The following is a 121,411-nucleotide window of genomic DNA, read 5'->3' as shown; positions in this document are numbered from 1 at the left end:
GTTTTTCATGCTTCAGGTTTTGGTTCCCTTATAGCACCTTCAAAAGCCCCATAGTGAGTGCTCGGCACGTTCAGACTCTGGCTCCATCAGACTGTCTTGCAGCTGGGCAAGGGCAGGCTGTAGGGTTTGTGTGCATGGGGGAGCCAGGCAGTGCGAAGAATTACTCACCAGCTGCATTGAGGGATGATTCTTCCCTGAAAAAGTACATGAGGAGCAGTGCCAAAATCCTCCTCTGTCATGCACAGCAAAATGGGCACCCAGGCTAGGGTCACCCTGGGTGTATCGGCTTGCAGCTGTACATGCTCCCTCGGGGCTCTTGGGAGCGCTGGCAGGAGGGATGCGGAGGGAGGTCATTGCTGCTTTTCTCCTGATGTAATTAATAAATGATGCAGTTTGGGCTGCAGCTTCTGGCAGGGTGTGGGGCTGGACCGTCCCCCAGCGGGGAAATGGGAGGGATGAAGAGTGGGGAGGGAAGATGCTTCTCCCACAGGTGGCCATGGTCGGCTGGCAACGGCGAGGAGAGCAGCTGCGACTGCGGAGCTGGACGGTGCATTTATTTAATGGTGCTGAACGCTGAGCTTTGAGTGAGGGTAGATGGGGCCAACAGCCCTGTCGGGGTCCAACAGGAAATTTCTAGAGAAAAATAACCTCTTGTGCAAAGTGCTAGGAAAGCACCACTTGCATGGTGCCTGTCTGTGACAGCAAGGCTCCCTGCGCACCCTCTGCAGTGCCAGCAGCACCAGGATCAGGTTCACCCACACGGGGAGAAAGCGCTTCAGGGCCAGATGCAGCTCCGGGGAGAAAGCAGGGACTTTTTGAGGGTGCAGCTGCAGGGACCCCACGCTGTTCTGGGTGGCATGGGGTGGGGGGAGGCGAGTGTTTCCTGCTCCCCAAATCCACCCTGCACTGAAGCAGCAGCTTTCCCAAGTGATGCTCCTGCAGGAACGGCGGCTCATGTCCGGTCAGTGCCACGCTCCGGCACAGCCCAAGAGCCGGGTGAGCACAGCCCCCCCGGGCCCTCGCCTGCCCCGCTCCAGCGCGTTGTTTCTGCAGCGGGCTGGAGGCTGCTCTGCTGTGACAGACTGTGGTTTCATCTGCTCCTGGGGCGGTGACATGGGCCTGGAGCAGAGTCACACAGAAATGAACACACATGGTTTCAGTAACAGCATTTGGGCAATCTTCTGCAACATGGAAAGCTGGGGGGGGGGGGGGAGGAGGAGAACCTCTTTGTTCTAAAAATGACCCAGGCCATAGGAAATGCTGGGGGCTGAGGCAATGTGTTTACTTAACAACACTGTGTACAGCAAGCACTGAACAGGGTGCAATTGCTCTGGGAAGAAAATCTGCAAATGTGTAGCACTGGATCCTCAGCACTTAAAATTAAATAAAGGAAAGACCCTGACGATACAGCATGAGTGAGGGGCATGGAGCTGGAGGCTGGGGTCACTGGCATTGCTTGGAGGCGAGTAGAGCTGGTGCAGAGCTCTGCAGAGTTGATCCCCCGGGCTGGGTGTGAGCACCACTGACTGTCTGGGCTACATCGGCTGAGCCAGGTAGGCACCTCTGGGGTGTGGGTAATGGGCTCAGATGACTGACAAACAAATGACTGGTTGATGCAACTGTGAAGTTTTCTGGGTGACCAGGCAGTGCCTGCAAGCCCAGCACATGCCTGATTGCCCTGGGCTTCAAAGGAGGAGGTTCATGAAGATGGCAAGGACCCTGAGACCACATCACAAAGGGGAGCAGTGGCTGCTCTTGGAAAACATCAATTATTAACTCCAGGCTTCGTTTTTGCAGCTTCCTCAGGTGAGGAGGAACCCCAGGGCTCCACGAGCACACGAATAACTGTTTGCAGGGTTAACTGCTGGCTCCCCAGAGACCTCACCTGCTGCAAGGGTGTCTGCGGTGTTTTGGTGAGCGGTGCAATTCAGTTTGGACACCCAGCATAACCTCTGTGTTACCTGGCAGGGTTTGCCCCTCTCCCCCTGCGAGGCTGGTGTGCCAACCCCATCGGGCGCTTGCTCTGTCCCGCAGTGCTGTGGTGTTTTTGCAGGGTCCGGATGGGGGCTCATCCTCTCCAGCCTCCCCCCCTTCCTGCGGTGCCAGCTCTGAGCTCTGCCACTCCACGTGCATGTGCCCACAGAGATGCGTGTGCATCCTTGGGCTGGTGTGAAAGCGTGTGAGTGCTCTAACTGCTGCTTGGGGAGGGGGGAACGCATGGGGCAGTCGGCTTGGTGGAGCCTGGATCTGAACCACAAACAAAACCAGCGGGGATTGCTCTGGTTTGATGCAGAGGCTGGGGCAGTTCACCCGAGACGCATGCCGCTCTTGGTCACGTGCCTGTTATCTGCCCTGATGCTGCTGTATCTGACATTGCACCCCATAATAAGGCCGTGGGAGTAGAGCAAGGTTCTGTAAAGCAGCAGTGAAGCCCTGTGTGGTTTGGAAGCCCTGGGATTCTGTGTCAGTGTGAGGCCTAACTGTACGGCAGGACCACCGGAGCGTGCCCACCCTTGACTTCCCTTGCATGCGAAGCCACTTGCTATTTTGAGCATCTTGCTGGTGGCGCAGGCGCTGCTCGCCCCGCTGCGGGCTGGCCCTTGCCCAGGTGGGGTCTCGGTTGGGGTGGTGGGTCCCGGGTGGTGGTGGTGGTGGGCAGTTTCACGTGGTGGGGATGCAGCCGTTCCTCACGGGGCAGCTCGTGGGGGGCCTGGGAAGCATTTTGCCCGAGCGTCCCGGTGTCGGAGCAGGAGCTCTCGGAGGGCACAGATGTACCGAGCAGCTTTCTGCCGAGTTTGCGGGGGGTGGGGTGGGGTGGGGGTCTGCCTGGATGGCCCTGGGGCTGGGCAGGGGCTCTCGGAGGAGCTCGCCCACCCCGCGGCGAAGGTGCAGCGCTCCGGGCGGGCAGCGGGACCGGGCTGGCCCCAATCGGGACCCCCGCGGCGGCTGCCCGTGGGGGCGCACCCAGCCCGGCGCCGGGGCCGCTGCAGGTGCGCGGGGTGCAGGGGCGCGCAGCTCCCCCCGCCCCACGGGCCGCCCCCCCGCGCCCCGCACTCACATCCGGGGCCGGGTTTGCTAATGGCAGACGTAATTAACCCGGAAAAAAGCGGCGGCGGAGCCAGGGGCACACCCCCTCCGCCCGCCCCCCCCCCCCCGCTCGGCGTGCGCGCCGCGCCGCAGCCCCCGGCCCGCCCCGCCGGCCATGCGCGGGGGGCGCAGCCCACGGACAGCGCGGGGTGAGTGCGGGGCGCTGCGCGTGGCCGCGGAGCCGCCGTCCCGCCCGTGCGCAGCGCTCCCCTCTCGGGCGCTTCTTGGAGGACCCCGCGGGGTGGGCAGGGGGGCCTCGCTGCCCCCTCCTCCCTCCGGCGCTGCCTCTCAGCCCTCCCCCGGCGAAGGGGCTTCCGCGGGCTCGGGGCGGCTGCAGGCGCTGGAGCGCCCCCCGCCCCGCCCGGCGCTGGGTGGCTGCCGTGCCGGGGGTCCGGGGGGGCCCGGCCCCGGGGTGGAGCTGGGAAGCGGGGCTGCTCCGCCGGTCCCGGGATGCGGCAGGAACTCCAGGCTCCGCAGCTGGAAGCATCTGGAGGGAAGAGGCCGCGCGGCGTTGGCGGCGGTGCCCGTCGCTCCTGCACGTTAGTGCTGGCAGCGTGGGCGTGGGGGGGCTGGGGGCAGCGGGGCCTGCTCCTGCTGGTAGCCCCTGATTTGGGGGACGGGGTCCCTGCGGGAGGCCCGGGGGTGCTGCACGCACTGCTCTCTGCTGGGGTCTGTGGGGTCGGCAGCAAACGCACGGGGAGCGTCGGGATCTGCAGCGATTCCGAGCGTTCTCCTGGCTGTTTGTCTGTGGGGAGTTGGAGAAACGCATCCTTGCTGCTCCCAGCCTGCCTTTCAACAGGTTAATTATTTAATTAAGGCAAACGTCTGGAATTAGCATGAGTTAGTTGCTGGGCTCTGCCTACACCGTCTGCCTCGTGTGTCAGCCTGCGGATCGACGGCGGCGGGGTGAACGCTGGAAACTCCTTTGCAAGACCAGGTAAAAGGAAGTAGTGCTGCAACCGCTGCGGCTCGCAGCCATCACCCCGATCTCGCGGAGCTGCATGGGGGCAGTGGGCATCGCAGCTTGCAGCCCCTGTGAAACGGGGGTACCCGTCCTGTGCCCCAGCCAGCACCAGGGCAGCTCAGATGGGTGGGTGAGAGGGGAGGAGGATGATGATGCTGAGGCTGCTTGCTGGGGCTGCCTGCAGGTGCAATGGGCTGTGCTTTGGGGCGAGGTGGCGGGGAGATGCCTCTGGCCAGTGCTGCTGCGATGCTTGGAATGCCAGGTCTCATTGCCTTGGCTTTTTCTGCTGCGGGGCGTCCCTGGGTCACGCTCCTGTGGCTGTAGCTGTGCTGTGAGTGCCAGGAGCTGGGCAGAGAGGGCATGGGCAGCCGTGACGGTGCAGTGAAGCGCTGGCGTCCTGGGGGTGCTTCCTGGAAAGTCTGGCTGTGTGGCTGCACACGAGGCCTTGGAGCCAGCAGTGACTGCAGAGCGGGGCTCGGGAGCCGTTTGGACGGTGCCCTGCACCTTCTGCTCTTCGTGGGAAGCGCTTACCTGGATCTCGGGAGGCAGGCGAGAGGGTATTTTTTGCTGTAAACCTTCTGTAGCCTAATTGCTCTAGTCATCTTGTTAACTGAGCCAGAAAAGGGTTGTCCTTTTTGGTGGGATATTATGACTCTCAAAAAGCTGGGAAGTCATTTGCTTCAGAGGTGGGGAAGAGCCCTGGAAGTCTCCAATGTGCTTATTACAAAATGGTGTAAATTCATAAATGGGATCTGGTCGTGAGACCCTGAGGGCCTGATTTGGTGGCATGCTCAGGAAGTTCAAGTCACTGGATGGTGGATTAGCCTCCATGAGTCGGGCATGTGCATCATCGGTAAACCTTCCTGTGCCCAGTGCCAGTGTGGTGTCCATTGTCTTTCCGTGAAGGCTGCCCCCTGGAGCACCTCCTCACAGCGAGGCCGTCAGGGACTCATCCGCACCTTTAAATGATGCTGATTTTCTGTGAAGTCCCTCTTACTCTCCCCCTCAGGTTTAGTCTTGTGTCCTTCCTACAGAAAGCACAAGTTTGAGTCTCACATAGAAATATTTGTGACGGGGAGTTTACAAAGTGCTGTATAAATAGCAAAGGTTATTGCAAACTGAGGATTTTCCAGCCCTCCCGGGGTTCCTGAGGAGAGGGAACAAATACCCACATGCTGGTGGAGCTGGAGATGCTACTTTTATCCTTTTCCTATGGAAAAGTGCAGTTCTCAGTGGCTGCAAGGAGACAGACAGTTCATGTCCTGCAGGCAGTGGGATGTGAGGGGACAGGGAGCCTGGCTGGCTCAGGGGAGTGTGGTCTGGAGGGCAGAGTCTGGAGCAATTGCAATCTCCTCTGCCCAAAGATTTTTGCATATCCAAGTGCAGTCTGAGGTCAGCTGGAGCAGAAAAGTTGAGCTGGTTTGTGGGCTTTCAGCCCAGCCCGTGTTAATTAAGGATGGCAGGGGGAGCGTAGGGGGTCCCAGGAGGCGTCCCATGGGTCTGGCACCGCAGCCCTGAGGGGCTGGGGGCTCATCCCTCTGCTGCCTGTGGCACACCTCAGCTCTTTCTCATTCCTCTCATAAGCAGAAGTCTCTGGACTTTTATTAGCAGCAGGAGGAAGAGATAATTTATGAGGCCTGGTCTGAACGTGTTGGTACGGTTGAGGGCACTTGGGAATCTGCTTTCTGTGTGCTTCCCCCCGCCCACAAAAAAAATGCAAAGTGCCCACATAACCTTTGCATCAGGGCAAACGTGTTGTTTTAAAACAATCTCTTCTACTGAAGCAGTATGATTTCCCTCTCAGCAAAGCAGTGATACCCATCTCTGAAACGCTGATGATAAACTCTGAGATCCTCACAACAGGTTGACTTGTTTTCTGCCACCTCTACCTTTGCAGCTGCACCACAACTCTTGCACAATGCTTGCCTCTCAGGGCCCCACTCCACTGCAGCCATTCGGTTCAAAAATAGTATTTCCTCCTTTTCTGCATGAGATCTTTTATTTGTTCAGCCTCGGCTCGTGGCACCTGTGCAAATCACCCCTCTTCTACCGGACAAACCACACTGGGTTCAGCTCGCATCCTTTCGGTAACGGCCACCTCCATCGCTGCCTGCCCAGCCTGAGCCGCGGCGAGGGGGCTCTGCCCGGGCGGAGGGATGTGCCCGTGGCTCTCGGCGCTGCCTTCGCTGCCAGCGCATGGCTGGGAGCGATGGCGCAGTGGCTGGGGCAGCCCCACTGCAGGGGTGCTGGGGGGCTCCCCTCACCGTGGCTCTAGCTCTGCCGTGCGCGGTGGGCGGGAGCCGCTGCCAAATTCAAGCGGTGGCAATGTGCACCCACTGCTGCTGACTCAGTGGCTGCTGCGGGGTGGCTGAGGGCGACGCTGGGCTCCCCGCGTCTGGTGCCCACAGGGGACACGAGCAAAGCCTGTTTCGTGGGCACACGGCTGCCACGCTCCCTGGTCTGGCTGCTCGGGGCCGTCGTGCCCCGTCCCGTCCCGCGGCAGGCTTGGCGTGGCGTTTTCCCTGCTTTGGCAGAGGAGGTTTGTGCAGCGGCTGCCCACGAGGTTGTCCTTGCAGCCCAGCTCCGCTCCTCCACAGCGGCCGGGCTGGGCTCTGAGGTGACCTCCGGGCTCGCCTTGGCTGGGGGCAGCGCTGGGGAGGGTCCGTGCCCCTGGCAGACCTGGTGACACGGCTTGGCCCCGCGGCGATGGGTCATTGTTTTCCCTGCTGACTCTGCATCCTGGCTGCACAGATTTTCTGCTGGAGTTGCAGATTGTTTTCCATTTCCTGGGAGTGTGCTCAGGCTCTCTCTAGCGCACAGTCTGCTTTGGGATTATTTTTTGTTGCAGTTCCCAGGGACCCGGTATCTCCCACCAGATCCTTTGTGGCTACTTTGTCCTCTGTAAGTGGGCTGCCACCCCACGTTGCTGAGCTCTCCGGGGGGCAGCCGCTGGGATGCGACCATCACTGTGATGGAGTGGCTGGGGGCCCAGGACCGTCACTTGGAATCAGTCTGTCACTGCGTTTGTTCAGCACCGTGCAGCGACTGACTCCATCTGCAGCTCCCGGGTTTCCAGAGTCCTGCAGTTCCTTGCTGAGCTATTTTGGTCCACCTTGCTGGTGTGATCTACCCTGCTCCTGCCTGCACCCGGGGCCGGCACGCTGGCACCCCTTCTTGTCACCAGGGCGTGTGGGGTGACGTTCATGTTTGGCAGCTTCCCCGCAGCGCGAGCGCCTGGCGGTAGCCGTTTGACTTTGTGTGTGTTAAGGGCTGTGGAGGCCTGGCAGCTGCAGCAGGAGGTTTGGGCAGGTTGGGAAGTTGGACCTGCAGGTAACTTGGCCAGCGGCCGTGGGACTCAATGCAGAGGAGGGGGCTGGGTGAGGAGCGAAGCCCCAGCCCCACCTTTGAGCCTCGTGCAGGCTTTCACGCCTTTCGAGCTCGCTGGCCGCAGGGGGGTTGGCAGCTCTCGGGGCCAGGGGGCCATGTGCACCTCTGTGGGGAGGGACGCATTTATGAAAAAGCCTCATTTTTCAGTGAGGGGAGGCAGCTAACGTGCTCATTTGGACCAGCCCTGGCAGGTTGCCCCTTCCCTCTTGTGAGCTCAGATGCAGGCTGGGCGAGTGCACTGGCATCGCAGCACGTCTGGCACCAACAGGTTGAGGTGGCCGTGGGTGCAGGAGCAGCCTCTTGGGGAGCTGGGGCTGTGGGAGCAGAGCACCCACCTCTCCCTGCCTGTCCCTCCTCCGCAGGGTGATGCGAGAAGGAGCCCGGCATGCCGTACTTGGATCGACAGAACCGTATCTGCGGGTTCCTGGACATTGAAGAAAATGAGACCTGTGGCAAGTTTCTGCGGAGGTATTTCATCCTGGACACCCAGGCCAACTGCCTCCTGTGGTACATGGACAACCCTCAGGTAGGGTCCCATGCTGCTTGGCCATGGGCACGTCTGTGGAAATTGTTGAGGAGTGTGTAGACACATCCCAGCCTCCCTGCTGGGCTGCCGTGGTGGAGGCATCTCCTCCGGCTCCCCGAAGGACGATGCTGTCTGTCAGGGTCTCCTGCAGCTGATGTGGCCCCGACCAAACTCCAGCAGAGCAGCCCCCCGGTGACTGTTGTGGGTTCCAGGGCTGCCCTGCCACTGACACCTTGGAGGAGCCTATAGAGATGCTGTGCCAACGTGAGGCGTTACATCTCCTTGTGTCTTAGTGTAGAGACAGTGATGACAAGAAAGAGGAGAGGTTATCTTAGAAATAGTTGTCATCTTGGAAGTGGTATCATGCAGCAAAAGCTCTTAGACCAGGAGCTGGGTAGCTGGGGGAGATGGAGTCTGTGCCTGTTGTGCCCAGTGTCTCTGGGAGCTGCCCCAGTGCTTGCAGTCAAGTTCAAAAGAGCAAGAGCCAGAGCTGAGCTCTAGGAAGACCCTCCTGGAAACCCCACGGTGCTCAAGTGCTGCTTGTAGGCTGGGGAGGCACCTGCCTTCCTGAAGAGCATCTTGTGGCAGATTCTTCATTGCCTTGTTGCAAGGGGAAGCACTCAGCTGCTCAGCTGCAGCCTCTGGGCCGGTGGTGGCCCAGGCTCCGGCTCCCAGTGCCGCACTGGGGAGTTGGAGCCCAGCTTGCACCTGAGGTGGGGCTGCCCGGGGCTGTGAGCAGGACCGGGGAGGGCATGGTGCTTGGCGCCGGCTGCTCGTAGGGTGTGAGATGAACCAGGAGCACGCAGAAGGGAAGCAGCCGAGGCCGGCAGCGTGGCTGTTGCTTTTGCTGCCTGACCCCAGTGATGCTGAATGACAGCCTGGCTCGCCTCTTCTGCGTTCTGCCTGTCATTTAACTCCCATTGCTCATTAAATGTTTTGCAGAACCTGGCCATCGGTGCGGGTGCTGTCGGATCTCTGCAGCTGACCTATATTTCCAAGGTAATGTCGGGGTGGGGCGAGGGAAAATGAATGCTCCCTGTTGTCCCTGTGTCTGTGCAGCTTTCCCAGGAGAGGTGATGGCTCACCCTGGCAGCGCCTGAGGCAAGGTCTCATCCTGCCCAAGCCTGTGCCCTCCTCCCTGGGACAGGAGCCTGGGCGGGGAGCGGGGAGCATTGCTGTGGCACGGCTGATCCTAGCGCTGGGACTGGTGTTCGGCCTCAGCTGCCGAGCGGCATGGGATGGCTGCGAGGTCGGGGTGCCGGGCAAAGAGGAACTGCTCTGCTGCAAGGAACGAGGCTGAGTGGGGCCAGGCGTGCGGTGTCGGTACAGCTGGACGCGGAGCTGGTGATGGCTTGGCGCTGCTGCTCTGGCACCGGCCCGGGCCAGGGTTTGCGCGTACTGCGGAGCCCCTCGGCACTCAGTCCCGGTAACGCCGGTGCGGGGCTGCCCGCCGCTGGTCCTGCTGGAGCCCCAGGTCCGCAGCAGGCGGCTCCTCCAGCCCAGTGAAGACAGGGAGGTAGAGATGGTGCCAGGATCCCCCTTGCAGTGGGTTTAGGAGCACCAGTGCATCGAGAGCGGCACCCTGAGGGATGAAACCTCTGGAAACTTAGTCTTGTGTGTGTCTTAGTGGCATTATCTGGCTTCCACGGGAAGGCAAAAGTAGCGCAGTCAGGGACAACTGTTGCAGGGCTGGTGACTGGACCGCGTTGAGCCGCGGCCATGGAAAGCAGAGCTGCCACCATCCTCCTCCCGTGAGCTGCCCCTCGGCTGCTGCCGGGGGAAGTGGGGGGCTTGCGGCCACTGTGCCAGGCTCAGCTCCGTGCTGGAGCCGGATAAAGAATTGGACGGGTCTCTCTGTTCCTGCTGAATCATGATTTATAAATTAAGCGCAGATGAAGCAACGCCGGGAGGTTGAGCCTTCCCCATTTCAGAAGGAGCCTCACTTATAAATTATATATGTTTTAGCCTAAATGAAAATTGCTGTAGGACAGCATTTGGTCACAAACTGCAGGACTGGGTTATGCCAGCAGCTCTAACTACCAACGGTAAATATGCCAGAAAAATGGAGGTTTGCTTGAGAAAACATATTTAAAGCATTATAGACTGGCTCTGAAGGAGGAAGCCTGTCAGAATAAATACTCCATGAATGCTGTGCTTGGAGCCCCGGGGAATATTATTCTTATATAAATGATTCCTACTCTTTAGGGAGAAACCACTGCTATTTTCCCTCAATTTTCTTAATTGCTGACAAGAGTGACTGTGTTAGTCCAGCAGAAACTCGCATTTTCAAGGCCTTTGAAAGCTTTCTGTCCTTTGCTTTACAGTGCAGCCAGTGCCGGGGGGGGACAGCGGGAGATGAAAGCCCCGTCTCTGCGCTGACCTTCCCCTGGGACCACGCGTTCGTTGCCACATGTGGTCTGCGTTATGTCTGATACGGGCCAGTTCCTGAGAGCTCGCGCAGCTGTGCTGCAGCTCCTGGGCTCATGCCATGCATGTTGTCCTCATGGGCACGGGACATGCCGGCACCCCGAGGGTGGTGCTGAGCATCAGCCTGGCATCCGTGCTGCGGGGGGTCCTGCCTGGCATTCCCGGGGTGGCGGAGCCTGGGGTGGGAGCGGTGGTCTGTGGGCTCCCACAGTGGCACGCAGCCGGGCTCCGACCGGGAGGTGCGCAGGGAAGGTGTACTAACTGGGTCCTGCTCACCGGCCGCATTCATTGTCCCCTGATGCGGGCTGGCTGGCTCTCTTCCCCATCTGCAGACGGGGGTGATCGGGGGGCTGGGGAGGGCAGGCGGTGCCTCCCCCCGTGCTGGAGCGGCTGCTGGCCAGGGCATGGTGAGGCTGCCACTGGTGGTGTGCCGGCAGCTGGGCGCTCGCCCCTGCACTGACACTGCAGCACTGGTGCTGGGCTGGGGGCTTGGAGGAACCGGGAGCATGGACTGAGTTGGGAGCTTGGGCAGCACCAGTTCTCCTCCATCGTGGCCGTGTGTGTGGGAACTTTCAGCTCTCACGTGTGCCATTAGCCTGTGCTATTATCTTTTAAGTTTTTCTTTAATTTCCTCTGTTGCAGGTTAGCATCGCCACCCCGAAACAGAAGCCGAAAACTCCATTCTGCTTTGGTGAGTGAGGGGGACCCCCGCGAGGCTGTGCCAGGGAGGAACCCCACAGGAGGCTGCAGCTTGGGTGTCTCCCCCGTGAGCCCTTCAGGCTGCTGCTGTCCAGACCCCCTGGACCTGCCTGCAGTGTCCTGGCAGTCAGGGAGGGAAGGGGTTGCTGGCAGTGCCTGGCACGTTGTGCCAGAGGGCCAGTGCAGGGCTAGTGCGAGCCACAGGCCCATGTGGTGGCCCTGTCACTGGGACTGCCCACGTGAGATGCACAGACAGAGCTTGGTGAGGGAGGCAAGGCCCTGTGGGTTCCCTCCGTGACGGTCCCTCAGTTTTGCTGTGCTTCTGAATCCTTTCCGTGTGCCCCATTGTGCTGCACTACCTTGTGCAATACAGGTTGTTTTTTTTTCCATTTTAATACCTGCAGAAGCTTCTGCTGCTGTGGTGCAAGGAAGGGATGTTTGGTATCCAACTGCCCCCCCCCCCCCCAACAGCCTCAGCCCTACCCACGCTGCCTCAGTGCCTCGTGTATGAGCTATGAACTCGTGTTTAAAGCAACAAAAATGATGGCACAAGCACATACTTGTCCCAAGGGAACGAGGTTGCCTTTGCAATACTTTATGACAAGGGATGTAGCCCAAGACAAAGACCAGAGTGCATGGCACATCCCCCTGTGGGTGTTCCCACCAACGGTTTGGATGGGAGTTAAAACCTGAGAGCTGAGTGAAGCGAGTCCCAGGGGGCCCTCAAACGCCCTGTGCAAGGGGCAAACTTCAGCAGCAAATTAAGCCCTAGTCTGGCTATGCCACAGCCTTGGCTTCAGCCCTGCCCTCCCCAAGCTCTGGTGCAAGGGCGCGTCCAGCTGCTGCATCCCTGCTCCATGCCCCAGCGCTGGCCCCTCAGCCGCTGTTCCATGCAAGAGGTTACGAGACCAGTATCTGCAAATCACTTGGTCTGGGCGTTGAGAGGTGCTGTATTGTTGATTTATTGTTTGTTTGATTATGCTAAGCACTGAATGGGGTTCCCTAACTCTTCTTCTTGTTCCCTTCTTTGATAGTTATCAATGCTTTATCTCAGCGCTATTTCTTACAAGCCAGCGATCAGAAGGACCTGCAGGACTGGGTGGAGGCGCTGAACCGGGCCAGTAAGATCACGGTAGGTTGCGTTACGCTCATCTCTGGTGTTGCTGTGTCCTGCCCTGATGGCCCACTCGATAAGCGCCTGGAAGAGCTGCGCTCTTCCTTCTTGCAGTGCTCTCCTCCTGCATCGCCTCCCGGTCCCACGCGGGGAGCAGCTGTGGCGGCGGCCAGGCTGCCCCTGGCCCAGGAGCAGGTCTGCGTCAGACTTCCCAGGTTCTCTTCTGGGCTAGAGCCGAGGCACGCTGGGGAGGGAGGGGAGCACAGCTCTCAGCTAATGGCTGCAGCATCTTGTCCTCCTCTGGAGCTGGCTCTGCTTCTGGTGCACCCCTTGCTTTGCTGTAACAGGGGCCTGTAGCTCCCAAAACCCCCTCATTCCCAGGGCAGCGTGCCCTGGTCCCCCAGCCAGCCCTGCGAGAGCAGAGAGCTCTGACACAGGCTGTGTGCTGGTTTGGATCTGCGGGAGGGATGCTGCGAGCGGAGGAGGGATGTGCTGGGGACGCAGCCTTTCAGCACGCAGGGATGGACGGCTTTGCTGTCGCCCTTTGCAAGACCAGAGCTACACGGTGACCCCTCTCAGGGGTCTGGCTCCAGACTGAGGAAGTTCAGCATCCCCAGGGATCCTCCTGCTTGGGATCTACTTTGCTGTCGTTTGCTTGCCCATCTCTGCCCTCCCTGTCCAGCTGCGGGGGGGTGCGGCAGCTGCACCCAGGGAAGGTCCTGCTGGAGCCGTTCCCATCCCCGCTGCTCTGGGGCCGTTTCCCTCCTGTTGCTCTTGCTGGCTGGGGTTGTGCGTAACGACTCCTTGCTGTGGCTGTCAAAGGGCATCTTTCTTGTGCCTCAGTAATTTATTTACTCAGTTTTTATTCTTCCTGGAACACAAGGTCTTGTGATGAAATGTAGCAAATGCCCTGCACTGTAGGGCACTGCAGGGCGGATTGTGCCTGGATCTGAAGGATTTTTTCTGCCATCTCCTCTCGTTCGCTCTTGTGTCCATATAACCGTAAACTAATGGTCACTGACCCAGTAACTCACAGAGTCTGTGCTCCTCAGCTGCCCGGTGCTGCTGGCGATGAGGGATGCTGCTGTGCTCCCTCTCCCACGCAGTGAGAGCAGGAGTACAGTCTGTGCTGGGGCTCCTGGGCTGGGTGTTTGCAGGATGGATCCTTCCCAGCCTGGGGTGTGTGGGATCCTGCAAAAGGGTCAAGGGCATAGCAGGCTTCAGCATAACCACAATTAGAAGCATTGCCAATGTTTAATGCTAGCACAGTTTTACTAGATCATGCACTGATGCCTGTTGTTTGTGGTTTGCAAATTAAATATAAGGAAGAATCATGGCAAACAGTTTAGGATTGGGGCCTATCAAATAGCTTCTGAGTTTTTTTTTAAAATCACTGGAGTGCTGTGTTGTAGTCCCTGGGGGAAACTCATCTACAATGCCAGACCTGGCTTGTATTTTCTTTTTTTATCTGCAAATACATTAAATGTGACGACTACACGGGCTCTGGCTTGTACCTTCTCTTTTATTCAGGTGATAAAAGCCCTCCTCCAAAACTGGGTAGGAGTTGTAACCAGAGATGTTTGTCTAGGTGTGCTACCGGAGTACTTTCCTCCAGGGTAATTGCTTGCAGGCAGCCCGTGTTGCTGAGGTGGGAGCTGGTGTGATGGTAGCAAGAGAGGCATCTTCTCTTTCTGCAAAAAAGCGCTGTGGCTTTCAGACCCTGCTGTTGGCCAGCTCTTCTCATCTGGCTGTGTCCCAGCTGGCCGACCGGCTCGTCCAGCCCTGCAGGGAGGAGTTCTCGCAGGCTGGCTAGGAAACACAGGGCTACCAGGATGCGGGTGACGCTGCCACTCTGCCCTGCGTGGGAAATTCCTCTCCCTGCTCTGCAGCTTCCCATCGGTCTCCGTTTGCGCCTGGGTTTTCTTGGGCTGCTCCCAGTTGCAGTGGCTTCGTCACCTTGGCGTGGGTGGAGGGGGACGGAAGGGCATGGGAGACGTTCTGGCTTTCAGCAGTGTTCTAACCCTTACCAGCCTCTGGGCTTTAAGTGGTCTCCCTCTTCCCCGGGCTCTGCTGGGGGGGTGTGCATCACACCGAGCACACCCGTGTGCGCTGTACGTTGGGTGCACGCTGCTGCTGTCTGAGCCACTTGCCGCGGTGGGACGGGAAGGATGGGGCAGCAATTCGGGCATTGCTCCTGGTGCAGGGATCCAGGTTCAGCTTCCGCTTCTCACGGAGACTTCTCCTCTGCTCTTGGCAAATCGGTTCCTGTGTTTCCTCACCATGTGCTGCCTTTGTAGCCACAGCGCTGGTGGCTGAAGGTGTGAGGCATGCAGTGGGCTGGTGTGACCGTGACAAGGGGCTCTGCTCAGTTCTGCACGAGGAGGCTCAAGCTGGTGGCAGCGCTGCCCCACGTTGAGTGCCGAGCAGCACCTTCCCCCTGGTGCCGCTGCCTGCAGAGATGCAGCTCCTTCCCTCTGCCTCTGCCCACAATGTCTCTGCATCTGCGTTATGAAACAGTTTCCTCCGGCTGGGCAGCCTGTGCCGGCTCCAGCCTCCTGCTTGCCCATGTTGCTGGGGCAAGTGGCCGGTGCATGCTGGTGGTCTGCACGGGGCTGTGCAGTGCAGGCGTGTGGGAGTCCACTGTCGTCTGGCCCCTTGCTCTGATGGCAGCGGCGTTTGCGAAGCACTAGCGATGGCACGCGAAGGTGCCGCTGCTGCCTGCCCTCTGCCCGCCGCTGCCTGGCTGTTGGAGAGCACCTGGGGCCCTGCGTGGGCAGCGTGTCCAGGGGGTGATGGGGATCTTGTCCTTGGTCCTTCCTCCTCTCCTGCCTGTGGGTTTGTGAGGTCTCAGCGCAGCCCTCTGCCCCCCAAGACTTAACCCAGGTCTCAGCCTAAATGCGAGTCCAGCCGTCCGCCTGGGGGGACTCAGGGCAGCTGCCAGCTCTGCTCGGCCGGCGGCCGATGCACGGTGTGGCTCGCACGGGGAGGGCCGAGTGTCTGTCCCTGTGCGCTTCAGGGTGGAAGGCAGGAGGGTGGGTCAGAGCCAGAGACCCCGATTAATGGCATTAGGGAAGTGGAAGTGCAGGCAGAGTCAGGAAGGACATCTTGGAAACCCACCTTTGTATCCAGGGCCAGGTGCTGGAGGGGGGAGCTGGGAAGGGTGAGTGAGGGTGCCAGCACTGGGAGCCGGCTCCCCGCTGCCCAGGGGTGCGGGGCTGCTCGCAGCTGAGACACAACCTGCCCGGCTGTGCGTTGGCAGGACACATGGGTGGTTTGGTGTGTAAAATAGTGCCCGGCTGTCTGCTGCACCCCTGCGGACGTGCTGCTGCTCAGCCTCGTTAGGCAGACGAAAGCTCATCATTAAACCTAGCTGTCCGTAGAGTGGGGACAATTAAAGGAGCCGGTGTCCCACAAACACATCGAGCTGCAGAGGTGAATCACAGACTCCTGTGAGGTGATGCTTAATTATTCACCACCTCTCATCTCCCATCTCAGTGCCTCCTGCAAACCGCCCAGGTGTGGCCCACACCCTCCTTAATTGGGGTGGCTTGTTCATTTATTATTTTTTAAAGGGACATTGCTGCATTTAGGTTGGGAGGACAGAGAGGATGGTGGCTGGTGCAGGTGTGGGGCTGCCCAGCTCGGTCACACCTGTGCCCTTCACCACTTTCTTTCCTGTAGGTGCCAAAGGGTGGCAGCGTCCCACTGGCCACGGAGATTGCGAAGCCTCCAGTGGTGCCCCAGGCCCAGGAGAGGAAGCCCCAGGTGGCCTACAAAACCGAGATCATCGGGGGGGTGGTGGTCCACACACCCATCTCCATCAACCAGGTGAGCTGGCAGGATCCGTGCACCATCCCAGGTCCTGGGGGTAAAATCCCTGTGACATCAGCACTCCGCTTTGGTCTCTCTGTTCCCAGCGTTTTAAGAGCCGCTCCTAATGGGGATAAGCAGAAGAGGTGGCACCTTTCTCCAGGGCATTCCCACCACACCCCGCTTTGATGTTCCTGCACTTTGCTGCCGGGGCCCTTGGCATTTGAGCCGGGCTTGGAAGGGTCCCTGCCTGCGGGGTGTTGTGTCAGGCTCCTGTTGTCGCTGTCCTGCCAGCACGGGTGTGCTGCCTTCCGAGGCGAGCAGGGCGAGGGTGGCTGGGTCTGCAAATCACTTGTTGCAAATGCTGCTTGGACTGCTGCTTTGGGGAGGGAGAGCACAGGGAAAGCGCCTGTCGGGGCGTTGTTACCGCTTTAGCATCCTGCTGTGCCCCACCAGTATTAAACAGCGCAGCAGATGAAGAAATACTGTTCCTATGCAGCAGCGATGGGCGCTGCCATTCTCTAACCACGTGTCAGAGCAGTAGAGCTTGTGGGCATGGGTCCTGCAGCGTGGCGCTGGGCTGGGGTCTGGGAGGGTCCAGCCTTGGGGCTGGTGGCAGTTGCTGGTTTGGGCTGTTGGGGAGGCTGGTTTGCACTTTCATTTCTGGAAACCAGTTCGGTGCCTGCAAACCCTTCCCACTCAGGGGTGTATAAATAGCTGCACTTAGCACCCTGTAGCACCTCTCCTTTGTCTTGCTCTGAAATGTGATGAGAGTAGGGAGTGTGAGGAGGAGGAGGAGGAGGACAGGAGGCTATGGATCTGTTTGGCTTCCTGGCTGTCCCACACCATCAACCTGCACGTCGTGGGTCCAAATCCCCTATTAGGGTGCCTGGGGCAGAGGGGCCCCATGTCACTGCCCCCACCAAAGCAGCCAGAGGGACTGACCCATCCTGCAGATGGTGGCTGGTACCTCTTGCCGTGGCTCTGCACCCCCTTCCCTCGGCACGTGGCCGGGTGTGCATGTGGCTCTCCCCATCTCCCACCTTTGGGCACTTGTCTGGCTCTGGGTCTCGCTTCACCTCTTAACAGTGGCAGCACTCAAAATAGAGCAGAGAATTAGTTCATTGCAGTGTTTTTTTTTTTCTGGCAGGTGCTTTTAATACTCTCCTGGCTGCAGGGTTTGTCAGGAGCAGGGTGCAGAGGTGTGTGGGGTTGGTGCTGCTCCCAGGGTTGGGCTAGCAGCCATCCCTTCCTGGTGCCACTGCCCAGTGGGATGCTGCTGGACCCTCAGCCCGGTGTGTGAGGTGGGGAAGGGCAGAGAAGGCTGTGCCTCCCTCCGTGTCCCTGGGAGCCGTGCAAGTTTGCAAACAAGTGGCAGCAGCCAAACTTGCAACTTTTCTTCTCTTGTTTCAGTGAGTTAAAGCTCCTTTTTCCTTCTGACCCTTGACTCTGCCTCCCTCTCCCCCCATGCCACCACCTCCTGAGAGCCACGAGCTCTATCCTCAGCCCTCGCACGATTTCTTCCTTTCACTGAGGGTTTTTTTAGAGGTGGTGCATCAGCTGCCGGAATATTTTCCGTGCTCTTGCTGCTTGCCCCACGTGAAATGGCTATTCCCCTGCTGCAGCTTCCTGGGTGCGTCTGTGGTTTCCTGGCTCTGCCCCGGCCGCCGCTGCCCTGCCACAGCTCGGGGGCTGCAGCTGGGAGCCCTCTGCTCTGGCTGCGCCTGCAGACTGGCTGGCAGCATCAGCTGGCTCCCAGGCATGGTGCTCCCTGTCGCAGCAGCATCCCCATCCCTGGGTTTGGACACGTACATGTGCAATGCTCAGCAGAGCTGGTGCCACCCCAGGCGAGGGGAGCGGGTGGCTTCCCCATCCCGGCTGGGCTGGAGCTCTGCTCCGCTGCTCTCCAGAGGTGCTGGGCAGCAGTTTGGGGCCAGCCAAATGGCTGCTTGTGTCTGTCCCGGAGAAACCAAGGCAGCCTCTCGAAGGTGCTGGAAGGAGCAGCGCGGGCAGGTCGCTGGTTAACCGCACCGGCGCGGGGGCCATATAAGGCTGGTGGTAGCGAGAGCCGCCCCGGCTGCTATGGCAATTCTCAAACCTCAGCACAGAGCTGGAGGAAGGGGTTGGAGGGATGGGGGAAGGACATGAGCACAGATGTTTCATCTCAACCATCCTCTGTGCTGCCGAGGGGGAAGGGAGGGCACTGCTGGGGGATGGGGCAGCGCAAGAGGGTGATTCTGGCAGCAGGGCAGGAATCTGGCCCCTGGGATGCACTGGGAAGTGCTTGACGTGATCCAGGGGATGGGTGCTGGGCACACAGCTATGTGCGCAGCCCGCCTGTGCTCATCGCAGCGAGCATTGCACTTGGCAAGAGACAGCTTGGGGCAGAGGAAGCAGGGTTAGTTGTTTCCACCTGATCTGAGAACATCACAGTTCCTTTTGGGAGAATTTGGCTGTGCAAATGTGGAGCGGAGAATTCACAGCTTTCCTGAGCAGTTTATTCCCATGATAGATTGTCTCCTCCAGCTGGAAAGCATCCCTACTTTCTAACTTGGGTTTGTCTGGCTCCAGCTTCCAGTTGGTGGGTTTTGCTCTGCCTCCCTCTGCCAGATGAAAGAGCTCCTTGCGTTTCCCCCCCGAGGGGGTCTGCGGTGCAGTCGAGTCCCCTCTCAGTGTTTGATAAGTGAGGCAGATGAGGTCCTTTAACTTCCCTGCTGCAAGGGATTTTCTTCAGCCCTCAAATTACTTTTCTGTAGCCTTTCCAATTTCTTAATGTTGTTTTTGATATGTGGGCACCACAATAGTGAGTAGTACTCGGGCAGCAGTCTGAAAAGCTGCATGTAATGAGATAAAATCAGCTTTCGACTGGTTTGCTCCCCTGCTCGTGCGCAGGCACTGCGATTAGCCCTTGGCTTGCAGCGCTGTGCTCGGGGCTTGCTTTGGCCTCTTTTCCCTCCAGCTGAGGTGTTCTGCCTTCTAGCCCTCCCGGCTTTCTCCTGGCTCCCCGGTGACTCTGCTCTCTGGTTGCAGAACGGCGGCGATGGAGGGGAGGGCAGCGACGTGGCTGCCCACCCGCTGCTGCGGCGCTCACAGAGCTACATCCCCACCTCGGCCGCCAAGCCGCCCACTGGGCCGCCCGTCCTCAAGAGCGGCTACTGCGTGAAGCAGGGGAACGTGGTGAGTGCTGCGGGTCCCTGGTACCGAGCTGGGGGGTGGCCCTGGGCTGCCTGCTTCCCCCAGGTTGGGGATGCTCTGGGGAGAGCACCAGAGCCAGCACCAAGTGGTTTCCTCCTCTTTTCCAGAGGAAGAGCTGGAAGCGCCGGTACTTTGTTCTGGATGAATTTTCCATCAGTTACTACAAGTGCGAGCAGGTGAGCAGCCCCGGCATGGCAGCAGCTGCTCCCGAGCCGAAGTCTGGGGCCGCTGCCCTGCTGGCGCAGGGGGCTCTGTGGGAGGCGCAGCCTGGCGCTGCCCGCCCAGGAGCCAGCCAAGCCCATCACTGTCTCCTCTCACCTCCGCAGGACAAGGAGCCCTTGCGTTCGATTCTCCTGAAGGACATTTGCAAGACCCACGAGTGCCTGGTCAAGTCCGGGTAACGCTCCTGCCTGTGTTTGCCCGCGGTAGCCCCAGGTTGTTCCAGGCTGGAGCAGCCCAGGGGAGCCCCGAGTGCTCCAGGTGCTGGGGCAGCAGCTCCCTGAGGGGCTGAGCCCGAGGAAGGCAGGGAGGGAACTCGTCTCCCTCCTTCGGGGAGCCCAGAGGGCCCCCAACAGCAGCTGCTGCTGCGAGACGGTGCCGGGCTGAGCTGTGCGGCCGCTCACTTGTTTCACCGTAACCTAAACATTGCCTCTTCATTTTGCTTTTAAGAAATTTCTTCCCCTTCAGCTCCCCCGAGTGGATCGGGGAAATGTGGCGGGATGCAGGATATTGTCTGTCCTCCCTCCTCCTGCCAGTAGCCGCCTCTGTTGGGCAGGGGCTCTCCTGCAGCTCCCTTATCTCCATAGATTAAGGAGTGGGGGCCCTGCGCAGTAAATAGCATCGTGCGGTGGAGGAACAGAGGTGTTCATAAAGCAGCCGAAAGCCACATATGGGTGTTTTCCTTAAACTAGCACAGGTGGCTACACAATGTCTTGGGAACAATTTATTGCAGTGAATACTGAGAAAATTAAAGTAACTTCAAGACTTGCAATGAAAAATTAACTGAGAAAAAACCCCTCTGTAGCTACAGTAAAATGTAATTTATTAATGTATCCTTGAATTGTTTCTTCTTAATAAGTCAGAGAAGGCTCACATTTAAAACAAACTGTAAATGAGATGGGTTACAGTTCTGGGGAGGGGCAGGGGTTTGCATGCAGACAGCAGAAGCTGGTGTGTGTGTGTGTAGCTGAAGGTCTCTGGGGAGCTGGAGTCTTCTCCAAGTCCTGATGGGATCCAAGGTTTGCCTTCAGCATGTTTTCCCACAGCACACTCTAGAGATGAGGATAAACACAGATTTTTATTTTTATTTTGTTCCCCAACCATGGTGACTTCTGGGTAGTGACCATCTCTTTCTCGCTGCTTCTAGTGACCTCCTGATGCGGGACAACCTCTTTGAAATCATAACGAGCTCCAGGACCTTCTACATCCAGGTGAGGCAGCCGAGTCTGGTTTGTGTTTTCGGCAGCACTTCAGCTCTCGACAGCTTGTGCAAGCCCCGTCCCTGCAAACGGGCTGTTCCCCTGCAGCCTCTGGCCAGCAAGCACAAGCAGATGAGTGTGTAACAGCTTCGCCTGGCGCCGGGGCATGGGCAGCAGGGGAGAACTGCCGGGAGGTTTCACTTCTCCCCTTGGGCTTATTTATAATAGCGGCTATTTGTGTGAGCAGGAAAAAGCAGAGACAGAAGCACGGGGCGATCTGATGAGCATCCCGGGTGCGCGGGCTGCGTCTGCCCCTCGCCTGTGCTGCAGATTTGGGCAGCCCCCTCTGCCCTCCGCAGGGGCACTTGTTGGTCTCCCTCTTGCTGGGCTGAGCTGGGCAGGAGGCGGCAGCAGGCAGGGGATGATGTACACAGGGCTCTTGGCACTGGTGAGTCCCTGAAGAGCACTGGCGTGGCGTGACGTTCCGTGCCGTGGATGCACATCCCCACACGCACAGGCAAAGCCCCAAACCGTGCTGCCCAGAGAGCACAGTCCGGGGGGGCTCCTGGCAGGGTGCAGACCCTGAGCCTCTGCTGCTGCAGGGACTGCTAACACCCCGACAATGGTTTGGGGCTTTTTTTTCTTAAATGCTTTATCTATTCCTGATACAAAAATGCTGCACTGTGAAGAGTGGTTCCCCTACTGCAGGGGAAAATAGGGTGATGTGGTGGTTTTTAAGCAAGGATGAATTATTAGCAAATATACCGGGAACCCTGGTAGCCTGTCCGCCTGCGTGCCCATGCTTCGGCGCGGCGGGGATCAGCTCTGGCTGCGCTGGGGGCTTGCAGAAGGCAGGGTCTCATCCTTGCTGGTGTGTGTTGCAGGCAGACAGCCCTGAGGACATGCACAGCTGGATCCGAGTAATCACAGGGGCGGTCCAGGCCCTGAAAAACCGCCCGAGGGTAGGTCATGTCCTTTCTGCTTAAAGTTTAGTGTTAAATGAAGATTATGCCAATGTGTAAGATAATTATTTAGTGGCTTGTGTAAGTGCTGGGTTAGCCCATTTCCAGGACGTGAGATCCCTGACCTCTCTGGGGTGGTTTGCCAGTCACTGGAGAAGTTTCCCTGAAAAACATGGAAAAGGGAGATTCAGCCCTCGAACTGGACCTGCGTGAACCCCGCTCTGCTCCAAGGCACAAGCGAGAGCCCGATAGATGGCAAAGGGCCATTTAATTCAGACTTCCAGTTTGCTTAGGGTTGGGTTTTTTTCCTTTCTACAGAGCTTGTAAAGAGCCTGGTTCTGGTCCCCAGAGCTTTGCAAATTGCTCGCAGCATTGCATGCACAAACCCCAGCCCCAGCCCAGCGCTCACTCTGCATCTGTCCTTGCAGGAAATGTCCTTCATGAGATCCACCTCCATGGTCAAGCCTGGGGGCTCCATGGCCCCCTCCCAGCAGAGGCAGGCGACGGAGGAGAGGAGAGCACTGTGCAAAGCCCCCTCCACCTCGTCCTGGCAGCCCTGGACCCCGGTGCCACAGGCAGAGGGGAAGCAGCCGGTGCCGGAGGAGATGCCCACGCTGCTGAGAGACTCGGTGTTCATGCCAGCCTTCACAGAGCGCGATGCTGGAGCTGCGCCAGGCAAGCGCTTGCGGCACAAGTCAGAGCCGCAGCATCTCAAGGAGAAGCCGTTCGCCTTTGACCTGGACGATGAAAGCATCCGGACATCCGATGTCTGACCAGGCGCTGAGCCACCCCCCGGCTCTGTGCACCGCCTCCCTGGCTGCCGGGGGTCCCCGTGGGGTAGCTTGGGGTGTGCAGCCACGCCGTGCCCAGGCCGGCTGGGCTCCACGCGTCCGCTCAGTGTCTTGGACCAAGCTCACCCCATCTTCTCAGCAGGGGTGAAGTGGCCCCTTCCCTCCACTGCTGCTCTTCCCTCCGGTACAGGCTCCACCGCACCCATGTCCTGGTGCCCTGCCCTGCCGGGGACGGGGTTCCTGCCTGCGCTTTGCCCCGGGTGGCTCCGTGTTCTGGCTTTGCGGGGCGAGAAGCGCTGGTCCCCAGCACGGCGCAGAGGAGGGGGCATCATCTTCCGCAACCGCATAATTTACCCCAAAATTCAAGCCTGGAGGAAGCAACAGGGGGTCTCGGAGTTATGAAGGGGAGAGTGGCCTTTCTTGTGTTCAGAAAAACATTTTTCACCCTTTTCATGCTGCTCAGCCTTCCCTGGGCAGCTGGGCAGAGCTGTGGAGACACCAGCCCGCAGCTGCCTGCACAAGGGACACACTGCAACTGCCCGTTTTGGCGACTTTTTCCCTAGGAGACCTGCTCTGTGCACTGCCTGACTAGTGCTGTATCAACAGGTCTGTTGGCTTTTAGTTATACCTCTTTACACCGGTGGCCACGTTGAAACCCAGTGCTGCAGGCTGCCCGCCCAGCCCCTCTGGAAGGCTCGTTGATGCTTCTTGGGCAGGCAGCTGGTGCAACAGCGGCTGCCGGCAACGGGAGGTTCCTCAGGTACGGTGGTGGTTTTGCACTGCATGCATCTGGGCACCAGAAAGTCTTGCCCAGGTGGTGAAGTGCTTTTAGCAAAAAAGCAACAAAAGCCAAGTGTTTAATGAAACTGGGAGGGCTTGTCCAGCCAACTCACCTGCTGCCTGCCTTGAAATGGAAATGAGTGGAAGTTTTGAGAGCAACACAAACTCATCATTTCCATAACTAAATAAGCTGCCGTAGAAGGTGTGATAGATAGCGTGTAGAAATTTCAGGTATTCCCTGGGCAGCGAGATCGTCTGATACCTTCACCCCAAAAGGTGTGTGTAGTCCTTTGGCACCGAGCGAGGATGCGCGTCCTTGTCCTTGCTGCCAGCAGCAGGTTGCGTTGCTGTGACTGAGAGCTGCAGCAAGCCCATGCAGGCGTAGGTGCTGCAGCACCTTGTTTGAGGGCTTTTGCCTGGACCTGGGGTGGCGGAGTGAGGAGGATGGTTGGGGCTCTGTCTGTGCCCTGTGGAGAGCAGCACACGTCTGGGTGGGAAAGCTTTAGCCCGGAGTTGTGTTAAGCAGAGCAAGTGAAGGCATCCCTGCATGGGGCTGCTGCACTCTGTGGGCATCCCAGCTGCAGGGGGACTGGCACCGGAGCTCGGGGCGGGGGAGGGGGACGGACTGCAGGGGGTGCCAGGGGTTGTGCGGGGCCCTGCTGATGGGCACAGGGGTTTTAAATGTGCTGGCCTTGGCCCAGTCGCACTGCCACGTCCCACGTCAGACACAGGCACGTTTTTTGCCGTCTTAGATCTACTCCTGCTGAGGAATCTGGGTGGCCAGTGTGGCAGTGGCGTGGCCAGCTTGGCAGCGCCTGGAGTGGTCTGGAGTTAACAAGGCTTCTCCTCTCTGTGGGCTAGTTATCTGTTCTTTTATTTTTGTTTTCCGTCTTTGCTTTTTTTTCTTGTCATTACACGTTCTCTGCTCTGCAAAATCAGCCAGTGTGCTCCCCAGGAGCAAAGAAATCTGTTTTGTCCCTGCCCTTTCCCAGTCTCCAGCTGTTTGACAGCTGTGCTTCAGCCTAGCTTGGGCTCAGCCTGGGATTGAGCGGGGCTTTATCGGTTGAGCTCCAAGCGCTGATTAGCCCGACTGATCTTAACAAGGTTAAAACTGCATCTTCCTTCGTTGATCCCCTTCTGTGTTGGAGGGGCTGTGCCTCCAGCGACAGGGCCTCGCAGATTTGGGGTAAGGGTGGCTCAAAGGGGGTTGTGTGGAGGTGCTGGAGAACACTGAAACTATGAAAATGAGTGAGAATCGATGCTATAATGGTACAGGGTGAGTGTTCGTATTTGTTATTTAATTGTAGAAACCTAGATCATGCTGTTCCTTTTTCTTCTCCTTTTTGCTTTATTTGCACTAGTGTTTGAAATCATTATTTTTTTTTTAGGCTGACTTGGTGTTTGGCTCGTAACATGGTGTTTCAGAAATGTCTTGGTAATTCAGTAAGCCTATCAATCACAGAGTCACAGCATTTGGTGATAGCACACTGACCTCATTTCTGGAGAACATCAAATGCAGAGAGATGATGGTTACTTGGTGCAAGGCTTCAAAACCATGGAGTACCAAGTGTTTTTGTTGCTTGCTAATTGGAAAGTTTCTTCGGGCCTGGGATGGTAAAGCAGAAGCTTGTTGCACAATCGGGGTTAATTATCCAGGAGGAGAAACTACCAGTGGCTCCAGCTATTGCAACATTCCTGTTTCTCATTCCCACCCTCCCGCATCCCCAGGACAGCTTGAAGGCTGAATGTGAGACTGAAACAAGCATGTTGAGAGTTGAGCCGGGCTCCATACCCGTCCGTCATGCAGGTGGTGTGGTGGGGAGGAATTTCTCTCCCACCCCAAAGGACCAGGCAGATGCAGCCAGACCTCAGTGGAGCTTTGCAGTGATTTTTAAAGCAAACTTGTTATCCCCTCATCTCTGCATTTGCTTCCTAGCTGTCCTGTGTGTGGATGAACGCATCCCCCAGTAGCTGCTCCTTTTTGAAGATGAAGCGTGTGCTGTGAGTTTTCCCCGCTTTCCTAGAGGTACATGCAGGTTCGAGGTGTCTTGTGCGGAAAGAGTGGTGAGAGAGATGGGTTTGCTCTTTTCTATGGAAACTCCCAAGCGGTTTCAGCCGTTTGTGCAAGTACTGGCTGTGGATTTCAAGTGCTCTTAGGGCTGGGGTGCCTCATGTGGGCGATGCTCCGTGACTCCCATGGTGTCGGTTACTCACCTCCCGCCCCTTGCCTGTAAATGCTGTCTGCAGGAGATGGAATGCCCTTTTTTCTGTGTTTTTAAATAAAAAAAAGGAAATCCCAGTCGCTTTCCCAGGCTGTCTGTTTGCATTGTGTATTTTGGGTAATTATTGCTGGGGGCATCGAACACCATCCCTGCCAGGGTGAGGGGACGGGGTGCAGCAGCTGGGGGGGGACCGCAGGGAAGGGAGGGCAAAGGGCCACCATGGCCTCTGCTTTGAAAAAGTTTTTGATCTAGTTTGTCACTGCTAGAAAATAAGGGGACAATGACTAACCACGTGAGAAGCATCCCTTGTTGCCAGAGCATGTGTTTGGTAAAGGACATGAGGCTGGAGCAGAAACCATCCTGTCTCCAAGCGGTGCGCATCCTCCCGGCCTGAGGTGCAAGTTTAATTTTATGGCTGGTGATGCTAAGACAGCTCCATCTATGGCTCATCTTGAGCCCTTCCAGGGGTAAGTGTGGCCCAATAAAACTCTTGGTTTATCTTTGCCTTTCTGAATACGCAGGCAGGAGGAAAGCTGTCAGACCAATACCCCTGGTATTCCTCAGCATAGTCCATGACAGCCTTGTACACGGAAGGAATCTGAGGTCCTGCTGTTAGCTGGCAGCTCCTGGGCTAAGGACATGGGGAGATGTTAATGACCGTGGGCTTTTGCACATGGAAATTTTTTTTCTTTCTGGCTCGCTGCATAATTTTTTCCCCACCGTGGGCTTTTCAGCCCTGTTGTTTCACTGGTCCGAAGAATGTGGTAGTTTCATGATGAAGCCTCTCCCCACCCCAGTGCCCTGAGACCTATTCAAAGCTGCCAAATTCAGATTACTTGTGACCTAAATGGGATATAAATCCCATTCCCCAGAGAGGAGGAGTTGTTGCAATAAACCACAAACCAAAACTAGAATAGGCAGAATTCCCGGCCAAACTGAACCCCGTTGCAGCTCCCTTGGAGGCAGAAGTAGAAGTAACACAGGCAGAAATTAGCCAAATGCAAATGGCTGGAGGGTCCTCAGTTTGCAGAACTGTGTGAGAATGGAGAATGGTTGTTTGCTATATTTTACATCAAATGTGACTGGACTTTTGCATATACGGATTTTTGTGTCTGGTTCTGGCTGTGACTTAACTGCAGCTTCCTTTTCCCGTTCTTATTCAGCTTGGTAAGTTTTCAGACTGCATCTGGTGGGGCTTCCTCTTTTGAGTGTGAGGTTGCTTGAAGCTCCCGCTCATTTCGGTACTGCATGTGCCCTGTGCTGTGGGCTGGAGCCAGAGCGGTGACCGGCATGCAGATGGGAGCTACCCCTTGGCAGCTCCAGCCCCTTCCCAGCTCTGTGATGGCTCCCAGCTGTTCCCTGCAGCTCTGGGTGCAAATGAGCCCTCTGTCACTAATGAGGCAAAGCCGGCAGTTAACAGTTTTGTAAAACACAAACGGTGGCCACTCAACAGTCACGGGTTTTAAGGAACACAACTGTAGCAGCAGGGAAAGGGAATGTAACCTGCTGCCATGGGCAGCATGATGGAACACATTTTGAAAAGCATACTTACTTATGAAGGGCAGGGGACAGGAGGAGAAACAGGCAGTTCTAAAATAACACGTGTACTCTTTTAGAGTGGCTGCAGTGTCCTACAGATGATGTTTCTGTCAATATGAGCATGGCAGGGAGAATTACATCGATAGACACAAGTGCTGATTTTGAGAGGCCTGAATAGCAACTTTATTTGTGGCACTGTGGCTTTCCCCGCCTGCAAGAGAGTGGGAAGTAATTTTCTCCAAAGGGTGCAGTTTCTACTAAATCTAACTCAGCTTCCCCTGCAGCCAGTGAACAAGGTTTTAAACAAATAGCGTAGAATTAAGACTTCATCGCTTTGCCACAGTGTCTATAACCTTGTGATGGGTTACTAAACCTTAAAGGTTTGCAAAGTCTAGTAACACAAAACCACACGCTAGCGGCCTGCATGTCTATGTACTCTAATACCGAAAGTATGTGGAATCAGCTCCTTCCATAATTTATTAAGACTTGTTTGACCACCTGTGTTTGCAAGGCCTGATTTCTCAAACTGTCACCGCTTGGGGTGGTGGTGGTAGGAATCCAGATTATTTTAAACAAGCAAAATATATACTAAACAATTTTGTATCCAAGGTTTGTACAGAGGCGCCAACAAGAACAGTTGATTTGCACGTTAAGTTACAGCTTTGTAAATCCCTGTTTGTGCAAGGCATAAGCCTGTTCTGAAGCTGCGGAACAAGCGGAGGAGTCTGTCTCCAGTCCTGCAGAGGCGCCGTTAGCCTCTCCCGGGGTCAGCTCTGCTCCCCTCAGTACACGGTGCACCAGTTGCTGCCGTCACTGGGCATCAGCCCACCAGTGATGAGCAGGATCAGATCCACGAACCACCATATCCCCAGTCCTCCGAGCGTCAGCAGCTTCCCCACGGCGGTCCCGGTATGGCCCAGGCAGAAGCGATCCACTCCAAAGCAACCCAGGAAAAACGAGTAGAGCAGAGTGGTTATAAAGTAATGTCCAGTGTACCTGCAAGGGGAACGGTCAGAGGTCAGCGGCGGTGGGGCAGCGGCCCCCGCCCCCCCGGGGCCTTCCCGCCGGCTGGGCCCGTGCCTGGCGGCGGGGCTCCCTCCCGCGGGGGCCGGGCGAGGTGCAGGGCCCGGGCGAGGGGCCCTCCCAGTGCGGGGCCCTCCCGCCCCCGGGAACGCGTCCTACTTGACGCAGGGCTTGCTGCCCCGCAGGAAGCTCCGCGGCTCGGCGCACTCGATGCCGTCCAGCGCTCGGCACTGCACCCGCGTGTGGTCCACCTCGCCGTAGGCCTGTCCGCCGAACTGCGGGCAGCGCGGGCGACCTCAGCCGCGGGCAGGGCCCGGGGGCGGCCGGCAGCGAGCCCCGGCCGAGCCCCCCGCCCCGCTCACCCGGCCCTCACCTTCACGCAGCCGTGGCCCAGCTCCTGCTGCGCCGTGGCATTCCCGCCGTGGTCCACCGGCTCCTCGCACTCCACGAACTCCTCGGGGCTGCGGGGAAGGAGGGGAGCGGTGAGGGAAGGAGGGGAGCGGTGAGGGAGGACGAGGCGGCCGCCCCCTCCACCCGCCCCCTGCCCGGCGCGGCCCTCCTCTTACAGGTAGGTGCAGAGGACGAGCGGTGCCCGCGGGTCGGTGTAGGCCCAGCTGGCGGCGGGCGGCCCCGGCGCCTCAGCTTCGGTGCCGTTGTGGGGGAGGCCGCGGGAGGCGCCCTGCAGCAGCAGCAGGTTGCCGAGCAGCAGCGCGGCCTGCCCGCATAGCAGCACGTAGCCCACCGGCCCGCCGCGCCGCGGCGCCATGGCGGCGGCCGCTGCTAGGAGACGCCGCGCCCGCCCCGGCCGCCGCGCCGCCGCCAGCCAATAGAAGCCCGCCGTCGACGTTTGGGGGCGGGGAATAGCTGCTCACAGCCAGTCAGGGTGAGGGCGGAAGAAGACGCGGCGGGAGGCTGCGCGGAAGTGCGCGGCAGCCGAGGAGGCGATTGGCTGCCGGGGGGCCCGCCGGCCTATGGGCGGAGGGTGGGGGCGGGGCACAGGGGCGGGCGCGGGCGCTCGCGCTTCGGGGCGGTCGTGAGTGTCGGCCCCGGGGCGCCTGCCGTGCAGGCCTCTGGCTGTGACGGGGCTGCGGCAGGAACGGGGCTCCAGACGCGCTGCCCCGCTCGGTGTGAGTTGCTGGGGCGCGGTCGGGAGCCGTCTGGTGCGGGAGGGGGCGGTCCGCCGCCGGGCCTCGCCGCCCCCGGCCGCCCCCGGCCGCCCAGGCGCTCCCCCTGCGCCCGGCGGAGGCGCCGCGATGCCCGGCCCGGCGCTCGGAGACACTGCCCTGCAGGCGGGCGCAGCCGCCGTCCCCCGCCCCGGCAGAGCCGCCCCGGGGGTGCCGCCGCCGCCTTCTCTCGGCACGGGGGAAGGCCTCGCCTCGGGCCCCGCTCCCCACGTCAGTGTGTCACGGTGACAGGCAGGGCCCGCCCGCCTCTGCTGAGGCAGCGGCGGGAACGGGGCTCCCCGGGCTGTGCTGTGGCTCGCAGCTTCCCCCGAGCCCGGGCTCAGCACCGAGGCAGCGGCCCGGAGCCCGGTGTGGCTCGGGCAGGCACGGAGAGCTGCTCGTCCCCGTGCTCTCGCTGGGAGGGGGGCCGCAGGCACACGAAGCCCCCCGGTGCCAGGCAGTGCCGCCTTCCCGCAGGCACCACGGCCTCGGCCTGGTCGCTGATGGTTAACGGTGGCTGTGGGCCTGGGGAGCTGCGGGCGGTGCTTCTGGAGCAGGCTTTCCTCTGACCTGCGCAGTAACTGGTTTTTCTGTTGGATGTGATGGCCAGCTGTCTCATTAAGCCCTTCCTTAATGATTAAGAGGCTTCCAAGTGGCTTTAGAAATACCTTAAGGATTGCATAGCATGTGGGCTGGGCAGCCGTGGATTTCATTGGCAGCACTAAGGAAGGCAGGGGAAAGATCGTGTTGAGTGTGTGTTTTACTCAGGTCTTACACCGTTCTGTCAATATAAAGCATCTTTGAAGTGGGTGTAAATGAAACTCACACTGTAGGGCCTGATGTTTTCAGACCTTACCGTGTTAATTACTGGGGGAAAGGTCATGTCCAAAGGGGCTGGGAATGCAATCAGTTGAGGCAGCAAGGAAATACCAGCTAGGGCAGTGGCAGGTTGCGGTCCAGAAGGAGCTGTATAGCCAACTGCTGCTTGGAGAAGCCTTAGATCCAGGAGGGGTGAAGCCATGTCTCTGTTCCCTTGAACTTACCAAAGAGTGATCTGGAAGTTTTTTGAAAATAAGTGGGACTCAACCCCTTGAGCAAACTTCCTGTCAAAGGGAAAACAGGGATTTCAGGAGTTGTCTAGACCATCTTCCTGCCCAGAGGAGGAGCTAGTCCAGCTCAGATGGTCAAGCAGCAGAATGTTTTTTTGCCCTAACTGCCCTACCCCTTGTACAAAGCGATTGGGAGACACTCTTGCCTAGTCCTGGCCCTTTGTTACGCTTGGAGAGCTGTAGAGACTACCTGAGTGCTTTCTGCGTGAGTCTCTGTGGTTAATTGAAGAGAATGGTGCACTTAGGTATTTAAAAGTAGAGGGTTAGAGACTGAGATCCTGCTATTGACTACATCTGGACAAGCTGCTGCCTATTTCCACCAATTTTCTTTGCCTCGATTTCTTCTACCTCATTTAATCCCTCCCACAGTGTCTTGAGGTCATTAGATTGGAAATGCCAAGCACAGTTTGAGACAGGTACGTGGCATTCATTAACTCCATCTGGAAGCCAGGCAAAACACGTAATTTGACAAGAATGCATTTGGGAAAGAGCCGTTACCAGGATTCAGGGGTGCCCGTCAGCCAGCGATCTCTGGTGCGGTGTTAACGAGTGTGCTTCCTAAGCCATTTGGACTGTTGCTGGTGATGTCAGTGAAGTCCTGACTGCATCCAAAATCCTTAATCTGTCTTATTTACAGTGCTTGTAAGCAAATGCCATGTACATGGTATGTGGAGAGGATGTGGGAGCCAGCAGGATTGAGGCTGGAGAGAGAACATGACACATCTGACTTTGCTATTTAAAACTACTGTTACATGCTTAGCCAGTTGAGTTGGAGTCCTTATACCCTTCAGTCTGGCAAAGGTACATGCGTGTAATGGCCAGCACCAGCATGAGGATTTCTGGGAGACTTCTTGCTGATTGTACAGCTTTGTTACAAAGAACTGTGAACATAACTGACAAATGGCAGGTGTCATTTAGGGAATTCATTACATGTCCTCTCCCCTGCCCTTGCTATCTGCTTGAGCACAATATGGCTTACTAAACCACAGCCTGGCAATGTCTGTAATCCAGATCACAAAGTGTCTGTAAGCTCCACCGGTACTCACGTGTGCAAGATTTCCACCCTGATACACTGGATAGTACTGCTGCTCATGTTGTACATTAGCCTTTCTTCCTTTAGAAACCAGCCTAAAAATCTTTTAAAGCCTCCGAAGGGGATTGGCAGAGGCAAATCACAGAGGAAATGCCTCTTTCCTTGGGCCTTCCTTACTGCTGCAAAGGGCAGGCAAAGGTCCTGGTTATTTGCTGGTTGATACACTTCTGGCCTTGTGCCATCCCCTTCGCTGCATTCCTTAGGGGCTGCTGTCTTGTGGTCCCACTGTCAACAACAGGCAAGAAACTGTGTCCCTGCTCTGTCAAAGGATGTTGGATTGCTTTTGCTTGAAAAACACCAAATTCCCTTGCCCTCCCCAGGCATCGAGTGAGATTCTTTTCAGCACCTACCACGTGAGCTTTCTTATTGCACTGGATACTTTGCCTTTGGTGTAAATAGTTGGGTTTGCATCTTTTTGGCTCAGCAGCCACATCAGTGCGAGTGATTTCAGCTGGACTGGCTGCTGTATTGCATGGCTTACTCTTGTACTGCCAATGTTCTGTGGAAATGAGAGGTCTAGCTCGCATATTTGGTTTCCACTTGTGTAAGTTTTTTCTTAGTAACTTAACTTCTTTGAGGTATTTCCCGTTTCTGCCTTTTATGCCTATTTAAGAGAGTACTGCTCCTATTTAAGCCTTTGAAAGAATGAAGCATCCTAATTTTAATATCAAGTAATCTCTAAGGCTTTTGTCTACAGTGGATTTTCTCGCGTTGCCTTATTCTAGTAATGAAGTCTGTGCTGAAGACAGCTTATGACCTGGATCCCAGTGCTTACTTTTGATGTTTCAGTTGTGACTTAAGAGATTGCAGAGCTCCAGGATTTATTGGTTTTGCTTCACCTGGTTCTTCTCCAAGAGCATCTTCCACCATGTCTGAGCAATAGCTCCTCTGATGCAGGCATTTCAGATGTGCTTGAACTGGTTGATCAGATGAGCAGTTCTCCAGATTTTTTCTGTTGCCAAAGTTGGCAGGTTTACATTTGACCCAAAATGTGTGTTCAGAAGCTGTCCTAGCTTTCTGGCCTTGTTTCTGGAGTTTTGAGGTGTGTTGTCTTCAGTTCCTTGTATTGCAAGGTTGTGATAGTGGTGGTGAGTGACATGAGAAGTCAAGGGAGATTGATATGGCTCTTGCTAAATGTGGACCTGGGAATCTCATGCCCCTCAGGCAGGAACTGTGGGATCATTCGTGTTTGTGCATTATTTGTACAGTGCACAGTGGTATCTGTATTTGATCCGTGTTATTACCATAATCCATGGGAAGCCTCCTGTGTCTTGGGGAATGCCCAGCTTACAGGAAGCACAATGTATTACCTGACTCATAAGCTATGTGCAGCTTCCATAAGGGTTGGAGATACATAACCTCTGTGGTGTTTCTAACATCAGGTGGGAATATCTCACCTTGTGGTATTATACAATTTAACACCCGGCTTCCTGCATAGCTTTGTGGTTTGGTCTGTTAGGATTCATAAAATTGGCTTCGTAGAGTCGGGTTGTTGCCTTATTCCAGCATCGGGTTGCTGGAGGCTGCGAGGGGGAAACCTGTGAGTCACAGGTTGTCTTCCTGTAACTCCTGCAAAAATGGATGCAGGCTTTTGGGATGTAAAAGGCCAAATTACTCTTTTCTCTTTAATTGTTCACTGTAGTGACAGCAGCATAAACCTCTTATGAGTTTGTAGAAAATCTTATACTTAAGAAGACAGGGAAGACTTGTGCCAATTGCTCAGCCTGTTATGTATTTATTGATGGCAACTTTTGCATCATGTGCATTCAAAAGCAATTTCTAAAACATCATAGATATTGGTCAGACCCCTGGGAGTGAAAACTTGATGGATGTTTCTGGCTGATAGCACTCAAAGGACGCTCATGTCTAGTTGTCTGTTCTTTGTGCTGATGGGATGTGTGTGGCCTTTGGTGTAGATCTGGCTCTGAATCAACGGAGGGGTATTTTGCTGAGTCTGTTTTGTTCAAGAGCAGCGACCTGCTAGGGAAAAGAACTTGGATGCTCAAAAAAACCTGTGAAGTGCCACACTCAGAAAACCAAGAAAGGTTATCGGTATGTGAGAAGTCATCAGTAAAACTGGGTTTTACTTGTATAGGCTCTTGTGCTGCTTATCACTGTAGTACAAGGGTGCTTCTCCATCACAGTCAGTAACGTGACTGATGTGTCACATGTTGTTTATTCCTCCTCCTCTGGAAGAAGGATGCCGCGCTACATGGAGTGCCTGGGGAGGGTGTTGCGCGGGTTGTTTTCCAGAGGCAGGTCAGAGGCCACACGTGAGGCCTCTGAGGGCATGTGGTGCTGGCGGGGGCTCCTGCGCTGGCCTGTGGCTCTGCTGCCGTGTGTCCGGCGTGCGTGGCGGTGCCGTGTGCTCCGTGCGTGGCGGCCCCGCTGCCGTGTGCTCCATGTGCCGTGTGCTCCGTGCGTGGCGGCGCTGGGGAAGGGGCGGCCAGCAGGGCCGCGGTGCCTGCGCTTTGTGCTGGCCCCAGCTCCCCTCAGCCCGCTGGCCCTCGGCAACTGCTCGCCCTCAGGCCCTGCTGTTTTTTTCTCTACAGAAGCGCCGGGAAGGTGAACGCTGGCTTCGTCCGGGGGGGGGGGGGGGGGGGCGGCCGGCGGGGTGCCTCCCTGGGCACACCGGGGCTCAGCCCCCGGCCCGGGTGGGCGGCAGGAGGACCTGAGCCTCGTCGCCAGCCGGGCCGGGGCCGCCCCTTGTCCGCGGTGCTGCGGGCGGAGCGGCCCCGCCCCGGAGCGGCGGAGGGCGGCGCGGCGCAGGCCCCGGCCCGGCTCCATAAGGCCGCGGGCCGCCGGCCGGACCCAGCGCCCCAGCCGGGAGGGGCGATGCGGACGGGGAGCGCCATGGCCTGGGCCCGGGCCCGGGCGGCGCGCAGCTGCCTCTGCCTCCTGCTGCTGGCCGCGCCCGGGCAGCCGGGCCGCGCGGGTGAGTGCGCCGGGGCCGGGGCCTGCCGCCGGCCCTCCCCGCTCCCGGCCCGCCGCCGGCCCCCCCTTCCCTCCCCGGGCGGCGCGGCCGGGCCTCCTCCCCGCTCCCTCCGCGGGGTCGGGCCCCCTCCTCGCTGCTCCCTGCGCTGCCGGGGCCCGGCCCGGCTTTGGGGGCGTCCGGCCGCCCCTCCCCTTCCTCGGGGCTGCCGGGGCCCGGGCTGTCCCCGGGGGCTGGCGGGCGGGGTGGGGATCCCCATTTGCCGGGCGGGGGGGCTGCCGCCCGGTGCCCCGGGGGATGTCGCCCTGGGCCCCGATGGTGGCGCAGGGGTCACAGGTGTCTGAAGGCCCGGCCGGCAGCAGGGCGCCGCGGGGCCACGCAGCCTGGGCCCGGTCCGGGTCCGTCGCTGCCGGGACGCTCCGGGCAGATGCTGGGCCTGGCCGGCGACGCTGCCGAGGGGACAGCAGGGGGACAGCCGGGCCTTCGTCTCGACCCTGACACCGGCCGGTGAGCTGGTGGCGGCCCCATACACCTGGTTGGGTTCGCCCGCGGCCGGGCAGCACGCCGCTGTGCTCTCCCGCTCCGTGCCAGGATGGGCGTTCTGCTCTCCACAAGCTCTTCCACACTCCTACAGCGCAGGTGGCGATCCAGCCGCAAGAAAGCCTGGAAAGCAGGGGGTGGGGTGGGCAGCCTGGGCACAGGTCTCCCAGAAATGTTGGTGTGAGCAGGTCCTGGGTAGATCAGCGTCCTTTACCCAGCCCAGTGGATGCTGGGCTTCACTGTGGAGGTGACAGAACACCCGTATCAGTTCCACTGTGTTTCAGGGGACACGTGCAGGGACCTGTGTCCTCCCCCTCTCTGTCTGGGTGGCCTTCACCAGCATGGAGCCAGGGCATCACCTGCTCCGGCAGAGCCAGGCATGAGGCAGGACCCCCGGCAGGCTGCTCTCCCCCGAGGAGGACGGTGGCTAGAACCCAGGCACAGCACAGTGCCATCGCTGATGGCAATGAACGGACACCATGCTCTCTGTATGGGCTTTTAATGAGTCGACGCTGTGCTGTCTTCATGGATTGTTTATGGATTGAAACTGTTCTGTTTACAGGCTTTTATGATGCTGATTCTGATGTTATGATGCATGATAGTCAGAAATGCCTCCTCTGTCACCATTTTCCTCCTCCTGAAGGGATATATTCGCTGTGTTAAACTTCTGTGTTTGTCATTAATGCATAGTTTTATAGTCAGGGCTTCCTAATTGAGGAGTCTTCTCTAAGACTAATAGTGATGCTGCATGCTGAGAAACAGTGCTCTTGTGGTGGGTAACTCTCCTCGAGGGTTTCTGTGCTGCAAATCTCTTGCCTCTCACTTGGCGTGGTGGTGCTGGCAGTTGTGAGCTGTGTGCTAGACGAAAGCCAAGCTTTTGAAAGGTGGCTGTTGGCTTGTGGTTGAGGTAGCACAGTGTGTTGGCAACTGCCTTGCCAGTGCACCAAGGAGTGAAGTGTTAAAGGATGCCTCTCCAGGGTTTTGGATGCTGGTGCTTCCAGTGGACTGGTTGGTGTTTTGAGGAGTAGTATTGTAGTTCCCACCTGTGGGCAGGAGGAAACATGGGTCACCGTAGTTCCTGATGGTGGATGGCAGTGTTTCTCTCTGCTTTCCGAAGTCTCTGTCCCAGCCAATAGTGCTAAATCTGCAATGAAAGATAACGTACCTCCTTTGTCTCATGTCTGAGCACGAAGGAGAGGGGAGAAACGAGTCGCCTGTTTCATTTTATCCAGGAACTTCCAGCTTTTGGATTGGAATGTAAGTGCTTTGGACGCTCCCCAGTAAATAGGGATATGAGGCAGAAATGGGGTGTTACCGGAAACTACTAATTGAAAATTCCTGAATGAGCATAATCATATAGTGATGTGTAGCCTTAAGGGATTTGTGTAGATTTTCCCCTCCTATTTGTGTCCGTAGGCGGCTTTAGCTTTTGGCCATGTAAATTCACAGAGAAACCATCTGGCATTGCTGTCGGCAGGGACTGGTTTTTTTGCTACTTGGTCTCTTCCTCGCTGCTTGGTGTCATACACACACCAGGATGTTCTGGCCATACTTTACCAGTCTTTAAAGGGATTCTTAAAGTGTCTAAATGCTTTGGTTTGAACTTCTGGGGAGATGCAGTGTTTGGTTAAGATAATTCCTTTGTTCAGATCATGAAAAACACAGCACTGCCTCACCCATATTTCAACAAATCTGGGACAATCATTCAGCAGAGTAAAGAGGGTTTTTGTGGTTATTTCCTCCATGTGAAGAATAAAAAGAGGAAAGAAATTTCAGTGTAACTAATGTTGACTTCTGTAGTGCTTTGTTTTCAGAAAAAGGAAGTTTGAAACATGACTGTAGTTTTTGCATGTCTCAATCATTCTCATTTCTCAAGCTAAAATTAAAAAAAAAAAAGTTTATTTGCTCAACTGTACCGAGTTCTGTGATTGAATTTGTATTACGTGGTTTCCTTTGGTGGCCAAATTTAAAGATAGTGACATCTCCAAAGAGAAACGTTCCCACGAACCTCCACTGTGTGAGTCGAGCTGACACTACACAGCTGATGAGATGTGGAGGAAGTGAGTGGGCTCTGTGTGCGAGGAGCTTCTCTCCATGGGCAAGACTGACACGGATGGAAGGGCAAAGACTCCAGGGCCATTGACCTAGGAGGAAGGCTGTCCTGGTGAGGTTAATCATCTTGCACCGGAGTATAGTGTGGCTTTGCTCTCTTTCTCCTTGTAAGAAGGTTCCAAGGTGGAGAGGGTGTTTTGACAGTACTAGAGAACAAGAGTGACAGTCCTTTTTGTGGAAAAAGAGTAGCTGTTCTCCTGCAGACAAATTAGCGTGGCTTTAGAAAGGGCAGAAGGAATGGTAAGAGTCTAGACAGGAAACACTTACAGCATAGGTCAGGATTTCGGCAAGAGAGAGGTAAGAATTTTCTAGGAAATATTGCTGTAGAAGAGCTCAGTATCCTCATTAACATCCAGCGCACCCAGTAAAATACTAAGAGATGTTATTATTAGCTGTTCTTGCCAGCTTTAATGTGAAACAAATATTCCAGGTGAGCAATGGATCAAGTAGATGAATTTGCTTCTCTTGCCATGATAACTGGTCATCTTTTCCTTTTAAAAAGGCACCATGACACAAGGAGACCCACTTGGTCTGAAGATTTAGAGCAAGGGAGGGAGGAGACAGAAAGAAAAGTCACAAGGAGGAGTGCTCTGTAGAGGAACAGCTGGCTAAATGTGCCTGGGTGCTTTGGAGATGGAGCATCACCAAGGCACACTCTTTAGCCCTTGAGGTATGGGAGGAACTGAAACTGCTGGCTTCACAGGAAATGTTCCTAACTGTAGCAGAAGATTTGTTAGCTTGATGTTTTGTATAAATCTCTAAATATTTTTTAAGTGGACTTGGGTAATATTTACATAGTGAAAGTGAAGGAGGTTTTTGCTTTCAGTAATCCAAAGCATAAATCTCGCTACAGCTGTCATCTTCGAGGAAAGGTCAGCTGCACCTAAAAATGCTTTCTGTAAGTGTTTAATCAATTGATGAAATACACTGATGATGTAATCAGTGGTTACATGTTATTCTGGAAGGACATCTGTAAGGCAGTTCACAGAAGTTTCTCCCCAAAGAGATACCGCTTGGTGAAGTCCTCTGTGATTTTGAGTATGGGACACAGAGAATGCATGTTGAGTTTGCAGTCGATACCCTTCCAGTTAGATAGGATTCAGGCCCCTTAATGAGAGAGTTACCAACCCCAGTAATGTGGACACACAAGAGAAATCTCTGGCAGAAAGACGCGACTTTGAAAGGATGAACGCAAAGTGTTCTGCTGAGGTGGAAATAATTGCACAGGTATGAGAGGATGAAAAATGGGGTGCAGGAAGGAGCATGTTGATGGGAAAGGAAATGAGTGTTGGAGTAGGTTGTGACAAGTGTATCAGCCATGCCGTCTGTTACGGAAGAGAGATTAACCTGTGGAGATATTAAACACATAAAGCTTGTGAACCTTGATACTTGCAAGGCCTCACTGGACTGTTGTGTCCTGCTTTGGGTCCTTTTTCAGGACGGGTACGGTCTAACTGGAGAGTAGAGCCAGTAGAGCCTAATACGAATCATCAGAGATCTAAGAAACAGGTTCTACAAGGAAACACTGAATGTTAGCTCTTAGTTAGTTGAAGGAAAGTGGAGGTGTGACAGCATACTTCTAAAAATCTGCAGCCAGACAGAAGGGGTGTAAGCTGTGAGCCTCCTTTGGGTATTAGAGATACAACTTAAAACACCACAAGGGAAATCCATTGGACATCAGGGGTGCTTGTTGGAGATGCTTTGTGTGGGACTGACCCTACCCCGGGACCTGAGGGTGTTTTGGAGATGGCTGCATAAAGCTCTTGGCACCTCTTCTAGTGAGCAGTCTGCTGCTGAAGTGTCGAATGACCAGTGCAGCTGACCTCATCTGTTAATTGTAAACAATTATAACAATAGTTAATTTAATGGGTTTGTGTATTTAATGCTTTAACAGTGTGCATCTTTTGACTCTACATGTGCACAGCTAATAGGTTGACACTCATTGCTGCCAGCTGATGCTCTAGGTTTGACACTGTTTTGGTCAAGCCTTTACATTTAGAGTAAAATGGCTAAAAGTTGCCAGGGTGGATGTAGACACAGGATAAATCCAGAGAGGGCATTAGCAGTGCCTTACTCCTGTGTGGTCCTGAGGCTTTCCCTGGCTCCATTTCCACTCTCACTTAGGGGCTGAGTAAGTTGAAGTAGGCAAATACAAGTAAATGGTCATACTGGGTGTCTTCTCTCTGAGTTTCACTGATGGGCAGCTGTGAACAAATAGAGGCAGTATCAGAGGAACGCTGGTGTCTTGTTCACTGTACAGAAGGATGGTCTTCAGTATCGCTTGTGATGCTGAAAGCAGTGAGGGTTCCGAAAGGGGTGGTCAGAGCAGGTGAGCCCCGGAGCCATTGCTGGCACCCCCAGCAATGCTGGGCCCCGCAAAGCCGTGGCTGGGGGGTCTGCGCCTTGTCCCTGCCGGCCAGCCCTGCAGCTTGCTGTGCCGATGGCACCTTCCTGTTAGCCTGCCTGCAGCCTGAGCTGCTGTGCTGGTCATGTGCTGATGAGCTTGTTTATATGAAATTAGTTTCTTTTGTGGTGTAATAAGCTACAGTCTAAACTGTCTTCGTTTGTTTGGTTTTCTTGGTTTTGGGTGGGTTTTTTGGCTTCTATTGAAGAGCATATCTTTGACCTCACTTTAGTAGGCTTGGGAAAGAGTTACGGTAAAGGGCGGGTGGTAACTGAGCTGAACTGTTCGGTGTAGGTGGATGTAGCTGTGTGCTGTATTTCTGTAACTGAGGCAGCGATCTGCAGGCATGCCAAGGTCTATGAAGACAGGAGATGCAGCTTGACTTCTGTTAATATACATCTTAACTGTCAGGGAGTGAATACCCCAAGAGCTTACCTCAGTGTCTGGAGAGCCGTAATGGCTATGACATGTTTTGATGGTTTTCAAGCTCCTGCATGCCACAGAACGTGCACAAAATTCCTGCTGTGGATTTGGGGTGGGGATGAGAAAATGATTCACATCTTCCTAGTTGCTTTCAATGCTTGGTAATTAAAGGCAGTCTTTAATGAGACAAGATAAATATAGTGGAAGCAATTGTGCTTTTGTCCTTGGAAATGCAATCTCAACTAGTGTTACACCCAAGAATGAATGATAACTAGCATATTCTCAGCAGTGACGTGTAGGACAATTCAGACAGCAGCCTTGGCCAGTGGCAGGAAGCACCTGAGTACAAGAAGTCCCGTAAATTACCAAAAAATTTACTGCAAACTACTGTGCTCGAGAACCGTACTTACTATATTGCATTGAAGTTTGTCAAAAAGGGGCAGAGAAGAAGCTACAAAAAATAGCCTGTCTTAGAAAAACAGAATGTAGGTATCTTCAAACACCTTATGTGGAAACCAGCTGAATGTCTGGGCTGGGTTTTTTGCTGTCACTTTTGTCTTTTCTTAATTGCTATGAATTAAACCACCTTTACTTTATACTGAAACGTGTGGGTGAATTCTCATGGGTAGTAACAGTCTTGACTGGAGGGTAGCATCTTAATACTGATGTGGTTGCAGGAATGCATCTGATGATGCCTTGGCAGCATACCGGAACCTAGCGTTTATCGACACTGCTGCGATAGCTGCAAACTGCCTTGTCCTAGAAATTTGCCTTATGCTAATTAGGTTGGACTGAGTATGTTTTTCTTCCCTGGGTGAGATAAGGTCTGAATGTGTCAGTCGGTAGGAGGAGCATTGAGTGCTAGGTGGGACTTGAAGTGGCCAATGTATTGTTGGATTAAGGACAGATCTCTCAAAATTTGTGCTTCTTAGTGAGAAAACTTTTAGCCTTACATTTTAGCTTTTTTTGATAGGAAGCACTCCATTAATTAAGACAAATGTGCCCTTCTCCACTGGTGAACTGTGCCCACAATAAAGGGAGGAGGAATAAGTACTAGTAGCTGGCTTTTTTAGGAGGAAGATTTAGGAGCAGGGTTGTCTCTTGCATGTGCTAATTTCTGCTTTGTTGCACTTGTCCGTTTCATTGGATTTTTGATTAACTAGCCTAGTACCCTCTTTGAGAGTCGCTAGTGATGTGTGAAATGTTGCATGGGGCAGCTGGCATGGAAATCGACTTTTTATAAAGCAAGGGTCAGTGCCATGGAGATACCTGCTGGAACGGATGCTTTTGTCCAGTGAAGGGATGTGCTGCGCTTTCACCTGCTGCAGAGTGGTTTTGTCCCGGGGGGAATCCCATGAAACAAACTCTTCTCTTTGGTACATCAGCAGGCTTGTTGTCAATTTGATTGGTACTGAAACATGGGAAGAGAAAGGATGCTTTTGCCAGAAGAGAAAAGAGAACTGAAAGTTAAAGGGAAAGCTGTTTGCATTAGGCTTTAACTTTTAATGTGAAAGCTGCTTTTCTCTTTTTTAGTTCTACTAGAAAGCAAGGTAGTGCCTTCCTAGCCTTACATTTTAGCTTGTTTTAATAGGAAGCACTCTGTTAATTAAGACAGATGTGCCCTTCTCCACTGATGAACTGTGCACACAATAAAGGGAGGAAAAATAAGGCGTGGTACCTGCAATCGCTTCCCGAATTGGGGGTGGTGAAGGGAGGGAAAGAGCGCAGAAGGCTGGAGAACTGTCAGAGTATTCAGAGTTGAGAATTGTACTCTTAGTGCCGTTCCTCTAAGAGGAGGCCTCTCGGAGTTGCACTCTTCCCAGAAATCCCTCCCAGTTTTGCTAGCTTCGTAGGATGATTCACTCCTTTGTCTTGTGTGTACAAGCTGCTTTTGGGGAGGCATGCTCCTTTCTGAGCACTGCAAAGACTACTGAGCCCTGCTGTTTCTGTAGCGTGTGTCCTAAGAGTCTCCAGAATGCTGTCCGAATGTCAGCATCACATCCCCTGCAATAAAGGTACTTCTGGACGGCAGGGGGGAAGTACCAGGCACACAGCAGCGACGTGCAGGAGCTCGGGGTCGGATATGAGCGAAATCTGCGGTTGGAAATGACAAATGTAGAGAAGTGATTTGCCGGAGTATGTACTTTTGGTGGTTCATCCCACGGAAGGAAGCAGCCCTTCCCTCCCCTGTTTTCAGGCCAAGGAGGTATTGACACTATTTTCTATAGCCTGTGAACATAAGGGCTTCTTTTCAGGAAGTCTGTCTCTGCTTTTTTAATACATTTTTTCCAACAATCACTGTAATTAATGTAATTTCTGCTTTAGTATGTGTACTGTTATTTCCTGAGAAACAACATAGCTCTGCCTATGCTTGTGTGACAGAAACGCTGTGTCATGACTAGGTGCACTGCAGTGCGACTCCATGCTCCAAATGGATGCACATCCGTGCTGTAATGGGAGAGAAGTTGAAAGCAGTCTAACTGGTTTTGTTTGCTCCTTGGGGATATCGGTGGAAAGAGTGCAGAAGTGGACGTGCCTTTCACTTGGGCAGTCGCTTACCGGGATGCCCACATGAAACGCTAACCTGAGGTGGTGGTTGTAGCATTGGGGTTGTGTGGCAGCCTGCTAGAGAGGCTGCAGGAGCCTCAGCATCACTGCAGCTTGGCACTGCCAGCTCGGGGGAGGCTTCTGGGCAGCCCCTGGCCTTTAGAGCCTCTGGGAGGGCTCCTGCTCATTTCTGAAATGATGGAGCAGGCCTCTGACGGAGGCTTTGAGCACTCGGCACCTTCGTATGACTTGAGAAGCCACAGCTTTCGGAGCTGCAGGGTGAGCTTTGGCGTGCTCAGAGTGGCTGGTTTTTAAATGAATGCAGTGTCTCAGTCCCACTCTGAGAGTTTTTGGAGGATCTTAGAAACTAAACAGCCCCTCATTGCCCCCCCCCAGATGTGTGGTGATTATTCCTGGAGGCAAACGGTGACAAGGAGGATAACTGTTCCCTTCCCCCTACCTTTGGGTTGGGGAAGCTCAGGCTCCTCTGATGAGCTCACTGATTCCATTGCCGTGAGCTACTAAAACTGTTGCTCTTAATGCTGCCTGCAATCCCTCCGTGACCAACCTACTGCTTCCCCGGGGAGCAGCTCCTGAGCCAGGCACAGGCAGACAGTGACCATTGATGGGAAAAGTGATTTACATGTGCAATTTATTATTGTTTACACAGTTGATATAGAACGGTTGCTTGTAAAAACTGATGCCTTATAAAAGAAACTTGGACCATAGGCTTTTGTTTGGCTCAGAGGATCTGTCTGATGTTGCATATGCAAATCATTTGTAAAGTGATTTGCAAAAGGCTACTTTGTTGCATGCATTTGTTTCACCTTGCTTGTTTTTATAAGGTCCTTAAGAGCTCTCCAAGAACATCATGAGTAGCACTGGCCTTGTGTCAGAAGGTTGGCTGTGACATGCAGGGGGAGGGTGTAAGGCTGAGCTCTGCTGGGCCAGCTTTGTGTGGCCCTGCCGTTGGGAAGCGCAGGAATCGCTGGAGCCCCCGGGAGCTAATCTAGAGGCTGCATGGTTGAGCTGTTGCGGTTCTGCAGCTTTGCAGCACAGGACGCCTGGCTTTGGCACTGTCTGTGTCCTTGAGCAAGTTCTCTGTGCTGACCTGCTTTGTTAAATGCTCTGATTCCTGCTGATGAAAAGTGATGGTGTGTGAGATAGATACTTGTAAGACAGTAATTGGGGGTGCAACACTTTCGATTTGAAACCTTGAAAATTGGGTGTCTTCTCAGCCATTTGTATGTTGTTTTTTCTGGCCTTTTACAAGGCAATCCAAGTGTGCTTTGCTCTAGAGATTTGCTCTGTGCTCTCCTGCGTGCATCAGGGCCTTTGGCTTTTTCTCTTTGGATTACAGCTCTCTAAATGCAAGTGGTGCCTTGGCGAGTGGTGCTGTCCCCTTTCTTAAAAGTAGAGATTGACAGAATGCGATAAGAAACGATGCCAGTCTAGTAGCAGAGGGATCTGCCCCATGAAGTGCTGCAGACCCCTACTGAGCAGCCCAGTTTCAGGGGTCTGTGATAAGCTGGAGACCTAAATTGGCGTCACAGGCTGCCTCCTTCCTGCTGAAGGGGCTTTACCTGAAATAAGAGTTCTCTTCCTTGTGCCTTATCCTTCTGATTGCTTTGTTTCTTTAGCCGGTGTTTCTGTTCTGCTTTCTAGGTTTCCAGCCGGTTTCTCTCCTGTCTTCCTATGAGGTTGTAATCCCGCAGAGGTTAGGAAGAGAACGGCGAGAGGCTTCCAATGTCTCCTCAGTACAGGTACTGGGCAATCTTAAAAATGCCTTCAGTTTAGTATCTTACTTCCTAATGAGGTACACCCAAAACGGACTTGAAATTCTCAGAAAACTCTACCAGGCCCATCCAGCAGCAAGCAAGTAGCCATCCTTACAAAAGGTATTACATCTAGCATTGCCTTTAGCTGAGTTACAGTAAATACCTCCCTGCTTCAGAGGTTACAAGTTGCCATAATGGATTTTTGATCTGGGTGTAAAGATTGCATAATGAGCGTTGTTCAGCAGTGGAAAGAGTTTTAGAGAGGTAGTGGGATTGTTATCCTGGGAGATGCTCAAAATCTGTCTGGAGGACGCCATGAGCAGCTTGGGCCAGCTCTGTAGCTGGCCCTGCTTTGAGCATGGGGTTGGATTACAGAACCTCCAGCAGTACTTTCCAGACTGTATTATTCTGCTGTAGCCACGTAACTAAAGACCGCACACTTCAAAGTATTTGGATTAACCAACTGTGTTTAGTCACAAATTTTACAAGCATTGGCAGAATTTAATATTAACAAAAATGCCTTGCAGTTTATTGCAGACGTTGATTAGTACTCCTGCTGTGATATTTAATGTAGTGGCCAGGCGATTCAGCTTATCCACTTAATATTTAAGGACCCCAGTTGCTGTGTGTAGCACTTGGCTAATGCAAGGCTGTGGAGGTACTGGCTCACTGTGAATGTTCAGTAATAAAACTGTGTTGTCCTTTTCCAGCTGTAACTAAGAGGTTTTCAGTGGAAGTCTTAGAAACAAGGAATAAGAAAACCACAAAGCTATTTTGAAATAGCTTTCTTGATGTAACTTTTCCCTAGTTACACAGAAAGGGATGCCAGGTTCCAGAGGTAGGGATAATTATAAAATAAGTTCAGGTTCACTCACATGTGGTTATTCCTGGTCTGGTACAACTAGGAAGATTTAAGAAGGAAAGTTTGTTAACTTAGTGCCTGGCAGTTCCAATGTGTGGACATGGCAGTCATTTTGTCTGCTGGATGTCAGGGAACCAGAGCAAATCCTGATGGCTGTGGTCAGCTTGTCATTGCCAGGTCTTGTGCGCTCAGCAGAGCTGGCTTGGGAGCACAAGGAACACCCGCTCCCCTGGCCAGTGTTGGGGTGCCAGCAAGAAGTGTGACAGGAGAGGCAGCTCAGATTGACAGAGTTCTGCATCCCCCTGGTGGGTGGTTAAAATTTCATTGGTATCGTCTGCATCTCCAGTGACTCCTGTTGTATCTAAAAATGCTAACAGTACAGACTAGTCCTGAGCTATGGAAGGTGACAGTAGTGCTTTGAATGCTAGAGTTGTAGCAGTAATGGAGTTTGTAGAGGCTCTTTTCTGCCAAACTTCTGTTGATTTCAGAGAATGTTTTATTCATTAATATGAGTAAAATGCAACTTTTTTTTTCTATTCAGGACAAGGTGTCATATGCTATTGAAATAGAAGGAAAAGAATACACGATTCATCTAGAGAAGAACAAGTGAGTGATGAATTTCTTCAGCTTATTAAATTCCATCTGTTTTGTCTGAACACCAAGCTGGCAGGTAGCGTGTGGACTCTACTCTTGAGGTTCTCTATGAGAAGTACAGTTCCGTGCTAGCGCTGTGAAACCGGCAGAGAAAGGCAGTGAGAGTGGATTGAGTCACACAGTCTTGGCTGTCAGCCAGAAATTTTGTTGAACTCCTGCAACCCTGGTGATCCCCTTTCAGTAAAGGAAGCAGTAGTTTGCTCAAATGGGGTTTGGGGAATGGTTGAAATGACTCTGTCCATTCACATCTAAAAATAAACAAACTGAACTGTATTTCAAGTAAATATTTTTGCTTTCTTCTGGGTTTTGTTTATTGTTTCAGGGTGGGTTTTTTTCCCCTTCTCATAGCACAAGAATACTAATAAACCAGGAAACTGACTTTATTTATATCCAGTGCCTTAACACCCGTAATTCACAGACAGTATGGATGTTGGCTGTCTTGAGTTCGTTTTCTAAAGGGCTACTTGTAGCAGCAGCAGGTTTATAAGGCTATGGGTTCTTACAGCTGCCCTCATAATAGGCAAAAGAGATAATTATTTAAATGTACAAGCCTCTGAGGATCTGGGGATCTCTAGCTGCCACTTGCCAAGCCCCTGACCCTCAGAAACATGGGAATTCAGCTACACTGCATCAATGGATTTACCAGTATGGGTCAGCAGTCTTAATCGTGGGAGACTTCTGCAATGCACTTCCTTCCAAAACTGGCAAAGAGAAGTCATATGCAGCAGACTAAGTGCTATGATTTTAATTATTTTTTAAATTTTTTTTGCACGGAAGCAAGCTTTTAGCACAATTTAATGGGTTTTGATGCTTGTTTTACTTATCTGGGGTGAGGTGGTTGATCTGATTTCATTCATTAATGTTCCGCCATTTTGGTATCTTTGCTTTTGCTGTGGAAATGCACAATTTCCTTTTTTAATTTTGAAGGATTTTCCTTCTGAATATTTCCTTATTTAATTGCAATTTATGTATTTGTGACACTTTTGATTAGGATCATCCTACTGCCCTGCTACAGTATCATAGTCATTTCATGAAATTTCTCTGTATTCCTTCTCCCCTTTCCTTACAGAGAACTGCTGCCCAAAGATTTCACCGTTTACACCTATAATAAGGAGGGAAAGTTGCAATCTGAATATCCAGATGTCCAGGTAGGATTTTTTTCTTTTTATACGCTTCCTGAAGGTGACACGAACGCTAAGCATCTACAGAGTGAGGGAGTCACGTATTACAAAATGATAGTTGTATTTTTTGCTGGGCCACCTTCTAACCCTGTTCACGTGCTGTGCTCTTTGTGGAGAGAATCCTTGATTTTTGGATGAGGATCTAGCCTGCAGCTGGTAATAGATGCCTGTTTTCTAAAACGGAGGTGATTGCTGTCTAACTGAAAGCTACTCTTCTCTAAAAAGGAAATGCTTTTCTTAGCTGTCAGGTATATCGTTATCTGAGAGTGGTGCTGTCCTTGTCCTACAGCACGGTGCAGTGTTGGTGTCGCCTCCAGACACAGACCTTGCTTCTGAGGGGGACCAGAGCGCACGGAGCAGGGCTGGGGTGGTCTAGTGACTGAGTGTGCAGCTTTTACATTTACGCACAACAGTCTTCCAGATTGAAGTCAAATGAATGGTCAGCTGCTGACCCATCTTTTCAGTTGTGTGAAGCTGTCTGTTAGTGACTTTTAAGAATTTTTTGAGGGTTGACAGGCTATCAGTTAGTTCCCAAATTTCTGGACTACTAGAAGGGATGAATGAGATAAAAACTGGAGGACCTTTGAGAGGGATGTTATCTGTGTAGCAATGGAGTTACTCCACTAAGAACACACTTGCAGCCCTCTTTTTATGCACAAGCAGGCTGCCTGATAGGTTGCCTTTGAAAATGTAATTGCTTCAGTGACATAAGAATAAAAAGCAGCTTGTGCAATACAAAAACCATGAGAGTATTTCTAAGGGCATCACTCTTCTAATGTATCAGTATTGTTCTTTTGAAAAGGAAGTGTTGGTCATACATGATTCATAGGATCTTGCTTTTTGAAATAGAGCACCTTAGTCAATGGAGTATTTACTTCCTAGGTAAAAGTGATTGACTAAGAGGAAAAATGCTTTTTATGTATGATGTCATGAAAGTCACAGTGGCCCTGAAGGATTAACACATGCCTTCAGTGCTTTCTGCATTCATTGCTGAAACAACAGGCTGTTGTTTCTACCTGACCCATATAATAATGTTCAAAAATGCACTTACCAGAGGAAATGGAGCGTATTTGCCCCATACTATCCCCTTGTCTAGTTTCCAAAATAGGTATTTACGGAGGACAAAATGGAAGTATTCAGTCTCATCAGGGCTGATGAGGGGACGTACTGTGCAACCAAAAAGTTCAGCAAGCGCCTGTTGGCAAGAATAGCAGGTGCTGGCCCTCTTCTTGCTGGAGAGAGGTTACGTACAAGTCAAACATTCTGCAGGGCTGTTTGCTAGAAGACTGGTGATTTGGCCCAAATCTGTAGGGAGGGGCTGGCCTTGAAATATTTGAGGCAGGGTGGAGGACAGAACTTAGAGCAGGATGGCTTACGGTCAAGTTAAGAAATCCAGTTGCTAGATATGCTTCTGAGCCCTGCTTGCCTGGTATTTATAGCTTGTTGGCAGCGCCAGCTCTGAATTCGGCTTCAGGTAGAATGGCTGAGTGGGCGATTGGGATCTGAAACTGAAATCTCTAATGAGCTGCTGGTGCCGTGGAGTTGTGAAGAACATTTGCTTTACAGGATAGGGAAGTAGGGATGCAGCTGGAGTCCTGTACCCCTGGCATCTTGATTAGCTTCCTATATCTAAGTCCTTGTGGTATTAAGACAGGTGAGGAAATTTTTAGGTGCATGTTAGCAAAAGAAATGCTGTTATATTGTGGTAGAGCTACAAGTGTGTTAGAACCTACAGACTGTAGTTAAAAGGCATGTGGTAAATTTAACCTAAAGCATATTAATGTTTCTCAAGTTGTAACTACTGCCGGTCAGTGGCAGGCATAGCAATTACATGATGAGAGATCGGGCTGGGTGTGCAGATGTGCATGGAGTATGTGTGTAATGCACTCTTGTTTTCCTGCACAGGATCACTGCCATTATCAGGGATATGTGGAGGGGACCCTGGATTCTGTGGTTGCTGTCAGCACTTGCTTGGGGCTCAGGTAGCACAACTCATCTTTTGTGTCCTAGCTGTCACGTGAGTCTCATGGCTCAGTGAACCTGAAACAAAATTCTTGCTCTGCTTTTAACTACTGTTCAGCCAGGTGGGGATTCATTGTCCGGGGCCAAGCTGCAATAGTGTATGCCTTTGTGCAGTCTTTCTGTGGTGTCTTTTATTCACATAGTTAACAGATCCTTGAAATACCATTAAATAAGTTGATTAATGCAGTTTGTTATCAGTGTACAGTAAGTTATTTTGGGACATTGATTTTTTTTTTATTATTATTATTTTTTTAGGGCCATGTCTGACACGAGAGTGGCAATAGTGTATTTGAATTAAAGCATTTCTGCTTAAGACTTGTGATTTAATTTCTGGGGCATTGCAAACTCTTCCAAAAAAGTTTAATTTACTGTATTTCTGAAAGCCCTGTCCAGTGAAAGGCTGCTTTCACGCTTGAAATGCGGCATGCTGTTTTGCAAGGACTGAGCTAGAGACATGCCTTTAATTATCAAAGAATAACTGTTTGTTTTACTGTAAAAAAAGCTGGGTAACTATCCTCTGTGCTTAATGCAAGAATTTCTCACACACTACCATATTTTAGAGGTTTGGTGACAATAGGGAACATCACCTATGGGATTGAGCCCATGGATTCCTCTTCTGGCTCTAAACACATTCTATATCGATTGGATAATGTGAAGAAGGAGCCCACAATGTGCGGAGTAACCACTGAAGACCATGAAAGAGAACATACAGAGGAAAATCACCATCCCAGTATGACTCAGCTGCTGCGGGTAAGTACTCCACTGTTTTCTCCACAGTCCCCTATAATGGGTCTTGTAAGTGTTCAGCTAAGAATATCGAAGCTGCTTATCAGATTTCCTGGAGCTTAGCACATACCTAAAGGTTTCTGATTCAGAGGGCTTTGTGTGCTGCTGAAAAACTCAGTTGCTTCAACAAAGCAGTTGCAGTTTGCTTCTGCTTGTAGCAGAAGAGGAGCTCTCCCTTCACTGCGAGGGTGGTGAGACACTGGAACAAGTTGCCCAGAGCAGCTGTGGATGCCCCATCCTTGGAAGCGGAGAGTGTCCCTGCGTGTGGCAACGTCTAGCTACAGCCTGTAGCTAGATGATTTTTTAAGGTCCCTTCAACCCAATTTTTTCTGTGAGGGCTAAGTGGCTAATTAGATTATTCATGGGCAGAGATTTTGGGGCTGGTAGGGGTAGGAACACAACCCTTATTGGAGGGGCTCATTAGCAAAGTATTGCATCAGAAGCCAGGAGAATATTGTGTTGTTTGTTCCATGCTCCTAAACGTCAGAATAACAGTTTGGTGTGAAGGTGTCCCCCCTTGTTGTTTGAAGACTGGCTATACAGGAACAAGATTGCAGTAAAAGCAGTGGTATGAGAAACACTGAATTTCATTTCAAGGTTGTTGATGTTTGTTTGTTAGTTAGTGTCTTTCTGCTCCTTTATAGGAGTGTATTCTGTCTTCCCAAAGAAACCTTTGTGAAAAGTAAAGAGGTCTTTTGCTTTTGAAACACAGGAAATCTTTGTGCAGCTAAATTTTAGTGTAGAACACGTATAGAATTGTCATTGCATTGGATCACACTTCTTGGTTTTGGCTTGTTGCTGTCTTGGCACAGTGTGCTTTGGGTGTGTTTCTCAAACCACCAGTTGTAGCAAGTGAAATACGACATTGACATGATTTTGTTTTGTTTACTTCAATTTTATTAATTCAAGTGTAATCTAAAACTTTTTTTCACAGAGAAAGAGAGCAGTCCTACATCAAACAAGATATGTGGAGCTGTTCATAGTTGTGGATAAAGAAAAGGTAGGGACTGTGTGTTGCTTTCCCTTCCTTCTCCCCAGGAGGTGGCTTGGAAAGCCCTCAGTTTTCCTTACTCCCAAATGGGCTGTTGAAAGACACTGACAATTCAGCCAAGGTTACGCAAATATGCTAACCTAAAACAGAACAAATGTGTTGTATGCAGTACTCTTCAGGAAAAGAGTAAACTGGCAGACAAACGTAAAGAAAACACTTGGCAAAAACTGTCTTTGCTGTACTGTTTTTGAATATTGAGATGTTGTACAATGGCAGTGAAGGTGCTGCTGTCTTGATTAGCATCACCTTGACAGGAGCTTTGGAGCCAGGCAAGAATGTTTTTCATGTTGCTAGTCTTAAAATGTTGTGTTCCTTGTCTTTGTCTTCCCTTCAATGACTAGTTTCTTTGTCTTGCAGTTTGAAGATTTTGGGAAGAGTGAAACAGAAGTAAGAGAACACATGGTGCAACTGGCAAACTTCCTTGACAGTGTAAGTTAAAGCTACGCTGAGTGTGTAAGTGGAATGACATTGTGTGCAGCAGCCCTGCAGCTGTTTACTTTTGTAAACCTCTACCTTGGCGTCTCTTCTGTTACCGCTTTAGTGAGAATGAAATAAAGGGTTTTTTTTATCAAGCCAGGAGCTAAACCTGTTCCCTCAGTTGTGATGTTGAAGAGTCGTACCTGAGCGTTGTGCTGAAGGAGTGCCAGAGTAGCGGGGGCTGCAAAGCGGTGGCAGTATTTATTGACAGAGGGCTTTGGTGAATGCATTGCTGTGAAGGCTTTTCCACCTCTACATTCATCTGCAATCATAATACTTGAGAATTAATTTAGGGAACTCTTCCAACCTGTGCTACGTACAGTGAGTGACAAGACAGGCTGTTGCAGTTACTGCAATTCTTGTGTTTATGTAAAGGTTAGAGAAAAGGCATGTTTTTCAACTTGACTATTTCAGATGACACTATTTGTTAGATTTGAGACTTTTTTTTATATCTGTTCTCAGTTTTCTTACAATATTGCTTGTGTGGCATTTAAGCATTGATCCTTTAGCTAATGAAGATTTAAATCACAGCGAAAATGCATTTTGGGTGATTTGAATTGTGTGCTAACGTTTAAAAAACTAACAAACCCAAACAGAAAAAGTAGATTCTTGCAATAAGATATATAATACTAGACCACTTGATCTTATCTGAAGGTCTTCAGAAATATTTCTTTTTTTTTTTCTTTTTTCTTTTCTTTCCCAGATGTACATCATGTTGAACATCCGCATTGTGCTGGTTGGTCTGGAGATTTGGAAGTATGAAAACATAATTAGCACAGACGGAGGTGCTGGTGATGTGCTGGCAAATTTTGTACAGTGGCGAGAGAAGAATCTTGTTTTACGCCGGAGACATGACAGTGCCCAGTTTGTTCTGTGAGTTGCAGTCTCTTCCCTTTGACTTTTAAGAAGCTCATTCTATTACTCTCTGCTCAGCCGTACTGTGGTATCAAAAGTAGCCAGCGTATTTCAGCAGAGAATCCAGTGCAATCTGCTGTGGTTTATGTACTTGTGAAAACAGTCCAAGTCAATTTAAGCATTTTTAAGGTTTCTGTGGTCGTTGAATTCAGTGTCCTCTCTGACAGGTATATTGCTAAATAATTTTTTTTTTCTTGTCCCACATGTCCTGTACTGTTCCATGTTCTATTGTATAAAGCTTCTGTTCAGATAATCCTTTGTCAGGTTGCACACTGGTTAGACTTGTAATCTAGGGATTTTTCCACTTGAAAATGAGCATAAACCTGGTGCAGAGTATTGCATTTTAACGGAGAAAAAGTTGTTTCTGCAGTTGTTATCCAGAAGCTAGCTACGTGCTTTGAGCTTTGACATGTGACGTTAATCTGTCCATCCCTACTGCCTTAAGCTAGCTCAGAGCTTCCTGAGTTGTCATCTCTGCCCCACTTCCAGGACGCGTGCCCCTGTGCACTTCCCGCTCCCGCAGATAGCGCAGCCCTTAGGAAGTCACTGCCCAAAGCAGCGAAGGGGCAGCAGCCCAGCCTGCCCTTGGGCAAAGTAGCAGCTCCCCTTCCCACAGGAGCTGTGGGAGCCTCTTCTCCAAGGCAGAACAGCACCGCTCAGGTGATGAGGATGAAATGGCTGAAAAAATGTTCTTTTAAAAAATTCTTGTATCTGAAGAAAAAGTGGTGTGTCGTGCTGTTGCACTTAAGCTTTAAGAACTGTGTAGAAACAAAATAAGAGAGTAACGAGAAGGAAGTTGACAAGGAAAGAAATCTATGGAGTTTGACAACAGTAGAAGGGCAGCTAACAGCCATTTAAATTATTTATATTTAGAGGGAAGATGTGGAAGAGGCTGACTTTCTCTGCAAACTCTTGTCTTTAAGAATAAAGAACCATGAACAGAAAGATAAAGCCGAACTGGTACATTCATACCCACAGTCAATAGTAGCATTCCTAGCAGTGCTGCTTTGTTAGGATTGGAAAGCTGGAAAAGCAGTATTTTATGCCCCAGAAGCAGAAGTGGTGTATTGAGTAGCTGTACGGATGGGCTGTACTGTTGGCAGTGTTGTGTGTCTAGTTGATTGTCTTTCCTTTTTCTCCCCATGAATTCCCCGTAGGAAGAAGGGGTTTGGTGGCACAGCTGGAATGGCCTATGTTGGAACAGTGTGCTCCAAGAGCCACGCAGGAGGCATTAATGTGGTGAGATATCTTTAGTGATAAGTGTGAATGCGATCAAGATAAGAGTTTTGCACTCCAGAAGTCTTCCTGGAAGTGTGGAATCTGTAATAACAAAGCTGAAGTGGCTTAGTGGGAGCTTTTATGTGGTCTCCAACTGTTTCTGGCACTTCCATGATATCCGGATCACAACTTTTCTGTGGTCTTCTGCGTCCTCTGCTCAGCTTCCCTTCATGTGTGCAGCACTCATGAAAAAGGGACAGGATTTCTCTGCTGACATTTGAAGCACCTCTGCCTTAGAAGTATGTAGTTCTCAGATTTGTCCTCTGGTGTCTGCTTGACCTGCAAAACCAACACCCGACTCCTCGAGCGGTGCTAGTTGACTGCCCTTTTTATGTGAAATTGCGGAGTGTTAATGAACTGAATTGCTGATCTCAGATAACTGGCAATCCTAGCAATCTTGTTTTCTTGGACAGAAGTACTGGAATCAGCGTTTGCATGTTTTAAGAGATTTGGGCTGGTGTGGAGAACTCAGTCTTTTGTGTTAATGTTGCAGCTGCACTGGAAAGTAGAGGCGGTTCAGTAGTGTCCCAAATATGTTTATCCAAGGGCTGTTATTACTAAGCAGATGACACACACTGGTTAGAAAGCAGGCACAGTTGGTCTGAGAATCCTTTTAAAGTAGAGACAGAATGACAGAAATGTCTTATTGGCACATAGTAAACACTGACTGTCTCAATATAAGCTGTCTGCTAATTTTCTTCTGGTTTGCTCTTGTGCAGTTTGGAAGAATCAGTATACAGATGTTTGCTTCAATTATGGCTCATGAACTGGGCCATAACCTGGGGATGAACCATGACGATGAACGTGTCTGTCACTGTGGAGCAAGCAGTTGCATTATGAGCTCTGGAGCATCGTGAGTAACTGACAGAAGGGAAGGCATTGTCTGAGGGTCAAAGGACCCTACCCATGCGCTTTGTTTTTGTGGATGATTGCTTTCATCTTCAAAGTGCTCTTGCAGAGAGTCATGTCACACTTGCAGCTCATGGGGAAAACAAGCGTTACCATTGTTCTGCAAACTGAGGGAATGCTTGTGGGTTGGCTTAGTGTAAAGATAAGCTCAAGCTCTCTGTTGCAGAGGATCGAGGAACTTCAGCAGCTGCAGTGCTGAAGACTTTGAGAAGTTGACTCTCAACAAAGGTGGAAGCTGCCTGCTCAACGTTCCCAAGCCTGATGAAACCTATAGCGTCCCATACTGCGGGAACAAGCTGGTAGATGCTGGGGAGGATTGTGACTGTGGCTCACCAAAGGTTAGTAGCTTGTATATTTTACAAATGCTGCCAGGGTAGTCTTGCATGCCCCTTGGTGGAGAGAGGACTGTGCACGGTGGAGGGTGCAATTTCTTGACATTCACGGCACTTCTGTTTTCAGGAGTGTGAAAGTGATCCTTGCTGTGAACCAGGTACTTGCAAACTCCGCTATGGTGCTGAATGTGCTTATGGTGACTGCTGTAAAAACTGCCAGGTAAGGGACTCAAATGTATTATTTAGAAGTGTTCTTCAGTGGCTGAAAAAAGGAGAGCGTTGGCCTGGCCAGTGCGTCTGTGAGAGGGAGTTGTGCATGTACACAGCATGCACTGAGTGCTTCAGGTCAATGCCCTTTTTTGGGGCATATTGTGGGTTGGGTGCAGGGTTCATCTCTGCTCTAAGGCTTCTGTTTTCTGATGCAATTTCCCCCCTCTTCTCTCCCTTTAGCTCCTTCCTGGAGGAACTGAGTGTCGGGCAAGTAACAATGAGTGTGACCTTCCAGAGTACTGCAACGGCACGTCCCAGTTCTGCCAGCCGGACTTCACCGTTCAGAACGGTCACCCATGCCACAATGACGAAGCCTACTGTTACAACGGCGTTTGCCAGTACTATGATGCACAGTGTCAGGATATCTTTGGCCCAAGTAAGGAAGAGCACAGCGTTACAATTTTTCTAGGAGATGTAGCTAAAAGAATACGCTAAGTTTATTTATAATATATTTACTACTTTTCCTATAACAAAGACCAGCTGGCTTTGGCAAAGGAGTTGGAATTGTGGTATTAATGGCTTAGCCTTCACATGTTCTTCCTTTGTTACGGTTAATGCTCTGCTGGCGATTCAAGCAGTAATTTTGTTGTACTGATCATTCCTGTTACAGTGGGGCTTCCAGTTTATAGGACTGTAAAGAAGCCATGAAGAAATATCAAACAGTACAATTGCCTCAGTGTTAAGGGACTGCTTTTCTCTCTTTCTTTTTAAACTTGGAACCTTGTAGTGCTGACATTTTCAGCTCTTCATTGTTTTGATTGCATTCTTAAGCTGTCTGTGCTGCATGGAAGATACGAGGTGTTTCTGTCCCTATTTAACTTGGTTCCTTTGTCTGGGGGGTGGGCTGTTGTTTGCAGAAGCCAAAGCAGCCCCCAGCATTTGTTTTACTGAAGTGAATTCCAAGGGTGACAGATTTGGCAACTGTGGTTTCCATGGCCATGACTACAAGAAATGTTCCAGCTGGTGAGTTGAGCCCATGCATCACAAGGTTCCTAAATGTATCATCGAGAAACTTTACTCAGGTGCTCTAGTATTAGTTTGGGGTGTTCTAGCAGGTGCACTGGGGAGAAACATGTCATCCCATAATCTAACCTTACTGGCATGTATGCATCATTCTGAAACCCCAGTGAGACAGATTAGAAAAGATGTGTTTTATCCTAATTTCCGAGGCTGTTCTTAGCGCTTAAAGCCTCCATGCTCACACGTTTCTAAGTTCTGTTGACTTTTGGGTTAGATTGTCTGGCTTGAAGTCTTGCACATAATAGTTGAAATGAGTTTGAATCTTCAGACAGTTCTTCCGTAGCTGGGTTTGAAGCTTTCGGACTCATGCCACAGTTTCCTGTGCATGCAGTGTTCTGTGGGCTCAGGGGATCTGTGTGTCACGCATTCAGACATGAGGCCATGGCAAGGAGAGGGTGTTCCACGTCTCCCATCATTGATGATCTTATCCTAAGGTGTTTGTGTACAGGAAAATGAGTAGCAAACTTTCATGTGTTCTTTAATGTAAAGGTCCCAACAGCTTACAGAAAGAAGGGATAAATCTGTACTCTTGCAGCCCTGAAATGAGGCTCAGCTCGGTGTTGTTTGGCAAACTGCTTCAGTTTTATTTTCAAGTAGTGTCTTCCAGTAGAAAGAAAAGATCGTGTCAAATGCATGGCACACTTTTCTCAGAGTAAATTCAAGTGTCACTACAGTATTCATATGCTGATGTTGTAGGAATGCCATGTGTGGGAAGCTGCAATGTGAAAATGTGAAAACGATGCCTGTTTTTGGAATTAAGCCTGCTATTATCCGAACTCCCATTGGAAGCACCACATGCTGGGGTGTAGATTTCCAGCTAGGCTCTGATGTCACGGACCCAGGGATGGTGAATGAAGGTACCAAATGTGGTACCGGAAAGGTAATTAACAATTAGGAAGTGATTTCTTAAAGCAATAATTTGGGGGTTTCATGTGAATAAAATTTTCAGCCACACTGTTTCATGAATATTTATGGCCATTAATTTTTTGATGTCTGTAGTTAATGCCAAACTGAGCGAGTCCATTGGTTCCCCACACGGCCTAGTACTGCACTGCGTGTGCATAAAAAAATGCAACAAGCCTTTCATTTACAGATGAAGCACAAGAAATTAAGTTTGCTGAGAGCCAGAATCTTTGCTCTCTCAATGAGCAGGAAGAGCCAGGCACACACAAATGCCTTTAAGACAACTTTCAATTAAAATCCAACTAAACAAGAAAGCCTAGAAGCTTAGCCCCGGCAGAGGAATGTGCATTCCACTTATCCTTATTGTGCACAATTTAATTGCTATTCCTTTACATGCAGGCTAGAGACAAAAGACTTCCAGTGACAGTTCAGACCCCATACTGAGAAGCCTTTTGTAGAACAGACGTGTTTCTGTAGTGTTGGGGTTTATGGCATAAGAGTATGAGACTCGCTTTGCGGTCAGTGAGCGCAGAGTGGCTGCGGAGCCGTGTGCCATGGAGCTGGCAGCTGGGGGAACGCGGGATGGGGAAGGAGGGGTAGGTCAGAGGAATGCCATCTTGCTTCCTTTGTGCACATCTCTGTTCCTCTAGGTCTGCAGGCACTTCCAGTGTGTGAGCGCTTCTGTTCTGAACTATGACTGTGATGTGGAGAGGCAGTGTCACGGACATGGGGTAAGCAGAGTGAGAGCCTCCACTCCTGCTGATAGTCCACTTAAAATGAAGGCTACGTCTATGAGTTCTGCTATAACGGGCTGTATTTCTAAGTGAGGTCTGCAGACATCTTTGTTACGAGAGCACTGGATTCTTAGAGCCAGTGGCCATGCAAATATATAAACAGACTCGGTTTTTTTGGAAGGTCCCAGATTGAGCTAGGTATGCTGTAATTGTGCTTAATCAACAGTGTCTATATACTAGTCTTTTTTTGTACTTAGGAAGTCTTCTGCCCTTCTCTGTTTAAGGCTGTAACTAATGTGGAATAAAGTAATCATGATGCTAGATGCAGTGATTGAAAAAATTCTGAGGGGTTCTTGAGAATGGGTTTTGCTATAAAAAGCTGCTTTTTGGTACTGTTAATGAGAAAAGTGCCTCTAACATTCAGCAAAAATTGGACCAAGGTTATGTAAGTTGAGCAAGTTTTAAAGTGGTGGATAGTAACTTAATTTTTCTTTATTTAACTGTAAAACTCTATAAAAATGTCTCTGGACAAGAGAGCCTATAACATTATCAAAAATAATCTTTGATGAAAGCTCTTAAGATGATATTTTTTTGCCAGGCAAGAAGAATTCCCAGTTCCAGTATTACTAATGTAATTTGAAACTCCCCTGCTCAAAAAATAATAATAATAATAAAAAAAAAGCCACAGTCTTTAAGCGGATGGGATAGCTAATCTTTGGAAGCTCATCCTGAACAATGCTGTGCTGCTTGCTTAGTCATGTGAAATCTTGAGATGCCTGGCCAAGGACTATTTAGAATTGATGTGAGAGTTACTGGTTAAAGTTCTTCAGGCTGAGTGACGCAGAAGGGGCGGAATAGATGGTCATGGCTACCACATGCTGCTTTTAAATATATGGGAACTTAAGTTACTAAGTAAACCTTATGGTGGTGTTTGTGTTGTTTAAATACAGGTGTGCAATAACAACAGGAACTGTCACTGTGAAGCAGGCTGGGCCCCTCCTTTCTGTGACACTAAAGGCTATGGAGGAAGTCTGGACGGCGGACATCCTTACAATGGTAAGTAGTTGTAAGGCAACTGGGCACAAGTTGCTGCGCCGCCTTGACAACTTCCATTCTTAGATCGAAATAAGCCACGGAATTTGGCTGAGGATGTGGGTTCAAATCCATAGATGTGAATTTTTATGTCCTTAAGGCCATGCTGCTTCTAGCAGTGGTGGCAGGGATGAGTAGCTGCCCTGTTCTGGTATCTGCGGGTAGATGCATTTCCCTCTCGGCACAGTCAGGACTAACACTTGGCCCAGGCGAGCTAGAGCAAGGTGTGTTGACCAGTCACTGTTTTATTAATATTTATTATTTGAGTGCAGACAGCATGCTTCATTTGGTAGTAAATACAAAGGTAGTCCCTGCCCCAAAGAACTAAGGGCATAGAAGAGAGGTATGTGACAAAGAAATGGGGAAGTACAGATGTTGGGGCTCTTGCTGTATTGAATGATTATACTGAACTCTGAAGCAAGTGGAAAAATACTGAAGAAATAAGACGAGGTCACGGCCAGAACAGTGGGATGAAGAAAAAGGAGCAAATTGCAGATGTTTGCACAAAACCAAGGCCGACAGGACGCAATAAGAAGAACTAGGAGACCGCAGAAAGGAACCTACGTGCCAGAACAAGCAGAAACAGAAATCTTCCCAGTAAACAATTGTTAACCAATCATATTATTATACGCTTGTAAGATAGCCAATCACATTATCGCACGTTTATAGAATGCCTTATAAAAGTTTACCTGGTTTGTACAATAAACGGATCAGATCTTGAACTCCGTGAGTATTCGTATCTGACTCCCGCTCGCTCGAAATGCCCGCAGCATCCAGAAGCTCTGTTTTCCTCTCATTCAGTTGAGCTCATAAGATGTTCACAGTAATGTAGTGGAAAAAAAATTACATCTAGATATTCAATATGCTGTTATAGCCTTACAGCCCAGGGTGTCACAGCACCTACAGTTCTTTGACCAGACAATCCTATGAAAAGATAATCAGAAAAGAGTATCTTTGGGTATATATCTTTCAGTCTTACTAGATTCTTCAGTTTTTTCTTCTATGGAAAATGGAAAATAGTTGTAGAACCAGTCCTACAAAATATGCACCACTACAGTGAGTCAGGTGGTGGTAATGCCATATAATACTTTTTTTTTTCCTTCTCCATTGTTTTGTTCCCATCAAAGACACCTCATTGAGAAATGGGCTGCTGGTATTTTTTTTCCTGGTCCTCCCACTCCTTATAGCTGCTGCTGTGGCATTTGCAAAAAGAGACAGGCTGAAGCGGTGCTGTCGAAGATTAATGTCACGCTGCCATTCGTAAGTACATTTTCCTTAGTACCTTCTCCTCTGCCCTTTGGAAGTAGTCCATAGGCATTTATTTATGCAAGCCAATGCCAAAGTAGGGAGGCATGCTCCAGTCCTAAGATGTCAGGCGAAGGCCCCTGCATCAAATGACACATGTAGCTTTTCCTAGGCAATGACAGAAGAGGTAAATTCACCTTAAATTGAGGGAGCAGAGAACTTTCTTCTTACTGTGTTTGTCATCATGCATTGGTGATTGGTTTTATATTTTTAGGACCCATCTTTGGTATAAAGTGGCAAAATGAAGCTGTCAGAGTCCAAAACAGAGAAATGGTTATGTTGTTTATTAGATTTGTGGCAAATATTATATTCCTGACATTTAATATGGGCTAAGCTAGTACAAAGGCATCTAGCAGGTTCAAAGTGCTTGGATTTGTAGCCTGCATAGCCATTCTGTCAAGGTTATGTGCTCACACGGTCCTTATCAACTGCATTTCAGGTCCCTTCAGTCACCACCTCCTAGGACAGAAACCGAACCAAGAGACTACCACCACAGAGGCTTTTCACATGGCATGCCTTATGCTCCAAGAGGTGCACCCATGGTAGGAATGATCTGCTTTTCATCACTTTATTTGTCGTCTGTTACTCTAAAGCAACAGATAAAGGCAGGCTTTTGCCCTAATAAAAGCTTCAGAGTGACTTTATTCTTCTATTTCTGCAAACTGAGTTTTCTCTTTGCTAAGGCAAAGAGAATAACTATTTCCCGAGGTGGGTGTGTGCGAACTCCTCAGTTTCCTGCTGTTTAAGCTTTTTATGAGTTGTGCTTGGCTTGACAAGCAGTTTACCTGCTCTGCTACCCCCTTTATCATACACTGGAACCCCCTGCCCCACCTGAGGAGGGAAGCAATCCTTGCCAGCTCCCTAGCCCCACTCCTTTTCAGACCAGTTACCTGTCTGAGTGCCCTAACTAGCCAAAGCACACTTGCCGAGCAAATCAAACACTTGTGATCAGCCTTTCTGTTTTTTCCGAAATAATAGTACTTTCCAGACTGCTGCTGTTTCTTTCTGCTGAGTTTCTCAGAAGGAAAGGGCAACTCGGACATTTCCAGTTTGTTTGCAAGTGGTCTTAAATGTCAGTTAACTAACGAAACAAATATTTCCGTTCCCTATATGCAAATTTGTGAACGTTCTTGTTAACGTTTTCTTCGCAGGATATGGAACCGAATACCTTTCCTGTTCCATCTTACCCAGGTAACCAGCATTCTCAGCAGGCTTACCACCAGTCTTACTACCCATCTCCGCAATACCGGCCACCACAGGCGCAGAAGCTGCCAACAAGGTCAGTTGAGTTATTGCAAATAACTATTGGCAGTTGCACTGAGGTATATTTATGGTCATTGCCTTCATCTCTGTAGGCATTAGGGTATTTCATCACGTATTATGTGCAAGCAGGACTGACCTTTTGTTGAAAAAAGTTTCTCCTTCACACTGTGGAACTAAAATGCTATTGCCCGTAGCATTCATTTTATACACTGTCATGACTACATTTTGATTAAGAAGTTTTGGAATGCTTTTGCAGAGCCATATTAGCCCTGCATAGAGGCGAATAACATGCCTCTCGAAATAAGCAGGTTAAAAAGAAATTACTCAAAAATCTGTCATTTTGCTGATTCATGAACATTATTTTCAAGTACAGGATCATTTCTCATCAACTTTGAACAGAAAGTTTTCCTTTTTTTGTTTTGCTTTTAAATTGTATTTCTAAGATATGATGCCTATGCCGTAAACTGCGCATCCGGAAAGTGCAAGGTACTGAGAGGGAGAGCTTTACAATAGCTTGCGTTGGTGGGAAACTTGTGGGGGTCTTTGTCTGGGGAAAAGTGGTGTGTTAACGAACTGGGGTTCCCTGAGGGTTCCAGGCAATGGAAAACAGAGTCTGACCATGGCATGTTTGAAATGAGTCTTCAGTGTGGAAGCTGAGATGGCACAAAGTGGCATAGCTGGCCGGGGGGAGTCACTGGGGTGCTGGTGCCAGGCAAGGGGGAGAGGGATGTACGTTCTGGATGTCATCACCTGGGCTGACAACGGCTTCGATGTCCTCTTGTAGGCCGCCACCTCCGCAACAGAAATGTGTACCTCAGGGACCTCCTCCACCACAGCAGAAATTACCTCAGGGACAGTATTTTCCTTCTCGACCGGCACCTTTGCCTCCCAAGTAGCTTTTGGCTTCTTCGGGGCCTTCACGTGACCTGACCCGTTCACTGAGACAGAGCTGAAATTGCAGTTACCTTTCTTGCATTGAGTGGCCCAAGGTAATCCCGGAAAGCCTTCCTTCTGCAGCCTGTGATAAGGCAAATGAGATATTGAAACAAGGAATGTAAAACTTTAAACTAAATACCTCTACCAAAGCTACAGGAACTGAAAACATCTAACCCATTCTTAGATCTGTCTGAGTATTGTGGCTTTGTAAACTGCAGCAGGCTGTCCAGCTGGAAGTGGAGCAGCCTGCAGCTAAATAATCTTTAAAGTACAGCACTTGGGAGTTGCTTTTAGTTTCCCCATTTCTGCGATGAGCCCTAATAACAAAATTGTCTGATTTGTTGTCGTCTTTCTTAAACGTACAGTGAAGAATGGAAGCAACCCATACTGTTTTCAAAACAAGGAAATCCAGCCAATTAATTTGAAATAATTTCGCATGGACTGGAAAACGTTACCCATTTACACATTAATGGCACAAGTGAAATAAGGTATCAGTGTACTACTTCAGAGGAAGATAAATATATTGTAAACATGTTTATGCATGTATATATGTTTATTGATGTGTAATAATGCACTTAAATTCTTACTTTCATGCTGACTGACACTAAGCTGTGCTATACAAGCACCAAGTTTAATGATTTTAAATTAGTAATTGTGAGTTGCTAAATGTGAATCCTGCACTAATTTCCACTAATACCAGGAATAGGCAATGAAAGCAAAGGTACGAAAAGACGCAGCCATACTTTGGTTTTAAAAAACAGGGTGCTCTTATGTTTTAATTTGGGTCTAAAGACTCAGTAGCAGTCACTGCAGAAAACTGAGATGTGAAAAACGTGTCTGCCTAAGTCACCTGAGCTTCTTTGAGCACTTTAAACAGGAATTTGTTGACTAATGCAGCCCTTTCACCCAATCCTCAAACCTTTTTAGTGTCAGTCAGGATGCTTAAACAGGCTAACTTGCATTAGGTGGGACTGCCATCTGTTTCTACACCACTGACAACAATATCTGAAACCTGCTTCTGAACGGCAGTGTGTGGTGTGCTGGCCGAGGAGGGGAGCTCCGTTAGTGTGATGCTGTCTGGCTGCGGGTAGAAACTGGACGCTGGTGGTCACAAATAGAAATCTGTTGCACCAACTTGCTAAAAGTGAAATAAGTACTGAAAAGAGTGCTTGGCTTTTTCACTTTGTGCTAGCCACAGAGCACAAACTCTATCTGTAAAATCCCCCATAATATTGCCAAAAAAAATTTTTTTCCTCTGTATATACATATATAAATATATATATATATATATATAGTGTTTGCATTTGCAGTAATAAAATACTTGAACTCCTGTGGTTTCCCATAAACTTAGACTAAGATTTATAACACTATTAAAATACGTAAAATGTCTCCTAGAGTATCACCAGATGTATTTGTGGGGGTCTTCTGTTTGTTCCAAGATAATCGCTTCCTGACGTTTGTTGTGTTTACTCAGTTTGGGCTGGCTGTAGCAATGGGCTTTGCGGCACAATGAGGCAGGTGGTGCGGGAGCCTCTCTGGTGGGTCTGCTCCGGACCATGGGGACGAGGGAATCCAGGCAGCAGGAATCACCTCTGAGAGACGTACGGAATTGTATTTGAAGCTGTATGTGTGAACTAAAACTATGCTGAAAATGGTGCCTTTTAATAGATAAAGTTTTTATACTTCCGGCATGCACGTTAGCAGTATTTGCAGGGTGGTGGTGTAGGGCAGTGAACGTGCGGTTTTTAGAAGCGATCCTATGGAAAGGAAATAGCTCAGATTTTACATGTGTTGAATATTGCAGATGACTACTGACTTTCTTTTTTAAAGTGTACGCATATCCCTGTCCCCCGAGTCGCTCTGGAGAAAGCGGGGGGCGATGTCCGTCCCCACACGCGGTGAAACCTCTGCTCGTCGGTCGCTGCCATGCTCTCGGGGCCTGACCAAAGGGCTGTTACCGACCCCCTTTGTAAGAAACAAACGAGCAATAAAGATGCCGGTTTTGTACAAGGCGCTCTCCTCTGCCTCTGCTTTCCGGGGCGGGCGGGGCCGTTGCCGGTGGGCGGGGCCGTTGCCGGTGGGCGGGGCCGTTGCCGGTGGGCGGGGCCGTTGCCGGGGCAGATGGCGACGCGCTGGGTGCTGCTGTTGCTGCTGTTGCTGCGGGGGGCTGGGCTGGGCGCCCCCCGCCGCCCGGCTGGGCTGGGGCCCGGCTCGGCACCCCGCGGGGGTCTCTCCCCGGGCTGGCAGGCGCTGGCCCAGGTCACAGCCCTGCGGCGGCTGCTGTGGAAGGAGACGGGCGCTGCGGGGCCTCAGCAGGCACGTTGAGGCAGGGGTCTTGGGGGGGGGGGGGGCGGGGCGGAGGGGCACGGGCTTCAGCTGCGCGGAGGGGGCAGATGTGTTAGCAGCTGTAACGGAGGCACCATACCACTGCTGCCAGCGCAGCAAAGGCTGTGCCGGCTCCTTGAGGCACTGAGCTCGTGCGCTGGCCTCAGCGTTTGTAGTTGCCCTCGGAGCATGCTTTTCCGGAGTCAGTGTTCCTAATTCTCCCTTTCTCTGCTCTTCCGTATGCGCAAGGACATGGTGTCCTACATCCTCAGGATAGAGGGCAGACCATACACCATTCACCTGCAGCAGCAGTAAGTTGGCCCCAGTCTTGCCTTGTTTGACGCCTGCCATCCTGTTCCCTGGCAGCTGCTGGGCTGGGGGCTCTGCCCCCCCACAGGACAGTGCCAGGCTGTGCGGTGATCCCTGCCTGCAGGCATTTGTGCTGCTGCTGCTCCCTCTGGCTCTTTCCAGCACCATGCCCTGCTGCAGGCATATCCCAAAGCCCACAGGAGAGATGCGTGCGTGTGTGCCGAGGGGTGGCAGAAGGCTGGAGGGGGGTTTGAGGGATGTTTGTGCCTGTGAGCCCTGATGCCAGCGGGTTCTGGATCTGCCAGTGCAACAGCACAGGCTGCAGGACCTGGAATAGGCTTGAGAAACTGTGTAAAAGAGATTTAAGTCCTTCACTTTACACCTTTCTTTTGTAGTGTCTTTTTACCTGGTGATTTCAGGATTTACACATACAATGAGAAGGGGTCTTTGCGCTCTGATTCAACCCATGTCAAGGTAACCTTGGATTGCTTTGGGGTTTTTGTTCCATAAGTGTTGCAGCGTAGAGCTTCTGCCCAGTATGTGCATTCAGCTGTTTGGTGGCGGGTGAGGGAATTGCCCTCGCAGCCACGGAAGGGGCGCCTTGTCCTCTGTTGTGCCATAGGGAGGCTGCCACTACCAGGGGTACATTGATGGCTTCCCCACCTCAGCAGTGACCCTCAGCACCTGCTCAGGGCTCAGGTAACGAACCGCCACCTCCCCACGCTGCCCTGCCCATCAGTGCCCATGGGTGCTGCTGGGCCTTTGCTGCAGGGGAGCCCAGGGGTGCCCCAGCAGCCTCGCTCAAAGGCACCGGGACTGGGGCAGCCTCCCCGGTGTGGCTGCAAACGGCTGGTGCCGTCACCTGGCAGGGGCTTGCTGCAGTTTGAGAACATCAGCTACGGGATCGAGCCCCTGGGTTATTCTCCTGCGTTCGAGCACTTTGTGTATCGCGTGAGTGGCGAGAAGATGGCAGGGTCCCTCCTTTCCAGCAGCCACCCCAAGACAGGGCCAGGTGGGCTGACCGCAGAGGAGATGTTGAACAAAGCACGTGGAGACAATGAAGTGAGTGGATGTCTGCTCTCGCGGTGGGGCTGATGTCCCCGTCATGCAAGGAGGGGAGGGCTCCAATCCCACAAGAAGCTTTGGCTGGTGTTGTCTGGACAGACTGATGGGGGAGGGTGTTCAGGAGTGGCAGTGCTTGTGGTGGGGTGTCGCATGGGCTGTTACTCATCTAGTGCCTAATGAGAGGCGTTACCATGGTAGAATGGCTTTGAAAAAAGTCAGAAATGGCAAAGTTGGCATGCGTTCCTTATCTTATGCTAATTTAAAGACAGCATTGTAACATTACTTTTGAATGGAACCTTGAGTAGTCTAGCAAACCTCAGGAGTAAGGTGACTATAGAATGTAGAAATAAGTAGCCTTGGAGACCATTTTCCTTTTCAGCCACTGTCAGCTGCAGCACTCCTTCCCAAATACTTCAAAGTGTACGTAGTTCTGGACAAGGCTTTGGTAAGTCCACACCATTCATCTTCTCCTTGTGTTTGCCTGACTTCTATGAGCGTAGAAATGGTGCCATTTCCCAGCTTTTATCTGTATTTGTTTTCCCTTTTGAAAAGTTATATGTACTACAGACATTGTAAGAAAGAAAGAATGAAAATTGATAGTTGAATTTACACGATTGGATGTTGGCAATCATTTCAGCATTTCAGCATTGTTCTGCTTCATCCTGGCAAATTCCTTGTCCACTTGTGTCCTCTTGGGTTGTTTTTCAGTACAACTACATGGGTTCAGACACGAATACTGCAACACAGAAGATAATCCAGGTCTTCAATTTAGTCAACAATGTAAGTTTAAAAGTCTTGTTTGTATTGTAGTAAGAATGATGGTGGGGTAGATGTTAGTAATGGCCACCTATATCCTAGCTGCTCTTGGTTTTAGGAGGAGGTTATGCAAAAAATTCCAGTTCTTGGCTCATGATGCTGCAGCTGTGATGGCTGGGCATGGCCTGGCAGGAGGTGTCTAGAGCTGCTGTTCTGCTCAGAAAGGAAGCTATGTGAGCAGGCGTTTCCTCTGTTATGCTTTCAGATGTTTAATCCTCTTAATGTTACTGTTGTGCTGTCCTCCCTGGAGCTGTGGACAGAGGAGAATAAAATATCGACAGCAGGGGAAGCAGATGACCTTCTACAACGATTTTCACGGTGGCAACAGTTGTATCTCACTCTGCAGTTGTATGATGTAGCTTATCTACTAGTGTAAGACAAAGGTTTCCTTATTCAGTAAAGGTTACAGGGTAGAAATCAGTTAAGCCAATGCAGTTTGAACTATAAAGTTCCCATGAAAAACAGTTTTTTAAAAGAAACATATTTCTTATGTATTTCATAATATTAAGGAATTAGGAAATTATTTCTTTCAAGACATACCTTCCAGCTGGCATTTCAGTGGCGATGCAGCACGCACGAGTGTGCTGCTGGTCGCAGCAGCCCGTGGCTGAGGAGGGGCTCTGCTGCTGCCCCGGCCAGGGCTCGGCTGCAGCCCCGTCCCCACCTGGCAGCTGCAGACCCTGCCAGCAGCTCCCCTGGGGCTGGCAGGGGGCACGGGGGCAGCGGAGCACCCGGGGGCACCCAGGGGGACTCAGGCTGTACAGACCCGGGATCGCCCGCTTACCTGCAGCCATGGGGCATCCCGGGCTGGATGGCTGGTGACTTTGTGTGTGTTCCAGGTACAGGGACCGAGCAGCATTTGTGGGCATGACGGCTCTGGGAAAGGCGTGTCAGAGAGATGCTGCTGGCGCAGTGGCCGTGGTACGGTGCCACCCAGGCCCCACCAGCACACGTGTCCGTGAAGCTGGAGCTCGCCCATGGGCGGCAGGGACAGGCGGGTGGGACACAACCGGAGCTGGGACCTGCCAGGGTCTCGGCAGGCAAAGCAGAGCCGCGGCAGCCCCGCTCTCTCATCCCTCTAGTACCAAGCGGCTGTGACACTGGAGTCCTTCTCCATCCTCCTGGCACAGCTGCTGGGACACAGCCTGGGCATCGGCTACGACGACCCCCGAGAGTGCCACTGCCCTGGGCACGTCTGCCTCATGAGCCCAGAGGCGCTGTGAGTTGGTGGCGTCCACGTCCCGCCCGGGGGCAGCAGAGGCGGGTGGGCAGGACGTGCTGGGGGAGAGCGGGGTCCCTGGCAGCTGCCAGGTCAGTGCCACAGCCAGCGCCATGCGGCACATGCAGCCGTGTGTCTCCTGCACCCTGGCCGAGTATGCGCTGTGCCACAGTTGCATGGTGGGGGTGGTCGCAGGGTGTCCTTGACAAATGTCATTCTGTTGCAGAAAATACAAGTCAGAAATATCTGCTTTTATTCTTTTAAGAAGGAAAAAAATAGTCATTAGTGATTCAGTGCTTAATTTGAAAAAAAGAGACATTTTCTCTCCCAAAGCAAGATATTTCTGAAGGCTTCTCAGTTTCTATTAATAATGCATTGTAAAGTTGGGTTTGACAAGTGAACTAAAGGCACACAGGGGATCGTTGCACCTTGTGCCAGCAACTGAGCAAGTTCTTGAATTGCAGAGATTTTGAGAGGCTGCATGGCAGTAGATGCGTTAACAAACCCCAGTGTGGATAATTGATTTATTTTAGACACTTCAGTGGGGCAAAAGCCTTTAGCAACTGCAGCATCAGAGACTTTGAAACCTTCCTGAAGCACGATGGAGGTGCGTGCCTTTTCAGTGGACCTCACTTGACTGGACTGTCGTACCGGAGAGCGGCCGTCTGCGGCAACGGCGTTGTGGAGCCTGGCGAGCAGTGCGACTGCGGGGCAGCGAAGGTGCATGCTGAGGGAATTGTGGCCAAGTGTGCACATTTGTACTGTTTGTACGTTTAGAATAATGAACCCTTGAGACGAAGGGCACAGCTGAGGTAGAGACCAGCCCAAGAAGGATGATGTATTTTTAGATCATTTTTCTATGATGGCATTCATCTGACAGCAGCTTTGCCCACTTTCTTCTGATAGATATTGCCCAAGTGTAGCTTTTTGGGGAAATGATGGGAGAGCAGAACCTCTTACAGTAAAAACTTCTGGGGGAACAAAAAAGTAGAATAATGTGGTTTTGTGTTGTGTCCCCAGGCATGCTTGAAGGATAAATGCTGTACTAAAACATGTCGGTTTAAGCCGGGAGTGCAATGTACCTCTGGATTATGTTGTCATGAATGTCAGGTAAAGAACATTTTCACAATTATCACAAGATCATTGTTTGCTTTTGGAGAAATAGTATGTTCCCATGCTGTCAGATGGAGACAAACTCCTGCTGTGCAGAGAGGTTCCCAAGGTAAGGCTTTCAGCTCAGCTCCCTGAAACTTCTGGGAGGAATATTACTGGGGGAAGACTATTTTGGAGAGTGGAACATGCATGTGGGGACCCGACTGCCTCAGAGGTGGCCCCAAGGGACTGGGGATGCAGTCAGGACAGCGTCGGGAGGGGCCTGATGGGGGACCCCACCGATGGGCACATAAGGATGGAGAGAAGAGTCCTTTCTGCCTCCTCTGCCAGTTCAAGCAGAAGAACTCACAATGCCGCCCTGCCGCCGATGCGCAGTGTGACCTGGCCGAGTTCTGCAATGGGTCCTCTGCGTCCTGCCCCCCCAACCTGTACGTGCAGGATGGGCATGACTGTGAGCATGGCACCGGCTACTGCTACAAGGGACGCTGCCAGTCTCCGGACCTGCAGTGCCAGCAGCTCTACGGGAGAGGTAACAGAGGCTGCTGTGGTTGCACTGGTGCTGCGGGGACTGCCCGGGTGCAGGAGGTGGCCACAAGTAGTAATGATGCTCAGTTTGTGTCTTTGCTCTTTAATGCCCCGATTTCAGGTCAGTCTCATCATGCCTTTTTAGCTTGGTTTTGGTGGGAATGAGGGTTTGTGGTTCGTTGGTAACTTGTTTCTGGTACTTCCCCTGTGAGCCCAAACCCAATTCCAAGCACCTGTTGAAGCAGGAGGGGGGTTTGAGACTGCACTTGCACATATCTGACATGAGCGATGGGGCATAGCACTCTGTGCAAGATTTGTGCCTTGTGGCCTGGCTTCTCCTTGTGCAGGAGGCAGGAGGGACAGCAGTGACCGCGGTGCCTGAGAAGGGTGGGTGCAGTACCCCAAGGGGGGCAGAGCTGTGAAGCAGAGCACCCCAGGAGGGAAGGACACAGCTGTAGGAAAGCATTTCAAGCTCAGTTTTGACTCTAGTTAATATACACTTCAGTAGCGTGTTGTGCTCCCAGTTCTTCAGAGATAACGATGAAAACAACAAAAAAAGTAAATTGTGATCTGTGAGCAAACTTAATCAGTGAACCAACCTACTATTTGCTAATCCCCTGCTAACTTCTGGGGTTCAGGACTGCTGGGGGTTTGGCAGTTCAGAGACAGGTATCTTTTCTCTAATTAGTGGACAGCATCTGTGTTTTGCTGTGAACAGGATGAAAAATTCAGAAGTTAATAGATACTGTAATATCTCCCTCTGTGTTCCTTTAAATTATAATAAATATTATTGCTAAACTTGTAGGTTCAAAAAATGCTCCTATAGCTTGTTACGAGGAACTCAATAGTCAGCGGGACAGATTCGGACACTGTGGGTTCCAGCCCAGACAAGGCTATAAGCCCTGCGCTTGGAGGTATGCTCTAGGAAAAGGCACTTGCTCTGCTAAAAATGTGTATTTTAATTGGAACTTTACAGTCAAGGGAAGTGTCCAGACTCCAGTTGACAGTAAGATTTGTGGAGCAATATATAGAGTTAAGTGTGTATTCTCCTTGTTGGTAGTGTGATGTCTCCTTTTGTGCAGATCATCTCTTGAACTTCCCAGTCCTGCTTATTTTTTCTTACCATGCAGTGCCCCAGATTTGTGTTGCGCTGTTTAATGTTGCTAGTTCATCAGGTAGCACACATATATATGTGTGTGTGAGATATACATCCTATGCAAATTGATTTTACAGGGATCTCAGATGTGGAAAGTTAATCTGCACGTACCCGTACAGCATGCCATTTCCATCAGATGATGCTGCTGTTCTTTACGTCCAAGTGCGTGAGCACTTATGTGTGTCTTTGGATTATCTGAAGGTATCAGCAAGGCTGGATCCTCTTCTGGTTCCGCCAGGTACAAAGTGTGGTTCTGGAAAGGTGAGAAAACATTTTATAATTATCTAAAATGCCAGATATAAACTGTAAATATTAACAAGGTTTTAGAAATACTTGCTCCTTTGCAGCGTAAGTGTACTTGATATTTACAAACCCTGTAAAATATGCAAACATTACGTGAAAGGTTTGGCATGGTGTAAGCGTATGTAGACGTAACCCAACCCCAAGACAGTAACTGTAGCTTTTTAAAAGCACTGTTGTTTTTTTAGAAGCAGTGTATTTTCACTCTCTTTTGGAACATAAGACCGAAAGGCTGAGCGCTGCGATGGTAAGGCAATGCGGAGCAGGAATTGTTGTGGTTTTTCCTAGGTGTGTATAAACAACACTTGTCACCCGCTTTCAGTCCTGGGATATGGCTGTGACAGCGCAGTGCAGTGCCACGGCCACGGCGTAAGTCACTGGAGGGCACGGGGGCTGCTGCCGAGGGTGAGTGGCTTTGGCATGAGGATTTGCTGTGGCTTGTACGGGAATTGGTCAAAGACCCATTTCAGGCTGACTACAAAATCATGACCCTGTTGGCTAACACAGGGAGTAAAACCATTTAAAACTCTGGGTCCTAAAGCAATATCAAAATATGGCAAATTTTGTTCACTAAAATAGAGAATTTGGTCGTTTGGTTTATGGAGGGGGGGGAAATCGAAAGCAAAATTGAAGGAACATGGAATTGAGGGCAGTTGGAGCCAGTGGAGCTAGAAAGTGTTGTGTGGCTGTAGGGAGTGGGAGCACTGCAGTGTGATGCTTGGAGGGGTCCCTGGCTCCCCGGCCCCCCGCCTGGCCCTGGGTGCTGACGGCCGGGGCGAGCCGCCCTCTTCTCTGCTGGTCAGGCGGAGACGCGCGTGGGTTTTGCGGGAGGGTGACGTTTGACTCGTTTGATGTCTCAAGGCTACCAGAGCCTGTGCTCGCGGTGTGTTTCGTGCCTGACACGGTCCCTGAATTGCCAGAGCGGCGAAGGGCGTGCAGCCCCCGCGGCGCCCGCCCGGCCAGCGGCAGCGGCACAACACCGGTCTGGGTGGAGGGTCCCTTGCATGAACCCATGGCCGGTCTTTTAACACCCCCCCGGGCTTTTCAGGTGTGCAACAACAGGGGGCATTGCCACTGCCACGCCGGCTGGAAGCCCCCCGACTGCCTAGAGAAGGGGTCCCGCTTTGGGGGAAGCGTTCACAGCAGGCTCCAGGTGGTGGACCGTGGTTAGTACCCCCAGCCGAGGGGGGACAGGCGTGGGGGTCCCTGGCAGGGTGGGGAGGGCGGGGGGTCCGTGCCCCCTGCCCACTGCCCACTGGGCTGCCTCCTGCCAGGCCTCTCCCCTCAGTGGCTGCTGGAGAACCCGCTGGTGCTGGGCATCTGCCTCCTCCTGCTTGTCCTCGCCACGGCCATCTGCCTGGGCCTCCACTGGCAGGGCCAGCAGCCCCCTGGCACAGAGGGGTGAGCAGGATCCCTGGGGGGGACGGGCTGTGGGATGGGGCCATGGTGCTCCCCAGAAGGGTGGAGATGATCACCAGGGAGGCACGGGCTGGGGCGACTTCTGCAGGGTTGGAAGATTCTCCAGGTTGAGGGGATCCCCTGGGCTGCGGTGATTCCCTGGGGAGGGCAGGGAGATTCCCTTGGGCAGATCACCTGATCCCCAGGGCCGAGGTGATCTTCCAGGGGTGGGGAGGAAATTCCTAAGGGCTGAGCTGATGCCCTCAAGGTGGGGGACGATTCCCCAGGGCTGAGGTGGTCCCCAGGGCTGAGGCGGTTCCCTTGGAGGGGGGACATGAGGTGATTACCTGGGGGGCTGAGGCGACCCTCTGGGTCTCCGTGCAGCCCTGCAGTCGAGGAGGGCAGCAACGGCCAAGACCCGGACACGGAGCCAGACCCGGACATGGACACGGACACGGAGCCAGACCCGGACACAGACACGGACCCAGACCTGGACACGGAGCCGGACCCGGACCCAGACACGGAGCCGGACCCGGACACGGAGCCAGACCCGGACACGGAGCCAGACCCGGACACAGAACCAGACCCAGATCCGGACCCAGGGCTGCACCGCGGGTGCTAATAAAGCCGTTGGGCGCAGCCCCGTGTCTGTGTCTCTGTGTGGGGGCGGCAGGGCCGTTTGGGTACCGGCCGGGCAGGATGGGGCTGTGCCTGGCTGTTCGGGAGTGCCAGTGCTTATGGTGGGGTGACCGGGGTGTCTCGTGGGTTGTTACTCATCTAGTGTCTAATGAGAGGCAATACCAGGGGCTGCAAGATTTACTGATAGATTGTAAAAATGGGGGTGTATCTCCCTCCAGTCTGCAGATGATTGGTGGCGATGTGCTAGCTGCTCTGGCCTCAGGGTTCACGCGATGAGTGTCCCAGGGCCCCGGTGTTCATCTTAGCTGGGAGCCAACGTTATTAGCAGAAGACTTCAGTGTTGTCCTAGGTGTTAACACACGGCTTTTGCTTTCTGCTCTGAAAACAGAAGGAGCAGATGGCAATGCTTTGTGGAGGGTTTAGTGTCTCAGACAAGTCAGCATTTCTTGTGCCTTATCTCTACATTGGCGACATGAATTATTAATAGTAAAGAATTTGTTTTTTCCAGTTGGTGCCCAAATACGAGAGAGAGATGGCACTCCACGTGGTTTTGGGAAGGGCTTTGGTAAGTCTGTGTCGGTTCCTGTTCTGTGTGTTTTCTTTGCCGTTGCTCGAGCTCCAGTAAAGCTTCACCATGGTCATCTCCATGGTCCTGCCTGGCTCCGTATGGTCTATACCTTGTGGCCGCATGTCATCGGGCTGAAGCCTCTCTGGGAAAGATCATGATAACTACATGTGCTTCAGCGTGGCAAATAACCTAGTTATATTCTGGTGTTATTTTTCAGTACGAGTACCTGGGTGCAGACGAGTATGTTGTGACACAGAAGATAGTTCAGGTCTCCAGCTCGCTCAGCAGTGTAAGTTTTCGCTGATTTATGCGTACTGAGATGGAAACGTTGACGGCTTATTTCAGCCTACTAATGGATAGGTATTGGTAGGATTTGTCTCATTTTGGAGAAGATAATTAAATGTGCTTTCTGGAAATACGGAATCTCTGCTTTTTAGCTTTTGACTTTTTGGTTTAGTCTGTCAGAGCCTTCAAGTTTGCCTAGCAGTTGTCCAGACTGGGGCAGGAGCTGTGGAGGGGATTTTATCCCATCCATCCAACACAAACACATGCTTTAAATCAGTGCTGCTCTGGAGTCCAGGATTCCTAACCCCCCTGAGATAACATGCTGTCCCACAGCATGTGCTCCACCAAGGCATCCCAGGTGCCAGCAGCCACTGCTGCTTGTTTCCATCTGGCTGTCTTAGGGAAGTGATTTTATGTTTTTCCTGCCTGTATAGTACACAGCATGCACAGTTGGATGAGCATTTGACTTGAAATCACAGGGAATATAGCGTCTCCTCCTGGAAACCTAAAAGATGCAGACAAGGACAAGTTTGTGTATTCTGTATGTTTAATTATTTAATATATTCAAGTTTAGGTTGCCTTTGGGTTTATCAGATCCTGCTTACTGAACTGATTTTTTTTGCTCTTTTGGACACACTTCTGTGTCTTTCCGTTTTATATTTTCTACACCTTTTTCATGACATACATACAAAGCAGCCCATCATTTGCCAGCTGCTCCCATCTGTTTTCCTGAAGCAGCATGGTTGCTAATAAGTACAAACATTTAAACAGCACTTAAATTAAAAATATAGGAGCAGCCACTTCTCTTGTTAAACTTTCAGATGTTCAAGTCCCTTAATCTAACAGTTATGCCGTCCTCCATGGGGGTCTGGATGGATAACAGTACATTTAAGACAATGGGGCACGGTGAAGAGGTGCTGGCACAGCTGTTGGAGTGGAAGCAGATCAGCCCTGTTTTGCAGCCCCACGAAGTGCCATTTCTGCTCCTGTAAGAATAAATCATGATCATTATTTAAGAGCAGACAGCAACAACCTGCTGAATGCATGCACTTTTGAATAACATACTTTGCTATGAGCATGGTGCCTCTAATAAAAATTAAGTAAGGATGCAGTGAGGTATTGCAAATATAAAGTGAGATCTGCCCAAGGTGGGCAGGCTGGAACCCCCACAGTGCAAGGCTCGAGGATCCTCCGTCGGCAGCAGCGTTGACAGCATGCTGGGTCCCGGTGGGTGCTGCAGCCGTGCTCGGGGTGCCCTGGGTTTTACTGGGTGCAGCGGCATCTCCCGTGGCCCCACAAACGGCCTTGTCAGGCTTGGAGCTGAACAGCCGGCCGTGGCATCGCCTGGCCCTTAGCCAGAGCCATACCTTCCATACCTTTGCTTCTCTCCCTAGATCGTATTGCAGAACCCTCTGCCCTGGCCGCGCTCAAGAACTGGCTGCTGCTCAGCTTTGGCACCGTCCTCCTCGCTCTGGTCTGTGACACTGTCGTGATTACAAAATGGAGCCAGCTGAAAAGATCCTGTGCAAGGAGGGGATCGCGAACAGACAGGTAAGTTGGTGTTACTTAATTCAAATCCTCCATTCTGGGTGTGGGAGATGGGCAGCGAGCATTTGTAGTGACCGGAAAAGCTGGCAAGTGGGATTTACAGCTTGGGCAGAGCAGTGAAAGTTGTTTGGAGAACAGCAACTATTTGTTGATAAATTGGGAATTGTTTGTTGGCCACCAAGGGAAGAAACTAGCAAACAGGTGTCTAAAATGTACAAGCGTAGAAGCAAAATGAAGGGCGGCTTTCTTGGCACCAAGCACGCTGCCTGTGTGCAAGAGCTGGAGGAAATAGGTTTTCCATTTGCTAATTCCTGGGGAAAGCTAGCTGTAAAAGGGGAGAGGTAGGATGCAGGAGAGGCTGCAGGTCCCAGTAAGAGCGGGGAGTGGTGGCTCGCTGCGACTGGGGGGAGCCTGGGGGGGGCTGAGGCACCGCTCTGGGTCTCCGCACAGCCCCGCCACCCAGGAGGGCAGCGACAGCCGGGACATGGACACGGAGCCAGGGCCGTGCCACAGGCACCGGTAAAGCTGTTGGGTGCAGCCGCGTGTCTGTGTCTCTGTGCGGGGGCTGCAGGGCTGGTACCAGTGGGGCGATGCAGGGGGTGGTGGGGCTGCTGGCTGCACTGGGCTCTCGGCTGGCCAGTGTCGGTGGTATGGCTGGTGGTGGCGAGCAGCCCCCCGCAGGTAGGTGCAGCCCCTGGACCCCGCAGCCCCCAGTGCTGCTCTCCCCATGGGCAGCACGCCTGGGCCTACATCGTCCCCACCGAGGGGACCCCCCGCACCATGTGGCGGTGGCAGCAGTGAGTGGGGCGCAGCGGGTGAGTGGCGCGGCCCCCGGCCCCTCTGCAGCCCCCGGGGCTGTGCAGGGTCATGGCTGGGGACCAGGGTGGCCACATGCCGACTGCAGGGGTGTCATCTCTCCATAGAGCGTTTTTGCCAGAGGATTTGCAGATCTATACCGGTGGCAGAGGGGGGCTTGTGAAATCCGAACTGGCACACCTCGAGGCCTGTGCCACCTTCTCTGCCCAAGGAGCCCCCACGCTGCAAACCCACACCCTTATGCTGCTTGCTGTGGTGGCGACAGTGGCACAGGCTGCTTCCTCGGGTCCCTGCTGGAGCAGCAGCTACAGTTGAGGTGTGGGGCAACGGCACTGGCTGGGCGACATTTTCCACCCAGCGCATCTGCTCTGGGACCACGGCTTTGGTTGGTGCATTCAGAGGTACGAGGACTGGCAACGGATTTGCCCCTGTGGGGTGATGCAGCCGTGCCAAAATTGCCTGGGACAGAACATATCTCCACTTGAGGAGCGAAGCACTTTCTAGGCTGAGGCTACAGGGAGAATATTAGTCGTACAGACAGGTAATGCAGTCCCGCGCTTCAGAGGACCCATAGTGATGCCTGTCCCGCTGTCCATGCCCCCCCTCAGCCCTTCCCACGCACCCACGGCACCTCCAGCCCCGGCCCCCGGCACAGGACGCTTTCTGTGCAGGCAGGGCTCATAGTGTTGATTTTCCCCCAGGAAACCACTATTTCAGCAGGCCCTGCTCAGAGCCTCCTGCCAAGTGCCCCTGGATCGAGGGACCCACCGGGCTGCCCCAGTGTCCCTCAGCCGTGGGACCCTGCCCTGCCAGGCGCCAGGCTGGGGCGGCTCTTGGCAGCACCGGGGCGCTCAGGCCATTGCGGCCAAGGCACAGGAAGGGCGCGGGGCGGACGTGTGGTCCCCGCCGTGGCTGCAGGCTCCTTCCCGCTGGCGTGGGGCTGGCCGGAGGGTGGGCTGTGGCGGTGGTGGCAGAGGAAGCCTGACTCATCAGAGCAGGCGTCGTGCCAGGAAATCCCCCTGTGCTGGGCGGCCCCTTCCCTGCTCTGGCTGCAGCCCACATCCCCTGGATAGGCAAACCGTGGCACTCACCTTCATGCCTGGGTGGGCTTGGGGGGTGCCCTGCCCAGCGCCAGCACACTCTGGCACACAAAATCCCTCCAGCCTTCCCACGAGAAAGAGCTGCCACAGGTGTGCCCCCTCCTCAGGGCCCCTTGGTCCCCAAGGCACAGCGAGCAAACGGCACAGGCACAGTGTTGCCGCAGCCCTGTGCTTTCCCCTGCTGCAATGGCAGCAGCACCCGCTGCAGGGAGGGGACCAATCTGCCAGGGTGACAAAGGCAGCACTGTGGGGAAATGGTCCATGGCCAGCGTAAAGCACCCCAGGCTGCTTCTGTGCAGCCTCCCATGGGAGCCTGGAGCATCCCTGCAGCTCCAAGGGGAGGTGCTGGGGGGAGGCAGCTCACAGCCCCTACCCGCAGCAAGGGAGCTTCCTGCAGCCTTACCCGTAGGTGGATGCCCACGGGATGGAGATTAATGTTTGCTCCATGACAGTACCTTATCGGCAACCTTTAACCATGTTTGCTCAGACCCTCCGGCCATTGGGTGGCCGGGCCCTAGCCCCCCCAGGACAAGGTACGTTCCCCTCCCGGGGCTGGGGCACGCGGCGCTGGCTCAGCACATACCGGGAGCAGGGCAGCCTGCACGTCTCGGTCGAGCCAGAGCACATCTTGATCCTGCAGCCAGCACCTGGTGATGGAGGCCGACGACAGCACAGAGGAGACCCTGCTGCCTCTGGCGCTGACAAGGTTTCAGCTCTCCGAGGAGTACGGCTTCCTTCTTCCTGATCCTCTGGTAGGAGATGGCTGTGCCACTGCAGTTGTGTGCTACAGGAGACAGAGAACAGAAAGATAGAGGGGTTGGCGAGCAGCTTTCTGGTTGGGTTTTGATTGAACGCTACTCCATAAGAGGTTAAAACAGCAGTGAGGAAGGCACATGATATTTTTGCTCAGGCAGTTTCGTAGGACAAACCCTTCACTTTAAAAATGAGTAAGTGGCTGCAGCAAGCGCCACAGGGGAGAGGAGAAGGAGCTTTGCAAATCATGCATCAGCCTTGGCTTTACAGGATTTCAGGGAGCATGAGGAGAGCAGTCAGACTGCAGATCTCCCATGCTGAAAGTGGTGCCATTTATCACTGGGCTTACTTCACAGTGGGAGTGCTCAGGGACAGGCAGATGCTTATTTATCATCCATTAATTCGCAACCACGCAGGCTGGTATTACAAGAGGGGGAACCAGACACAAGCCATTAGCTGCGATGTGACACGTGGGAGCCCAGGCTGCCCTCCCTTCCCTGCAGGCGCGAACATAGCCCTGCCAGTTCCAGGAAAACCTCTGCAAATGGAACGGAGCGGGACGGTGAAGGGTCCCCACACACCCCCAGCTGGGCAGTGTCCGGAGCAGCCATCCCCAGGGCTGGTGTGTCACAGCCCTGCTCTGGCTGCCCCATGCATCCCCTGGCCACCATCGCAGCCCCCATCCCCTTTTCTCCCCAAACCCTATGGCTCTTCTGCATTGCAGCCAGAGCAGGGACCGCAGCAGGAGAGTTTGGGTGTTGTCTCTCAGCTAGCCTCAACTCCAAAGAGTTTGCCTAGGGCTGGCCTTATCTCCAAGCCTTCTGTCCCCTCCTGCTCCTGTCCCAGCACGCTGCTCTCCCCACACTGGGACAGACAGGCTCCTTCCGCTTTGCAGTGACTCCCCGAGGGGCATGCCAGTGCCTAGAGCTGCACTGGTGCAGGACTGTTTTCACTGTCCCATGGTTGGCATGAGACCCTCAACTCATGGGTGTGCAGGGGATGTGCTCCCCCAAAAGCCCCCCCAGAGCCCAGGGGCCAGGGCAGCCAGCCCGTCTCTCTCAACCGACCCATCACCACTGAGCCCAGTGACTTCTTCCCAAGCTTGGTGCTGGCAGTGCCGTGTTTGCTGTGACCTGTCCCTCCTCAGCTGCCACCTGCCCACAGCGGGATGCTCCAGGATGCTCCATCCTCTTGGTGTTTCATGAAGGATGATGGTGGCAGCGCGTCCCCAAGCCCGGCACAGCCCTGAAGACTCCTCTTTAGGGAAGGGGGCTGCACTCTCCCCTGAGCCCCTCCCTGCTTCATGCACAGCCCCACAGCCAGCTCTGCTGATGCCAGATTTAACCTCTTGGACACATCTCCTGTCTCAGTCCCGAACTGCTCAGAAACTACGGGGAGAGAAGAGATGCAGCCTTGCAACACTCAGACTCTGCATTAACCGCCCTCCTCTTGTCTCTTTCAAGACAGAGCTGCCGGCACCCTACGGTCCCTGGATGGAGATTGCCCATGACCTGCCTCAGCTGATCTCAAGCCATCAGCTCCGCTCACGAGTTCACCAGGTACCTGTGTTATCTTTCCTGTCTCTGGTGCTCTCTCAAACCTTGGTCTGACACAGCAGTGTCTGCAAAACGCATGGAAAACCAAACCAACAGCAAAGCCATGTCCTCAGCAAGGACTCACGCAGACAGGACTAATACCGTGCAAGGGCAAAGCCAACGTCAACACAGAAGTAACTCCTATGGCAGACCCCAGGGCGCACCGGCCCCCCGAGGCGGCGAGGCTGGAGTGGATGGCATGACAGCTGCGGCTCATCCCGGCCGCGCTCCCTGCCCCTGAGCCCCCAGGTGCTCCATGAACACCTGGCCCGGCTGGACCCCTCTGGCACACAGAGGGATCAGATGCTCTCGTGCACACCCCAGCACAAGGGAGAGGAACGCCTGCCTCTTGGAGTAAAATCCTCTGGTTTACTGTCCGTGCTTACAAACCAGCAACAGCGCATCAGTAGCAAATCCTGCAGCGTGGGAGGGAATGGAAGCTTGCAGGGAGACAGCAGAGGCAGGGAGAGGCACTAGGAGGGTCTCTCCCCTGCTGGTGGGGCAGCCCCCCGCTGCCGGGGGCCCTTGGCATCACCTGTGGTGCCCCTTGCTCCCAAGGGTTTCCCTGGCAGATGCCGCAGCTGAGCGCCCAGCACCTCCGAGGGCATGAGGAGCTGCACTTGGCGCACCTGGTTCTCAGCTTCATCACGATGGGCTACCTCTGGCAGGAGGGCGAGGAGGGCACCGTGAAGGTAAAAGCAACACGGAGCAAGTCCACCTCTCCTTGGGATCTGGGGGCTGATGCTGCTCCCCTGGGACTTATCCCATGGGAGCAAAGCCCCTTTCCTGAGGCTGCAGCACCCTCCTGCCTGGCTGGGTGCCCATGGACAGGCACCTTTCACCAGCCTGACAGCGTCCCTGATCCTTCCTGTGCTTTGTGCCATTCAGGTCCTGCCCCGAAATCTTGCTGTCCCCTTCTGGGAGGTCTCGCAGGCCCTCGGCCTCCCACCCATCCTCGGCCATGCGGACTTTGTGTTGGCCAACTGGAGGAGAAAGAACCCCAACGGGTAAACAGGCAAACACTAGCGGAGCGAGCATGGCTTGTCCCGCCATCGGGGCAACAGTGATGAGCCTGAGCAGGTCCTGTCTAGCACAACGGGGACAAACAGTTCCCAAACTGCTCCTGTTCTGCCAAAAAACATTGAAAACCCACTGTCATTGGGGGCCTGTCTCATGGGGGCAGATGCGGGTGCCCAGTGGGGAACTGGGTGCCTCTGGGAGCATCCCCCCGGGACTGGGCCAGCGAGCTCATTTGTCTCCTACAGAGCACAGTCTGTTGCTGAAGCAATTTATAACATCTCTCTCTCTCTCCTTTTCTTGTGCATTTGTTGGCAATAACTGAAATGCCCACAGGCCTCTGGAAATTGAGTAAGTATTTAAGATGCTGATTTATTTTCTAACGGTATTAGTTTTGTTTGAATTGGCTTAGCACTCCAACACTGCAGGGCTCTGCTTAGGTTGAACCTACCTCCTGATATATAAGCACAACAAAAACAGCTCAGCCTTTGGCAGAGAAATGCCACTGCAACAAGAGCAAAGTGCCATGACCACAGCTGAACCGTAGGCTGTCTAGTCCACACAGAGCCTGGCTGTCATGGTCTAACGAGTGCACGGGGTGGGTCATGGATCCCTCAAAACCAGAGAGGCCCCTCTCCCCGTTTGCTCTGTGCCAGCTCCTCTCTGCCCAGGGTGCAAATGAGAGGCTCTGCAGCCAGGAGGGTTTTGCTCCAAGGGCTCAGTGGGTCCTGGGGTGTGCGGGGAAAGCCTGAGCAAGCACCCTTCTAACCCACACACACCTGGCGCTCCACTGGTCACCTTTGCAGGAACCTGGACACCATCATCTCGCTGCCTGGGGGTGAGAGCCTGCGAGGCTTCATCCTTGTCACCCTCCTGGTTGAGAAGGCTGCTGTGCCTGGGATTAAGGTAGGGTACCGTCGTGCCCCATAGCTCTTTGCTCACCCAGAAAGCACCTGCAAGCACGCGCCCACGAGGTGCACCCGTCCCCTGCATGCTTGCTTGTGGCCTGGGGGAAGGGGCAAGGCTGGCGTGGGTGGCAGCGGGTAGCTGGAGCCACTGTACACAGACATCCCAGCCCCCTCATCATTTCGTGCTCTCCCTCCTCTCCTCTCGCAGGCAGTCGTTCAGGCCATTCGTGCCATCCTGCAGCTGGATGAGGAGACTCTGTGCAAAGCCCTGCAGGCACTGGCAGAAGCCATCAGGGACATGAGCAAGGCTTTGAAACAGATGCACGGTAACAGCAGCCTTCAGCTGGAGGGCGGCTCACACCCTCACATCGCTGTGCACGCTTTAGCTCATCAGATGCATTAGTGTAAATGCGCTCACACTTGGCCCCTGCAGCATCTCTGGAGGGATGGAGTGGGAGGAGGCAGGAGCAATGCAGGGGCAGCTCAGCGCTCCCAGGGTGACGCAAGGTGTTTGAGCACCATGAGGGGTAAAAGCGTGGGGTGGTTTTGGGCTGAGCAGCTCTGAGCGGTGATGCTGCACTGCACACAGCAGTGCCCCAAGGAGCCCAGACAGGGGAAGCCCACGGTGGGGAGGGGGCAATGCACTGGCCCCTCCTGCCAGGTCCTTCTCAGGGTACAGATTTGGGTCACCTCAGTGGCATTGGGCGGGGGGGAGCACTGCCACACGGGAAATGCCAATGCAGAGGAAACTAATTGCCTTTTGCCCATGGTGACAGCTATGATCTGATTTCCTCCTAGACTATGTGGATCCAACAGTATTTTACACTGTGATCCGGATCTTTCTCTCTGGGTAAGTGCAGCACATTTCCCACCAAAGCCACCGTGTTGATAGCTGTCAGGGCTGGGGGGAGCAGGGGATGAGCTGGGAAGGGGCAGCCCAGACAGGGCATGGGGTCCCCAAGGCAGGGTAGGAACCAGCATTGTGTCCAGCAGTGGTGGCCCCAAGGGCAATGCAGTCCCGTCCCTCTCAAGGGAGGGAGTTCCCAGGCACTTGAGCTGCCTGTGCGGAGCCAGAGCCGGGTAAGGACTGCAGCAGAGGGCTGGGGTCTGCCTCCCTACCCACTTCTCTCCATCCTGCACTTCAGCTTAGCCCCGGCATTGTCTCTGCACTGCAACAGCCATAACTGTGCAGAAACAAATCATTCCTGCTCTTGGCCCAAACAGTTTTGACAGGAAAAGACTAATTTCTCTTTCCGTTGCATGCTGTACACACAAAGCTACAAAGCTGAGTGGGGTCCCTTCCTCCTGTGTGTTAAAGAAATATCAATAACAAGCCTATTGCTGTTGCTCCACTACAAATCTGTTAATTAACAAAAAAATATCCCCGCCAAATACTGGGGAAGAGAAAGTCACTTGGGCAAGGCAGAAACACTCCCATGAGAGCCCAGTGCTGGGGGTTTGCTATCCCTCATCTTCCCTGCGGGGCTGTGAGCATCCCCAGCTGCTCCACTCCTGGGCTTCTCAGGGGGTTTCTATTTTTATTTCTCTTTAGCATATCTCAGCATTCCTAAGTCAAAAGGCTCCATGCATCCTGATTAGGTTTCTCTCATTTTTTATCCAAGCCGACCTCGTCTTGATGGTCATCAGCCTGGAAAAACATGCCTTTTAAATTCCCTTCTGCTTATAAGAACTTCCCACTAGTAAAGGTTACTATAAATACATTCTTGGGAGAGCTAAAAATATTATGGTATTTGATAATGAATCTATTTTCTCTGCAGTTTGTGCAAAATCTGCTCCAGCAGTCGAGCAGCCTTAGCAGACAGCACCAAAAGCTTCCTGAAATGGTGCATTCTTCAGAAGGTCAAGAGATATTTTTGTGCCAGGCACATTATCTCTCTGAAATTGTAACAACTCCTCTTTCCATTTGTGAGCGAGAATATATCCATTTTTGCACAACAGGCGCATAAAACTGCATGACAGGGACTGTGAGTTAATGGTGTATGGGGGGAGGCACCGATGCTGCCCGGTTCCTGGGCTTGCTGAGGACGAGCAGCTATATGAGGGGGAGGAAATCACATTACAGGCTTGTTCTCTGCTGAAATAAATAAAGGCAGGCTGTCCTGCGCTGTCCTTAAAGACATCATCTCAAGAGTAACAAGAACAGAGAAAAATCCAAAGCACAAACTTCAAGGGCTTGGAACAGCGTTTGGGCAACTACCTGCTGCAGAGGCAACCCAGCTTCAAACGGCTGCTGGGACTTCAAGGGATTAATGTTAATTACTTCACTTGCCCAGGCAAGTTCCCTCTCCTTTCTTGCACTCCCAAAGCAGCTCTGGACCAGGACATGAGCTGGAGGTGCAGCCAGGCGGAGGGCAGCTCGTCCTGGGACCATGCCATGGGGTGCTCACCAGTGTGCAACGATCCTGTAGAACCATCCCTCGCTCCTCAGCGAGGGATAATGAAGGATTTCTCTCCACACCCATGACCTTGTTGTGCACCTTGACACGGTGTTTGGTGTCCAAGTTTATCTCCCATTTGAGGACAGCTGGCAAGGCTGAGCGAGGAGGGGGAGATCCACGGGCCAGGCCAGGAAGGTTTTGGTCAGTTGTGCCAGCCTAGGGTCCCTTCTCGCAGCCCCCATCATTATCAGCTGCTCCACGGCCACTCCCTGCCTGACTGCCCTGTCTTCCCGCTCAGCTGGAAGGATAACCCTGCCATGCCGGAGGGGCTGATATACGAAGGTGTAGCTGACGAGCCCATGGCGTACTCGGGAGGGAGCGCAGCGCAGAGCGCTGTCCTTCACGCTTTTGATGAGCTCCTGGGGATTCGCCACAGCGAGGAGAGCAGTAAGACACACTTTTCCTTCTTTCTAAGCAAACAAGGGGGTGAGGGAAGAACCGAGCCAGAGTGATTCCCAGGGCTGTGCCCAGCTCTGCCAGCTGACAGGACACCCGCCCATCTCACCTTTGCAAAACCCTCGCAGAGCCCGGCTGGGACGAGGTTCTGCCCAGTTCATTAGGGAGGCAGTCTATAAACGAGGCTCTGGCAGGCACTTCCTTGCTGCTATAAATTCCCAGATGGATAGACTTTGCTTTTTGCATTTTAACTTTTTACTGAGATTATATATGGGTACAGAGATGAGGGAACAGAGTGTGCCAGCATCCTGCCAGTAATTTAGCTCACCCATTCACATAGCTCCACGTTAGTCCAGCCCCCAACAGAATATATTTATCAGAACTTAGCAAAACCACTCTAGTAGCAGAAAAGGCTGAGAGCAAGGGCTAAAACCTGCCTTTAGGGTTAAGAACAACCCTAATGGAGCATTGACCTAAGATGGGTTTTCTTCCTCAGTTAATCAAGGCAGAAAGGAGGGGGCCAGGAGGCTGTGCAGGCTGTCAGGTACCACCCAGCACAGTGGTCCCTGCAGACCACAGCACCAGTGCTCCAGTCTGGCTGCCCTCTGAGAGCGTCAGGGTGCTTTAACCCACTCACCCCCAACTTATTTCTTCCTTTGCTTGTGTCTTCCAGCCACCTTCCTCCACAGGATGAGGGACTACATGCCCCCACCCCACAGAGCCTTCGTGGAGGAGATCCGCCGTGCCCCATCCCTGAAGCAACATGTGCTCTCCTCCGGAGACACACAGCTCCGTGCAGCTTTCAACCAGTGCATCTCTGAGCTAGCAGACTTCAGGTCCTACCACATCACCATTGTCACCAAGTACATCACTGTTGCAGCAGCCAAAGCCAAGGCCAGACAGGCAGAGCTGTGTGACAGGGTTGGCCCCTCTGCGGGGAAGCTCCCATCTGCACTGGAGGCCAAAGGGACCGGAGGGTCCCACATCTTCAGCTTCCTGAAAAGTGTCAGGGACACCACCAGGGAAGGGATGATAAGTGCCTGACTTGCCCCAAGGGTTTGCAAGGCACTGCTCAAGGCGGGTGCAGGAGGCCAGACGGCTCCGGTGCATGCTGCAGCACACGAGCCAAAGTCCAACTGCAGCGACCTGCACCAAAATTCTCCTCTCCGCAGCACCCTTCCTGCTCGTGCATGTCTGGGATGTGGAACGTGCTCTGGGTTGTCAAAGGAGGAGAGCACTGTTGCTGGTAACCCCCAAAAGGCATGCAGTGAGTGCAGCATCCTGCCATCGCACTGGGATGGGCACAGCATCCTTCCATGGCACTGGAATGGCAACGACAACCTTCCACAGCAGTAGGATGGGTGCAGCATCCTTCCACGGCACTGGGATGTGCACAGCAACCTTCCACGGCACTGGGAAGAGCGGTATCCGTCCCAGCCCTGCCTGCTGTGCCCCACCACGCTCATTCCCCGCGGGTGGGGGCTGCCACTCCGCTGGGGGCGACACGGGCTAATAAAGCAGCGATTCCCAAACCCAGTCGTGCTGCCGGGCCCTGTGTCCGTCGCGAAGCTGCGTCCCCGGCCAGCCCATCGCGACATCCAGCGCTTCTCCATCGCGAGGTGGCGGCACAAACCTGCTTTTGGCTCCGCCGCAGCCGGGCTCCCCGCAGCCGAGGCATGGAGCGGGCAGGTAGAGCGAAGCACGGGGGTGAGGATTTGGGAGGGCTGGGGTGGGGGCTGGGGGCTGCGGGGTGCAGCAGGTGCCAAGCCAGGGCTTCCCACTGCGACCCACAGCCTTTGGCTCCCCGACACGGCTCCTGTCCCCGACACTGGCCAGCCCTGCCGTGCTAACTGTGCTAACACTGACATGGTACCATCCTGCCGTGCCCGGGGCTGCCAGGCCCCTGCGGGTCCCAAACCACCACGGCAGGCTCGAGTCAGCAATTCTCATCACACCTCGCTGCCTAATTCAGATGCTTGGGCTGGTAATGCCAAGCAGTCCGGTTGGAAACTCGGACTCTTGTTTGCCCAGCCTTTCACAATTACTTGTTTCTGTAAAAGACGGTTTTGTTTGCTGAAATGCCTGCTGCTAGTCTGAGTAACAGGCAGAGATCTCACATAGCCCGTGCGTCTGCAGCAGGGCCACAGTTACTCCAGGGGAAGTCTGCTGAGAAACCAACTCCCCAGGCACGAGAACGATGCTGAAGTCACTCAAACCCAGGCGAGAGGGGAAAGTGGACAAGAGAAGTGAGCAGAGCATGTGGGGTGTCCAGGAAGCTGGTGTTCACAGAGATGCTGCATTAAGGCATAAGGTTTTACTCTCCATTGCCAACTTCATCGCAGCTCCTGATTTATTAAGGGCTTAGGACGTCACAGGAGCAAAGCCGCAACATTTGGGCACACACAGCCTTCACTTTCTTAACTCTCAATGATCAATACTGTGCTGTGGCAGGGGATGCAGGGACATGCGGTTTCCTCGAGGGGCCGGCAAGAGAAAAACGCTTCAGACAAACCCATGGTCCTCACCAGGTATCTGCAGTAGACCGATGGTCTGATGCTGGGTTCATCCCAGGACACGCCATGCCGGTTCCTGTGATACAGACACCACAGCAGAAGCAAGACCAGCAAACAACCCTGCAGCTCAGCACAGCCGCCAGGCTCCCACCTGCTCCCCTGTGCATCGCTCCCTGGTGTGAGCCTGTGGGACTGGGCTCACCGCACCCCACCGTGCTGGGGCGGGTGAGCAGATCTCTGCACTCAGAGCAGTGCTGAAGCTTTTTCATAATGCCAGGTGCCTAGGTTGCCCTTTTGCAGCAAGACAGCACCCCTAAATTCCTTGGAATTGGCATCTTTAGGGAAATCAGGCCATATGCCTTTGTGTTTTGCCCGCCCAGGTTTTGCTGGCATGGCCACCAGAGACAGGTTTCACACCCAATCAGTGCCTTGGTGCAAAAATAGCTCTGGCAGTGCCACTTCTCCTGCACTATCAGAAGAGAGTCAAGGTCCTTTGAAATGAGGCTTCGTTCCCATAAGGGCAACAAAAAGCTCAGCACATGGCAGCTTGAATTATTAAAGCTCCTTGCTAAATTTTATTTTGTGCCCTCTTTTGAAACGCAGTCTTAAAACTGGGGCTTAGGAGACGATAACTTTGGTAAACAACCTATGGGAACACGTCAGCACCTTTAAATCTTTGCCTGGCAGCCCTCATTCCACTCAATCTTCATTTCTGAATAGCCGCTGCATATTTTATGTAGGAAATATTTCATTCTGATGATTGTCTTGGTCTATTACATTTCAGACCATTTCAGGAAAACAGCAAACTTACAGAGGAAAAAAACAATCACTCCAGCTAAATGAAAAATACAATAAGGAGCCACAGGCAGCTGGTGCAGGCTGGCACTGCAGGGGAGACGTGGGCTCCATGCATGCAGTGAAGTGCCCAAACCCACGCTGGGCAGCAGCGGTGCCAGTGCCAGGAAGGGGCAAAGGGCCCTTGGTTTTTTTTGTTCCTGTTGCAAACCCTCACGAAGCCCCAGGGCCCTTCCCCGCACACGCCACCCCTGCCCTGGACCACTCCAACACAGGGGGGAGGCAGGTGGCTTCATGCCACCTTGGAAGAGAAAAGGGGAGCTGGGAAAGCAGAGGGGAGATGCCAGAGGGCTCTGGAGAGCCAAGGGGGTACCCCGCACCAGTGGACACCTTCAACACATCACTTTTGAGGGATGAGGAAGGTACCTAAAAGCTGCACAGAAAGAGAGTCAGACCACGGTGTTTCCAGGTCAGCAAACGACACAGCAAGAGCTCACCACATTTGAGTTCACTTTTCCAAATGCTTTGTCAGAGATGCATCCAACAACAGCACACACATTAAGCAGATTCACCTCCTTTAAAGTCAGAGTCGGGGAGGATCCTGCCACACTCACAGCACCCAGACAGTGATGCACAGTGATGCACAGACACTTCCCATCTTCTCTCCCGGCAGGCTGGGACAGCTGCTTCACGAGAGCTTTGATCTCTCTGTTTCCAAACCACTGCTGTCTAATATTGATCACAAGATGCAGGCATCTAAGGTCTCAGGTGCATTATGACTGTAAGCACACTCCATTTCAATAATTTACATCTGCACCTAAAAATGCCACAATACCTTTGAGAATAACATGGTGCTTGGCACTCATTTTGCCACCAGGAACCACACTGTCCACATCCACACAGCAAGACGCGGCTGTGGCCTTGAGGTCCTGCTCTGCCCTGAAGGGTTTGTGTCAGAGCGTGGGTCTCCATCACCTTTACAGAGCCACAGGTGTAGCAGCAATGTTCAGTCTCTGCTGCTCTGGCTTGCTGCACCCTGTTTCAAGCCCACAGCCTTTCCCCAGCCAGCACCTCATGGGGTACCTCATGGGTACCACTGCCCTTCTGCCACAGAAAGCCTATTTCTGCAGCTCTTAAGTAAAGTGCATGTTTTTGTCACCACGGGAAGGCAGCAGAAGGGCAGACCTCCCTTTCAGAGGTGCTGTCCCCCAGACCGCAGCTCCCAGAGGAACTTCTCTGCACTCAGGCTGGGACAGCACGACCTGCCCAGGCTCCACACGAACCATAACGGGATTTTGCACCACTGCCCCGAACCCAGCAGCATCTGCCAGGTCAGCCAGGACAGGCGCTGCCAGGGAGCTGATGCAAAACCAACAGGGATCGAATCATAGAATCGCCCTTGGCCACAACCAGAACAGCAGCTACAGACTCAAATTAGCACCACCCACACAGAAAACCATCTTGTCACTGCAAACAGGGGCCCTGCCCCTGCAGCTTGAGGCGCACATTTCCATTGCGAATCTGCAGCACGGCACTCCCAGCCCTGCTCCGGGGGGGGTCCGCCTGCTGCTGGTGCCTTGCTACCCCCTTCCATAAAGCAGAGTTTCCCCCACGAAGTCTGACAGTCGGACCCGTGTAACGGAGAAGGAAGCTGGGTGCGCACCCAAGGTGTCAGGAGGACACCTCGCCTGGGTGCACCTTTGATGCCACCAAACCACGGGACCTGCCCACAGCACAGCAGCCCTGCCCCCCCCCCCACTGTGCTATGCCCAGCCTAGCAGCCGCCATCCCACCCACCTGCTTGCTCAGACTTCGGCCTCCTCGCCTTGCCCAGGTCTCACCCAGGTCACCTTCCACTGCGGCAGATCTGTGCAAAAGTTCCTCTGGGCATTGACAGCCACTTTCCCAAGGGCCAGGCTGCCTGCCCCTCTGCCGAGGGCATCTCACAGCCTCCCAGCACATACAACCGAGTGCTTTGCCGTGACTCCTGCTACCACTTTTGTCCCTGTGAATATTTGAAATCGAATAAGAATACAAACATTTGGATTCTAGACACTTCCCAACCCCGACCTTCTTTATTACTTGGCTCTGCTCCTGGAACCGGGGCCAGAGGAGACTCTGAACGATTTAAGTTATTTAACATGCTGTGCATAGATCAGTCTTGCTCTCTCCTCTAGCCGCAGGTTTCCCTTTGTGGTTTGCTGCACACTTATTATGTTCATCAATATCCAAGTAATTAAAATCCCCCATTATTTGGGTCCTGGCTGCCTTATGAGGGCCTCATAAGCTATAAAACATTTCATCATCAACCTTCCTTAAGTGCCCGGGAGGTCTGCATCCCTGTTTCAGGATCCCCTGGCTGCCGTTACAACCCTGAAGGTCCTATTGAAAGCACAGCCTGCTCCAGCCCCAAGCGTGTCTGCATTCCTCTCTACACATTCCAACTCTGTGCCAAGATTGCTCATTTTTATCCCTGTCTTTATCCGCTGGCAAGCTTATCTAGAGCGACCCGCCCTCCCCAGCTCCCGCTCAGGTCACAGGGCTGGTGCATTCCTGGGAGAACCTGCAGGCTGTCAGGCTCCAGTCAGTCACATCCTGAATTTTGCCCTGCCACACGACCGCCCACTGTCCCCTGGAAAAACAGCGAGCCCCCAAAGCTGTCACACCTGCAGTGCTGGCTGTCCCCGCACCACAGTCAGGGGCTGTCCTGGGGCTCTTCTGGGAAGACTGGCTGGGGTGGCCAGTGATGCTGCCCCTCATGCCCAAGCTCAAACCACCCAGAGCCCACCAGCAGGTCTCTGTGGCAGCAGCCACTGACTGTCCCAGCTCAGCACGTTGCTCTGGGCATGGACATTACAGCACGCTGGGTAGGGCAAGCAGTGCACGTGCCCTGGTAGCACGCCTGGCATGGATGCATACCCACGGGTGACAACATCTCTATAGACAAGTACTCGTCTCCTAGTCGGGCTCTCCTCTCCTGCACAGCTCAGCCACAGGTCTCAAAGCAATTTATTAGTAACAACCAAGTTTGCTTTGCAATTCCCCCTTGGGAGGGCTGGGACGGCGCAGAAAATAATTGCCTTCACCTTCTTTCTGACGCTGCCGCTTGCCTGAGACCTGATGTTGCATCGGGTGCATGCCCCGAGCACTGTATCCCTCTGATGCCTCTCAACCTGGCAAAAGCACAAGAAACGCAGAGGGCTTTATCTCTGCCTGGGGGATTACTCACCTTGGCAGGAGTGAATGCAGTCTAGATATGATTAAAGGACATGACTCAAGCCAAAAAGTACTAATTATGGCACAGAAGGAGGAGGAGAGAAGAGCTGCTAAATTATACCTAATATGGAAGGGGAGTTAGGAACAGATTGAAAAGCCATCACTACAGAGGTGATGAATGACACTGCCGTGCTGGGGACATGCCAGACACGGTGCCCCAAGGCAGCCACAGACCTCTTGCCAACCTCTTGTTTTTGTTCTGCAGTTTGCATCATCCTGTTCTACCTGGCACGCTCTTTGCCCAAGCGTCCCTGCGACCTGCCACCCCAAGCCCAACAGCAGCCAGTGAACAAGCCTGGGAGAAACCCTCTGCCAGGGAAGGAAAGGAACGGGTTTGGTTTTGCTCCCTCTGTGACCTCCAGTAAATCTCTGGGTTTCTGCTGGGCTTTAGCTTCCCAGCCTCCCTAGGCGGGCAAGAGTCTCTACTCCTTCTGCTAATGGCGTGAGGATCCCTCTCCTGATACGCTCTGCCCGTGCGGCGGATTCACACTCTCCATCACCTCCCGTAGCTGCCTCCACTTGCTGAAGCCTAATGCTTTCCTCTTTTTTGCTCGCTCGTCACTGCAGGCTGTGATCTGTACAGACGCAGTGTCAGCACCGCAGTGGCGCTGGGATGAAGTGACAAGGGATGCGTACACAGCCGCACGCTTGCTCGGCTGCAGCTCCCAGCACCTTAAGCTTGTGCCCGCTGGGAAGCCAAAAGGACGGCACGGCCAGTGTCAGACAAACGCTGGCCATGTTTTCCCATAGATGGTCAGTGCTGGAAAATGGCATTGGTGTAAAGCAAGTCACTAGGTGGAAGGGTACCCAGAGGGCCCTTTGGGAAAGGGTTTTGCTTCAAGCCCTAAAGTCCTCAGTGTATGACCAGTACTTATAAACCATTGCACTGTTAATGCCATTTGGAAAGAAAAGGAACCAGAGACCAAAATGTTACAATTAGAACAAAAATAACTTCGCATGGGGCAAACACAGCTTGGAAACAAGCCAAAGACAGGCCCTGGCCAAGGTCCTTGACCTCCTTTCAGGATGACGAGCATTGCAGTAAATGCATGCTGCTGCACCCCCCTCGCCCGCAGCCCCGCACCGAGCTCTCTGCTAGCAGCTGGGGTGCCTCAGCCAGCAGCCGGGGGTTTATGGTTTTCTGGGACACAGCAAACACCACCTCCCTGTTCATAAAACGTACAGCAGAAATCGAGTGCGCGGCAGGGTGAGGGCCTGGGTGAGCAGGCTCATCTTTAGGCCCCTGGATGAGAGGGGTATGCCATGCACCTTCCCCTCCTCCACAGACTGGGGGAGCATTAAAAATACATCATGACTATGGCCTGGAAATGTCTTGTGTGTTTGGGGACAAGAAACCAGAATTTCCTTTAATTCCCCTTCGGGGCATCCTTTCACCTGCAGCGAAGCAGGGGAGGGTTTCCCCACGCACCCTGGGGCAGCAAGGGGCTCCCCGGAGGGCTCCCCGGCTCCCCCATCCTGGCGGCACACACCCGCTGCTGGAGCAGCTCCAGGCTGGGTACAGCCAAGAGGGGAGGTGATAAAACCCCTAGGTTTTGAGTGTAAGCTATCTGAGGCTGGGGCTGCCTTTTTCTGTATTTACTCAGAGACGAGCACAGCAGGTTCCTGGTTTATGATGCTGCATTAGAGTAATTTGAATAATAAATACCATGAAGAAAGTGCATTATTATGAAATATGGGGTTTTCCAATAAATAAGTCATGGCCATTATTTGCATGTATAACACCAAGAGAGTGTATCTGGGACAGCTGGTGCTGGCTGGAGTGTCTGACAAGATTTGCAATAACCCAACATCCCCCTTTAGCTCACCTCTTACTCCAGCTCCACTGGGTTTGCATTTTAGGACTCGGGGGGTTGATGCTGTTGGGGCAGACCCCATTTCTGCAAGCCCTTCCTTGCCTGCAAAGCTGTGCCACATTTGCCACACGGACCCAGGGTGCAGAGGTGCCACCCCCAAGGGTCTGACCTGAGCCCCAGCCACAGGATGCGTGCTCGGTCTAACAAGAGGAAAGCGGGTGAACAGCTGGGAACAATTTCTCTAATGCTTGGAGTGGTGGTTCACACCAGGAGCCAGGCTTTAACCAGTGCCTGCGTGGTGGCATGTCGCCGGTGCCACGCGGAGGAAGCGCCGTGTCTGCCTCAACGCCTATTTGCAGAGTTAGTCACTGCAGCCCGTGGTTGCTAGACCCGGTAAACAAGGGCAAACAAAGACACTGGCGTTCCAGGCAGGCACGGTGAGCCCATGAGGCAATCCCTACCCAGCTTCCCAAGAGCTTGTCAAACCGATTTCTTAGAGAAAATAAAAAAATGGAAAAAAAGACAAGGCACTGCTATTATTGCAGTAAGAGGCTGTCTCATGCTGGGCTCCGCTGCTAAATATATTCTGTGTTTACTGTATGCAAGAACAGTAGGAAGCCTTCTGAAATGGCACCGGGGTTGCTCTGATTTTTTTCAGCAATCAATCATGCCTGGCTTGAGCCATTTTTATCCTGACAGAAATGGAAAATATTTTCCTGGTTTAATTTCTACTGATCAAAGACATTTCCTCAACAGAAAGGAGGCCCCATGGCCCTGGGGGGAGAAGAATTCCCAGAGGAAACTATTTCACTGAGAAGACGCAGGGCACAGCTCGCTCACAGTGGGATGCCCTGCAAACAGACTGGGCGAGTCAGGACACGATCGCTGCAAGGCCAGGAGCGGTTAGCAAGGCTATTAATCCTTTTTCTTCCCAATTAATTTGCTGAACAAGAGACTTGGTGTTTACCTGTGTGCTGGCAGTGCAAACCTGCAGTGTTTGCACTGAGAGCATCTCGAGGCCATTGCTGCCGTGTGCAGGCAGCGGCAATGCCGGGGCTGGGTGCATTTGCTCAAGGGGACGCAAGCCAGGAGCTCCGGGAGGGTGGACAGTGGCCCATGGGTGAGGGGCAGTGATGTGCATGAAGGCAAGAGCACAGGCCTCCCCCCGAGCATCCTTCCTTGGATCCCACCTGTCCCACCCCGTCCCCCGCATGTGGCTGCCCCGAGGTTTGTGGGTGCAGCCCTGCCTGCGATGGGGGCAAGCGCCATCCCCTCTGCCACGCCAGCATCCTCTGCCAACATGAGAGAGGTTTGTGGAGGGGCAGGGTTTTGGGGTCAGATATCTGTTGGATTTTGTTTACTTTCTCCATAAGGTTTCCCTAAACAGTGTTGGGAAACACTTTCCATGAACCTCATCATGGCCGGAACTGACTCAGCTTTCTGCTCGGAGAGGGTTCTGAAGGCGAGCTCACCGGCCTCGTTAACTTGACATCATGCTCAACACTGTTTACTCGTCGGTAACATATCTTATTTTCATTTGTGCTCCCGATGCATCCCCGCCAGCCCCACAGCATCCCCGGCTCCTCCAGCACATCTCTACTGCACAATCCTGCCTAAAGCACGGCTGCTTGTGGGGCAGCAGGCACCATTCCAACAGCAACTTGTCATTTAGGGAGCACCAGCGACCACCCCCACACGTGACTATACCCAGACCTTGAAACTTTGCATTTCCCTTTCCCTTTTTCCCTGCCCACTGCAGGGACAGAACCTGCACTGTCCTTCCAGCCTTCACCTGGGCTGCTCCTGAGAACACAGGGCATTGCTCAGCTTTTGCTCCTTGATGCTTTCGCAGAGCAAAAGCAAGCTGCTCGGAGCAATCCAGGCAACTCAAGTGCATTCAGATCAGCAGCAGAAAACCCACATGAGAGCTCTACCCAGTGTTCTCCATCTAAATGGCTCTTTCATGTATTATGGAAAAAGCACGCGGCTCTGGGCTGGCGTTTCAGCACATGAATTACACGGCTGCAGCCATCGGCTGCTGTGGCAGGGGCCATGGAAGGTCATGTCACACACAGCTCTGACGTCACACCAGGCAAGATATCAGCAAGATTGACAATGCCTGCTCCGGCCCTGTTCTGATGGCTTCCAGGGTTTTTTATGTAAGAAAGAAAAGACACGGCTGGAAGCAGCATCGGGGCTCTCCCACCTGCCTCCAGAACACCTTGTGTACCGAGCAGCCTGCTCAGCGTGCTGATCCGGCCCACGCCGAGGCCACAAAGCAGCGACTGAACGCAAGAGCAGTTAACAGCCCCCGGCTGAGCCCCGCACCGTCGCACAAGCGGCCCCAGCAAGGAACCTGTCGCCACGCTTGTCTGCGTGATTTGGGCAGCCCCATGACCTGCAGTAAGGACCCTGCAGTGTATGTACAACGTCATCTATTAAATATAGAGCACAACCTACATGAAGATTTGTAGCTAAGCGGTCAGGCTTGTAAGATCCAATACACAGCCTGGAGACCTTTCTCTCCCCAGACGTCTTCTCATGCCAGCTCCCGCTTTGCTCCACGAGTCTCGGACAGACCCTCGTGATGGACACATTTCTCTCCCGAAGGCAGGCATTAAGACAAATCTGATTTATTTCTCCCAGGCAGATGCCGACAACTTCAGAGCACAAACTGCAAACTGGGCTGGTTTCTAGTTTGCCACCGAACCTCTGACAGATCAGAGCTGCAGCGGGAGCAGCCACAGCTCATACTCTCAATTAGCAGTTAGCTGATCAGCCAGGTCTCTGTCAGAGGAGCTGCAAAGCACTTTTTACCTGTACACATCCACACAGCATCATCTCTCTCCCCTTTCCTCCCCTCCTACACAGAGCTGAAATAAACTTGCAGTTCTAGAAATCTTCCTTTTTGTTTGAAATGCTTGCATAAATAACCCAACGCAGACAGACTGAAATACCCATAAACCAGCGCTGACACTTGACAGGGATTCAAGGGCAGATCTCAAGAACAAAGACAAGGCTCACTTGTAAACAAGGCATCAGTCACTTAGATTATAACAATTAGGCAACATGATTGTTGGGAAACATCTAGAAAGCATCACTGCAAGAGCTAAACAAGCCCGAGAGCAGGGGCTGGCAGCGGGCTGCTGCTCGTAAAGCCTTGGGGGGGTTCCCACCCTGGCTGTGTGGAGCAGGTCTGTGCCCCGTTGCACTCGATGATTCAGGGTCGGCGGGAGGCTCGCTGGCCCTGGCTCTGCCCGGCACAGACCCCAGCTGGGGCAGGTGATGCTGGCACGGCACCCGCAACAGCCTCACCCCTGTCCTGGAGACAGGCTTTACAGCCCTGCTATTGCTCTTCGGAGCCGGAGCTGACGCGCGCTGCCTGTTGCAGCTTTCTGGGGAAAACAACCACGGGAGAGGTTCAGTAACCTGCTGTAACCCCACGAACAGCTGGGGAACAGCCCGAGCCTGGCCCTGGCAGCTGCCCAGTGCTCAGCCATGCAAACCCATACAACAGCCATACATACAATGCGACACCTGTGCAGCACAGCTCCCACCCCCCAAAAGCGGCCAGGGCACGGCCAGCTGCACGCTGAGGGGATCTGCAGCAGGGCCTCAGCATGCAAAAAACACCCCCAAAAAACATATGCAACCACCAGCCCCTGCGACTCGGCTGCCACTGCTGCTGCTGTAGGCAGATTGAAGGCAGGGCCCTGCAGGGGGTTCGGGCTCCAGTGCCGCCCCGGTGACGGCAGTGGTGACAGGAGGAGGATCACAGAAATTGCTTTTCTAGCAGCTACAAAGCAAAAGCTGTTGGGCCATGAGAGAGGGTGATGGGAGGCAAACACCATCTGTTGTCTCCAAGGAACCCTTTTGTTACTGGAGAAATGAAGTACAAGGCTGATAACACCACAATTTCAAGCTCATCCCACACAATTTAGATATTGGTTGATTTCCTGATAGATCTCTGTAGGCGCAGGCTAGGTGTTTCCCTCAGCTCTGATTATCAGTTTTCTCCTCCCGGAGTTACCCAGCTACACGTCCCCAAGCCTCAACTGCACGCTGCTGCCGAAGGCACGCTGCTCTTCCCCAGAGCACTGCCAGGACAGGAGCTACCCCTGCCACGTGCCTGTTTGCTTTGCCACAAGATTAAGGAACTGAAAACTAAATCTGCAGGTTTTTTGCTAGCAAAGCCTGTCCCTTTGGACCAGGACCTGGCTCAGCTTCCTCTGCACAAAGCAGGTGCATCTTTCCTCACCAGGGGACATGCTCTTTAGTTTGCTTCTGGATGGATCACAAACCAGCAAAGCATTTTGCAAATCAGAACTGTCTGTCAGAACAAAAATTGCCTCAAAAGCCCCAGAGCTGGGCAATAGCCTTATTGCTGCCCAGCAACTCACTCAAAGTAGGCAAATAAGCAGCAGACGCAGATCAAAACCAGATTCCAGGCTGAGCTTGCCATTTTAACTAACTCTCTTGCACCCTGGCACGGTCCTGCTGTTTGTTTCCCCACCACACTGTACCACTCGCAGAGTCACAGCATTGCACAGACGTCACCCAGGTTTTCCCCTGTGTCGTGGTCCCAGGCAGACCCACCAGCCCTGAGCCTTTGGTGATCCACTGCCAAGGCCAGAATCTCCTCTGCACCATCACTGCCCTTACCAGGTACCACAGACCAGCAGCTTACTGCCCCCCTAGTCCCCTACATTGCCTCATTGCTGCGCATTGCCGCTGCTCTGCCTTCACCCCGACCGCTGCAGCATCCCGCCCCACCAGCCCCGCGGGAAGCCGTGCCATGCCATTTTGCACATCTGGTTCCCGATCCAGCGCCGACCCCTGTACACAGCCCTGGGCTGCAGCCACCAAGGCTCCGGGAGCGATGTGGGGCACCGGGGGCCCCCACGAGCCAGAGCAGCACAAAGGCACGCATCCTGTCTGTCACCCATTTTCCAGCAGAGGAAGCGGCTCGGCAGAGATTAGAGCCCTGATGAGGGGGACACTTGAGCGCCGGTACGTGTGTCTGGTACTGTCGCCCGTGGGCTGGGCTGTGACAATAACCCGAGCCAGCCGCGCGTCCCAGCCCCAAGGCAGGATTTCCCGTGAGCCCATCCCCACGGCACCAGACAATGAGCCGTCTGACAACTGGAGACAGCTCTGCCTTCACCCTTCTCTAGCGAGGGGTACTCGGGGACCTTCAGGAAGATCAAACAGGAAACTCAGCAGAGAAAGAAAAAGGTTGTTCGTGCTTGAAAGTCTAAACTTTCATTGCCGTACCATTTCTTGCTGACCCAAGAGGAAGGTGCTGAAGTCAGGACATTAAAATACTTTCCCTGGCTGCAGTGGAAACAGCAGGACATGCTGAGCCGGTCTGCAAACACGGTGGGTAGGTGCCACTGCAGGGTGCTGGTCCAGCAGCATATGGCACCCACCTGACAGAGCAGCCCAGCTGCCCACCACAGAAGCTGCCCAGATGCGGGGCTCCTCGGCAAACCCACTAACTTCTACCCTGCCCGCATGCTCTGAATGCATCGTTCGCCTGCTACTGCCTGCATCCCCTCTAGACACGGCTTTTCTTAACAAGGCTTTCAGCCGTACCACATGCTCTGGCTGGCAATCTGCCACCAGACTCTCTAGTAATTATCTGCCACTGCAAGTGGGGAGCACCCACAGCTAGAGTTTCCCTCTGCAAGATGACTTTGGGAAGCCTCAAGCAACAGAAGCCACCCATGGCTTCTTTAAGCAGCCAACCTCCCCCCCATCCCCAGCCTCTCCAGCCCCCCGTGCCAGTCAGCATTTCATGCCAGAAGTCGATGTGTCCTCAGCTCAGCTTTGCTGAACACAGGGCTTGTTTTTCAAAAGGGTTTTGCTTTTTAAAAGTGCCAGAAGTTTCTGTTTCTGTTCTGTTTCTTAACAGGCATGATTTACTTACTGTAACTGGCTATTCATTATGTCCTGCACTGCATTATTAACTCGGTGATCGCACATTTAGCAGAGAATTTATGAGAAATGAGGAGACATTCATTACCAGTAATACCACAAACTTTACTCTTATATGGTCTCCCTGCACAGCGCACTGCTCGGCTCCTTGCAGCCGTGTTCACACAGCCTGGCAGCGTCAGCGCGTTCCTTGCGCCTGGGCAGGACGGGGATGTGCTGCAAAGCTCCAGGACCACGGTCCCCCTCGCTCAAGCCAGTCTGACCTGCAGCCTCGGTGCCACCGTCCCGGGACGGACCTGCCTGCAGGGACACCGTTGCCAGAAAGCCGCAGAAGGACCAGTGAGGGGCAGGACTATGTTCTCACTCTGCACTCCCGACAACTCCTCTTACTGCATCAACGCCATGAAAATCTGTTATTTTCTCCAACTTCTCAGCAGCCTGTGCTGCCCTTAAAACAGGGACAGCGCAGCAGACACCCGCATCACACCAGCTTCGGGTCCGACTGGCCGCTGCTGGCTCTGCCATGTGGCAGCAGGATGGCGCAGGGGTTGCTGGTGAAGGAGACGAGCCACGGGGCCGAGGGAGCCCTGTGGGGAGATGCCAAGAGCCACCACTAATAAAAAATTAATTATACTAATACTAAATCTTGCTCACCTTGGTTGCAGGAGGCTGGAGCACAGAATTAATGCCATGCAGGCTACACCTGACACAACGCCACCACCTGTCTTAGCAGCCCAGAAGCCAGCATCTAATTTATTTTTCATAGCTAGGATAAAGAAAAGTATTAAATAGATGCAGTGCAAATTTTTTTCCCTATTGAAAGTTTTTCCGATGCAATTTAACCAGTTTAATGGTCTCTTCTGTTGTCTGAAAACCAACAGCTTTTTTTCTGTTTTTTAGGCAGGTAGCTGCATGAGCAGGATTGTCTAAGAAATGCTTTTACTTTCCAGCAACTGAGCTGCAGCAGAGATGCCCTTAAAATACACCTCACTGCACCGCACATCTGGATTGGGGATCACAGGAAAAGTCACAGGGAACACACATGGCAAAGTTAAGTTCTCAGGCTTTGTAAGCAAAGGGCATGGTGTCCTGTGTGAGACGTGGGACAAGTGTTCCCAGATGCTCTATTAAAAAAACCAGCAACCACAGGAAAACCCAACCCAAACAAACACAAAAGTGGACTCTGTGCTGTAGAGAAAGAGGCACAGGAGCCACGGTGAGTAGCTGTAGGCAGGCTGGAGAGCCAGCGAAGGCCCTGCCATTTGCACGACCTGGATGTCTGACAAATTCCCAGGAATCTGGATTCCTTGAGGAACACGATGAACCAGTTCCTCTGTGACCTGACAGCCATCCCGCAGCTGTGACTGCTGCAGAGCACTCCATCTCCGATTTGCTTCCCAGCAGCGAGCAAACACCAGGAGCAGCATTTCTGGCCTCTGAGAAGGGCAGGGGTTCTCCAGCCTGCACGGGCAGCGGCGGGAGCGAAGGCTGTGAGCGAGCCCGAGCGAGCTCTTGTGCGAGGGAAGGGTGGGAAGAGAAGAGATGGCTTGAGGCTCCTGGGCACTCCAGATTCTTAGGTTTTCCACTGAATGAGCTAAAGACAAAGCACGTATATGTATTTTAAGACAATCATTTAACTTTCCTCTCCTGTTCCAAAGCCTTCTAGATGCCTGCCTGAGACTCAGTTTCTGAGTCTCTGCAGCACGGATGCTCTCCGAGGGGACTGCTGCATCTTTCAGTGCCAATGTGGTATTACAAGCTTATGTGCAGGCTTAGGCAGGCTAGTGAAGGAAAGCTATGCAAAACATGCCCTAGCAAAATGCAAAGGCATCCCAGATGACCTTCTTTGGAGTGATTTTGGATGGCTACATAAATGCAGACTAGGTTTTCTGCACGAGTTTGCAGGAAAGGCACTGGCTGCTCCTGCTGCCCAGGGCAGCCCTGGCCTTCCCTCCACCTGCTGCGCGCAGGGCTGCCGGCTCCTTGCAGGGACTGGGGGCTTTCCAGAAGCCCCTACAGTGGCTTTTGACCCGGTGGGCACCCTGCTTTACCTGCCTCTCCTACAACAGTGCAGCCGGGGCAGGCAGGATCCTCTGGCTCTGAGCTGGAGATGCCTCTGGGTCTGTTTGAACAGGCTTTGCATGGCCAGCGGAGCACAGAGCTGGCCGCTGACTCACCATCCTTCCTGAACCTTTCCCTCCGGCAACTGCTCGCTCTGACTGCGAGACCCAGAGGCTCGCTTTAGCCTACAATAAATAATTAGCAATTCAGCTTCAAAACCTTCCCGGACACGACCTGGGATGAGGTGCCTGTGGGTGCTCGGCAAGTGGCGCTGCCAGATGCCCCTGAAGGGCCCCCACGCCCTAAAGCTCAGCACAGACCTGCCCGACCCCCCAACAGAGAAGCCCCCGCGGCTGGAGTGCTCTGAGCCCATCATGCCATGAGAAGCAGAGTGCGATTAGGGATGTGGCTGAGCTGCTCCACAGAGATGGTGGGGATAGGAATGAATCCTCCCATTAACGTGTGAAATGGAGCATTTGCGTTTCACAAAGCAATTATACAATAATAGCAGGAGAGCCACGGTAGAAATCACATCTTGTCTGAAGTTTAGCTCCAATCCAACACATGAGTAATTCTTCCTAGGCATTACTGGGAAAGCAGTATTAAAAGACTGATATAAACAAAAATTACCGGAAAAAACAGATGAGGCATGCTTCATCTCTCAGTCAGAGTTGAACACAACTAAATTTATACAAAGTGGGCAGAGAAGCTTGAAGGGGCAAAGACATTTGTTACTGCTCAGTGCAAGATGAGCTTACACGAAAACGCATGCTTCATCATGGCAGCTTTGTGATGTCTTACTCCTCAGGCATCAGCTTTATTCTCGGTTTCCATGGCAGATACTTTTCTGAGCTTGTATCTTCCACAAATATTGCTAATTTATTCTCTCAGCCATGTCTCTGGAAATACCTGCAGAATGATTCCACGTGCAGTAAGAGTGGTGAAAACCAGGCATATGTTAACATGCCTCAGCTCCTGTTTTTGACCAGAGGAAACAAAAGAAAGGCTCATTTTCTACAGCCACAAGATCATGGCCGATCTTCTGGCACTACTTTTTGCCCTAAGTACTCTGAAACTGTACTATCCACCCAGTGAAGCAACGCTCATTTAGCATTTCAGCCAGACACTTTTTACAGGTGAGTTTTCTCCTCACACAGTGCCCCAGGCAGCACCTTGCATCCAAGCGGGAGGGGACCTGCAATGAGCGTGGCCCTGCTTTCTGCTGCTCCCCCCTCGCATGCCATGTTAACAGGAGCCTATAAAACATGAGGCTTTTCCACAGGCAGAGACCCAGAGGCCAACCACATCAAAAAGATCCTATTTTCAGGTTTGATTTACCAGCCCTGCAAATGTTGAGCAAACAGTGGCTGATGTGTAATTCTCACAAATTCAGCAAGACTACAGCAAGGCGAGAGGCTTTTAAGTCTTTCTGGCAGAAGGAGAATCACAGGGTTTTGCAAAGTAGTTGTTTATACGCTAAAGCACATAACAGCTAGCACATACCAAAGAAATTCAGACAAACTTGTAAAAAGTAACCCGCACAATGACAGCGATGCAGAACCGGCGGAAAAAATGGCAGGCATGTGCAGGGGGAGCTTGTGCCAGTAACGACGGCATGGAGCAAAGTCCTGGCAGCTGCAGGGAAAGCCCATCCTCTGGCAGAACGCGGGTGAATGCAGGGCACAGGGCTGTCTGCCAGGACGTACCCAGCACCTATGGATCAGTCCCTAAGTCCCAGGTGGGAAAGTGGTCAAACACTGAAACGCAGCCCACTCCCTCTCCTAAAGACCAAACCCTGGCAAACCCTGGCTGGCTGGATGCTCCTGGGAGCCTGGACGGAGGTGGGACTGCAGCCATTCTGGGGGCCAGGTAGCAACCTGCCCCGCTCACCATTCACCCTGTTCTCTGCCCTGTGCCAGTGCAAGCGCCTGCCATGTGGGCTTCAGGGGCTCTTTACCTCCCCCGTGGCTGCCGCTGGCCACGGGACAGGGGGGTTGCCAGGATTGTGCTCAGGCACATCCCCTCTCTCTGTTCCAAAGGAACAGAAATTTTAAAGGGAATGTGGAATGACCAGCGAGTGAGTGGGCCATGTGACTTTGGATCTGCTCATCACGGTGGTCAGAGATCCACCTCCACATCTCTCCAGTAAATAAGGGAAACCCCTGGGGCCGTTGGTCAAACCATCATGGGGACAGAGGCTGTTTCTGGAGTTTTTCAGTAAGTATGAGTAACAGGGGTCATCAACAAAACCAGTAAACAAGCAGCTAATTTTCCAAACAGTGCCTCCGCAGCATCCGGCCACTTTTAAGCCATTAACCAAAATACACTTATCTCTGGCTTCCTGGCCTCAAATGACTTTAAGCCCACTGCCATTCTGGGCCAGATTTAGTTGTGCTCAGTAATACCACATTTCTAAGCCCAGCAGGAACTCCAGTGGTCAGAGCCAGCCCCTTGCAGGCAGCCGTGCCCAGTCCACGTCCTCAGTGAGAGGGAGTCTCAGAACCACAGAATATCTTGGGCTGGAAGGGACCCATAAGGATCATCAATTCCAACTCCCTGCTCCTCATAGGACTACCTAAAACCAATTCCTATGACTAAGAGCAAGTCCTCCCAGCCCAAGGGCTTGGCACTGGCCAAGGGTGGTGGGGACAGCACAGACTTTTGGAGCAGAGGAACTGCACTGGTGAGCTGAAAATTCAAGAAAAAGAATGCTTGAGGCAGAAGCAGGGCAGCAAACCACTCGGTGCTTTGCTGCAGTGCAGCGTGCATGGTGGGGCAGAGAGATTTTACCTGCTGCCCCGGTGGGAGCACTGCCACGTGCAGCCATGGGGTGTGACGTCCTGGGGAAGTTACCCCAGAGGACACTACGGATCATCTGCCTTTGGTAAAACACTTGCCAAGTAGAACATACAGCTTCAGGAGCGCTAAAAGTGAGCTGCTCATCCGGGGAGCAGCAGGAAGCCTCCCATGCCCAGACCTGAGCAGGTTGTGCTAGGTTGCTGTACTTCTGTCTGACCAAGACACAGACAAGGGCTCACTCGCATGCACAGGCTCGCACCTAACACCTCCTACGAGTAATACAATACTTCTCACCTGGAGTTTTAACTGCTTATTATATGCATTATATATCCTGAACAAAGTTTGAGCCGTACTAGCTCGAAGTCCCACAGTGATGTTTGAAGTTGTGTGAAACCTGTCCTGCAGCGGGTGAAAGAAAACCCACCCCCACCGCAGAAACACAGAAATCTTTTCGCCTCCGCTGCACAACAGAGGAAAGTTGGCAACTTAACTGTTAAACTCGCTTATGACTATTCAGTGTTGACATCAGCGTGATCTCATCGCTGTAACCGGAGCCCTCCGGCTTTTTCTCCAGGCTGCCTTTAAATACCAGCCCTGGGAGCCAGCGCAGCACCCAGCCCTCTACTTGCACCCAGGGCGCACCCGGCAGCACCCCAAGTAGATGAAAGCAAAGAGAAGCTACAAAATTCCAGCCATGTCCACATCCCTGCGAGTGAGCCCCTCGGTCCACGGCTACCGCTTCGACACAGCCCTGCGCAAGAAAGCCGTGGCCAACATCTTCGAAAGCATCAATGAAGAGTCCCTACAGAAACTCTTCAAAAACTCCGGAGACAAGAAGGCAGAGGAAAGAGCCAAGATAATCCTCGCCACCGATCAGGACTTGGAGGAGAAAACGAGAGCGCTAATGGCACTAAAGCAGAGGAGAAAAGACAAGCTGCTTCAGTTCCTGACATTTCGGAAATACTCCATTAAAGTTCACTGAACTGATGGAAGGAGCAGAAATGGAGGAGAACATTTCAGGATGGGACTGTTTGTGACCTCTTGCCACACACGGCGCGCTCCAGGGCCTGGCGAGGGTCTTGTTGGACCTCCCGCAGGGCTTCAGCCCCACCATGCACGCAGCAAACTGCAGCGCCGATGGCAGCATCCGCGTGGACAGCAGTGTCGGTGCAAACAGCAGCATCGGCATGGATGGCAGCATCGGCGCAGCTGGCAGCATTGGTGCACACGGCAGCATCGGCACGGCCAGCAGCGCAGCGGCCAGAGGCTCCCAGAGGGAGGGCAGACCCCCGCAGGAGGCAGCCAGGCTCCTCTGGGCGGCCGTGGGACTGAGCCGTGGGGGAAGCCGCACGCCTGGGAGCGACCCGAGACCTTCTGATGGACTAGGGGTTCACTGACTTCACCTGTGTGTGTTGCCTTTCCAAACATTTTCCTTAAAGTCTGTGCCCCTGCTGAGCCTCCCTGTCTAGGGCCAGGAGGGAGGTTCTAGAGACTGATCAGCTACTGATCATGGATCACTTTGCATTTGTTAAAATGCATGTAAGCGCACCGTATGGGTGCAGTAAGTTCATCCTGCAGGGAATGCATTTGCTCTAGAGACACACTGCGCCTTTTCTTTCTCGAGCTGTATGTGTGCAGTATAAATTGTTTGCACAGAAGCAATAATAATGATGTATTTCCCTGAATTTACTGTGAAAACCCCTAATATTTTGTTCACTTCCCATTAACACTAAAAATCTAAATATCATAACTATATTTCTTATTTGTATAGATTACAATAGCTATTAGATGAGTACTTCATGGCAATATTTTATGACAATATTATAATATCAACTATAATTTATTGCATATGACAATCTGAAAATTAATAAATTATGAAGTAAATATAAATTCTCTTGTCTGAAATGCTCAGTTCTCCTGGAGAAGTGGGGTTACACTTTTTTGGTCATTTCATATAGGTTCTGTTCTAAGTGCAGACTACCTGCAACTCTCCTTAATTCCCCAAATGTTGATTTGGCAGCCTGTTCTCAGAGCCTGCAGCAGCCCTTGGCTTCCCTGCAGTCCTGCCACACACTCCAGCAGCACCAGTTCGACCCATGGTTGCTGTGGTGACTCCAGCATTTCCAGAAAGACCTCACCAAATTTAGCTGTAAATCAAACTCAGCTGCTAGTTTCCCCTATGTAATAAGGGAGAATTACATCATTTGCAATAGCATAACAAAAAAATTGGTTTAGAAAATGACCGGTTCTGAGCCACAGTGAGCAGGGCGGTTCTTCAGGCTCTTGGCATTCCTCAAAGCAGACTGAGAACCCACACTTGGCTCCCCAGCATCCAAAGAAACAGAAGTGAGTTATAAACACTTTGGCAGTGGAATCGGACTCAGCTTTTTGCAGGTTATGCCATGCTATCATGATAGACTTTGCTGAAAATACTTAAAAATAGACAAGACTAGTTATTTATAAGTATGTCCTCTAATAACCTGCTGGTTTAGGAAAAAAACATTCCCATGACTCTGCTTAGAGCAACAAAGATAAAACAATTCAGAAGAATGAAAGACCAACTAGGTTTTTTGCCTACAGTAAACTCCAAATTGCCTTTAAGTCAGGGAGACTAGATATAATCCTTTAAATTACTTAATAGAATGGATAATTGTAATTATTTATAGCATGGTGAAGCATGTCCAAGCATTCCCTGAGAGCACCGGGTTGGGGACCGCAGCGTGCAGTGTGCAGAGCAGCACTGGCTCCCCTGAGCATCCCCAGGGCCACGCGGCACAGCACCAGCCTCCCAAAAGTAGGAGGCAGAAGAAGTGCCGCAGCCTTCACTGCAGCCTGGAGGGCGAAAGGCAGGGACCGCAGCAGGAGCACGCAGCCAAGCATTGCTGCCCCCCGCGCTCTGCATCCTCACTGGGGCAGGGGAGGGGTGACACATGGTGGTCCCTCTGCCTGGGAAGACTAGAGAGAGCTGGGGTCACACCTGGTTTGGGATGGACCTTTTTGAAAGAGCCTCCAAAGGCTTTCCAGAGCTGCCCTTGCCCAGAAAAACCTGCCTCAGAGTGGGGTTTGCTCCAGAAGCAGTTGCCAGTTTTCCAGCATTCAACCTGTTCCAGTGCAGCGTCCCACACTCAGACACAGCTGTCTCACCCACTCCTGACACATCCCCACACGCCATCCCCAGTGACACAAACTGCCTCAAACAGGCTGTTCCCAAGAAAGGCCAAACGGAGCCATGCAGAGGCCATCCACAGCCCCGCACACACCGTGCCGCCCCTCCCGCTGCCTGCGCCAGCCACTCCAGGCAGTTGGGACACAGCGTCTTTCCTCCCGCTCCAATAGGTTTTCCCATCAGATCCATTTCTTGTGTGACAAACGTTTAAACCAGAAACCAGCGGGGCGATGCAGCCATCCAATCCATCTGCCTCTGTGGTGTGCTATACGATGGGACCCCAGCGAAAACCCTGTGGAAAGAGGATGCTCTCAGGGACCTCCCTGCTGCCCCTGGGTACCAAATGAGCTTTGTGCTGTCCTACTGCCTTCCACTTCCCAGGCTCTGCTGCTGGGGCTCTGCTCACCCCCTGCCTTGCCTCAGACCATCGACAGGCTTTTCACAACACACCTCCTGTGCCAGGGCCAGCTGTGGGTTTGTCATAGCTTCGCCACATCTTGGCCCCCAATACCAAACCACAGCTCCGAATGGACCCATCACACACAAGCACAATTAAAGCACGCATCCAGAACCTGCCCACCTGAGGCACAGCTCTACCAGGGATGATGGTCTTGCTCAGGGCTGCAGCTGCCTGTTTCCCCTGGATGGAGATGCCCCTGTGCCTGGCCAGCAGCACCCGGACTCGTGCTGCAGACCCTCCGACTGCCAACAGCTACATCCAGCCCAATGCTACCAACACTCAGGGGAGCCCTATGCATCACCTGCCAACTTTCTTTCCTTGTAGAAAGCAAATCTGAAGGAAGTCACAATTGCAGCAAACTGAAGGCAACACAGATTGCAGCAGCTGCTGCAGGCACATCCTGCCGTTGCCCAGACATTCCTGCTCACAAACTTTTGTATAAGATGATCGATAAGATCCTGTGACTTTGGGACTTTATGGTCGCTCTTGTCTCATTACATTTAAGTTATTGGCCCAAGTAGCATTCCTGATAAACAAAGGCTGCTTATAAAAGAAGTTATGCATTTATAGGATTTTTACAGTAGAAAAAGGCAATTCTCCTTGGTCACAGCCTGCATGCCATTTTGGCAGGTTTGCGCTTCCTGAACAGCAGCGCATCTCACAGTGAGCTCAGGAAAAATTGCAATTAGTTGTTATGAAACATTTGTCAATGAGAATTTGAGGGGCAAACATCCAGCTGTTGCAGTCCCCTCACACTCACGGCACTGCCCTCTCTGCTGCCGCTCCCCAGGGCTGCAGGTGACGGCTCAGAGCACCCAGACCCAACCCCCGTGATCCGGCACCGGGCAGCCTGTGCGCTCGCAGGGGCACAGTCGAGCAAAGCACCGCTGGTAGTGGTGCCCACACTGTGCTTTGTTTCACGTCCAGACATGATCCGTGCATACAGGGTGCAGGAGGCAGGTCACCCGGCTGTGCCAGGCCCTTCCTGTGCGCCCGGTGCTGCAGACGCGGTGTCTGTCGGTGCGCACACGCTGCATTCACGGGGCAGCCCTGCAGCGCCCCAGCCAGACGCGCAGCCCATTGTCAGCCTCCCCACGCAACAAACAGAGGAAAAGGCTGTGCAAGGCATTTCCTGCCTCCAGGAGCCGGGCGTTTCCATTTATTCTTCTCCCTGAGTCAAACTGGCTGTACTGGGTGTCCCTCTGTCCCGGCATCCTGAGGAACATGCGTCTGAATAGCTAATTTTATCTAGCTTTTCTAATGCTCTGTCATAGAGAGGCGCACAGCGGAGGGGGTGGCTGTGCCTCCCCAGCTCCAGTGGCTGTGCCCAGGAGTGTGCCGGTGGGCTCCCCACCACAGGCAGCTGGAAGAAGCAAGCTCTGGCTTGTTTTGCAGGCTGGGGAAGGCGGGGGACAGCCTGGAGTGTGTCAGAAAGAAACAGGCCAGAGCAAAGGGAGGGGGTCAGTTACAGCAGGCAGCACAGAGACCCCACAATATGTCCCCCCATGAAACACCCATCCCCATCTCTCCAAAAAACTGCTCTTGCAACCATCCTGATGACGGGAAGATGGGGCTGGAACAAGTCAACAGCCCAACTCAGCCGGTCCACTGTGTTCAGAGTGATATGGGGATGTTCCCCAGCATCTGAACATCCAGTACCGTGACCTTTTAATTTCTGGTGAAATCAAATACACACAACACGATCAGAGTCCAAATCAGAGCTGGGCCAGTCCTCACATGGCAGTGTTTGACAACAGCAACACCTCCCAGACAAGTTTCCCTTCCATGTCATTGAGCAATGGGGAAGTTAAAAATTGACTGTTCAGCTGAACCGCACATCTGTTTTGCCCGCATGCAGACGCTCTCCTTTGCAAACGGGAGGTTCAGCACCCTGCGGACAGCTGGCACTCACGGGCAGGCACCCCAGGGCAAGGCAAAGCCACCCCCACCCCACCCTGGGCAGCACAAGGGGAGAAACCATCGGCTGGCAGCAGCTCCGCTCTGGAGCAACTGGCAGGGACCAGGAGGACAAAAAGACTTTTCACCTTGCACGGATTATCTTCATCAGGAGCAACACGTAGCCGGGGCCAGACCCAACCGGCTTTGGCACAGTACAACAACACACTGCCTGCCCAGGGAGTGCTCGGGGAAACCCCTCGCTCCCACGGGAGCCTGGAAAGGCACAGGGATAGACAGCAGCTGGGATGAAGGTGGCCCCCTCCAGCCTCCCCCAGGCACGGAGTGGGAGCGCAGCGGTGCCCAGGCAGGCACATCCAGCTCAGCACCAGCGTGGGGCAGTGCCACGTGCCTGTAAAACAGAGGCACAGATGAAGCATATTTCATCTGTGACTGTAAAAGGAAAATATCTGCTATAAAGCGTGTTAAACGTGAGTGAAGACCTACAAAGTGGTGAGATTTACAATTGGGTTAGTATGGTTATCACAGAAAAGAGCTGGTCTGGAGTTTCAAAGTGCAAATGCCTCACATGCAGCAAGATGATGCCACAGCGTCGCTTTGAAGTGATAGACAAGGCTATTTATGAGAGGAAAAGCCTCCAAAATACCACAGCCAACAGGAGATGGCACAGTTGTCATATATCTTTGCTAAAAAATAAAACTCAGGCTATGATAAGCATCTTAATACATGGCCCTTAAAAAAAACCCCACATTTCCGTGGAGCTGTACACCAAGTTGGTGCACATGGCATGGCACGAGGATGCTCTCTGCTGTGGTAAGCAGTGAAGTCATCCCCATCCAACAGGCAGCACCTCAGAAGCCACCGCTTACAAGGGATGTCAAGGTACTGAGATGTTTCTAACACATCAGCACCTAAATGCCATCTCTTACAGGATTAGCCACTTCACGCTGTTTATCTGCACTTCTGCTCTGCACAGAGGGCTCATGAGGCCTCTCCAGGAGGGCACAGAGGGGCTCAAAGCCAGGAGGGCTGGCACAGTGGTAGCCCGTGGGCTCCCTCACATGCCAGGAGGTTTCTGTCATGCTGCCTCCCCCGGGAGGTCTGAGCAGTGAATCAGAGCTGAGCCATCCAGCCTTCACCTCCTGGAGTCCAGCCCCTCTGGGCGCCCACGCACAGGGCACATCATCCCTGTAAGTGGAGGCTCCAGTAACCGAGCAACAGTTGGGACTCAGCACCGCATCCTCCCCCGTGGAAAACCCGCTCCCTCTGAATGACCGAGCACAGGCCCAGGGCTGGGGGGGGGGGGTGCAGGGGGGCTTGCTGACTCATGCTAAAGCAACTGGCTCCCAAAACACCCCGTGTGGAAACAACGGGGAGCAGTTCCTTGGAGCTGCCTGCACAACAGGCAGCTGTGCTGGTCCAGCTGAGCCCTGCCGCCCTCCCACGGGGAGCTGCCAGGACCCCGGCGCTCCACGGGGGAAGATCTTCCCCACAATATCAAGAAGCTATGTGAGCGCTCAGAACGGGCTGAGAGGATGCAGCAGTGAAGCTTTTCAGAGGGAATGTGGGGCCTGAAAGGCGCCCTAGGTGCCAACCCCAAGGCAGAGCCCTCCTCAGGAGCTGCCCGAGGGTGGGGGTTCAGCAGTGCTTGGGGTCTCTCGGCTGCCCCAGCCCACACTGACCCATTGGCCCTGATCCCAGCAGCCAGATGTCCCACATGCCTGGGGCAACAGAGGTGCACCTGCCTCTCGATGTCCCTTTTGCAGCACCAGCCCTAAGCAGGAGCAGGTCCCGGCACTGCGGCTCACGGGCCGGCATTCACGGCACCAGGGGCTGGGCAAGGCTCCAGCCACCCGTGGTGCATGGCACCCTCCTGGGAAATGACCCAACCAGGTGGCTACACCATCCTGCTCCGTTCCTGCTGCTCTCCAACAACACCAGAGAACGATTCCCTTTTTTAAATGCCCATGCAAAAGAAAGTGCGTTTCCACTGTCTTTGCAAAGTAAAGGTGCTTTCACGCCTCAAGGAAGCAGGCAAAAACCAGCATACAAACATCTCACAGAACCTTGACACAGCTCAAGGTACTTTCTCCACCTGCTACTGTTTCTGCTTTGACATTGCATAATTAAAAGGAATGAGAAAATTGTCAAATTATGCTTCCCAGATTGGACGTATTCTCCAACTGGGTTTCTATTTAAAATTCACCTGCCATCCTGAATGGCAAAAAAAAGTTCTAATCCAGGCACAGTTTTTTCTCTCCCTCTCTCTGAACTGTAAAGTACAAGACACAATTAATCATTTTGCAAATATGCTCGTGAGCCGTCAGACCCTTTGCCTCTGCCAAACTTTTTGGGAGGCTCTGATGTACATCCAGCCACCCTCGCCTGAGTGTCATTTTCTGAGCCCATTTGCAGAATGACTGCACAGGGCTGCCAGAGAGTTCAAGGACAAAACTACAATTCAAAGACATATTGAAATCTTGACCCGAGTGAAGTCCATGGAAAAAATCCAGGCAACTTGAAGGATTTTGGGCAGAAGTAAAAACCTTGAATATATTCTGCAGAAAGTGCTGCCAAACGTGCTGGTTTTGCCCCAATTCAAACAATAAGCCTCTTCCTACATATGGATTGGTTTAGCTGCAATAAAAAGTATGCAAAAATGCATTATGATGGTGGAGAGACATTTATCAAAGTCAAGGACCAGGTTTTCCCTGCTCAACTGGCCAAAAAATAATTATTTTTTTAAATTTTTTTTTTTAGGAAAGTTTTTTAAATTCTTCTGAAATTAATTATCTGCAGGGAAGGTGAGGTAGAAAGGAAGGACTGGTGTTACCTTGAACTAACTCCCGCATCATCCTTGCAGGCAAAACCACAACGTCCATTTCTGCTCATTGCAGCATTGCAGGCCCCCTCCCTGTTCCTATTTTTTGCAGCGTACCACCCATCCAGAGCCCTTCCCAAGCATGTTTGCTCACAGCAAGAGTCACTGCTAGCTTGATCCCTGCTGGAAAGAGTGTCCTCACGAAGCAACATCTATCTAAGCAATGAACACTGAGATCGGGACATTATAACAGCTGGTTTCTGTCTGCCTGCATGAACTGATAAATGGGTATTTCCTGTCCATTAAAGCTAAGCCTTTTACATTTCCCCCCACTATATTTTTCTCACAGCAATTCCTATCAGCCATGTACTCAGCCAGATGACATGCCCTGCAAAGCCACGTAGGCAATGAAGAAGAGCAAGCACCCATGAAGCAGAACTCCAGACCACGCTGCCCTTCAGGTGCTCGGCAGCCGCAGCGCAGCCGTGACAGCCCGCGCGGTGGGATGCAGTCTGTTCGGCTTGAGAGAGGCCATGCCTGCAGCCGGGCACCGCGTGGGCACGCACCACGCAGCCCTGCGCTCGGCTCCTGGTGTTCACCACCGGTGTCACTGGCCACCAGTCACCCATCGGAGACAGCCACTGCCTCCCACTTTTCAGCAGGCCACTAGCAGCCAGGCACGAGCATGGGGACGGCTGCGGAGGGCTGAGGGCAGGCTTGACCAGCACCTTCCCCCCCCTCCCTCCCCCCCCCCACAGGCAGGAGCAGGCAAGCCTAAGGTAGCAGGACTCTGCAGCACGCAGGAGCTGCCCGCTGCTCATCTGCCAGGCTGCACGGAGGGGCAGCTGCGCCCTTTCGGTCTCTGCAGCTGGGAGACCCCAGATTCACAGCGGTTGATCCCTGTCTGTATCTCTGCCTGTGCCCCCCCTCGGACCAAGCCACAGTAACCCCCCTCCCAGCGTGCTGCCAGGCACGTCCCCTCGCTCCCAGGAGTGCTTGTGTTATAAACCTCTACATGCTTGATTGCAGGGCTTACAGTTTGCCATAAGTAAATAAATTAGGTATAATTTAATATTTGATTGTAAGATTTACTGTTCTATTCTTTACAGCTTCTCAGGTGGATGCCCAGTAATTGAGCTAAATGAAGAGCCCCATTAATTCCCGACACTGCGGAGCAGCTCCGGTGCTGGCTGTGGCAGGCAGCATGCAGCAGAACCGGCTTGGAAAACCCACCACCTCCAGATCCCAGCCCCCTTGTGTGGGGGACGAGAGAGTCACTCTTCCTGGGGGGAATTTAAGGAGGGAATTATTGCTCTTTGCCTGTAATTAATGCACAGAGCCACATGCACCCACCCCGCCACAGGGCAGAGTCCGGAGTCCCCTCGCAGAAACCCTGGGCTGTTTTGGCACAAAACCCAGGGACAGTCTGAGGTCAGCTGTTACAGACTGAAATTAGCTTTGCCACTACTTTTGAGACCCTTTCGTTTTGAATAATGCGAACTGGTTTTTGTAAGATATTAAAGCTAGGTCAAGTACTTGAACTTGAAACAGCGTCCTGATGTATTTTAGTAGCTTGCCAGTGCTGAACCACGTTGCATACCTGTGAAGGCCGGCTGACAGGCTAGGTTTAACCTCCCTTCTGCTTTCAGCTGTGGATAGCTGGTTTTGTGCCTACAAAATTAAAAATTTCATCCTTTTGTGTACTATTTTAGCTCAAGTGCCCCTGTCCGTTCTCTAACTATGTTAATCTCTGTCGCAACACTGTTCTCTGCAATCCATTGTGTAATCGGCATGTTTGGGTCCTGCTTCAGAAACAGTTCAAACACAGCCCTCTAAACTGGCTGCTCAAAGCCCCATCCTATGGGAATTACATTTGCAGCGTGCTCTCTTCCCACGCAGCTCCAGATAAAAGTCCCCGGGTATCGATGTCAGGGGGAAGCTAATGAGTTAATTCCCATTTTGTACTTGTTTTTTCAGGGTTCAGCTAGTTTGGTTTATTGAGTTCCAGATGCTGCCCCCTTGTTGCTTTATGCCAATTCTTAGTTAAAGCTTGAACCGTTGCTCTGGAGGGCGGAGGGGGATGGGCTGGAGCCCCTGTGCCCCGCAGACGCCCCCCCCTCTCCTGGCTGTCCCCAGGTGAGCCCCAGACCCCAGGAGAGGCAGGGCTGGCAGCTGGAGCTCTGCTGCTTTCCTCCCGCACCAGCCACGCTTCCACGGGCACGGGCACCCACCTCCCCGCTGTAGCCCTCGTGACTGAGCTGTTGCAGGGATCTTTCTCAGAAAAAAAAATCTCATTTAAATTAACCAAACAAGCTTTCCTGGAAGATAATGCCTTTGCTCTGTTGCTGACTGAGCTTTGACTAAGCAAACCAAAATTATCTTTAGCTGAGAAAAACATCACTGAATCTGTACTGGCCTGGACCTACCCCTACACACCCCTTGCACAGGCAAAGTCCCATTAACCCGAGCAGGAATTCAGGTTAAACATCAGCCGAGTACTGAGCTACAGAGCACGACAGCACCTGCCCAGCAATTCCACATTTTCATATCGTTTACACTATTTACATAAAGCAAGCGCATGAATGCCTTTAAGCCCATCCCTGCGGGCTCCTCTGCTGCTGCTGGGGCATCCTTGAGCCCCTGCCACCACCACGACAGCTGCACCACGCAGCAATCCACTGTCAGGGAGCAAGTCTGAGCTTCTCAGACCCCCAGGATCTCCACACCCACACTGCACTAGTTTTCTCTTCCAATTATTTTTCAAGCTGCTATAAACACACAACCAAAACAGCCAGCAATTTAAATCTTTCCCCCTCCACAAGAGATATTTAAAACTGAAAATACTTTTTGCATATGAATAGTGCATTAAGTCTGTGTCCCACGTTCCCTGCAGCAAACTTTGATCATGGAAAGGTCCCAGAAATAGCTGCCCCTAAATCCCATTGGCTTTCCAGCCCCTTCAGCCTTCAGAGGAAACAGCTCTTTCTTCTGCTAGATCACCTCATGGGGTTTTGACCTTCCTTTGGTACTCAAAAACCGATTTAGTGGGATAAATCTTGGTTTGAAAACTAATTAACATTTTCCCCTGCATTCATACTTCTAACACAGCCCAGGGCAGCCTGCTGAAGAGGGGAAAGGCTGCAAGCATCTCCTGGCTTGCTGCTGGGGACTGCTCCCCCAGTAAACTTAAGTCACCTTGGGATGCTCCAGTAAACCTCTGCATCGGGCTTATCACTGCTTCCCAGAGGCCCTGCAGGGAAATTTTAATATTGTAACAGGAGAGCAACCTCCTGAGCTGTGGATGCTCTGCTGTTACAAGCCATAGGGGCTAATACAGGCAACTTGCTGTTCACACACTTACTATCAGTCCGTGAATGCCATCGCTGTCCCACAGGGCATGTGCTTTTGGGGCTGCCCGAAGTGGATGCTTGGATTTTTCAGAGGTCCCCTCCATTGCACTTTGGGGGAACATCTACAGCTCTACCTGCCTCGCACCCTCCCGCTTGAGTTTGTAGCTTGAGTTTTGGGCACGGGACCAAACCTAAATCCAGGACCATGAGTTTGTGCTGGTCCTTCCATAAAAAATTCCTAATAATAGCAATTTCAGATTTTAATCCTTGAGCATGACTAGTCCCACATTCCTTCATAAGACTGGAGGGAGCCCTGCGTCCCTGGAAGCAAGGCCAAGGGAGGTAGCTAATGCTCTGCGTGCAGCAGACTCCCATGGGCAGGACAGGAGGGAGCGTGAAGGCATTCGCCTCCAAACACCTGTGTGGCATCTGGCCCAGTGGGGCCAGCCTCTGGGTACTGTGACACCCACAGCCCCTGCAGCAGCTCTGGAGGGCTGCAGCAGGGTGCCCTGCAGCTTGGGGGGTCGGGGGGACCGGTCCCAGCACAGCAGTGTGCCCTGCACTGCAGCCCTTGCACAACCTCCTGCATGCTGCCGGCACGCCAACACCCCGGCTCTGGCGTGCCCCTCTGCAGGAGCTGCACCTGGCCACTTTCCTTAGCCCAAAGGCAGCTGAGCATGTTCGGTTCATTTAAGAACCGGTTAATTCCGTCCTCTCCGCTGCCTGCCTGGCAATGGCACTGGGCTCAGTGGCTCATGCCAGTGCTGTGAAACTCTCCGGACACACCCCAAATGCGGCAGCAAAAAGCTGGGGAGTGGGGCCAAAAGGCACAAGCTGGGCTGGGCAATGGTTTGCACGAGTGGGACCTGTGTACAGCACCCCACATGTATATCCTGAGGACTGTGGATGGTGTTTGAGGACTCCTCCTTTCCTTCCGTTAAGCAGTTGGATTTTCTATCAAAACCAAGCTGGAAATAGCATTTTTACAGCTTGCGGCGGTGCCGCCCTCCTGTGGCTTGAAAATTGCTCGAGTTGGAATAAAAACAGCTTAAAAATCTGATGTAACATAACCAAGTAACTAAACCCTACAGTTAACGGCCTTCCCTTTGGTCTGGCAACGCTAAATACTTCAGCTTGGCATCTGAAGCCAGAGCAACTCAGCAGTAATGTGAGAAAGCAGCTTACAAGCCGATGGGGTTTTATCCTCAGTTATCATTATCTTTTAGCTCAGCATCGTGATGCTGCTGCAGAGGCTGGAAAGGGTACGCTGCTGGGATGCGCTGCTCTGCTGCCGACACTCCCCATCCCGGGGGTTCTGCTCGCTGCTGTGCTTCTGTATTTACTACCACAGTAGAATTTATGCTCGAGTAGAAACAAACCTTAATTTACAAAGTCCTGCGAACAGCGTTTTGCCAGGTGGCGTTCGATTCAGACTGCGGCCGTTGCGCTGCCAAGTGCAAGGTCTCAGCCTCGCACAGGCGCTGCCCGCCGTGTCCCACCGAACGGGGGTCCCAGCAAAACCTCGTGGCCGAGCCCGGCGCTGTGCTGCCAGGCGGGGTGGCTCACCCACCGGGGAGGTGCCTGAAGACTTGCAAGGAACACTAGCAACCCAAGCACAGACGCAGCTCATTTGCTGGCCAGGATGGAAGAAAATATAAATCATATAACTTATGTAAAGGAAAACCTGGAGACAAGCTGCACAGCTGTGCTCCCAGCACTGCCCTGTACTCCTCACTCCGCACCCCAGTGACTGCCTCCAGGTCCCTTCTGGGGACACAGCAGGGGTTTGCAGGGCTGGATGCAGCAGATGCTGGTCTCCTTATTGTGCACTATGTACCAGGCAGGGCTGAGCACCCTCCCCACTCCCTCAGCTCTCCACATATATGCACAGCCTGGAGGAGCATCTCCCCACAGGGAAACCCTCCTCCGACCATCGGGGCTTGCACCAGAGGCGTGGGCAGATAGAGGGGCGAGCGAAACTCCTCTGCTCCCTGCTGCAGCGCGTCTGCCTTCAAAGGCACTGGCTGCAGTTGCAGCCAATATTTGAAGAACACAGCCATGTCCTCAGGAGGAAAGCTCTGAGATATCTGTACTCAGTGCTGGAGTAACAGTTTGCCTCCAGAGCTGAGTAGAAGCAGTTACTGTCAGTTCATTAAAACCCGCTGCTGCGGAGCCCTTCACCTGGCGAGGTGGCGGACCCAGCCAGGCTCAGCAGCAAGCGAGCATCTGGTCCACCATTAATCGCAGGCTGTTACACTGACTTTGTCAAAAAACGTATCTGCTAGTAGCGCTGATGATTTCCAAATTACTTCAGGCTAGATGACACCACAGTGAGGTGGGCATGACTACCCTGCACATGCTTACTGGTCCCACAAACTCCCACCAAGAGCTACTGGCTCTATAAAGTTCATACATGCCAAAAGGTTTGCAGGAGAGGGGGATCTGGGACAAATGTTTCACCCCAGTGACTCACCAGCTTCCACAACACCTTCTGGGTTTCCTACTTGTGCTATGGCAACAGCAAATGCAACACATTTTTGTAGGGTGTTTCATACACTAAGCTTTTGCTGAAGCAACTCAAGTTGCCAGAGTCCAGGCACGCCTTAGAAAAAGCACCACAGCCAGCACCCCAGCGAGAGGCAGCCACCCACACAGCTCCAGACAGGGTTGTGGAATAACGTATAGCCACAGCAAACATTTTCCAAAGAAGCTGGCAAGATGCCGGTACAGATGGTGCTGCCACACCTTGGACATTGATCCAGGGCTGTGGCACCGGTGAGGCAGCTCTCGGCCACAGGAGACCTGCCAGAGGCGAGGGGCAGAGCTGGTGAGCAAGCCACACTGGTCATGGGCAGGGAGAGGGCTGCGCGGACATGGAACATGGGAGCCCTGCTCCACTGCCTGCCCTAAGCACTGCAATTGCTGACATCAGTGTCCTGGGAGCAGAACCTGTGTTTCACAGATTCACCTCCTCTGCCTCTCACTAACAGCCCACGAAAGCTCTCTGGCAAAGCGGGTGACTGATGAGGCCGGTGGTACAGATGTGGTGGTTTGTACATTGTGAATGTAAAACACCAAAATATACAGGAAAATGCTCAATCAATCAACAACCCAGCCCAGGAGTTCTCTCATTGCATTCCTAAGGAAGGAGACACACACCTTTTCTTTCCTAATAACCCTTTTGATTTTTTCCAAAATGCATACTATATCAATGCAACTATAAACCAACAACACATATCTAAAGGCAGCCGACAGCCCAGGAATGCATCCCTATGCCCTTTCGACAGCTTCACCCACCACATCCTTGCCAAGGTGCAGCACAACCGAGGTTTGTTTCCTGATGCAGAGTGCGAGAGGGAACGCGGAGCCAAGCCCTGGGTGCTTCACAGTGCTGGCTCCCAACGGTGCTCTCCCCAGTGGTTCAAGGGAGTTACACTTTGAGAAACAACATCTACCAGAACAGCTAGCACAAAGACTGGGAAGCAAGTCATAAGCACGTGAGCTACCACAGCACTTGGCATGAGCCAAGGAGAGCGATGATGACCCAACGGCCAGCAGTGCCAGCACTACCCCGGGAGCCCAGCCCTGCCCTGGGCAGGTGGAGCCCACCAGCACCCCCACTGCTGCCTGCAATGCTGGCCATATAGCCCCCCAGCCAGCTGTAACCCTAGTTATTTTTTAAAAGTGACGCCAGCGCTTTTATTAACCTCTTCCTCAGCTTTCCCTGCTCAACCAACACCAGTTTCTCCCACCTCCATCTTCTCCCTCGGGTGCACACATCAAATGACAGCAAGCAGCAGTAAAACCTGTGGTAGCATTCAGCTAAAGCCCCCCTCAGTAGAGAATGTCTCCCTGAGGTCCTCAGTGGGCTCTTTGCTCGGTCGCACTCCCCAGCCTGGAACATTTTTGGGGACTGGTTTCGCAGTAGCACGCCGCTGTCAGGGCTCATGCATTGGGGGTGTCTCGGGGGTGTCAGGGGTGGGTGCTGCACAGGGAGCAGCAAGCTAACCTGCACTGGGGTTTCTCTGGGAGCACCACAGAGGAACAGGGACCACCCAGCTACCTTGCACATTGCAACACACTTTATTCTCTGCAGCAGAGGTTAACTCATTCAGCACTTACCCCGTCAGGCACTTGTTTGTCTGTGATTGCCCTGGTTTATTGCGGAGCCTTTCCAGCAATTATGCCACACTGATACCCAGCAACCAACCCCGTGCAGCGCTCCATCAGCATGTGCACAGTCACTCATCGTAAACATGCTTCATTAGCTTCCACAGGCTGAAGGCTAGCTGACTCTCTGCAGTGAGCACTGCTGGAAGCAACAAAAATTATGCAACCACTCCCCAAGAATGTGCATGTTTTATGAGTATTATAAATTGCCAGGGACTCATGTTGCATCAACAAAATCCTGCACAGATTCAGAATTAAAAGCACCCTTGATTCACTTAAAGGGACACGTCAAAGCCTCCTTTAATGGTGATAAATCCCATCCTTTTATCTGAGAAGGTGACATTTCATGGCAAGTAAGCCCAAGAAATTGAGTGGAACAAGGAAGAGCTTCCTGTTTTGTAACTGATTTCCTATAATGAACAAAGCTCAGCATGAAAACAGTAGGCTGCATGTCTGGTGCTCAGTTTTTTTAGGTTTTTGTTGATCCCAGGCAGGCAGATGGAATTTATCACAAGAAGCTAATCAGGGACACTGAGACCTAGTTGCATTTACAGGGAGAAAATCTTGGTGTTCGGAGTCATTAAAAACCTGCCTCTCATAAGCACATTGCTTGCAAATTTACAGATCATTTCCCAGCCAAACCGTTTCGCTTGGGCCTGGCAGCAAAGACCAAGAGGAGAGCAATGGGAGCTGTGCACAGGGGTCAATTCACCTGGGTCTGTCCCTTCTTCTTCCAGAGCAAAGAGGAGCTTCATCATTCCAGCAGTCAGAGGGGTGCATGACTTGGGAAGAAGGCTAACAAGAGCAGTCAAATAACTTGGCCTTTAAACCATCTAGCATGGCCCTGGTCCTCCTCTGCGGCAGACACTTCCCCCAGGCTCCTGTAGCTTGGAGGTCAGGTTGAAAATCCCCTTTCTTCCCCAGAGAAGGGAAGAAGCCCTGGAAGCCTCCAGGACCCCATAAGCACCCAGCCAGAACAACATGGGCTCTGAGCCAGGCAGCCTCTACCCAAAGGGACCAAAGCAACCCCAGATGTTTTAGGGACAGAAGAGAGCTCCAGAGCTCCCTCACCTCCTCGCTTCTTCCAAGACTCTGCCAAACCTTTTACTGCTCCAGCTTCCCCCTTACAAAGGGCAAGAGCCTCCTGCTCCTTGCGGGAAGCTGGTGTCTTGCAAGGAGTTGGTCTCCAACAACCCCCTCCCAGCCTTTCTTCCACCCCAGCAGGTAGAGAGCCCTGCAGTGACACCCTTAATCCACACCCCTGTCCCCTCCCGGAGGGACTGGCAGCTCTGGAAAAGGCTGGGTTGGTTCAGGCTGTGCTGGGGGGGCTCTGGTACCTTGCGTCCCCACTGTCTGCAAGCTGTATCACAAACCATCTCTGCACGGCAAGTGCTGGGCAGCCCCTGGCTCCTGCAGGCACCTTGTCCCTATGCAGGGACAACCTCCCTTCCAAAGGGCTTTGGGAAATCAGCTCTACAGTGAACAGGGCAGAGTCCTATTCAAATAGGTTGCCTGAAAGTCCCTGTAGGGCTTCATCCAAATCCTGGAGCTCTCAATGGGCTCGTAGAGAGAGTCAAAGCATGACTGGCCTTGCTGGGTTCTGGAGCCCCAGATGGATCCTGGCCCTCCATCACTGCCTGCACCTGCTGGCGTCGGCATCAGTCCCCTGATGGGCACAGCTTCGAGTCCGCACAGCAGTGCTCATGCCGCAGCACGTGAGCATTTGCAGATGCCTTTGCTGGGGCTGTGCATCCCTGTGAGACCTATGCCTTTGGGAAAGGCTTGGAAGGGACAGGAGGAACGGCTTCCTAAAAGAGAGTAGATGCCACAAGCATTGCCTTTTACTCTGCCTGCACGTTGCGTTCTGGAGGCAAGGTAAGAGCTGTCTGGAGGTAAGAAAACAGGGCTGGTGGCTCGTTTCCATCCCCTGACCAGGTTTACTGTGAATACCTGCACAGAGCGTGTATTGCATTAGCATTCCCCTCTG

General features: G+C 52.6%; 6 protein-coding genes and 1 long non-coding RNA gene across 14 annotated transcripts; 5 read left to right on the top strand and 2 right to left on the bottom strand.

Annotated features, from left to right (window-relative positions):
• The first annotated feature begins 1,348 nt into the window (after positions 1-1,348).
• PLEKHA2 (pleckstrin homology domain containing A2) lies at positions 1,349-25,459 on the top strand. 5 transcript variants are annotated; one of them, XM_055696178.1, is made up of 13 exons: positions 3,083-3,236; positions 3,905-4,024; positions 7,801-7,964; positions 8,907-8,963; positions 11,034-11,082; positions 12,125-12,222; positions 15,886-16,032; positions 19,045-19,191; positions 19,317-19,385; positions 19,536-19,606; positions 20,576-20,639; positions 21,512-21,589; positions 22,018-25,459. In XM_055696178.1, exons 3-13 carry the CDS (start codon positions 7,824-7,826, stop codon positions 22,360-22,362), a joined length of 1,266 nt encoding a protein of 421 aa, XP_055552153.1. In that variant the 5' UTR covers positions 3,083-3,236; positions 3,905-4,024; positions 7,801-7,823; the 3' UTR covers positions 22,363-25,459. The 5 variants fall into 5 exon arrangements, with proteins under 5 accessions (XP_005438090.2, XP_055552155.1, XP_055552153.1 ...); XM_027803805.2 differs by lacking the exon at positions 3,083-3,236 and adding an exon at positions 3,348-3,626; XM_005438033.3 differs by lacking the exons at positions 3,083-3,236; positions 3,905-4,024 and adding an exon at positions 1,349-1,553.
• A 1,618-nt stretch (positions 25,460-27,077) lies between these two features.
• Positions 27,078-28,758, bottom strand: TM2D2 (TM2 domain containing 2). The gene is made up of 4 exons (XM_055696112.1): positions 28,511-28,758; positions 28,318-28,405; positions 28,104-28,219; positions 27,078-27,917 (listed from the first exon to the last, which is right to left on the bottom strand). The coding sequence occupies exons 1-4, from the start codon at positions 28,708-28,710 to the stop codon at positions 27,704-27,706; spliced, it is 618 nt and encodes a 205-aa protein (XP_055552087.1). The 5' UTR covers positions 28,711-28,758; the 3' UTR covers positions 27,078-27,703.
• Positions 28,759-34,080: 5,322 nt separating this feature from the next.
• On the top strand, positions 34,081-64,045 carry ADAM9 (ADAM metallopeptidase domain 9). The gene is made up of 22 exons (XM_055696111.1): positions 34,081-34,244; positions 43,933-44,030; positions 45,449-45,513; positions 46,631-46,709; positions 48,648-48,724; positions 49,325-49,514; positions 50,485-50,550; positions 50,959-51,030; positions 51,782-51,951; positions 53,151-53,232; positions 53,991-54,124; positions 54,347-54,518; positions 54,640-54,732; positions 54,963-55,158; positions 55,640-55,745; positions 56,499-56,682; positions 57,356-57,436; positions 58,390-58,495; positions 59,659-59,791; positions 60,276-60,378; positions 60,988-61,115; positions 61,884-64,045. Exons 1-22 carry the CDS (start codon positions 34,145-34,147, stop codon positions 61,993-61,995), a joined length of 2,547 nt encoding a protein of 848 aa, XP_055552086.1. The 5' UTR covers positions 34,081-34,144; the 3' UTR covers positions 61,996-64,045.
• A 379-nt stretch (positions 64,046-64,424) lies between these two features.
• LOC102060245 (disintegrin and metalloproteinase domain-containing protein 32) lies at positions 64,425-72,900 on the top strand. The gene is made up of 18 exons (XM_055696266.1): positions 64,425-64,671; positions 65,065-65,143; positions 65,292-65,368; positions 65,539-65,731; positions 66,114-66,179; positions 66,443-66,514; positions 66,756-66,922; positions 67,390-67,471; positions 67,633-67,769; positions 68,303-68,489; positions 68,790-68,879; positions 69,213-69,411; positions 70,213-70,321; positions 70,641-70,824; positions 71,152-71,232; positions 71,912-72,029; positions 72,138-72,264; positions 72,646-72,900. The coding sequence occupies exons 1-18, from the start codon at positions 64,601-64,603 to the stop codon at positions 72,881-72,883; spliced, it is 2,277 nt and encodes a 758-aa protein (XP_055552241.1). The 5' UTR covers positions 64,425-64,600; the 3' UTR covers positions 72,884-72,900.
• Positions 72,901-74,304: 1,404 nt separating this feature from the next.
• Positions 74,305-89,628, bottom strand: LOC114015556 (uncharacterized). 2 transcript variants are annotated; one of them, XR_008729822.1, is made up of 4 exons: positions 89,451-89,628; positions 77,801-78,001; positions 75,130-75,274; positions 74,305-74,739 (listed from the first exon to the last, which is right to left on the bottom strand). It is a non-coding gene; the product is annotated as an uncharacterized LOC114015556 (long non-coding RNA). The 2 variants fall into 2 exon arrangements; XR_008729821.1 differs by lacking the exon at positions 75,130-75,274 and having other exon boundaries at positions 89,451-89,625.
• On the top strand, positions 77,862-85,881 carry LOC102055026 (indoleamine 2,3-dioxygenase 2). Of its 3 annotated transcripts, XM_027803721.2 has the most exons (11): positions 77,862-77,969; positions 79,434-79,529; positions 80,138-80,257; positions 80,454-80,572; positions 80,919-80,933; positions 81,389-81,488; positions 81,699-81,816; positions 82,289-82,340; positions 84,188-84,336; positions 84,842-84,889; positions 85,019-85,881. In XM_027803721.2, exons 1-11 carry the CDS (start codon positions 77,871-77,873, stop codon positions 85,387-85,389), a joined length of 1,287 nt encoding a protein of 428 aa, XP_027659522.1. In that variant the 5' UTR covers positions 77,862-77,870; the 3' UTR covers positions 85,390-85,881. The 3 variants fall into 3 exon arrangements, with proteins under 3 accessions (XP_027659522.1, XP_005438089.1, XP_027659523.1); XM_005438032.3 differs by lacking the exon at positions 84,842-84,889; XM_027803722.2 differs by lacking the exon at positions 77,862-77,969 and having other exon boundaries at positions 79,433-79,529; positions 80,124-80,257.
• Positions 89,629-104,123: 14,495 nt separating the features above from the next.
• On the top strand, positions 104,124-105,430 carry TCIM (transcriptional and immune response regulator). Its single transcript, XM_027803724.2, has one exon. The coding sequence runs from the start codon at positions 104,202-104,204 to the stop codon at positions 104,520-104,522; it is 321 nt and encodes a 106-aa protein (XP_027659525.1). The 5' UTR covers positions 104,124-104,201; the 3' UTR covers positions 104,523-105,430.
• Positions 105,431-121,411: the final 15,981 nt, after the last annotated feature.

This window comes from Falco cherrug, chromosome 18, assembly GCF_023634085.1.
Source record: "Falco cherrug isolate bFalChe1 chromosome 18, bFalChe1.pri, whole genome shotgun sequence".
Taxonomy (NCBI): domain Eukaryota; kingdom Metazoa; phylum Chordata; class Aves; order Falconiformes; family Falconidae; genus Falco; species Falco cherrug.
Note: the sequence above shows the minus strand (reverse complement) of the source record. Positions and strands in the feature narration are given on the sequence as shown.

What these genes read in the sequence shown, in the direction of transcription:
- PLEKHA2 (XM_005438033.3), top strand. Translation starts at nt 7,824, where the DNA reads ATGCCGTACTTGGATCGACAGAACCGTATCTGCGGGTTCCTGGACATT. An exon ending in ACCGGGCCAGTAAGATCACG is followed by an intron (nt 12,223 to 15,885) that starts GTAGGTTGCGTT and finishes TCTTTCCTGTAG; the next exon opens with GTGCCAAAGGGTGGCAGCGT. An exon ending in GTTACTACAAGTGCGAGCAG is followed by an intron (nt 19,386 to 19,535) that starts GTGAGCAGCCCC and finishes TCACCTCCGCAG; the next exon opens with GACAAGGAGCCCTTGCGTTC.
- ADAM9 (XM_055696111.1), top strand. Translation starts at nt 34,145, where the DNA reads ATGCGGACGGGGAGCGCCATGGCCTGGGCCCGGGCCCGGGCGGCGCGC. An exon ending in TTAATGTCACGCTGCCATTC is followed by an intron (nt 59,792 to 60,275) that starts GTAAGTACATTT and finishes ACTGCATTTCAG; the next exon opens with GTCCCTTCAGTCACCACCTC. An exon ending in CTCCAAGAGGTGCACCCATG is followed by an intron (nt 60,379 to 60,987) that starts GTAGGAATGATC and finishes TTTTCTTCGCAG; the next exon opens with GATATGGAACCGAATACCTT.
- TM2D2 (XM_055696112.1), bottom strand. Translation starts at nt 28,710, where the DNA reads ATGGCGCCGCGGCGCGGCGGGCCGGTGGGCTACGTGCTGCTATGCGGG. An exon ending in CTCGTCCTCTGCACCTACCT is followed by an intron (nt 28,406 to 28,510) that starts GTAAGAGGAGGG and finishes CCTTCCCCGCAG; the next exon opens with CCCCGAGGAGTTCGTGGAGT. An exon ending in TGGGCCACGGCTGCGTGAAG is followed by an intron (nt 28,220 to 28,317) that starts GTGAGGGCCGGG and finishes CGCTGCCCGCAG; the next exon opens with TTCGGCGGACAGGCCTACGG.
- LOC102060245 (XM_055696266.1), top strand. Translation starts at nt 64,601, where the DNA reads ATGCGCAAGGACATGGTGTCCTACATCCTCAGGATAGAGGGCAGACCA. An exon ending in ACCATTCACCTGCAGCAGCA is followed by an intron (nt 64,672 to 65,064) that starts GTAAGTTGGCCC and finishes TTTCTTTTGTAG; the next exon opens with TGTCTTTTTACCTGGTGATT. An exon ending in TAGTTCTGGACAAGGCTTTG is followed by an intron (nt 66,180 to 66,442) that starts GTAAGTCCACAC and finishes GTTGTTTTTCAG; the next exon opens with TACAACTACATGGGTTCAGA.
- LOC102055026 (XM_027803721.2), top strand. Translation starts at nt 77,871, where the DNA reads ATGGAGGCCGACGACAGCACAGAGGAGACCCTGCTGCCTCTGGCGCTG. An exon ending in TCCTTCTTCCTGATCCTCTG is followed by an intron (nt 77,970 to 79,433) that starts GTAGGAGATGGC and finishes GTCTCTTTCAAG; the next exon opens with ACAGAGCTGCCGGCACCCTA. An exon ending in GAGGCTGTGCAGGCTGTCAG is followed by an intron (nt 84,890 to 85,018) that starts GTACCACCCAGC and finishes TGTGTCTTCCAG; the next exon opens with CCACCTTCCTCCACAGGATG.
- TCIM (XM_027803724.2), top strand. Translation starts at nt 104,202, where the DNA reads ATGAAAGCAAAGAGAAGCTACAAAATTCCAGCCATGTCCACATCCCTG.